The following is a 144,179-nucleotide window of genomic DNA, read 5'->3' as shown; positions in this document are numbered from 1 at the left end:
AAGAGCAGAGGTTGGGATTGCCTGGCCTTGATGAATGTTACCCAGACATTTGAGTTATTGGACTTCAGCAATTTATCATTCTGCAAAATCTAAGAAAACAAGATTTTAGAAGATAGCTATACACACTTTCAGGAAACACTGGACCTTCCCAGACTCTTTCAAATAGCATTTCAAAGTAATTAAAACATTTTAGTCCAAAACCCACAAATACTGTATTGCTTTATGCGCCAAATCATAGAAAAAGCCTTAAAATGCTGGCTTAACCCTATAATAGTAAAACATAAATCTTTAAATTGAAAAATAAAAAGAATAAGAAAACTCAAATGGCTATTTTTCATTTGGTTTAAAAATATAATAGTATGCTTCAATAATAAGGTTTTTAGCACTTTAACAAATGTATTTAATTTAGTCACTTCTTTACTCTTTCACTGAAGGTGGAAAAGTGCAAACAATTCTAACTCCTCCTTTGCATATGAAGATTATAGTGATGTCATCCATGGGTTAAGAATTCTGATGTTCTCTGCTGTCTATCCATTTCTCCTGAACTATTCAGCACTGAGATACTGGTGCCACTTACTTCATGATTGCTCGTCTTGCACATATGTCTTATTCCTGAATGAAAATTCCTCTGCAAGTTCAAAGCAGAAACACAGTGACTCTTATCATAAGGTAGAAGCTATATTGTTCTGCCTTCGTTTTGCCATAGACATGAGGTGTCCAAAGCTAAATTATATTCCTCATTGTTTTCTGCTCCTGAATTTTTTTAAGATAACAATTTTCCTTTTTTAAAATATGATTCTTATACTTTCATCCAAAGTTTAGTAGTTTTATTCTTTAAGCCATTTCATGTAAACCATCTTAATTCATTTTTGAAAGTATGCTTGCAATAAATAATTTAATACCTTTGAAGAAAATAGGTGTAGGATAGCCTATGATAAAGTACTAGAGAGCTTTTGAATACCATGTTCCCCTAAATAATTTCCCTGGTGATAACCAAAATTCCACCATTGTGAAACAAATGATCACAGAAAAGGATAACACATTCTTTCCTCAACTATTCTATGTAAATGAGTTCATCAGATTAATCTCCCTAAGTGACTAAAGGGATCAAGCAGCCAAGGAAGTAAATATCTTTGCAAGGTAGGATAAAGTACCAAACCAACAGAACCAAACCAAACCAAACAACTTGAAATAGTGACCTCTGGAAAGGGAGCAATACTGGAGCAGAAAGACACACACACCTCCTTTTTTCCCAAAATTGACCCCTAAATCCACTCTTATACAGTATCTTCCAGGAAGTACAGAAACAATAACTTACCTACGTAGGAAAACCTCATGTTCTGTAGGACAAGTAGAAGGAAATCACAATGCTACACCATCTTGAAACCTCTGCTTTACATAATTATCATTGATCTTCATGAAGGTGAACTCATCAACCTTCAGCCTCCATGTTGCATTATGTGAAACTCTATTTCAGACGAGTAGGTTAATGTGCTAGTAATTTTTATCTGTTGTGGCAGCTCTTTAAACATTTTAAGAGACCCAGATGCATATTTTAGTATTCGAAAGTTCTGGGTATGGTAAACATTTTAAAATTTGGACAGCTTAATGTATCCTAAGCTTTAGATTATTACTCCTAAATTTAAGAGTTAGGTATTCTTCAGCTTTTCTTCACTACTCTATATTATATTTTTACTATTGGCCCTGGAGAATTTTCATTTATTTAACAGAGTTATTGTCTCATGTGTATTAAAATGTTTTTTCCAGATTGACAGTTGACTAGTCTGCTCTTTCTTTTTGAGATGCTTTATCACCAGAGTTATGTAACTAAAGTTTATAGATAAAATCAGAAGACTTGTCCAATTTCCATTTCCCTGGTAAAACTTCATGCTGTGCAGTTTACAATTAATAATGCACCAGGATTTTCCTTGCGTTAGACAGTGTGGAGGACTAACTCAATCTCTAGAGTACCATTTCACACAATGAAACACTCACTTTGCTTAATGTCCTGGTGACTTGAAGCATTAATACATTTCTTAAGTGCCAAGTTTAATCCCAGATATAAAGTCATGTTTTGGGAGAATGTACTTCAATAAAAAGAAGTCTGAGTATTAGGACAAAATAAGAAATAACAATTTGTTTATGAAAAACAGAAATAAAATATTCCCTCAAAGAAAAGTATTTCTTTTTTCCAAGCGATATTTATTGAATAACAGTAGCAAATTTATCAATCATGGTATACTCTAGGGCTAGTTCCACACTTACTGTTAAAAACTACTTTCTGTAGGCTACAGTTGCAAAAAAAGTAACATGAAATTTTAAAGAGGATGGTTAAAATAAGCAAAGCTTTCCATTAATCAAGCCCTCACTGCGGCACACCAACATAGCAGCTTGTAAGCACTCCTTCCACTTCTTGAGACACAAGCACAGCACCCTGTCAGGAACTCAGAAAGTGAAGACTTTTTAGAAGAAAAGAGTACAAGTCTACACCAATTTGGTAGTTTCTTCATAACATAAAATATCTCTCTTAAGATTATCTCTGTTTAGAAATAAAAACTAACCAAAATATGAAATATTGAAGCATGCAACAATAAAATTTGTCCATCAATAAAAAATAATTGGTAAAACTGATTGCTAAAAATAGTATCCATTAATTGAATAAACTTTACTGGAAATTAAAAACTATACTACAGTTAATTCCAAGTTCTGTAGAACCTTCACCCTAACAAAGATCTCCACCTTACTTTTTTGCTACAGTTTTTCATGTACTTCATATTCAACGAAATTTATTATTAATCCTAGTCCGCTAGTTATTTCTTTAAAAGCTGAAGGGGAGTTCCAGGCATTAAAGCGAGGGGAGTCTTATCTTGCGCGACATCTAGTGGACGACTACAGAATGACATGTTTAAAAGAGGCTACTACAGATTACGCAGCTGTAACATTTTTTTTAACATCTTTATTGGAGTATAATTGCTTTACAATGGTGTGTTAGTTTCTGCTTTATAACAAAGTGAATCCATTATACATATACATATGTTCCCATATCCCTTCCCTCGTGCATCTCCCTCCCTCCCACCCTCCCTTTCCCACTGCTCTAGGTGGTCACAAACCAACAATCTGATCTCCCTGTGCTATGCGGCTGCTTCCCACTAGCTATCTAGTTTACGTTTGGTAGTGTATATATGTCCATGCCACTCTGTAACTTTGTCACAGCTTACCCTTCCCCCTCGCTATATCCTCAAGTCCATTCTCTAGTAGGTCTGTGTCTTTATTACTGTCTTGCCCCTAGGTTCTTCATGACCTTTTTTTTTTTTTTTCTTAGATTCCATGCATATGGTATTTGTTTTTCTGTTTCTGACTTACTTCACTCTGTCTGACAGAATTTAGGTCCATCCACCTCACTACAAATAACTCAATTTCGTTTCTTTTATGGCTGAGTAATATTCCATTGTATATATGTGCCACATCTTCTTTATCCATCCATCTGTTGATGGACATTTAAGTGGCTTCCCTATCCTCGCTATTGTAAATAGAGATGCAATGAACATTTTAGTACATGACTCTTTCTGAATTATGGTTTTCTTAGGGTATATGCCCAGTAGTGGGATTGTTGGGTCATATGGTAGTTATATTTTTAGTTTTTTAAGGAGCCTCCATACTGTTCTCCATAGTGGCTATATCAATTTACATTCCCGCCAACAGTGCAAGAGGGTTCCTTTTTCTCCACACCCTCTCCAGCATTTATTGTTTCTAGATATTTTGATGCTGGCCATTCTGACCGGTGTGAGATGATATCTCATTGTAGTTTTGATTTGCATTTCTCTAATGATTAATGATGTTGCGGATTCTTTCATGTATTTGTTGGCAATCTGTATATCTTCTTTGGAGAAATGTCTATTTAGGTCTTCTGCCCATTTTTGGATTGGGTTTTTTTAATTTGACGTTGAACTGCATGAGCTGCTTGTAAATTTTGGAGATTAATCCTTTGCCAGTTGCTTCATTTGCAAATACTTTCTCCCATTCTGAGGGTTGTCTTTTCATGTTGTTTATGGTTTCCTTTGCTGTGCAAAAGCTTTTAAGATTCATTAGGTCCCATTTGTTTATCTTTGTTTTTATTTCCATTTCTCTAGGAGGTGGGTCAAAAAGGATCTTGCTGTGATTTATGTCATAGAGTGTTCTGCCTACGTTTTCCTCTAAGAGTTTGATAGTGTCTGGCCTTACATTTAGGTCTTTAATCCATTTTGAGTTTATTTTTGTGTATGGTGTTAGGGAGTGTTCAAATTTCATACATTTACATGTACCTGTCTAGTTTTCTCAGCACCACTTATTGAAGAGGCTGTCTTTTCTCCACTGTATATTCTTGCCTCCTTTATCAAAGATAAGGTGACCATATGTGCATGGGTTTATCTCTGTTCTTTCTAACCTGTTTCATTGATCTATATTTCTGTTTTTGTGTCAGTATCATACTGTCTTGATTACTGTAGGTTTGTAGTATAGTCTGAAGTCAGGGAACCTGATTCCTCCAGCTCCGTTTTTCTTTCTCAAGGTTGCTTTGGTATTCAGGGTCTTTTCTGTTTCCAAACAAACTGCAAAATTTTTTGTTCTAGTTCTGTGAAAAATGCCAGTGGTAGTTTGATAGGGATTGCATTGAATCTGTAGATTGCTTTGGGTAGTAAAGTCATTTTCACTGTTGAATCTTCCAATCCAAGAACATGGTATATCTCTCCATCTATCTGTATCAATTTTACTTACTTTCATGAGTGTCTTACAGTTTTCTGCATACAGGTCTTTTGTCTCCTTAGTTAGATTTATTCCTAGATTTTTTATTCTTTATGTTGCAATGGTAAATAGGAGTGTTTTCTTAATTTCACCTTCAGATTTTTCTTCATTCGTGTATAGGAATGCTAGAGATTACTGTGCATTAATTTTGTATCCTGCTACTTTACCAAATTCATTGATTAGCTCTAGTAGTTTTCTGGTAGCATCTGTAAGATTCTCTATGTATAGTACCATGTCAGGTGCAAACAGTGACAGCTTTAATTTCTTCCTTTACAACTTGGATTCCTTTTATTTCTTTTTCTTCTCTGACTGCTGTGGCTAAAACTTCCAAAATTATGTTGAATAATTGTGATGAGAGTGGGCAACCTTGTCTTGTTCCTGATGTTAGTGGAAATGGTTTCAGTTTTTCACCATTGAAGACGATGTTGGCTGTGGGTTTTGTCATACATGGCCTTTATTATGTTGAGGTAAGTTCCCTCTATGCCTACTTTCTGGTGGGTTTCTATCATAAAGGGGTGTTGAATTTTGTCAAAAGCTTTCTGTGTACCGATTGAGATGGTCATATTGTTTTTCTCTTTCAATTTGTTAATATGGTGTATCACATTGATTCATTTGCGTATATTGAAGAATCCTTGCATTCCTGGGATAAACCCCACTTGATCTTGGTGTATGATCCTTTTAATGTGCTGTTTGATTCTGTTTGCTAGTATTTTGGTGAGGATTTTTGCATCTATGTTCATCAGTGATATTGGCTTGTAGTTTTCTTTCTTTGTGACATCTTTGTCTGGTTTTGGTATCAGAGTGACAGTGGCCTCGTAGAATGAGTTTGGGAGTGTTCCTCCCTCTGCTACCTTTTGGAACATTTTGAGAAGGATAGGTGTTAGCTCTTCTCTAAATGTTTGATAGAATTCCCCTGTGAAGCATTCTGGTCCTGGGCTTTTGTTTGTTGGACTTTTTTTTTTTTTTTTTTTTCGCTACGTGGGCCTCTCACTGTTGTGGCCTCTCCCATTGTGGAGCACAGGCTGCAGACGCGCAGATTCAGTGGCCATGGCTCACAGGCGTAGCCGCTACATGGTATGTGGGTTCTTCTCAGACTGGGGCATGAACCCGTGTCCCCTGCATTGGCAGGCGGACTCTTAACCACTGCACCACCAGGGAAGCCCCTGTTGGAAGATTTTTAATCACAGTTTCAATTTCAGTGCTTGTCATTGGTCTGTTCATATTTTCTATTTCTTCCTGGTTCAGTCTCAGCAGGTTGTGCATTTCTAATAATTTTTCCATTTCTTCCAGGTTGTCCATTTTATTGGCATAGAGTTGCTTGCAGTAATCTCTCATGATCCTTTGTATTTCTACAGTGTCAATTGTTACTTCTCTTTTTTCATTTCTAATTCTATTGATTGGAGTCTTCTCCCTTTTTTTCTTGATGAGTCTGGCTAATGGTTTATCAAATTTGTTTATCTTCTCAAAGAAACAGCTTGTAGTTTTATTGATCTTTGCTATCATTTCCTTCATTTCTTTTTCATTTCTTTCTGATCTGGTCTTTATGATTTCTTTCCTTTTGTTAACTTTGGAGTTTTTTTGTTCTTTCTCTAATTGCTTTAGGTATAAGGTGAGGTTGTTTATTTGGGATGTTTGTTGTTTCTTAAGGTAGGATTTTATTCCTATAAACTTCCTTCCAAAAGTGCTTTTGCTGCATCCCATAGGCTTTGGGTCGTCGTGTTTTCATTTTTATATGTTTCTAGGTATTTTCTGATTTCCTCTTTGATTTCTTCAGTGATATCTTGGTTATTAAGTTGTGTATTGTTTAGCCTCCATGTCTTTGTATTTTTTACAGCTCTTTTCCTGTAATTGATATCTAGTCTCATAGCATTGTGGTCAGAATAGATACTTGATATGATTTCAATTTTCCTAAATTTACTGAAGCTTGATTTGTGACCCAAGATATGATCTATCCTGGAGAATTTTCCATGAGCACTTGAGTAGAATGTGTATTCTGTTGTTTTTGGATGGAATGTCCTATAAATATCCATTAAGTGCATCTTGTTTAATACATCATTTAAAGCTTGTGTTTCCTTATTTATTTTCATTTTGTATGATCTGTCCATTGGTGAAAGTGGGGTGTTAAAGTCCTCTACTATGATTGTGTTACTGTCTATTTTCCCGTTTATGGCTGTTAATATTTGCCTTATGTATTGTGGTGCTCCTATGTTGGCTGCATAAATATTTACAACTGTTATATCTTCTTCTTGGATTGATCCCTTGATCCTTATGTAGTGTCCTTTGTCTCTTGTAATAGTCTTTGTTTTAAAGTCTATTTTGTCTGATATGAGAATTGGTACTCCAGCTTTCTTTTGATTTCCATTTGCATGGAATATCTTTTTCCTTCCTCTCACTTTCAGTCTGAATGTGTCCCTAGGTCTGAAATGGGTCACTTGTAGACCACATATATATGGGTCTTGTTTTTGTATCCATTCAGCAAGCCTGTGTCTTTTGGTTGGAGCATTTAATCCATTCACGTTTAGGGTGATTATCAATAATTATGTTCCTATTACCATTTTCTTAATTGTTTTTGGTTTATTTTTGTAGGTCCTTTTCTTCTCTTGTGTTTCCCACTTAGAGAAGTTTCTTTAGCATTTGTTGTAAAGCTGGTTTGGTGGTTTTGAATTCTCTTAGCTTTTGCTTGTCTGTAAAACTTTTGATTTCTCCATCGAATCTGAATGAGATCCTTGCCTGGTAGAGTAATCTTTGTTGTAGGTTCTTCCCTTTCATCACTTTAAGTATATCATGCCACTCCCTTCTGGCTTGTAGAGTTTCTGCTGGGAAATCAGCTGTTAACCTTATGGGAGTTCCCTTGTATGTTATTTGTCATTTTTCCCTTGCTGCTTCAATAATTTTTCTTTTTCTTTAATTTTTGCCGATTTGATTACTATGTGTCTTGGTATGTTTCTCCATGTGTTTATCCTGTATGGGACTCTCTGCTTATTGGACTTGGGTGGCTATTTCCTTTCCCATGTTAGGGAACTTTTCAACTATAATCTCTTCAAATATTTTCTGATCCTCTGGGTCTTTCTCTCTCTTTTCTCCTTCTGGGACCCCTATAATGCAAATGTTGTTGCATTTAATTTTGTCCCGGAGGTCTCTTAGGCTTTCTTCATTTCTTTTAATTCTTTTTTCTTTATTCTGTTCTGCAGCAGTGAATTCCACCATTCTGGCTTCCAGGTCACTTATCCGTTCTTCTGCCTCAGTTATTCTGCTATTGATTACTTCTAGTGTAGTTTTCATTTCAGTTATTGTATTGTTCACTTCTGTTTGTTTGTTCTTTAATTCTTCCAGGTCTTTGTTAAACATTTCTTGCATCTTCTCAATCTTTGCCTCCATTTTTTTTTCCAAGGTCCTGGATCATCTTCACTATCATTATTCTGGATTCTTTTTCTGGAAGGTTTCCTATACCCACTTCATTTAGTTGTGTTTCTGGGGTCTTATCTTTTTCCTGAATCTTGTACATAGCCCTCTGCCTTTTCATCTTGTTTATCTTTCTGTGAACATTGTTTTTCTTCCACAGACTGCAGGGTTGTAGTTCTTCTTTCTTCTGCTGTCTGCTCTCTGGTGGATGAGGCTATCTAAGGGGCTTATGCAAGTTGCCTGATGGGAGGGACTGGTGGTGGGTAGAGCTGAGTGTTGCTCTGGTGGGTGGAGCTCAGTAAAGCTTTAATCCACTTGATTGCTGATAGGTGGGGCTTGATTCCCTCCCTTTTGGTTGTTTGGCCTGAGGCAACCCAACACTGGAGCCTACCTGGGCTCTTTGGTGAGGCCAATGGTGGACCCTGGGAGGGCCCTCGCCAAGGAGTACTTCCCAGAACTTCTGCTGCCAGTGTCCTTGTCAATCTCTTCTGGGGTCACTGCTCCTTTCTCTGGGTTCCGATGCACACACCACTTTGTGTTTGCCCTGTAAGAATGGAGTCTCTGTTTCCCCCAGTTCTGTCAAAGTCCTGCAATCAAATCCCTGTAGCCTTCAAAGTTTGATTCTCTAGGAATTCCTCCTCCCGTCACGGACCCCCAGGTTGGGAAGCCTGACGTGGGGCTCAGAACCTTCACTCCAGTGGGTGAACTTCTGTGGTATAAGTGTTCTCCAGTCTTTGAGTCACCCACTCAGCAGTTATGGGACTTGATTTTACTGTGATTGCACCCTTCCTACCATCTCACTGTGACTTCTCCTCTGTCCTTGGTCGTGGGGTATCTTTTTTGGTGAGTTCCAGTGTCTTCCTGTTGATGATTGTCCAGCAGCTAGTTGTGATCCTGGTGCTCTTGCAAGAGAGAGTGAGAACACGTCCTTCTACTCTGCATCTTGGTTCCAATCAATAGCTTGTTTTCTATATCTTTAAATCATTAGTCTGATAAGATTATCACATGTGAAGCAACAAATACTAAAGTACACAATCAAGCACTCTACATTTTTTGGTATTGGCCAAAGTGTGACCAGTTCAAAGAAAGTGTAGAGCAGTGGGAGTCATAAAGAGAGCAGAACTTATTTAAAATATATATATATATATATATTTTTTGTGGTACATGGGCCTCTCACTGTTGTGGCCTCTCCCATTGTGGAGCACAGGCTCCAGACACACAGGCTCAGCAGCCATGGCTCACGGGCTCAGCCACTCCATGGCATGTGGGATCTTCCCTGACCGGGGCACGAACTCATGTCCCTGGCATCGACAGGCAGACTCTCAACCACTGCGCCACCAGGGAAGCCCAAAATAAATTATTTTAATCATAATTTTCTAACATCTTTAAACATTTAGTATGATATCTTTAAGATTCCTTACCCTAGATGATATACAGTGATAATGCAAGTTTTAGATTTGCTGATGACTAGGGTCCTACTTTAAAGAGTTGAATCGATTTGCATCATGAATAGACAGAAGGGTGGAAATTAGTGAGCCCATAGGATCCAGTGCAAGCATGAGACTGAGGGGAGAAAAAAGTAGATTGCCCCTTGAGGAAAGTTGCAGCAAACAACTTAATAAAATGTAGAAGAATATAATTTGGATTAAAAAAAATTATAAATGTACCTGACATTATGAAAATTTTAGTATTAGAAAAAAATCACGTGGTAGACGTGTGGTAATTATTGTTTTTCTGGGTTTTTTTTTTTTTTTTTTTTTTTTTTTTTTTGCGGCACATGGGCCTCTCACTGTTGTGGCCTCTCCTGTTGTGGATCACAGGCTCTGGATGCGCAGACTCAGTTGCCCTGGTTCACGGGCCCAGCTGCTCCATGGCACGTGGGATCTTCCTGGACAGGGGCATGAACCCGTGTCCCCTGCATTGGCAGGCAGACCCTCAACCACTGCGCCACCAAGGAAGCCCTAATTATTGTTTTTGACAAGAAGATATTAACAGTTACTGAGAGGTTGAATAACTTGACCAAAGTACTGATAAAATGTCATCAAATCTAATCATGGTGTGAATTATAGAAAGGAAAAACAACAGCCTGTGATATTGTACTCTTGTTATGCAGTGTGTTCTTACTGGGGGAAACTGAGGTAAGGATAAAAGGGTCCTTCCTGTACTAGTTCAAAAGCTGCACGTAAGTCAACACACACAGAATAAAAATATAGGAAACAGTAATGCCAAAAAAAAATAAAGTAGAAGGTAGAAGAGGAAGAAGAAATTAAACCTAAAGAAAGGATAAGCACTGAAAATAAAGTCTACAATAGTAATTAACTAAATAAAAACCAAAGTATACTAGAAATGACCAGCAAAGCTAAAATTTTATTCTTTAAAAATCTGATGAATTTATAAATCCTATCAAGACTGATTAAGAATAAAAAGAAGGTATACAAAATCAATATTAGAAATGAAAAATAGGAACATTACTATATAATCTAGATGTTAAAATATAATAATGAGATATAATAATCAATTTGGTGCTATAAATTAATGGAAAAAAATTCTTAGAAAAACTCAACTTACCCAAAATTATGCAGAAAGATATTTAAAATCTGAATAGTCTTACATCTATGAAAGACATTAAATTTCTAACTAAAAATTTTTCACAAGTGTAACTTCATGATTAATTGTCTTCACTGATAAATCTGAACAATTATTTAATGAAGAATAATATAAAACACATACAAATTCTCCTAAAGACTGAAAAATGTGGCATATTTTTCAACTTAGTTTAGGAGACCAACATGAAAAGAATAATAAAAACTAGGACATTACAAGAAAGAATAATTGGTTTAAAACGAGTAGTTTATGGTGATATTCTAATATCCAAAAGGAAATGTTCTTTAGGCTGTTGGATCTTAGCACAAAAATAAAAACTGAAAGATGCTGTCTACACTAGGCAATGTAAAATAAGTAAGTAAATAAGCACATAAATAAAAGTTAAGAAATTATTCTTTAGAATCTGTCTTGGTCTGTTCAGTCTGCTATAACAGAATACCATACATTGGGTGGCGTGTGAAAACAGAAATTTAGTTGTCATAGTTCTGGAGGGCTGGGGAGTCTAAGATCAAAACGATGGTAGATTCAGTGTCTGGTGAGGGTTTATTTCCTAAGGACTGTGTCCTTATATGGCAGAATGGCAAGGGAGCTCTAGGAGGTCTCCTTTATAAGGGCACTAACCCCATTCATGAGGACTCCACTCTCATGACCCACTCAACTTTCCAAAGGCCCCATTGGGGATTAGGCTTCAATATGTGAATTTAGGGGGAACACAAGCATTCAGTCTTTTGTAGAATTATCACTTTAGGGCTGAAAGAGAAAGAAATTCATCAAAGGAAGCATTTCTTAAAATCAAATGAAAAGTAAAACAATAATTTATTAGCCCTTTATTCTAAGTTATTAACCAACTAATGAAGTTGGAGTTCAAGATTTCTCACTGGAATGTGTGATATGTACGTTCAAAAGTAACTAATGACACAGGGCCTGCACTCTACTTGCCCAATGACTGGTTCTGGCCATGTGTCATGAGATTTAGAGAAATAAAATACTAAGTATCTGTGACTACAGAAGCCTTGGAAGAGCAGAAACTGATTTGAGAGGAGTATCATTAAATATAAAAGAAGTAAAGGATTATACAAATGAAGTTATGCCAAAGTTTATTTGAGGGGCAGTAAGTGGTACAGTCTTACTAATGAGCATAGCTTATATTAAAAGTAGAGGAAGATCGTTTGCAAAGGTTGTTGAAAACAGATATTGGAATGTACTATTTTTAGCAACTCTCTCTTTTCAGCCTGATTTATTACTTTAGGTGAAATCTCAACTACTCATTAAATGGTGTGCATGATGGAATCTAGCTTTGCAAAAGTTTTATTTTTTAACATAAAGCAGAGACGTTAATTCACTTTATCATTTTCCTTTTTTACATCATGCCAAATATTATCTGTCTTCTCACTAGACTCTCAGAGGTCTTAGATCTACAGGAGATGGGGGGGAGAATAATGAGGAAGAAAATAAGGGGAAATAACACTCTTTCTTTATAAATTTCATGGTCCCAAGACTAAAACCTCCTCTCTGTAGAAAATCTGCTTTCACAAAGGGGATTAGAGTGAACCGTTCATCTTCCAGGGCTCCATGGGCTACATCCTCTGCTTTCAGGGTCTTAATATTATTGATATCTGTTGTTTTCTGGTCACTGGTTATATTTGTCCCAGTCTTCACCAAAAGTCCATAGCTTTTCAAGTGATTTTTCATTTTATTCTCAACTAACTCCACCGACCAATTTAAAAAATCACTTATCCAGGTTATTTTTAGACTCAGTCTCCCTTTTCTATTATCCCTGACTTCTAGGTGAAAGATCACAGTACAAAAAACCTTTCATGCTTGTCTTCACATTTGTCCCTAACTTCTTCCTGAAACCACACCATGACCATGTGTGAATAGGATTGTCTAAAATCATTTCAACAGATGGATTCTGAAAAGCTTGTAAGTTTAGACTTTTTATTTGCTTATTTTGTTTACCGTATAAAAGGAGAAAGAGGGAAAGAACATCCTTCTAATGCCCACAATAACCATTTTTTTTTTTCTAAAAAGTGGGGGTCCATTTAAACTAATGCTATGGTGGGACTCTAGAACTTGATAACATTGCAGAGGTTGTCTGACATACATCACACTTTATTTATTCCAAATCTGAGACTAAATAACTTAGTCATACAAACTGTAGTCCTCTTAATAGGCACATGGAACTGATCCAAACTGCAATAACCTCCTTTGTCCGCAAACATGAACGAATTCGGACATCAAACATGAGTCCATTTGCATCTTTGAGTTCATTCTCTTTGTTTAAGATGATCAATTGCGGTTCAGATAAAGAAAAGCATACTCGTTAACTATGCAGATGAGGTCATACTGTGGACAGGTGGAATGCAATAGATGTTTTGACAACAACAACAGAAAGAGTTATCAAAATTAAATTCAGTAAAGTGGAGATATGTTTCAAACATGTAAATGATGTTTTATAGGATAAGTTCAAATCAATGTACTTGAAAAGGAATAGAAAACTGAAGATAGGAACCAGTACATACCACAAAGCATGCTGCATAGCAGGCTCAGTATGAGTACTTATTTTTTCTTTCTTTCATTGATTTAGTTATTCAATTATGTAATAGGAGGGAAGATTGTACAAATTACGTTGACGCTTGCCTCTTAGAGTCTGATATTTCAGGTTTAACTCTGCCATTTTCTAGCTTTGTGACCTTCGGCCAGTTACTTAATATTTCTCAGCTTTAGTTATGTCATCTGTAAAATGGTGCTAATGGTTGTATACAGTGACTGTAAAGATTCAATTAAATATTGCATAAAAATGTGTAGGAATCTCCAACTCCTAGTATTGACTTTGTCTTCATTACTCTGCTGATATCACTGCAAGGTCACCAACAGTATTCCTAGTTAAAACTACTGGATGTTTCTTAAGTCCATATTTTTCTGGACCTTCTGATTATTCCTTTCAATTGTTAGCTACCTTGACATTACAATCAATTGTTTTTTCTCTTACATCTCAGTCTATTTCTTTCTTGTGTCCCTCATAAGTCGTTCACTAAAACTATACATATTAATTGTGTACTTATTGTGAGCTGAGCATTCTGAGAAATACACTGATAAAGACCTTAGTCTCAGCCCTCAAGAGGCTGCTTCTCTAGTAAAATCTATGGAGAAATGAACAAAGATGAGAAAGAGCTTCTGCGTAACCTGGGAATTGTTGGCGGTGAGGGAGACAGGAAGAATAAGAGAAAGGAATGGGTCCATAAGAATAGACACATACACTGAGATAAAAATATTAGTGATTAACTACGGTGAGGAGGGTGGTGAAGAGCTGTCCTGGTCTAAACGAAGAATGTGTAAAAGTTGAGAGGTGAGAGAAACTTGTGAGTTTGAGAGACTGAATGAGATTACACAGGACAAAATTTTAAAATATTGTGTTACTATCAAATGGGGGTGGGGTAGCCAAAACAAGGAGACAAGGTTGTACAAGTAAGTAGACACCCAGTTATTCAGAACGATGTTCCACCATTTTTAAGCATTTATATTTTATGCCAAAAACAATATGGAAAAGTTGAAGGGTTGTAAGCACCATCACTGTCTCTGACTTGGATTTTTGCAATCATTATCTAACTTATTTCTAACTCCCCTTCTCCCGGTCAGGCCAGAGAGATAAATTTAAAAATTCAATCTTGACCATGTTGCTCTGCTATTATATAGTTTTTAGTAGAGCTTCAGAGTCTAAATCCTCTGTTCATTCTTCTATAAAAACACTGCATAATAATTATCTTGACATGTGTCTTTCCCACTCAAGACCATGAACTCCTTAAGGGAGATAATTAACTAGTGTATCACTAGCTCCAGCTCCATGTCTACTACATGGTAGTTGCTCACATTTAATAATGAATTCACCATCAGGGATGATTAAAATTTGAATTAGAGAAATAGATTAAATACCTTTAAGATATTTTCAAAACCATGATTGCACAACTCAAATTGTTTATAACCAAAGTGTAGTTCCTGGACCAGCAACATCAACATTACCTAAGAACTTGCTAGAAAGGCAAATATGGGGTCCTCTTCCAGACCTACTAGATCAGGAACTCTAGGAGAGTGTCTAGTACTCTGTTTTAATAAACTGTCTGAGTGATTCTGATATCCTGGAAGATTCAAGAACCCCTGTCTATACCATTGATATGTCTGTGAGGAGTCAGTTTGTTTTGTTGTATAAAGGGGCCAAAGCCGTAACACTGCTGCACATTCTTGATAGGACACTAACTTGTTTTTTTTTAATTCTGCTTCAAGATTTGGAGTATGATGTTTCTGCTGGTGCTAATTAGGATGTTTACTGTGGGTTTAATAGGAAAGTATTTTTTATATATTTAAAAATTGTAGATTGAGTTAATTTATTTGCTCTCTTCCATTATTATTCTTTACAAAACTTCGGTCTGAGTTCAACAGCTGATAAAGATTCAGAACCTGTCACCTTAACTCAGTTATTTATCAGTCTGCCCATGCAAATAAATGAGGAAATTTGTTATAGAACAGTTATCTGGATTTTGTTGCTAATTAATAGCAAGAAAATCCAGATAAAGGATCCGAAATGACAATTTGGGACCCTTAGAGTCGAAGAAAACACAGTCTGTCTTATTGACTCATGCATTCCTTTGACATCTGGATCAGTGAGTCAGACATAACATAAGCCTTAACAATGATTTTGTATTTCCATATCTAGCTAGCAGTATTTCTGGGTTTCAGTTGCTGCCTTTGTTTGTTTTCACTCACGAGTATGTTATGACTTCTTGTCCCCTTGATTGCTTTAAGAGCATTGTTTGGAAAGGTAAATACATTAAGATCAAATTGAAATAGCAGTGTTATATTTCATGCAGCGACCAATATCCGATTACAAATTCCTGCTCCACAATGATTATTGCAGTTAGATAATTTCTACTCTGGAAAGTCTTTTCAAAATATAATCAACAAAGTACTTGAAGTTTCTGTTCACAGCGGTGCATATAAATCAAAGTTGATTTTTTATTGAAGTATAGTTGATTTATAATGTTGTGTTATTTTTCTGGTATACAAAGTGATATATAATATACATGATATTTTTCATATCCATTTCTAATATGGTTTGTTACAGGATATTAAATCTAGTTTCTCATGCTATACAGTAGACCTGTTATTTTATCTATTTTATATATAGTAGTTTGTATCTGTTAATCTCAAACTCCTAAGTTATCCCTCCCTTACCTTTCCCCTTTGGTAACCATAGTGTTATTTTCTATGCCTGTGAGTCTGCTTCTGTTCTGTAAATAAGTTCATTTGTGTCATATTTTAGATTCCACATATCTAAAGTGATATCATATCATAGTTGTCTTTCTCTTTCTGACTTACTTCACTTATTAAGACAATCTGTAGGTCCATCCATGTTGCTGCAAATGGCATTATTTCATTCTTTTTTATGGCTGAGTAGTATTCCATTGCATATATATATCACATCTTCATTATCCATTCATTTGTCAAAGGACACTTAGGTTTCCTACATGTCTTGGCTATTGTAAATAGTACTGCTATGAACATTATCTTTAATGTTATGTTTAATGGTGCATATATCTTTAAAATTTTTATTTTTATGCAAACATATAAATATAGCACTCTTTTAGTGCTCTTAAAGAGAATATTTATCAACTTGAACATATAAAATGTATGCATATATGGGCTTCCCTGGTGGTGTAGTGGTTGAAGTCCGCCTGCTGAAGCAGGGAACATGGGTTCGTTCCCCGGTCGGGGAAGATCCCACATGTCACGGAGCAGCTGGGCCTGTGAGCCATGGCTGCTGAGCCTGCACATCTGGAGCCTGTGCTCCACAATGGGAGAGGCCACAACAGTGAGAGGCCCACGTACCGCTAAAAAAAAAAAAAAAAAAAAAGTATGCGTATATAAACTTTTAGTAATATTTGAGATATTGCAGATAACAGAGAAATTGGGAAGTCATTTTTAAAATGTTGGATTGTTTGATAATTTTTATAGACTTTTCTAGGATTTTTAATTATAATAGCAATTTTGTATTTTTTAAAAATCTGTACTTGAAGTACAAGTTTAGGCGAACAAAAAGGAAAATATAACTCAGAATATTATGTTCCACTTTCATAACAAAGAGAGCCAGTTCATTAAATATGGTATCAAACTTTCAGAAAAGAAAAGAATGATCCATTTAAATTATCTTCCCTACGTTTATAAAGGTATTATCATTTATTTAATCATTCAGTAAATATTTATAACAGCCTAAGGAGTTTCAGGTACTATTCATGGTGAAGAGTATAACCCAGGGAATAAAACAGAAAAAACACCTGCCCTAATGGAGCTTGCATTCCAGTGGAGAAAGTCAGATAATAAAAAAATACCTTAAAAGAATGTATAATATATAAAATGTTAATAGCTGGAGAAATTGAGACAGAAGAAAAAGAATAGGAAGCACAAGAATAGTGTGGGATATATTTGAAATAGAATGGTCAAGGGGATACCTGAAAAACACCTAAAAGAATTGTGAGAGTTAACCATATGTATTTCTGAGGTAAGTGTATCTTAGAAAGCAAAGCAAGTACAAGCGTCCTTAGTCAGAAGAGGTCCTGGTGTGGTCAAAGGGCAGAAAGGAGGCCAGGATAGCTACAGCAGATAGAGTGAGAAAAAAACAAGTAGAAGATGGGGTCAAAGAGATTTAAAATGTTTACTGACTTTCACATATTTCTCTTCTGGACTATTTTCTTCCCTTGAAAAAATTGTTCTCTCTAACCATTGCACCAGCCAACCACCATATTCCCCATTGATAATGTAAACCAAGAAAATGAGTGGTACAAAGCAAACAGGAATGGCTGTAGCTTCTGCAAATTCCTTATGTTTTACAGATTTTCAGAATTGACCTATAAAAACCCATAGAATTATTTACTATTTGGACTATGTGATTTTACTTCAACCTAACTTTATTTCAGTGTAGAATCTCCAGATCAATTTTTAGAATTACATGGTTGCCAGGCATAAACCAAAAATCTAAGATATAGACAGTGGATTAAGTGCATATAGTCTCCCAGGATAAATTGGTTACTGATTAGATAAAAAAGAAAAGGCCTGTCAACAAATTCTGTCTCATTTTACATGTGCATCTGGAATGGAGTCCCAGAAGATTCAAATTGGTTAAACTCCAGGAACTGGAATCTTATTGGAGATGTAATAAAAATGTTGGAACTCACTTTCATATTATTTCAAGTCTTTCCTACATGGATATAAACACTGTTGAGATGTTGAACATAATAAAATTATTCAGTCTGAAGCTATCTTGAGAAAGAGTTGACTAGCCAAATTTTAGATTTTCCTTCTCATGTCATACATGCTACATAATTAATTTCACTAAAGCATTTTTTAAATTAAGACTTACTTTTTTTTTTTTTAGTTCAGGTTAAGGTTTACAGAAATTTTGAGAGGACTGTACAGAGATTTCTCATATAACCCCTGTCCACAGATGCATAGCCTCCTCCATTATCAATGTCCCCCATCAGAGTGGTATACATTTTATAACTGATAACCTACACTGACACATCATAATCCCCTGAAGTTCATAGTTTACTTTATGGTTCACTCTTGGTGATATACTTTCCATGGGTATAGACAAAAGTATTATGACAGGTATATATTTCATTATGGTATCATACAAAGTCTTTTCACTGCCCTAAAAATCTGTGCTCTGCTTATTCATCCTTCAATATCCCCAACCCCTGGCAACCACTTATCTTTTTACTGTTTCCATTGTTTTGCCTTTTAGAGAATGTCATATAGTTCACACAGTACATAGCCATTTCAGATTGGCTTCTTTCATTTAATAATATGCATTTAAGTTTCCTCCATGCCTTTTAATGGCTTGATAGCTCATTTCTTTTTAGCACTGAATAATTTTCCATTGTCTGGATGTACCACACTTTATTTACCCATTCACCTACTGATGGACATCTTGGTTGCTTCCAAGTTTTGGCAATTATGAAGAAAGCTGCTATAAATATTTGTGTGCAGATTTTTGTGTGAACATAAGTTTTCAACAACTCTGCATAAATACCAAGGATCATAATTGCTGGATCATATGATAAGATTGTCTTCCAAAGTGACTGTACCATTTTTCATTCCCACCAGCAATGAATGAGCTTTCCTATTGCTCCACATTGGAGCCTGGGTATGATGGTGTCATTGTTCCGGATTTTGGCTCTTCTAATAGATGTATAGTGATATCTCATTGTTGTTTTCATTTGCATTTGCCTAACAACATAGGATATGAAGCTTATTTTCATATGTTTATTTGCCATCTATATATCTTCTTTTGTGATGTGTCTATTAAGGTCTTTGGCCCATTTTTTAATCAGGTTATTTTCTTATTGTTGAGTTTGAGAGTTCTTTGTATATTTTAGATGACAGTGTTTTTTCAGATGTGTCTTTTGAAAATACTTTCTCTCCCAGTCTGTGGCTTGTCTTCTCCTTCTATTGACAGTGTCTTTCAAAGAGCAGAAGTTTTAAATTTTAATGAAGTCCAGCTTATCAATTATTTATTTCATGGATCATGCCTTTGGTGTTGTATCTAAAAAGTCATTGTCATATCCAAGGTCATCTAGATTTTCTACCATGTTATCTTCTAGGAGTTTTGTAGTTTTGCATTTTACATTTAGATCTGTAAACCATTTTGAGTTAATTTCTGTGAACGGTGTAAGATCTGTGTCTAGATTCATTTATTTGCATGTGAATGTCCAGTTGTTCCATTGCCATTTGTTGGAGACTATCTTTGCTGCATTATATATATTGCCTTTGCTCTTTTGTCAAACGTCAGTTGACTATGTTTATGTGGGTATATTCTGGGCTGTCTATTCTTTTCATTGATCTATTTGTCTATCCTTTTGCCAATATCACGCTGTCATGATTATACTAAGATATACTTAAAAGATAGATTTCAACATATTTAATGTCTCCTTGTCTCATTACTATTTTTTGAATACTAGGATAATAGAAGGTTAAAAAATAATATATTTTTATTCTATCTCCCCTCCTCCCAAATGATTTCTTAGATGGTAAGAACCTTCTGCTTTACAGAAATATGTTCAGAAATATTTACTTAGCATAAAAGATTGTCTTAAGCAAGGTAATGTTGTGCATATATGTGTCAGAGTATGTGTGTGTGTTTGTCAGAAAGATGTGAGGGGGAGGAAGTAAATCCTTTAACATAATTGCAAAGTAGTGTTCAAAGACATTAAACATTATTAATCAAGGAGAGAAGAACCAGACCACACTTGCCCTAACTTCTCATGACTAAAACATGAGTATTGCTGGAAGTAGACTAAGGTGAAAAGATAATTCTTTGCTAGCCTAGGCAAAGAAGGAAAGAAAAAAATAAAGCAAACAATGTTTTATAAACGAAAGAGGAGACAGAGAAGGAGAAGAGGAATTCGTTTGAAGAAGTGACTTCTGACCGGTCCTTCCCCATCCACGCTGTAATTAATGCAAGCAATTGGCCGCTCCTGTAATTTATCATTTTGCCTGCTTCCACACGGAAGCTTTTTATTTTCCCTCCATTGAATCCTTTGCTAAAATAACAGTTGTTTCAAAACAGAAAGATCAGGTTTGGGTATGCATATGTGAATTATGAAATATAATTCATTTTAAAGAACTGGCAGTGAAAATGTAAATGAGAAATGTACAATGAAGTACAGTTAAGATTGAATCTCATGAGACATATGCAGGTCACTGAGTGATTCAATCATAAGTTAGCCCACTGAAACTCTTAATTACAATCACTTCTAATGAAACATGGTCATTGGAGTTTGGATGTATTCCAGCACAAAAACAGAAATATAGATCATTGGAACAGGATAAAAAGCCCAGAGATAAACCCACACACATATCTTTGATAAAGGAGGCAAGAGTATACAATGGAGAAAAGACAGCCTCTTCAATAAGTGGTGCTGGGAAAACTGGACTGCTACATGTAAAAGAATGAAATTAGAACACTTCCTAACACACTCTAAAACTCTTAGAGGAAAACATAGACAGAACACTCTATGACATAAATCACAGCAAGATCCTTTTTGACCCACCTCCCAGAGAAAAGGAAATAAAAACAAAAATAACCAAATGGGACCTAAGGAATCTTAAAAGCTTTTGCAAAACAAAGGAAACCATAAACAAGACAAAAAGACAACTCTCAGAATGAGAGAAAATATTTGCAAATGAAGCAACTGACAAGGATTAATCCCCAAAATATACAGGCAGCTCATGTGGCTCAATATCAAAAAAAAACAAACAACCCAATCCAAAAATGGGCAGAAGATCTAAATAGACCTTTCTTTAAAGAAAATATACAGATTGCCAACAAACACATGAGAGGATGCTCAACATCACTAATCATTAGAGAAATGCAAATCAAAACTACAAATCAAAACTACTCATACCGGTCAGAATGGCCATCATCAAAAAATCTACAAGCAATAAATGGTGGAGAGGATGTGGAGAAAAGGGAACCCTCTTGCACTGTTGGTGGGAATGTAAATTGATACAGCCACTATGGAGAACAGTATGGACGTTCCTTAAAAAACTAAAAATAGAGCTACCATACGGCCCAGCAATCCCACTACTGGGCATATACCCTGAGAAAACCACAATTCAAAAAAGTCATGTACCACAATGTTCATTGCAGCACTATTTACAATAGCCAGGACATGGAAGCAACCTAAGTGTTCATCGACAGATGAATGGATAAAGAAGATGTGGCACATATATAAAATGGAATATTATTCAACCATAAAAGAAACAAAATTGAGTTATTTTGTAGTGAGGTGGATGGACCTAGAGTCTGTCATACAAAGTGAAGTAAGTCAGAAAGAGAAAAACAAATACTGTATGATAACACATATATATGGAATCTTAAAAAAAAAAAAAATGGTTCTGATGAACCTAGGGGCAGGACAGTAATAAAGACGTATATGTAGAGAATGGACTTGAGGACAAGGGGAGGGGGAAGGGTAAGTTGGGACGAAGTGAGAGATTAGCATTGACATACATACACTACCAAATATAAAATAGATAACTAGTGGGAAGCAGCTGCATAGCACAGGGAGATCAGCTCGGTGCTTTGTGACCATCTAGAGGGGTGGGAGGGAGACACAAGAGGGAGGAGATATGGGGATATATGTATACATACAGCTGATTCACTTTGTTTTACATCAGAAACTAACACAGCATTGTAAAGCAATTATACTCCAATAAAGATGTTACCAAAAAAAAAAAAAAAAGAACAAGAAAAAGGAGTGGAAGAAATATAAACATTATATAAGTAATGTAAATTTGTCATTTTTTCTATGCTTCTATATTTGCATGAATCATAATGCAGGTATCTTTAAATTGATCTAAAATAGGACAAAGCCATTCAATAAACCAGTTTTTTAAACAGCAAAGCTTTAGAGATACTCATCAACAAGAATTCCATCAAATAATCCTTGAAAGAATAAACTGCATAATGAGAATTAAAAGTTTCAGCAATACCCATTAGGGTATTCTACTGCATCATTGAATCCACAAGTATCTATTACTTTCAGTTAGCTGAACTGTTGAGTGTTGGAAGGGCCTAATAAACCACAATCAATTTTCTTTTTAACCTCACAAAGGTAGCTTGAAAGAATTAAATATTTTCTCTCCCTCCACTGCCCCCCTCCCTCCGCTCCACTGCTTTACATTTTGGACCTATCCTAATAAGAATATCTTGAACATTTACTTTTATAATACTTTTCTCCCCAAAATAAAAACAAGATAATGCATATGCATATATTCTGTCTGTGATGGAAATATTGACTTTTTCCACTTCACTTTACATCATTATTGTATCCATGAAACTCTGAGGTTGTCTCCCTTTGTTTCAGTGTCAAGAAAACAGCAGGGTCAGGCTGTCAAATGCATTTGTTGCTTGCCATTAATGAATTCAATTTGCCTCAGTTTTATTGAGGTGCCACTCTGTGCAATTTTAAAAATAGATATAAATGGATGAAAAGATAAATAGATAAGTGGCTTATTTGCCCAAGATCAGTTCTCCCAGGTGTCTGGTAATGCAGACCAATTTTGTTTTAAACTGATGATCTTAATCCTTTAATCTTTTGTTCAAGGCTATTCTGTCACCATGTCAAGGACAGATCTATTGTCTCTATATTTAAAGATAAAATTAAAATGCAGTTATAAAATATAGTAAAATAGCAGACTTAACTTATAAGAAGAGAGGTATGTAGATATTTTAAGAAATTATTTGCATTTTGGTTTTCAATTCTAATTTGTTCTAAAATAATAACATAGTTTTTAAGTATTAAACGTAATTCTAAAAACATACTTTTAGAAATTACTGAACAGATTTAGAACAGAATTAGTTCTAAATTTTTTATTATGCCTGAGTGATCTACCTTGCTTGAAGAATGTAGCTGGTATTAGGCTTTCAATTTTTCTTTGCTGAAGTCCAAGTGATGCTATTTTGTTGAATTTGATGTTGATGATTTCTAGATTTACCTGGAAATCTTTCTATGAAAGACCATTTAAAAACAGGTTAACACACTATTTCTAAATTGTATGTGTAATTATAAAATAAGACTTGCTATTATTAATTAACAAACAGAAAATACTGATTTATGGCCATCAAACAATATTTCAGGCTTCAGCCAAAATTCCAGCTGCCACACATAAACATTCTGAAAAGGAAGACATCAGATTTATACATCATTGTTGGGATTTGGATGGATTGATTCTCACTTAGAGCTATCTGAGCTTAGAGATCTCACCCTTCCCCAGATATGCACCTGGTAAGTTTATTTGAAACCTGAAGTAAATTGGATTTACCCACTAAACTGTCAAATCCTTGTGAAAAGGAACAAAATGTTGTGTCCACGGGGCCTAGGATGTGTCTGGTGCACAGTAAATTCCTAGTTGGACTCTTCAAAAAACAGTGATTATCAATGATAATTAGGAATTTTGCAGGAGTATGTGGTTTGAAATGGTACATTTAAAATAATATGTGACAAAATATAATAAAGCATAATACAGAGTGACTCTCAACTTGGGAAATCTCAAAGGACACATTCAGTGGAGTGGTGTGTTAGAAAATGTTTAACAACTGGCTCTCCTGTTTACCTCTTCCCTTCCACCTGCCTTTCTGCTCGGGGTCCCGACCTGCTGATTATTTATATAATAATTGATTATATAATAATTGATTACTTACATAGCTCTATATATATGTGTATATATATATATATATATATATATATATATATATATATATATATATACACACACACACACACACACAATATATAGTAATTGAGGAGTATAACTTTAAATGTAGATATCAAGATGAATGCATATTTAACATGCCACCCATGCATGGTTATGTGTAAGCTGAGTTCTTTTAAATTATTTTAGAGAATTAATATGAATTTTTATAATAGTCTCTGAAGTGTGGTCACATGAAATTAATATAATTTATCAAGTATGTTAACAACTAACTCCAAAGAAAACTTTCAAGAACTTTAAACATTCAGGACAAGGTTTACCGCTGAGAATTTACTCATTGAAATTGAGAAACTTCATCCACTTTCCATAAATAAATATCACTGTGGTGACAGACAGAAAAGTAAATTTCTATCCATAGTGAATAATAAGTCTTTAGGAAAACTTTCATTTGATAAAATGTCAAGCAGTTCATTTAAAGAGAACATAGTCTATGAGGTGGTAATTTTAGACGAGTTGTCAAAAATTTCTTCAAAGGTGAATTTATCAGTCTTTGGTCCTCCCTAAAGCTTCTTTGGTCTCCTCAGCCACATAGACTGCTTCTGCCCATAGGGAAGAATATTAAGATGGCTTTGGCACCTGGTGCTTTCCAAGGAATGGCCACTGTAACAAATCAGTCTGGGGTTAACCCCTCTCACAGTGTATGTGCAGGAGGACTGAAACATAGCTGTTATAAGGTAAGGATTCTGCCTCACTTTGTCTCAGACCATGCCCTGCATATGCTTCCTTTTTTTTTTTTTTTTTTTTTAACGCGGTACGCGGGCCTCTCACTGTTGTGGCCTCTCCCGTTGCGGAGCACAGGTTCCGAGCGCGCAGGCCCAGCGGCCATGGCTCACGGGCCCAGCCGCTCCGCAGCATGTGGGATCCTTCCGGACCGGGGCACGAACCCGTGTCCCCTGCATCGGCGGGTGGACTCTCAACCACGCCACCAGGGAAACCCCCATATGCTTCCTTTTAATCTGTGGAGACTTGCAACCCATGAACCACTGTGGCATCAGATGATTTCTCTGAGTCTGAGTTGGGAAGTGGCAGATGGTAATAGTGCCTAAAATACAGAACTACTGGTGCATTTACTATCTTTAAATGAAAGGAAAATAGGACTGAATATTTTATAATCTACCCCCAAATCCATCTGACTGAAACTTACATTCAGATAAGCTATGTAATTCTCTGTGTGTGGGGTGTGTGTGTGTGTGTGTGTGTTTGTGCATGTGCACACACATGCATGGGCTGTGTATTTGTATTTGTAGGCATTAAAAAAAACTACAGACTATTCAAAACAAATATCTATCTCACAAGAAATATCTCTGCTACCCTACTTGTTTCACCACCTTACACACAATAGACCCATGAACATTTTCCCTGCCTATTACTTGAAGTAGAAAATTAAAATCATAGATTTTCTTCCCCATTGCTACCAAGACAGTAATACCTTGTTCTTAAAAATTGTCTCAGAGGATGTGCTGGAAATATTAGTTTGATAAGTTAAAATGATCCTCAGTATGTAAAATTTTGAAGGCAAGGAGTCTGGAATAATGGAATTTGCCTCATCAAGCAAGGAGTGGGTGACTTCTCTTAGTCTTCTCTTTGTGCCTGACTTTAAACAAATTAACAGACTGTCACCACTATAAATCATTCATGATGTTTTCATAAAACATGTTAATATTTTATATAAATAGGTGTATTAAAAGTAATATGCGAAGACACAATTTGCCAATGTACATTTTATATTTAATAATGTATATTATAAAATATATTTTCATTCATTCCACAAATACATAACATCTATGAACCATGAGACCTGGTAATAGACCATAAGCTTGTACAGACGACCCATCGCATAGTCTGGTGCATAAAAGAACAATGCCGGACATTGTGAGGTGTGCTAGCAGAGAGTGTTTTAAAATATTTGGAGACTGTCATACAGAGTGAAGTAAGTCAGAAAGACAAAAACAAATATCGTATATTAATGCACATATGTGGAATCTGAAAAAAATGGTATAGACAGTCTTATTTACAAAGCAGAAATATAGATACAGACGTAGAGAACAAATGTACGGATATCAAGGGGGAAAGTGGGTGTGGGATGAATTGGGAGATTGGGATTGACATATATACACTATTGATACTATGTATAAAATAGATAACTAATGAGAAACTACTGTATAGCACAGGAAACTCTACTCAATGCTCTGTGGTGACCTAAATGGAAAGGAAATCCTAAAAAGAAGGGACATATGTATAAGTATAGCTGATTCACTTTGCTGTACAATAGAAACTAACACAACATTGTAAAGTAACTATGCTCCAATAAAAATAAAAATAATAATAATTAGGAAAGAAAATCTTATTTCAAGCCCATAACAACAACAGCAGGAAAAAAGGTATTTGGGAGTGTCAGAAGGAGTTAAGTTCGGAGGAGATCTCACAGATGAGCTGGCATTAAAGCAAAGGTTTTAAAGTGTACCTAATAGACCTCCACGTGGTCAAGTAAAGAAATACTGGAACATGCATAACATTCAGAACCTGTAATGAGTTATCTATATCAAAGCCTGGGTTGAGAAAGACAGGAGGACAATCTGGAAAGTGAGGTTTCAGTATGATCTGCACTTTGGATTTAGTAGTGCAGTCATTGGAGACCAAGATAAAAATTTTAATAAGGTAATTTATGTAATAAGCTTTTTTTTTTAAGAAAGATGTTTTGATACATAGAAGTAAGATTCTAAAGGTGGAAAGGGTAGTTAGGAAGCTTTTTGATAGCCCAGAAGGGAGAATCCATAGGGGAAAAGAAGAGTCTAGGGCAAGAGGTAAAAGTACTGAAGCCTGTGAAAGAAGATTATGAAAGAAGAGATTATAGCAAATGTCAGTTTGCTTTCCCTGGCAAGTAGATATTAGAAAACACTCAGTACAAACACATGCACACATGTGCACACACACACTCACACACCTCTCCCCATTCACACACTCAACATGCCAAAGAGAGAATTAAGAAATTTGTAAATTTGAGCAACAAATTGATTCTTTTATTTTTCCCTCTATATAATGCAGCTTTTTGTTCTAACAGTTTATTTAAGCATATCACAGTATTTATTATAAATTATCTATGTGCACAGGACTGTTTCGGGTGTGGAGATTTAAAACTTAGAAACAGAATTCCTAGCCAGCATGTAGTTTGCATCCCAGCAGGATATCAGAGACATTGCTTCACTTTATACTTAAATGACCAGTCAATGGAGGAAATTTCATTTAGAAGGCTTTGTTCTGTAATAATAAATAGGACTTGCCTAGGACTTTTTCCCCAAAGAGTAGTGATTTCTTGGTAATTATAGAATAAAATGTACCCCTAAATCCACTGTTTCACAGAAAAAACCTGGGGAAACAAAATATTTAAAAATTAGACAAAATAAAAAGAGTGATAATAATGTCATTATTTTATAACTCTATCTTTAAATGTTTTAGTTGTTACAAAACAAAATTGAAAAGGAAATTGTAATAGGTTTATTTGTTTTTCCACATTTCAGGTTGAAATTCATGCAGAAAAAAAAAATCACCTGGATTTAATGGTTCAACTGTAAACATTCTAATTAGGAGTAACTACATTAAAAACATGCAAACAAAATTCTTATCTCCCTGTACTAAATGAATTAAATGTGAATAAAACTATGTACATATATGTATATAGTTTTATTAGATACACCTATAGATGCACATTTTGATATGTATATATATATGTGTGTGTGTGTGTGTGTGTGTGTGTGTATGTATATATATATATATATTCTATTTCCTGATACTAGAAGCTTTCTGTCATTTTTTTTCAACTACATCAAATACAAAAGAAAAAAAATCATTTTTACAGCCCTCAGGCCAGGGATCCAGGTGAAAAAAGAAATGAAACAAAGCTTCCTTGATGGAAGAATAAGGGCTTTCTCATCATTCTTGGCCAAGCTTTGAGCCATTTATAAAAAAATGATTTATTTTCTCAAAAAAAAAAGTCCAAATTGTTCAGTGGAGAAAAGACATTTGGGAAACTAGAATTTAGGGAGACAGACACCCAGATATGTGTTTTTTTTTAATCATTATACATGACATGTCTAGATACTAAGACATTACAAGAAAATTTTAAAGGATATACAGAATTCCCAAAGGTGCCCCTTATTTCTCATTGTTTTTACTGGTGAAATATATCTTTTCAAACAATATTGTGGAGGCTTTATATACCCTTGTAGTTAAAACAGATTTTGTTTTTTTTACAACAAACAGTCAGTGAGTACTTCTGTAGGCCCACCAAATGACCTGTATACTTCAATGTGCTAATGCTATTTACTACCTGGATTGAATCTTGAATAACTAATGGATTTGTTCATAGTTTTTTACTCATTCTCTTGTCTTCTATCCAACATGTTCAAAGTTTACTCCCATTCTCTAAAAAAAATCTACTTGTCTGCCACTTCCGTTTCCATTTCCAGATTAGTCCACTACCAATACCTAATCTAGGAGGATTTACCTTTGTTGAAATGGGGTATACACTGAACTGACCTCCCAGATTGCCTAGGCTAGTAAAATGTCACAATAACAGAGTTTATAAAATACTTAGATTAAAAAAAATCTTGGAATGGTATGTTTTATATATTTTATACATATTCAATAAAAATAAAATAAAATGAAATGAAATGAAACATCATGCAGTTAGTATATGGGGAGATGTTTCTAAGACACAGATACAATGAAGAATGTAAGGTCATACATAAAAATGAAAAGGATCCCATCTATGTTCATCCAGCTTTCTCCTCAGTCTTTCCTGATTCTAATGTTGCTTAAATAAGTTTTCCCCCAGCGAGAATCAAAATGAAACAAGAAGAGTAAGCACATTTTGTGTGCCATCGAATAGATTTTCAGATTAGTTTTGGATGCCTGCTTTTTATCATGAGTACTATATTTAGGTGCTCAGTACAAAAGATCATTCCATAAGCGCTGCCTGATACAGTGATTTGTGTCACATTTCGAGAATTCAGAATTATCTTGCTATCTCAAATGATTTAATTCTGCCTGGCAAGTCTACTATTAGACAAAAGAAAATTATATACTTCTCATTATATCTTTAAGAGGCTAAAATTCACCATAGTCATATTTTGTTCTATTTTATTTAAGGCCTGCCTAGTTTAAATGTAACTATTCATTATAATTTTAGTTAGCATTTTTTGAATCTCAAGTATATTTTTATAATTCATGCAATGCCAAACATAATGACTGATGAAGAACTTACATTCAGGTCAAAGTATTTTAATTTTTTTAAAAATTTGGTTTTAAGACTAACAAAAGAAACAATAGTAACAACATGAGCTTTGAAATAAATTTTATAAGGATCAAAGTAGAATAAAGTCAGCAAGAGTTTTTGAACGAAAATAAAAGATAGCATTTGAGTTTCTTTCATATAAAGAGTTATGAGATCAATATGTCACCATGTCATTTAAATCTTTTGTCTGAGATAGCTTCCCCTGTGATTTTGAAGAGGCTGGAGCAAACAGAAAGGCAAAAATGTGAAGTGCTTTTTAAGTCAAAGGAGACAAAAAAAGAAAACTTTTTGAATCTATGAGAAAAGAACAATAGATTTTGTGGACAGTATTGAATTGGTCACTTGGAACTAGACTGCAATGAATCTACAGTTTGTACATTTCCATGTATCTTTCAAGTTTTACTGGATGATCTTCTCAACTAAGTAAATGAGTAGTCATCACTATTAGCTTTCTGGGGATAGATGGTATTTGTTATTCATATATATGTTCTCCTTAGTTTTTTACAAAGTACCTTGCAGATAGTAAATAGTCAATGAATTTCTGTTTGTTCAATCATATTATGAATCAAAAACCTTCCTATTATTAAATTCTGATCAAATGATACCCAGATTTTTATTTTGTTCAATAAATTCATAGTTGTAGTAATGACTAGTAAACTCTTAACTGTTTATAAGTAAGGGCTTTTATACAGTAGCTGTGTATGTGTATACAAAAATATATAAATACACAAATTTACTTTTGCTACATTTACCTTTGTTACATCAAATATCAAAAATTATATCCTCATAACACTTTATTTCAGGAAATTATTTTAAGGAGCTAGATAAAATATTTTAAAATAACATTTAGTGTTCCAATTATGTTAAAAAATTAAGGTTGATAACAATTAAGGCACAAACAACCAGTCAATGACAGTGACAGATATGCTAATTTACAGCATTGATGATTACAACAAAATTTAAACTTATATACTGCAATTCTTTTAAATAATCAGGGAATTCATGCTTTACTTCATCTTTCTAACAATAATCTTATCTGCTTCTCCCAAGAGTTTGAGTAATTCTAAGTGATTCTATTTCCCCTTCATATACACTATGAATATTCATGCTAAAATGAGAACTATTAAAACAAAGCATGAATTATTTACTGCTGCCCAGAGCTGCGTTAAGTTCATGGAATATTTCTAATTCAACAAGGCTTTGAACATCTACCTAAGCTCAGTTAAGCATTTATAACACATGATTCTAAAAATAATGTTCTCCAAAGTGTGCAATTTTCACTTGAAAAAAGTCAATACAAATCTAGTTGCAATGAACAGTACAATTGTATCTGGGTCAGAAAAACGTATTTCTTTTCTCTCTGCATGTTAGGTATAGAACAGTGGCTTCTGGACACAACACATTATGGGAAATAAGGTAGTACTTGTTCCTGGGATATTGTCCTCAAACCTATGGATTATATTCCATGCTGATATTTTGACACCAACGGTGTCACATCACAGTATAGTGGGGAAACACCAGTGGGGTTGGGGTAGAGAGCCTTGCAAAACACAATTAAGAAAATTTCTTCTCCCTTGGTTTCCAGCCAGGCCACAAAGTTGTGACCATCAGAAACCTCTTCCTTTTAGAGTTAGTCTGGCACAGTGGAAAGAACACGGATCTAAAGCAGACTCATCTGTGTAATTGTGTGCAAATTAATGAATGTTTCCAAAGTCTCAGTTTCATCTGTAATATACTTACATCCTATGACATGAATTAATGCATATTAATCAGTTAATATAGTTCCTGGTGAGCTAGCGTGAATTTAAGCAGTTAGACATTTGAATTTCAAATGATTAGTCTGCTTCTTGTGCAATTTGGTAATTTAGGAGAAGTTATGTACTCTCTCTCAACTCTAGTTTCCTCAGCTGTGAAATGGGGATTATAATAGCATCACCTAATGTGATATTTTGTGATGTGGATTAGGGAGTAGATGTATATATAGAGAGAGATACAGTGTTTAGCACAGCAAATAGTATACCTTAACACTCAATTCAGGTTCATTTTTATTCCATAATTATTGTTAGTTGGTTACTTTCATTCCTATGATTTATCCGATGATAATGGGATTAAATGACTGCATTGGCAGCTAACATTTCAGTTTTAGGAGGAAGAAAGTAGTTATTTTATCTGATAACTTAATAATGAGTATTTGGACAGGGGGTTACACAATGAATGTTTAGGATAAATATTTGAAATTCACATTAAAATTACTTTAAAATACTAGTCATTCTGGATTATTGAATAATTACCCAAATATGTGCCATAGTCTTTAAGGGGCAATAACAAAACATGGAGACTCTTTCAGGACCTTTTCATAGGACTTATAAGAAGAGCCTATGACAAATGGCATTCATTGCTAATTCTCTAGCTAATTTTGAATTTACAACAAATAAGGGGAAATTTTTACCTATATCATTTTTTGTGGCAATATTACCAAACCAACATTAAATATGCCTTCAGAGGAGCCAGGAGCAGGCAACCTGCCAAAACCTAGATCACACACAAGCCCTTACTTCCAGCAGCCCCCAGGGATTTCTGGGTTTTGTTTTTGGTTTGTGCTTTGTTTGTTACTGTTGTTGTTTAATTTCCCTACAAACCTACAGAGGTCCTACTAGCAGAAATAGCTGAGGCATCTTGTTCATGAAATTCTCATATTGTTTATAGGATCCCCCTTCTCACACAGAAAATGTTGCCTTTTAAGGGAGGAAAGCAGAGAAAATAAATAGAAATGGTTGTCAGGTGCCGAGGGAGTAAGATTGTTTGAAGCCTGTTTCAAATGCTATTAATGGAATGATACAAGGATTATTCAGTATAGCCTTATGTAGCCTTATCACAAAGAAGGAAAAAAAAGATGAACATTTTATCTTATATAAAGCAAAATAGCTCACAGAACTGCAAAGCAATAGAGAATTGTTATCAGTGCAAGGGTACTGCCTTATAGGTAAAATGTCTTATTAAGAAATCCTTCTGATAGTCTTATAATTGGCAACCTATTTAGTATATTCCAAAATTCCTACTGTTTACCAAATATACTAGATGGTCTGCATAATATAGAAGTTTTCAATTTATTTCTTTAAGTTTGGTTAAAAGCTTTGAAAGGATAGAAATAAAATAAAAACTGTTGTGGTCATCTCTTGGTGGTAGAATTAGGAATGATTCTTTTCCTCTGTGCTTTTCTTCTTGTCAAATGTCTCCATAATGAATATTTTTCAAAAGGACCAAAACAAATAATTCAAAGCACTTTATGTCAGATATGTAAATGCTTAAGCACTGTTTAAAGGTAAAGACAAAATTAAAGCCTTCTGCATTATTCTAGTCTAGATGCCATTGAGCTTGTGTTTTCTGGGCACAGCCTTTGAAAGATATGACTTTCAACATAAAATAATGATAATAATGATAGTGATAACAACAGCAATCTCACAAGTTTCACCTGATTTCAGCCTGGCTACTTGAAAGCGGATGGAAGCCGTGCCTGACTTGTGCAATTTAACCCATCACTTCAGGAACCATTGTTATCGTTGCAACAAGCAGATGTCACTGCAGACTGTGTGAAAATGTCAGAGAAAATGAAGCAAATCTAAGAAGTAGTAGAAATGAAATCTCACCCTTAAAGTATATTCTTTCCCACCCTAAAAATTGTCAATTTGAAGGCTCTTTTGTTCGTTTGCAGCATTTACTCTAACTGGGACTCCTGGTCTGAAAATATTTCCATTTCTATCCACCTGGTATGGCAGCCCCTCCTCTTGAGCTCATTAGGCTCTGAGGGGGTCTCAGCAGAGCCCAGGAACTGCCATGTCTGATAAAAGGAGCTTGAAACCTGCTCAGGTGCTGAGGTGGGGAGTGGGATGCAAGTGGGGGAATGTTATTAAGTTGCAGAACTGAGTATGACATATCATTTTCTGGATAGATGGATAGAGTAATGTATGTGCTGATCTCAGCTCTGCAGGAATAAAGGACTTTTACTCCAATCTGTTTTTCACCACCACTACAAATAAACCTTCTAAAGACTTTTGCATTAAAGTAAAAGCCAACCATCTCTGAGTTTAAGCTTGGAACTTGAGAGTGCAATCCTCTAAAATCAAACACTTTATAATAGGGGAGTGGAATCCTCTTTCTGGGACTAGATTTCTATCCACTCAGGGTGGAGAGTTTTTAAGTTTCTACAGGGAAATACTGCTACCTGAAACAGAATCCTATTTCTTTCTTCAAGTAAAAAGAGCTTTATAAAATATCCTTATGATACACACTCTCAAAATTATGATTTCAGAACTAAAACCAATTAATACTATATGCATGTATCATTTATGTTAATTTATTTTATCAAGAATTCATTTGATCTTTTAAAATATAGTTTAGGCATAATGGCAATCATAATATCTGCATTTATCTTATTATGATAACTGATCAAATTTTGATGGTGCTAAAAAACTGTCACTATGGAGTAAAAGTGAAATAAAACCTGAGAAGAAGTAAAATACAAAACTACAGTAAATTGAGGCAATTATAGAGTTCATGGAAGGTGGAGATATAGAAATCTGAAAGAAAATGACTCATTTCCTCCTCATGAAACAATTTTTCATAATTTCATAAGAAATTGATTAACTAGAGATGCAATTTTTGTAAAAGCAATTCTCTCACAGAATACTTTGGAGCCTTAGTGCTAGGGAGAAAACACAGTGACCAGCACAAGACTTGGATGATCAGTTCCACTGTGCCCATTTGGGGTTCTGAGGGTGGTCATCTAACCTCTTAACGTCCTCATCCGCAAAATGCCCCACAGGCTGCTTGGGAGGTCAGCTGTGATCTTAGATGTACATACAATGTGTAAACTCTGACACTTTAAAAAATGTAAGGTATGGATGAAAATATGTCAAGTCTTCACCCCACTGAAAAAGAAAATAGGACTCTGTCTTAGCAGTCATGTACTAGGTCTTGGCCTACACGTGCATCTCAGAGTGCTGGCTTGAATTTTGTGGACCTCAAAGCTATGTGTGCCTTCTGTGTCATCTCCCAAGGCTGGAGCAGAGAAAACTTCTCTTACTAGTATTTGAATTCCCTGCTTGTAGAGTTAAAAAACAAACAAACAAAAAAAACCAATGAATTTTCTATAACGATTAAGAAAAGTCTGGTTTTATAATTAAGGACTCTGACTAACTTGGGTTCACTAAAACAAAAGAATCTGAGTTGGGAGGAAGGAATGATTTTTCTCTTATAATTAGGAAACCTATTCCCCAGAAAGGAGAGCAGAATGGGAATGAATATTTCTGATTCCTCAGCTTTTCCATACCCCTTACCTCCTTTACCTTATAAATTAGCAGATTTGCATACATAAAATATACCTCAAAAACTCAATAAAAGCATGGTTTAAAAATATGCAGCTAATTATATGAGGATGTTCTTTTCTTTTCCCTATAAGGCAAATGAATATTTATCAAGTTAAATTCCAAGATACTTATTATCTCGCTTGCATTTTGAATATAATTACATTGGAAGCCAATTGTTCTGATGGGCGTAGGCAGAGATTAAAGATTTGTATGCACTTTTAAAAAATGCAAAATAATCATAGTTTTTAAAATCATTAACAAAGTAGTTCAACTCTTCCCTTCAGCTGTAAAATAAGCTAACATTAAAGCATAGCAGTTCTAAAGATATTACACAATAATGAAAATGGTCAAATAAAAACTAGGTTGCAATTATTTTTTGGAACCTCAGTTTATAAACTCTAGGAAAAATCCTTGGGATATTAAAAGGTGCTATTTAATCTGCTATTTTAAAACTCAGATTAAAAAATAACTACCCTTAAATCATTCCACTAATGTACAGTATAGGTAAGTAATATCAAAGTGAACAAAATTTATAAAATAGCAGTTAAGTAATAATTGTCCTTAAATTAATGAAATTTAATTATGCTAGGGTAAATAAAATCAAGCTTTTATATATCTACATTCATACATATAGCTTTGATAACTGTAGTTTTTTTCTCACATTGTACTTATAATAAACAGTATCAAAATAAATTTATCAACATATATCTTATTTTCCTATTTCTAAGCTTCCAGAAGGCATGTATTATGTATTATATTTCTTTTATTGATTCCAAACTATCAGAAGTGTCAAAGTTAATTGGTATCCAATAAATATGTAAAGTGCTAGCAACAGAAAAAAATAGGATAGAACGTTTGAAAAATGATAACAAATTATATAGGAGAGTAGATTTAATTGTACTACAGAGCAAATAACTGATCTATTATGTATGTCTTGTTAACATATAAAGTCTATCTTTTTTATATTTTTGTTCTTCCGTATACCTGCCTGCTATAACAAATATTGTCAGTGTCTTTCCAGATTAAATATGGAACCCAAACAATAAAGAAAACTGCTCAGCTCCAAACATACTGACCCTACTTTCATGTTTGGCCAAACACTTTAATTATTCTAAGGAGAAAAAATAAACTATTGGGTGGTGAGATTGGACAAGAACTCATACAGCAACTGCCACTAAAATAGTGGAACATTTAAAGCCTAAAAAAGACTGAATAAATTTCAACTGAGATTAGCTCTGTGGAACTTTGTGTACAAATAGGAATAGAAATACATTACTGCTTAGAAAGGAGTTATGCATTTTTATAAAAAATACTATATGTACATATGGTTTGGTTTGAACTAAGGGAAAAGAAAACAATCTCTTGGACTCTGGAGCCCTTTTATAAAATTTCTAATTAATTTTGATAAATGCCTTTTAATATGGCAAGGAGTTCCACTTGGGTTTATCAATTTAAGAGTTATACTTGTACTCAGTGGACTAGAATCCGCCCTAAGCTAGTTATGCATAACACCTGCTAAAGTTAATAGATATTCCACATGAGTAGCTGATTTTGCCAGAGTCATGTGGAATTAACTAGTAATGAAATTTGGCTGACAATATCTTCAATTTTTCCATTTAAAGAGTATTTATGACCTTGCATAACCTCCTTAAACAATTAACTATTTTTGACGTGCGCTTACCATGTTTTGGATGTGTCATCATTTTTGTGATGCTATATCATCAGGCAAAGAAAATAGTTTTAAAGTTTTATCTCCTACTATTCATTACAAATGATGCAGTGGCATATTAATACATATACCCATAGAGTATATGTTTAAGAAAACTTGTAATGGACAATATATTATTTTTTTAAATTCCTATAGAATTTACAGACTGAATGATCTACCCTCTTTAAAAGAAACATTGCTATTGATTTAATGATCAAAGTACTAAAATTTTACGACTATTATTTTTGGTAGAAAATTGATGCACAGAATGACAAGCATGACTACTCTCCATTAATTTAGTCAGTCTTCCCATACTAGTTTCCTATTCTGTGTTCACATTTCCATTCACACTGTTTGTCCCCCTTGGAAGACCCTTTCCTCAGTACTTGTCACACAGAATCTTTAGTTTAGGTCCTGCCTCACATTCTCAGTGCAGAGTCTTTTCTAACCCCAGTGATTACTCTTTCCATTAAATCATTACCTTCCTCTTTATGTGTACTTATCACAAACTAAGAGTATATCCTATATTCATGCACTTTGTTTTCTTGTTCAGACTGAAAGCTTCAGAAGTATCAAATGACTTTTTGAATCTAGGGTTTCTTCCTGGACACTTATGCAGTGACTTATACATACTCAGTACATGTTTAGAGATGGAACAATGAAAAATGACTTTTTTTTCATATTGGTAAAAAATGAATCAGTCTGACTATGAATCCCAGATAAGGTATTAGTGTAATGGACTGACTCTGGCCAGTAACACCAAACACCATTTTCCTCTATAAGCACAATTCCTATAGGGCAGAGAATACTACCAGTGAAATTCACAGTGTATCATCAATTTACTGAAAAACAAAACTAGTTTCTGAGAGATGTATTTTATGTTATCTCTACTACTAAATTCCAGTGATTTCAAATGGAAATTTGCCTAATATTACTTTTTGTGTGACTCTTCTTAAGATACACATTTGTTTTATTTTATTTTATAGACATCAGTATTTATTTTGTATAATATGCTATATATTCAACATATTAAAGAGAATTAAAATTCTTTCCATAGAGATTTTCAACTTATTTTGTAGGACAGAAAAAATAACATTTAAGAAATTATTACAGTTATCTGAAGCACAAGGATAGTGAAGAATTGTTCATGGTCTACAAGTAGTTTTGGGGAATGCTGTTATATGTTGAAACCAAAATGAAGTTTTTAAAAAGCATATTAGATTTCAGGTGCAGATGAGGGATCTGAATAGAAGTATCCAAGGCAGATGTTACATACCCTCTGAAGAGAGGAGTACAGCAATGGGGATAGAAATCGAAGAGTTATCAGCATAGTGATGGTAGTAAAATCCAGTTGAGTATACACACTACCAGAATGAATGTAATTGAAGAAGCTTAGAGAGGCAAGCATTGAAAGTACTGGGACAACCACTGTCAAAAAGTAAGATAGGATTTAAGAAAAATAAATCTAAGCTAAGAGGACCAGCATAGAATAGAGATCTAGAAATTAATAGAAAATTCGAAAGAAATTGGTCAGTAGATATTCTCCAGTTTTATCAACAGCCCTCTTTCACTTTTTCTTTGTGACTCTTTAACTGCTATGCTTTTGACCACCACATATATTGTTAATATATTGTTATCTTTATCCCAAATCTCTCTTCTGACTTCTGAACCTGCATGTTCAGCCACCTTCAGGAAATCTTGTGCTGGACTTCCACAAGATGTCAAAACTCCACTAAACTTATCAGCTGGAGCAAAGATATCTAGCTGTCTCTTTTTCCTCAGAAATAAAGTATTCAAAATATTTCTGAACATGTAACCAAGAAGAATAAATTCAACATTCCCCAGTCCCACTTTCAGGAAATTGTGGCATTGTGACTAAGTATTTTCCAGTGGGATGGAAACAAAAATTGTGTGCATCTTCCTAGAAATGTCTTTAAATAGCATAGGCAAGCCTTACCCTACCTTATTATTTCTTTTCTTCCAGCTGGCTGGAATGCAGATTTTATAGCTGGACCTGGAGCTAAATAAAATATACTAGATTATGAGGTGGATCTGGGAACTGATGTCATGCAAGCATAGCAATAAAACCAAAGATGTCTTAGTCTCTGACCCTGTGAAGAATTTAGCCAGCCATGGGTACATAATTGGGCTTTTATGTGAGATAAACTCTTGTCTTATTTAAATTGTTTTTTGTGTGGAGCTTTCTGTCACTACATACCAAAAAATAATTCTAATTAATGTGTATATTTATCAAAAATCTCACTTTACTCATATAGTCCCTGTTTTGTGAATGTAATCACCAGCAATCCAGGCATACAAAACAGAACCTTTACTTTCTCCCTCACCCCTCAGGACACCAACATGGGTGAAATCTCTACTGGCATTGCCTTATACACTTGTCATTTATTGCCAGGATCACTCCAGAACCTGTTAATTCTTTTTTTTTTTTTTTTTTTTTGAGGTACGTGGGCCTCTCACTGTTGTGGCCTCTCCCGTTGCGGAGCACAGGCTCCAGACGCGCAGGCTTAGCGGCCATGGCTCACGGGCCCAGCCGCTCCGCGGCATGTGGGACCTTCCCGGACCGGGGCACGAACCCATGTCCCCTGCATCGGCAGGCAGACTCTCAACCACTGCGCCACCAGGGAAGCCCTTATAAATAAAACTTAAAAAAAAAGTAGGTCAGTGATCTAATCACTAGTGTGTGAAACCATGCATGATTAGATTGAGAATTTAAGAAATCCAATAAAATGTTTATAGGTATATACTTAGTCATTTCTTAACTGTTTAATCTAGTCCTTATTCTTTCTCCATGTTTGAGGAAGGTATAGCCTTTTTATTCAGCGTGAACCTTTTCTTGGCATCAAAAGCATTTAGGGTTATGTAAAAAGTATGAGTGTCAAGTGATGTAGAAGTTTTTCTTGTACAAGAAATCTTTTCTATTCTAGTCTTATATTCACATTTCCATACATGGATTCAGCCTTGGTCTTTGGGACTTGAGGGCATCCTGGTGTCAAGAGCCCTTCAAGATCCTTCTACTTAGCCTTTAATCTTTTCTCTAGATGGAGAGATTTAACAACTTCTAACTTAAGAAGAATGTTGGATTTGGTTTACTTTATAGTTCTTCCAATTAGCTTTCTGAGTGCTTTTTTAGAGGCTTTAATCTTGTCTAAACTTGTGGGAAATTAGAGAGAGGAAGAAAAAAGACACTCCTACTTAAAAATATATATCACAATTAACTGTCAGTACACTTGACTTAAATCATCTCATACTTTGACTATGTGGAACATAGTTTAATTGTATGATAGATATCATTGCTTTTAAATGAGCACTATTTTATTAAAAATTGGATAGTTTGAAATTGAAGGAAAGACCTATAATGAGACCAATGGGAAGAAACTCTTAATAGTCTTAACATCAAATACAATATTTCTTCAATATTTTCAAATTCCTCCCCAAATTAAATCAGATTTAAGACTATTCCAATGTATGTCCTTTAGTCCTACATGTAGAAATAAGAATGTGCCCGTGTTTATATATTTCTCTTTATGGAGTAGGAGAGTTCACATTTCTCTTTGTCACCAGTAAACCAGAGTAATCTGATGTCTAAGTCATCCGAGTATTAAAGTTACCTATGGCAACTTCATTAACTCTTTACAACTCTTAACTTGTATAATACTCCATTGTTCTGGAAATATCAAATAAAGTTTCACAATATCTTATGGAACTGGGATGATATATAAAATGTTTACATCATTATATATTTGCCGCTAGGGTCATCAAAATACAGTTAATGAATCATATGTCAGGATTTTAAGAAGACAAATACATTATTACTTGAATTATGTTACCTCTTCATTAAAATGGTTGTAATGGTGATGTATAAATAAAACCCCAATTGAATTACTGGAAGCATTCAGCCTACCGGAGGTGACATAAAAAGGTATATAAATTAATTAAAAAAACACGGGTTGAAGAGCTTCAGCAACAAGGTAATTGTATTGGCTATAAACTTACCCCCGTATGAACATATAGAAATACCTAATAATTTATGAAAAACATTTTAAATCAACATTTAAATGCATATTTTAGAAAAAATAAAATAAATGGAAATACATAGTTTTGAAGCAGAATCAAGTCAATACCAGGAAAGTACTGATGTTAATGAGACCAAGCGATGCTAGTTCAGGCCCTGTTGGATCTAGCTCAGGACAGGTTATGCATCCTCAATTTGGCAAGTGGTTGCCAGATCTTGTAACTATGCTTTAATTAGCTGCCCCACCAAAAGAAAGTGACTTGTAAAACTCTTTCTGTAGGCCAGGTGAACAACAAGGACATTTGACATCTGTTATAGCCCCACATGGGGAAAATAAATCACTGGTAAGTAATTGAAGTCTAGTCTTGTGTTATTCAGAGCTGCAGGTTCCAATTTATTACTACAGTGTGGTGCAGGAACCCAAGCCAAGAAATTAACATAAAACAGATTCATATACAGACCCAGGGCTCTTGAGAAAGTAAACGAAAACTTCTGTCCAAAACTTTTCACAACTCAGGGATAAGCTGTGAAAACAGAAAAGAGGTCTCACTGAAGAAGAGCTAATAATATCACTTAGGAAAGAAGATGACAAAAACAAACAAATAAACCAACAAAAAACATGGAAGAAGAGGTGGTTAATGAAAATAAAAAAATAAGCCTTGCTTCCACAGAACTGAAAATGATGGAACCATCTGAAAAACACCACAACATAGATATGTTTTGGATGATTCTAGAGATAAAAGAAGATATCTGAGTCAATAAAAAGAACAGAAGAACATGAATAAGAACAAGTAGCCTTTGAAAATGAACTAAGCAGAAAGGTAAATTTTATTTTAGAAACAATGTTACCATTGTAATTAAAAACCCAGTGGTTTAATTATAGTAAAAAATGAACTGGCCTCCATGACCATATCACCAAGAAGGAAATACAGGGAGATATAGAGAATGTTAAAGAAAAATTACAATTAACTAAGAAGAAAAAATGGTCTACTACATGTTTATTAAAATTTCCACTTAAAGAGAAAGGGAGGAGAGTGTTAATATTTAAAGAGATAACTATTGACAATTTTAAATGCTTGAAAAAACTTGCCTTCAGATGTAAGTAGTACAACCTGCCCCCAAAAGTTTACATAAGAATTAATCTACATGTAGTCATGTAAGAAAGAACTCCAAACATAAAAGAGCACTCATAAAAGCAACTTTAGGAAAAAGATAAATTTTTTAAGAAGAGATAAGATTTTGACTTAGGGCAGAAATCAAAAATAAAAAATGACAAAATTAAATAGACTATTATCTTGTGACAAGGAAAATGTATGTCAATCCACAATGTGAAATTCTATTATTCAGGAATGAAAAAAATAAAAGCATTTTCAAAAACACACATGATGATATAATTTGAATCTTAGGAGACTCCAAAGTAAGTAAATTGATTTCATAATCAAATAGAGGGTATTTTTTCTCTACTTGATTATGAAATATTTGGGCTCAGAAGTTATTTCTTATTAATCTGTACATCTCCAGAGTGCTTAATAAATCCTGAATGAATGAATGAACGAGTGAGTGCTTAAAAAGTGAATGGATAGATATTATGGTGAAACTGTATGCCTAAAAGTTAGTATGATTCCTTGTGATGGATTAATTTTAATGGGTTTATTTTTAATCCATTTCATCACCTTTCTTAACTTCTGGTCTTTGTTTTTTGACATTTAAAATTGGTTTTATTTTCAAGTCACATCAAAATTATTAACTTAACTCATTAAATATTTCCCTTGGCTATATTTCTGAGTTTATGTAAAAGCTATATTTATAGCTTTTGACCCAGACATCACTTTTTTTTTTTTTTTTTTTTTTTTTTTTTTTCTTTTTGCGGTATGCGGGCCTCTCACTGTTGTGGCCTCTCCCGTTGCGGAGCACAGGCTCCGGACGCGCAGGCCCAGAGGCCATGGCTCACGGGCCCAGCCGCTCCGCGGCATATGGGATCCTCCCAGACCGGGGCACGAACCCGTATCCCCTGCATCGGCAGGCGGACTCTCAACCACTGCGCCACCAGGGAGGCCCAAACCCAGACATCACTTTTATCTCATGATACAATTTTTAAGATATTTTGAAAGTGTTTTAAAAACTTTCAATAAAGAAATGTAGTGTGGTTCACGCACAGTAAATATTTAATAAAAACATTCAATTCTTCTTTGCTGGTTAAAATATTCAGCTAAAATCCATACATGGTCATTCTCATAAGACCACTTGAAAGTTGGAAAAGTTGAATCATAGCCAATTATAGTGTGTCACACTATCTTCATTATAACTCTCCAGAAGTTACATCTATTCATCCACCTCTCAGAGATTCAGGGTCAGAAGAGATTCAGGGTCAGAAACTCAGAACTCTGCAGGGGATAAACAGGTCCTTTAAGTGAATGAAGCAGCCTGGCTATAAAATAATTTTTTTGTTTGTTTGTTGTTTGTTTTTTTTTTACTTCTTATTCACTTTCATTTTTAGAGAAACACATCCTAACATTTTTCTTGAGACACCTGGTATTCTTGGCCTACCCTTTATTTTTCCACTCGTGAAGGGATAAATTTTACCATATAAAAGTGTAAATGTGAGAAGAGTAATCGCAAAAAGCAGTTGACACAAAACCACTGTTTTAGGAAACAATGGGAGGAGTAGGAAGTGAGAGGAAGTACATACCCTATCTAAAGAAGGCAATCACTACTCAGTTCTAACAAACTGAGAGAATTACCTGCCAGTTACACAGAGAAGCCAGAAACTTAAATTTTGAAGTGTTGATAGAACCCACAAAAACATTATTGTTGACTTCTAGTTTGTATATCTTTCTTTAGGTCCTCAAACAAAGCCACCTACAATTGTCCTATTTCAGTAACTTATTGCAGAAGAATGTCAAGGCACCCTTACAGTATCCTATACTGTCCTGTGTGACATGGTTTACATTGCTGAATTCCAACCAATCTCAGTTTTCTGGTGCCTGGGCTTCAATAACTCCTGCCCAGGGTGTTTCATGTCTTCCTCACTGTGGTAGTCAGATTAATGACCTCCCCAAAGATGTCCACATCTTAATCCCTGGAATCTGTGAATATGCTACACTGCATGCAAAGGAGAATTAAGGTAGCAGATGGAAGCAAGGTTGTTAGTCATATGACCTTAAAAGAGGGAGATTATCCTGGATTATCAGGATTAAATGGGATCACAGGGCCCTTAAATGTAGAAACAGGAGAAAGAAGAGTTAATGTTAGAGTGATGAGATGTGAAATTCAACTGGCCATTGGTGTCTTTGAGGATAAAAAAATACCATGACCCAAAGAATGCAGACAATTTCTATAAGATAGAAAAGGCAAGAAAATAAATTCTAGAACTTTGGTTTTAGATTGATGAGGTTTATTTAGGATTTCTAACATCTAAAACTATAAGATAATACATTTGTTTTAAGCCACTGCATATGCAGTAGTTTGTTAGAGCAGCAATAGGAAACTAATACACTCATGAAATTTTGTCTTCCAGTTACTGACTTATCCTTCCAAATGACCTTCCCTTGTTTTAGTCTGCATTATCAAACATGACCTGTCCAGTTAGACATTCCTTTTCACCTACTCATCTCTCCTACTTAACTGAGATCATTTAGTGTTGAGTTTAACTTGGATTTTGATCTCATGTTCACCATTTATCCTCTCTGAACTTGGGTTCCATAACCTATAAAATGGTTTCCTCATAGGCTTACTGGAATGATAAATTTAGATATTGCATGTAAAGAAGTACTTAGCACAGTGACTAACTCACAGTTAGATGTAAACAATTTAGATAATATTGGTTTTGCTACTATTTTATCCTTAAATTTCCACACTGTTTTATAAGATAGTGTAGCTCTTTAATTACTAACTTCCTGCCTTATTCTGGAATACCATAGCGAATCCTTTACTGTGATTAATGATATTCACATACATTCATCCTTTTCTTTCATACTGATCTCTATATATAGGCCATCATTTCTCTGTTTACACGTAATGTTTCTACTCTGGTACTGGCATAACTCAATCTGCTCTCTTCATCAGTCACAAGAATCCCACATCTAACACACTAACACTTCTTGATGTTAAATATCAGAGCATTAAAAGTAATCTCAAGAATGTAGAAATTCATGTACTCAGAATGATATATAACACAACTCAGCAATGTGTATAAGAGGAACCTAGGTATTTTATTTCCAAAATATCCAGCTCTAGTTCATCACTTGACTAGTTCACCACTGCGGACCCAAGTTTTTGACAACGCTTCATAAAATTTTTGACAGAATCTTTAATAAGTCTTATAGTATAGGAACTAAAGTCAATCGCTTCCAATTTTTTGCCCCTGTTTCTCCTTCAAGATAGCAGTAAAAGTAATAAAAATTAAAACAAATGTTTATTGAGTGCCTATATTTTTCAAAATTACTCCTCTAAGAGTTTAATTCATGTTAACTCATTTAATATTCATTTAGTACTTCTCTCTTTTTCATAAGAGAAACTAAATCACCGGTTAATTACCTTGCCTAAGGCCAATATAGTAAATTATGAATCCAGGATTTGAACCCAGTTGTAAATTCCAAAGCTCGAACTTTTAAATACCACATGATTCTAATAATAGCCTTAAAATGATATTTATTACAAGTTGTCATGGACTGAATGTTTGAGTCCCCTGCAAAACTATATGTTGAAATACTACCTCCCCCCATGAGATCTGGGAGATAATTAGCTGATGAAGTTAGAGTCCTCATGAATGGGATTAGTGTCCTTATAAAAAGAGACATGAGACAGGTTGCTCTTCTCTCTGCTCTCTTCCATGTGAGGATACAATGAGAAGTTGGCCATCTGTAAACTAGGAAGTAGGCCCTCCTCAGACACTGGGTCTGCTGGCACCTTGATCTTGGACTTCCCAGTATCTAGAACTGTGCAAAATAAATGTTTGTTGTTTAAGCCACACAGTCTGTGGTAATTTATTATCACAGCCCAAACTAAGACACAGGCATTGAAAGTGATTTCATCATACTATTTATTGAGGAGTATGATTTTTATTTGGGAGCTTTTAAAATGTATCATGTCATCTAATTTTTCTTCCAAGAGAAATACAGAGAATTTATATTACAGAATTAAAGAACAACAGCAAACAAACTATAGTGAGTTCGTTGAAATAGTGTTATCATTATAAATAAGAAAATAATTAAGTAGACTGCAAATCAGTACAACCATCTGCTATACTGTGGTCTTAGTATTTCATTAGTTTTATTGAAATATATTTAATATATCTGTCTAGTAGAAATTAAAAAGGCTTAACTGTACGGATGACCATAAGAAAGCCAGAAATTGAGGAGAAAACACCATTGACTGACACTTTCTAATGTTTTTACTCTCTATATAGTAAATTTTTAAAAATCACTTTCCTTTTCTCTTTGAATAAGACATGAACGTAATTTTGACTACAGATATTGTGATCAATAAGATTTATTCATCAATGACTTTAGCTTGATTTTCTAAATGTTCCACTATTCATATTTTTATATTCATTTCAATAAAGAAAAAGGTTTAAAATCCAAACTGAGCAGAGTCTGGGCAGGTTTTCTAGTCCAATCATATATAGGGAAAAATGTGTTTCCAGTGTCTTTTATCTATGTATAGTCATCAAACAGAAGTTTGGAGAATTACTAAGCAGAGCTATATAGATGTACACACACACACACACACACACACACTCATATATTTAAAGGTTACAGTCATCATGTGGAGTTATGTAATCTTCCTAAATACCACTTTCCAGGGAAGTAAGATTTCCCTTTGATGCAATATCAGCAATGACTGACATATAATTGATAGGGCTCTTTCCATGAAAAAACCATTTTGGTATGTACACTTTGGTAACATGAAATGTGTCATTCTTTGTCATATGAAATGGATAATTACACAGTAGATAATTACAAGCATGCAATAAAAGCTATAAAGTGGCTTTACATTTTGGCAACTTCTGTTTGAAAGACTAGGTCATTTTTAATGGAGTAATTTAATATATTATTTTAAATGTTTCTTACATATTAGCAGGCAATTGTATAAATGCGTCTTTAGAAGAACTAGTAGTAATACATAATGCCTTTAGGTAACAGAAGAAACAGAATATGAATGGGAGATGCTTAGTTAATTTATAGGACATTTACATTTCAGAAGTCCTATTTTTAATCACTACAGTATGACACTTCATTTTGTGGAGCTATGACATTTCTTCCTATAAGGAACGAAGACCAAGAAATAGAAACTGGATCCTAATATACAAAACATTACTACTCAACAGGCTTGAGATCAACCCTATCTATTTACAACATTAAATAAACTATGTGCTAAAACCAGGGTTTATAATGTTAATAAAGTTAGCACATTGAAAGGAGCACAATCTTTGGAGTTAGACCTGTTTAATCATGACCTTGACATTTAATGAGAAGGCAAATATATGCAATCTATTTCACCTCTTAGAACCTGATTTTCTATCTATAAAATGAGTATAATAATATCTACAACCTCAACAAATATAAATATTAAAATAAGTTCCCCCCACATAGAGTAATGCTTGTGGTCTAGTGTGCACTGAAAAAAAAATTCCTCTTTTTATTGACGATAGAGAAATGTTGTATAATATGTTCTTAAAGAAATGCATATAATTATAAAATGAGTGACAGCAAATACAAAATGCATTTTTCAGAGGAAATTTTGTCATGTGTGTCTTTAAAATGGTTTTTAAATTATTTCAAAATGCAATTTGTGCTTAGCTGTATAGTTTATAAAAAGTGTAATGCACACACTTTATTTAACTGTGTCATACAAGCCACCCTAAGTCAACAAGTGACAGCTGAGTTGCTCCCTTGAAGTTCTCCATGAGGTGCTATATATGTGAGAGTCTGTCAGCCTTTTTGAAGGTATTCTGTCCTGAAGTCTAGTAGAAGCACATCAGAACCAGGTTGATTTTCTCTTACTGGTTATCTTAAACTGTTTTGTATATGACCTTAGACTCAAACATCATAAGCTAGGCAGAAAACATATTTGGTTTGATTTTAAATCCTTCACTTATGAATAAAAAATTAAGACACATTTTCCTCTGAGCTATGCCAGAGGCATTCTTAAATTATCTTAGTGGATATGACCTTAACGTGTGCATTGGACAGCAAAGAAGCAAATTTCACCAAAGCAAAAGAATAATATTGCAAATGTATTAGGGCTAAGGTTAAAAACCTGGCAATAGATCATATTATGTAGAGTTATCTTAGTTTGATAGCACTGTCACTAAAGAAATGCTGAAAAACCATAGTTCAGAGAAAATCATTGTGAAAATAATACTCGAAGAATATTGATCCAGCAGTGGGGGGCAGTATGGATTCTGAAAAACTATTTTCCCCATTTGTTCTATTATATAATTATGAGTCCCATGAATAATTTCTCCTCTCTGAAAATAGACTTGCATTCTATTTTAAGCTAAGGCAAAAGTTATTCTTCTGTTGAAAGACACTTCTTGTGTGCATTGAGGCATGTAAAAAACATTGAGGAAAAAAATTCTTAATAATATTTTTAAAGTAACCAAACAGAAAAGTAATGCCAGGTATAAATGACTTTTATTTAACTTGGGTACGGCTGCAAATTATCATTGTAAACAATCATCTTAACAACTGCAAGATAATTCAGCCTCAAATAAAATACATCCAGATAAGGTATCTACTCTGAAAAATTTTGCATTTCTTTTGCTTGGTTATCCACACTCAGAGATTCAATTCTGATATCTGAAATGGGTAATAATTATGCTGATTATCCCACTGCCAATTCATATTTGCATGAATGGTAGCCTATAAAATTGTACAATAGTTCAATTCAGGGGGACAAATGGACCTGGCAAGTAAAGTCTCATGCTCAGATTACAGGAAGTCTCCTGTCTTTACAGGAAGGTTTTTAAGTGATTTTGTGCATTAAAAATCCATGAGTATCTATTTCCTACACAAAATGCTTCAAGCAGCTGCTTACTTTTTATCTGTAACTTTTCTTTCCCATCGTCTTTCATTTTTCTGATTACATTAGGGGAAATCCTTGATTAGGAGCCAGTGGTCTTTAACACCTGCTAGTCTCCTTTTGAACAAGGAGAGTGTTTGCCAGGCCGGGCCATCTGCAGGCAACAGAGGGCTAGAGTGGCACCAGGGGGGCAGGATGCAGTGGGTATTCAAATCCGCATATCCTGAATCTTTGAATCAAGAGGGTTTCCTTCATTGAACACTTGAGTGGGGTCCCCTAGCAGCTAAGGAAGCCCTGGAGATGTGTAATTAAAGGAGTCCATTATGCCCTAAACACAAGGAAACTATAGCTACTCCTAATTCCCATAGAATTGAGCCAGCTCTTTGCACCCACTGCAGAGTTTGTGCTCATTCTCCAGGAAGTGCCCGGCCACCCCTCCCCTATGGGAAGGCGACTGTGAAGGGCTATAGTATGCTTCCTTGCAGTGGAAAGCAGCTTATATATCGTGGAAAAGGATATGGTGTTGAAGGCAGCACCTGGGCTCTCCAAACATCCATGCCTGTCAAGCCTGGCTTAAAATTGAATGAGGTCTTTTGGGACAGGCCATTCTACATATTTTTAGTACATGACAATTCTTAGTCCTCAAATGACGTAATAAAAATCTCAGTGCTGAGTTGCACCTTGGAAATAATTTCATCTGCCCTCATCTTTTTCTCAGGGGGAAATGTAGCCAAAATCAAGCTGTATTTAGATGAAGTTCTCAATCTTCTTTTTCCCATATCGTTTACCTTCATATTATCCTGAAATTCAATCAAAAATATTTACTGTTCTTGCATTATGTGCTAGACATCATAGTACAGTTGGGGAATATAATGGAGAACAAGGTAGAAATGGCCCATGCCTTCCTAGAATTTATAGCCTAAGAGTAGAAGATAAACATGTTTTAAGTGTTATAAGAAGAGAAAAATTACTATGGAAACAAAAAACATTCAAATAAAGAAGTGTGAATAATATAGACTAGCATCAAAGTTAGTTTTTTTTTTATTACAAAGCAACACATTTTAAAATTAAAAATATAGAACTACTTATAAAATTTATTTATGAGGATATGCTGAGGATTTTGATTACTGAGACATTGTGTATCTTCTTGAAAAAAGATTATAAAACTTCAACAAAACATTTTCCGACTGCAAATTCTTGTAATTAAAGGAACATGGGTTCATTAAAAATGTATAAATGAATGCATTAATTCAAGCAGGTTTTTCTAGGGTAATTAAAATACTTTCACACCTTATAAGAACAAGTATTCTTGTTTTGTTTGGCTTTTTTTTTTCAATTTATTCTACCTGGTGTTTCTTTTGTGTGAAACATTTTAATATTATGTAAGGAATTTGCTTTCTGTGGATAGTAAATATCATACTAAAATCATGCCTTAAAGTTGTATAATATCATACAATAAATGGATTGATATTAGCTTAAGTGCAGATCCAATGTATTTTGACACTATTGATTTATTTTTTGAATACTAGTTCTTTATATCAGGGGAAGGGTGGAGTCTTAAGATCCATTTGAATATCATAGTAAAGCTCTTTAAAAAATACATGCACTATTGTTTTTTCACAGATTCCACATTCTGATCAAGGGGGATCTATAATTATATGGCCTAGGGCTTTGTCACTGATCCTGCCTTATTTTTTTCAATATATCAGATTACAATATGAAAAGCAAATTAGCAAAATTGTAGATGATACCTTCTGGATAAATTAGATAAAGTAAAATGTCTTTGGTCATCTAAAACAATAGACTGAAGATAATAATACTAAATATATTAAAGGAGAAAATATAAGGGTCTCTATTAGAGTTAAAATAATCAAAACAATAAATAATTCCACTCATTTTTCACTGTGAGTATATACAACTTGAGTTTCATGTTTATAAAAGAGGATGACCAAACCAAAAATATTAAGGTAGTGTAACAAGCATAATCTTATATGAAAATATTCACCTGAGCAACAATTTATTGGCCCACAGATGTCTAGCTTAGAAAAGAGAAACATAGGGGCTCATGTCTCTTCAAATATCACAAAATTCTATTTGTGTAGAGATCAGAATTAGCAGCAATTTGTGAATTTTACCACTTGATTACATGTTCTTAAAAGCAAGCTCTGTAATTATTTATCCCTAGAATAGTGCTCCATAAATATTTGTTAGGTAAATTAATATATGTTACAGAGAAGAAACTAAAAATAAAGAGAAATGTTTTAGCTGAAAGAAACTAGTAGGCTCGCACCTATGGAAGTGCTCCGGTAGATACTAAATTATTGTTTATTAGGAACTTGAAGAAGAAATTCTTGAATTAGGAATAAGATAAAGATAGATGATTTCTAATTCCTTATTCTACTTGAATAGTTTATTTTTCCTTTATAAAGAGGATATTTCTTTTTCTTCAGAGAATAGGATGAGTGAACAGAAAAGTAGGAATTTATTTTTTCATCTAATAATTAACATATTAAAAATGATGGTACTTCTATTTCTTAGAAATTTTTTCACTTGCCAACACATCAGTCATTGAATTTAGAAAATCTTATCTTTTGATACAAAGTGATAAAATACCATATTCTGTCTTTTGGATTTGTAGTAGTAATTACTACAAATCCCTCCAACTGAAGGCTACAGAAAACATACAATTACAATTTCATCTTCAGATGAAGCCTCTCCAAGGATCTTGACTCTATGAAATCATAAGCAATCAACTCTATGGAATCTGCGGACTGCTGAGTCTAAAAGAAGAGACTGAAAAATCAAGTAGATGAAACCCATGCAAATATTAAGGTAATTATACCTATTACTAGTGTGAATTAGTAAAATAAGTTGTATTTAAATATTTCCTCTTGTTTACGTTAGTTTTTTTGTTTGAATTTTCATCATGCGATAAAAATACCATGCAAGCACTTTTTTTGTGGTGGAGATCAATGAAACGTGGCTAGTATTGGGCTATTTGCACACATGTTTTACTCATCAGCTTTCAATCCATACAAATATATTATTTCATTAGGAAGCATGATTTGATCCCATAGTTATCTGGATTTATGAAATTCTACTGCAAATCCTTCCAAGGAATGGTGCTGATAAATTAAGGTGACAAATTGATTTCACGGGGATCAGTTCTAAGGATAATAGAAAAAAATGAAGAAAATATTAGAGGAGAGAAGTCATCTTTATGTAAAATTAATACATTCCAAAGGCAGACAGTTAACCCAAATGACAATGATGAATAGCTTACCTGATGTTTTGGAAGGTCATCTGTAAGCCTATACAAAGAAGAATTTGTCATTATGTTTTTACTTTAACAGTGACCAAAGAAGATGGAAAGTCCATATATAATCTTATAAGAGTAACTAATAAATGGGATGAGGAAGAATCACTAATTATGTCACCATATGCCTCTTAGAACTTTCCAGTTTCCAATTTTTTAACTATTGGACTCATTCATTTTAGATTCCATACAGAGCACAACATTATCTCTGCAATCTATATAGCATAAAAGTTCATTAAAAAGTTATTAAGATTTATTAAAAATTGTCAAAATGTTTGGCTGCCATTTCATTTTAAGATGGCAGGTTGTAACGGGTGATACACAGACAATCTTTCAAAACTCTTTTAAAACTCTTAGTATTTAGTTTTTGTTGTTCTTATTGTTATGTCAGCTGACTCCTTAGAAAATCATTATAAAACTTTTATGTAAACTCCAAAAGCTAAATGCTTGTGGTGAGAAGTAAATATATTTGTGAAATATATTTGTTAAGAACCGGTTACATGCTTGGCAGTTAACCATATAAATAAAATGAGAGAAATAAAAACCTCAATTTTATTTGATAAATATTTACTGGCTTAACAGCTTCTCACCATAATTTGGATTCCCAATCAGAAAGACATGTATTAGCTAATGAGTTGCTAGAAATTTCTGTTTTACTTTGCAATTATAGTTTTCAAAATGAATTAATATATAATTCTTCTGGATAACAAACCAATCATTTATTTTAACATTTGATTTGCATGAAACTTCATCAAAATCTACTCTTGATAATCTGAAAATGTTAGTTTCAAATTTCTAAAGCTGATTCCTATATAATTAAAAAGAATAGGCAGGTAAGAAAGAAAACCCAAAGACAATAAATATGAATATAGCATAGTGACATATTCTGGAATTCTTTTTCTTTATGTCTATATACATTTAAAAGTGGATTGATATACAAAAGATTATATATCATAGAAGGAAATGATAATTTAAATAATAAATCCTGAAATCAAAAGTATAGCATGCATTTTCCTTGGTGGATTATTTCCAGAGGAGTGTGTATTTTAAAAGAGGAAACATATGTAGGGAAGTATACATTATGAGCATTTGTACCTTCTGATAATATATATTTTTAGTTTTCTCTCCAGCCATCTCCACTCTACCTCTGTTGTAGAAGGATACACTCTTCTTGTCAAGATCATATTATGAATCCACAAAACCAAAACTCCTACTTAAATTTAGAGCAATAATGGATACAATATATGTCAAAATATTTTTTAAAAACATAACCATTGTCAAAAACAAGATAAAATACACCTATTTACCTAACACAGAATAGTGAATAGAAGCTGAAACCACAGATGTGCTGAACTTCAGTCTAAAAGAAAGGATGTTAAAATTATCTCATAAATGGCAAGGAGGAGAAGGTGGCTCCCTGGGAAGAACTAGAGCTAGGATATATTCTCTCTGGCTACGAAAGGAGGTTAACTGCTTATAATCATTGCTTATGGCTACTTCTAGCTTTGAGCTGCTGCTCGGGCAACAGGAAGGCTGGGGAAAGCTACATGATCAGACCATGGTCAAGCCATGCATCAGATATAGAGCTGAATCACAGAATGGGTCCCCTGTATTATCAACATAGGCTCAGATTTTGAAATGGATGACCTCACTTGTCAAGTGGAGTGAAGCATATACTTCTTGATATGAAGGGATGTCATGATGTTGTGAGGTTGGAGGAAAAGAGAGGTCTGGGGTGCAGGCAGAGTTCACTAGGCAGCCATGGAACAAAGAGGGTGCATGGGAATTCACCCACTCGAGTGCGAGAAGGCTAGAGTTAGTCCACAAAAAGTTATCTGTTACAGTGCAGTAGAAACTCACTAGAGGTGGAGCACCTGTGGGTTTCCTGAATACTGCTGGCAGCTATAGCATTAGCAGAAGAAAAACACCCAAAAACTAGGATAAAAAGTATCCTGAAGCCTGTCTGCTATACCTCATAGTGTCTCTCTAGCACACTCTGTTGGCCATTTTTCCTTTACCACATGGACCAGTGTTGATTTTGCACACCTGAAGTGGCTAATAGTAGACAAGCTCCTGCTTAAGGCACCTAAGCAAACTTCTTCACTATGACTTGAGCTGCAGTTATACTTTCTCCAAAGGCATATGAATATCAGCCTTGTAGGAGTTCTACTTCCAAGTATGTTTCTTCCTTGGTATTCTTCCTCAGCCCTAGAGGTAGTAGCTGCTCCCTACATTTGTTACTCCTTAAAACTTAGAATCCTCTTTTATCTCTTCTAATAATTATTAACACTTGTTACCAGTTAATACTGCTTTATACTTAACTTTCCATACTCCTTAAAACTTAGAATCCTCTTTTATCTCTTCTAATAATTATTAACACTTTTTACTTTTAACACTTTTTATAAAGCAGTTCATACTGCTTTATACTTAATTTTCCATATCCAAATTGCTAGTAACAAATGCTATAAGCATTTAAGCATATTATATACACACACATGTATATAATATATGCATAAGCATACATAATCAAATACGTTGTTGCTATTATTGATTTGAATGAACTGTTTTCTGTTAGATTAATTAAGAATAAGAAAACTAAAAAAAATTTATTTTACTTTCATTTATTCCTTCCTCAGTACACTTCCTTACTTTATGTAGGTCCAACCTTCTGACCTATATTATTTTTCTTCTCCCTAAGGAACTTTAAACTTCTCTTGTAAGGTGAGTCGACTGGCAATAAATTCCCTCAATTTTTTTTTTTTTTTCTGAGAATGTCATTATTTCTCCTTCAATTTTGAGAGATAAATTTTCAGGGTACAGAATTCTAGATTGGAGGGTTGTTTTTGTATTTTATTTTGATTTTTCTCAGCACTTATTTCACACCACTCTCGTTTGCATGGTTTCTTTTTTCTTCTCTAGGTAAGGTGTTTATTTTCTCTGGCTTCTTTCAGGATTATTTCTTTATCTTTGATTTTCTGAAGTTTGAAAATGATATGGCTCGGTGCAGTTTTGTTTTTGTTTTGTTTTGTTTTTGTCATTTATCTGGTGTGGTGTTTTCTGAGCTTCCCGTGTCTATATTTTGGTGTCTGACATTAACTTGTGGTTATATTCAGGGATTTTATTGATATTTTTGGGGGGTCAGAGATTCTTTCCTCAGTCGTGTCCAGTCTAATGAACCCATCAAAGGTATCCTTCATTTCTGTTACAGCATTTTTGGTCTCTAACCCTTTTTTTTTTTTTTTTTTGCTTTTTTCTTAGGATTTTCATCTCTCTGCTTACATTGACCATCAGTTCTTACAGGCTGTCTACTTTATCCATTAGAGCCTTAGCATATTAATCACAGTTGTTTTAAATTCCCAGTTTGATAATTTCAACATCCTTGCCATGTCTGGTTCTGGTACTTGCTCTGTCTCTTTAAATTGTGTTTTTAACCTTTGGTATGCATTATATTTTCTTGGACTGTAGACCTCACCAGTGTTTCTCAGTTTTTTCTTCCCACTTAAGTGGAACAAGATGGCTAGAGTGGGCTGGAGGTGAGTTTTTTCCTTCTTCCACCTGGAAGCATAGAGCCAGCTGGAGTTGGTTATTTCCCTTCCCCCAAGTCAATTAGGCTCTGATAATACCTCATCAGGTTAGGCTCTGGTTAACTAGTTTCCCTGAAGGCAGAGCTTGTTAAGAAAATCAGTGCTCTGATAAATTTTAAACTGGTTCCTTTCCCCTATCTCTGCCAGAAGCCCAAGGCGATTTTTCTCAGATGTTTACTGTGGGACACTGGCTGAGCTCCTAAAGGAAAACCTCACAATGTTGTGTGGGGCCTCTCTATTACTTGCACTCTTTGGAGTTTTTTAACTCTCAGACTTGCCCACACTGAGTCTTCAGCAATTTGTCAAATAAGTTCAGGTTTTCCTACCCCAGCACTGGACCCCAGGGTGGTTTCTGCTTTCCAGTCTCGGCTCCAGGTAAGCCATAATTCCCTGTATTTTCCTGTCTGTCTCTCCAGTGCTGGGGGCAGTGATTTGCCTGTGTCCATTCCTCTTTTATGAATTCAAGATTTCTTGATTTTTCAGTCTGTTTAGCTTTTTACTTGTTGTTAGGATGAAGTGGTGACTTCTAAGCTCCTTACATGTGGAGGTAGAAACTGCAGATTAGCAGTATCTATAAAATTAAAATAAACAAACAAAAAAATGTCTCTGTAGACCTGCAATCTAAGTTTTAGTTTTACATATTAGAGAAAGCTTTCCTGACGTGTACAAAAATATATGTCTAAAGATGTTCATTGTACCTTTGTTTATAGTTCAAACAACATGCAAATAACTTGAGTATTTCAGTAGGAGAATGGATATGTTTGTGAATATTTTGTACATAGGAGTTAAAAATAATCTAGTTATGCATGTATCAACTTGGCTATATCTCAAGCAATAAGTGAATAAATCAAACTGCAGGAGGATTTCATGTAGCTTTATATCATTATGTAAAAAACTCCTCTTTGTGTTTCTAGAAATATTTATATGTAGGAAAAAATATAAATAAAGGATTATAAAGTGTTACATTAAATTATGATAATCCACCCACCCCTCACTCCTTATCACTGTGGAGACATGGAATTAAAATTTTACTGGGAAGAGGGGACTTAAAGTTTACATATATTACTTTATTTTTAAGAAAACATATATAGGGTCAAAATTGAAAGAAATAATCACTTTTCATTATGAAAGATAGATGTGTAAGTTTTTAACAATGGTTTTCACTGTTCTTTTCTGTTTAATTAAAAATGAAACATTTTATCAGCTATATTTTAATTATAGAAAATTTAACATGTGATAGCTACAGTGCATGACTCTTGATAGTCTTTTATAAAGGTTGGTTGAAATAAATGATATCAAAATCATACCATATATACAATATCACATTCTGAATTTTTTCCTTCTTGATAGCATATTATGAGAAATAGTAAAGAGTGGATCTCTGGAGTTAGAGTACTTTTGTTCAAACACCAGATCCATGGATGTGCAATTTATTTAACCTCTTTGTGTCTCAGTTTCCTCAAAACTAAAATGAAGCTGGTGAGATTACATAAATGTTGATTAATGTAATGCATGTAATATACTTGGAACAGTATCTGACACATAGGAAATTTATCAGTCTAATATTTGTTAGACTTTGTAATTATTCCTTAGGTCATTTAAAACTTTGAGTATATTATATGAATGGCTGTATAATAATCTAGTTTAACACTATTATATAATGCTTTACATAGTATTGAAACTTTTCCAAACCTGAGGTAATAATTTTGATATATGTTCTAGTTAAGTATATGTTTACATCATTTTACTTCTAAAATGAAGGTTATAAGTAGTAATTTTTGAACCATTATATATTTGAGAATATTTTTCCATTATTCACAAAGAGAATAAGTTATTGGATCAAAACCTTTTTTCACAAATCTCTGAAAATGTGCTAATTTTTTTAGTATTTAGTCAGAAATTTAATGAAAATTAATTAGTCTAATTTTTATTCTATTATATATGATTGTTTTGTGCCTAAATGAATATAAGATATGTATATGTGTTTTAAATTCAATTTTTTGCCTTGTTTTGTGTATAAGTGTGCTGAATTTTTATTGATGTTTACTAGACATGATGAGGGCTTTATACCAGTCTTTTACATTTTCTTTCTTTCCATTTTTAAAACAATTTAATTCAATTATTTGGTTTTTGATTTTGTTCTATTTTATTCTTATGGATTCTTTTTTTTTTTTTTTTACAACTTTATTGGAGTACAGTTGCTTCACAATGGTGTGTTAGTTTCTGCTTTATAACAAAGTGAATCAGTTATACATATACATCTGTTACCATATCCCTTCCCTCTTGCGTCTCCCTCCCTCCCACCCACCCTATCCCACCCCTCCAAGCGGTCACAAAGCACCGAGCTGATCTCCCTGTGCTATGTGGCTGCTTCCCACTAGCTATCTACCTTACGTTTGGTAGTGTATATATGTCCATGCCTCTCTCTCGCTTTGTCACAGCTTACCCTTCCCCCTCCCCATATCCTCAAGTCCATTCTCAAGTAAGTCTGCGTCTTTATTCCTGTTTTACCCCTAGGTTCTTCATGACATTTTTTTTTTCTTAAATACCATATATATGTGTTAGCATACACTATTTGTCTTTCTCTTTCTGACCTACTTCACTCTCTATGACAGACTCTAGGTCCATCCACCTCATTACAAATAGCTCAGTTTCGTTTCTTTTTATGGCTGAGTAATATTCCATTGTATATATGTGCCACATCTTCTTTGTCCATTCATCCGATGATGGACACTTAGGTTGTTTACATCTCCAGGCTATTGTAAATAGAGCTGCAATGAACATTTTGGTACATGACTCTTTTTGAATTATGGTTTTCTCAGGGTATATGCCCAGTAATGGATTCTTATTTTACTGTGTGATTCCTAAAATTTATTACACTCATAATTACTTCCTGTATGGTTATCTTCCTCTCCCTTTCCCATTATTAACTCCAAAGCCATGAGCTTTGTTTGGAACAAAGTAAGATCTACCTCTTCATCCTTTCCTTCCTCCCTTCCATCCTTCTTTCCTTTCTTTCTTTCTCTTCCACCCACCACTAATATGTGAGGATACAGCAAGAAGGTATCCATCTACAAACCCGGAAGTAAATCTGCTAGCCCTTTGATCTTGGATTTATCCACCTCCAGAATTATGAGAAATACATTTCTGTTGTTTAAGCCACATAGTCTATGGTATTTTTATTATGGCAGCCCAAACAGACTTGGACTCTGTCTCAGTATTTTATTTGTACTATATTAATGTAAGCACATTAATAAATGACATGCATTCTTATGACATTCTGAATTATTTAACTTTATTTCATTGGGATTAATGAAAAAACATCACATATATTAAATACTTTGCTCATATATTACATGGAATGAACCTATGTCAATCAACAATTTTTTAGTGACCTGTTCCACAGAGTAAAACATACCTCATTCTTACTAAACAAAATAAGGACTATATCCAGACATGAATTCATCTTCAGCCCAATTACAACCCAGTACCAGTACATGTTGTCATCATAACTTCTTTTGCTTATTTAGTCATGGTTTCCTTTAGTTCTTTGAACATATTTATAGTGGCTGCTTAGAAGTCTTTGTTTTTTTAATGTGGCTTCTGTTTGTTTTCACAGGCAGTTTTTATTGACTGCTTTTTTCTGGTGTACGGGGTATACTTTCCTTTCTTTGTATATCTTATAATTTTTTGTTGGTTGTCTTCTCTCTGTGTCTTCACATTGTCTTTACTGTTTGTGTCCAAATTTCCTCTTCTTATAAAGACACTATTCATATTGGATTAGGACCACCCTAATATCATTTTAATTTATTTGTTTAAAAATCCTGTCTCCAAATAAACTTACTTTCTGAGGTGTTATGGGTTAGGAATTCAGCATATGTATTTTCAAGGGGTACAATTCAGCATATAATACCATGTAGCATAGGTTATGTTTAGCTCTACTCAGCTTACTTTAAAAAAATTTTTAAAGCACTTTGGAAATGAATCTTAGGAAAACATAGAAGTATCAGGCGGTTTACTATATTAGGGCCAAATTAACAATAAAAACTATGTTGAGTTAAAAATTGTTAAAAAAAATTTTAAAATCTCCTTGTCTCTTTGCAGTAAACAATACTAATTGATTTACATATTAGAAAAACACTTGAAATAACAATAATGTTGAAATATATTAACTATTTTAAAATATTAAATTTGTAAATCTTTCAGCACAGATCAAAAATGTCAGTCCTAAAACAATCAGAAAGTATGCTATTTAGTTTTTAAATAAGAGGTTAAATTTTTGATATATCAATAAACACATATCTCCTAAAATGTAATTTTAATATATAGTAAGCAACTTCTAATTTTAATGTGATGATTTATGGTCTAAGAATACTTAGCCGATAAGACAGCAAATGTGTCATAAATTTAAATATTGATATATTTTTTACCAATAGTCTTCAAGATAGATATTAATGATTGTTATTTCCCCTTTGCTTTCCTTGTGTTGTTTAGTGTTTAAATAAGTTTTAAAACATTATTCATTCAATTTTCCAAATATCCAGAATATATATATATGTATTCCTTTACTGAAAATCTAATAAATACTATTTTTAAAGGATAGACTATATTACTCCATATATTTGGTATATTTTTCCAACATATTAATTAATACTTTCAAAAATATTGTCTACAATTATAACAACAAAATATTATAGTGCTGACATAAGCCAATGATAACACATTTTATAATTGGACTTATGAAATATTGTTATTATAGATTGTATATATCTAGGAATTTTTCCATTTCATCTAGGTTATCCATTTTATTTATACATAATTGTTCATAGTAACCTCTCATAATCCTTTTGTAATTCTGTGGTATTGGTTGCAACTTCCCCTTTTCATTACTGCTTTTATTGATTTTGGCCCTCTCTTTTTTTCTGATGAGTCTGGCTAAGGGTTTATCAATTTTGTTTATCTTTTCGAATACCAGCTCTTAGTTTTGTTTCTTCTCTATTGCACGTTTAGTCTTTATTTCATTTATTTCTGCTCAGATCTTTATGGTTTCTTTCTCCTACTAACTTTAGGTTTTACTTGTTATTCTTTTTCTAGTTCCTTTAGGTGTAAGGTTAGGTTGTTTACTTAAGATTTGTCTTGTTTCCTGAAGTAAGCTTGTATTACCATAAACTTTCCTCTTAGAACTGCTTTGCTGCATCCCATAGGTTTTGGTTCATTGTGTTTTTGTTCTCATTTGTCTCCTGGTAATTTTTTAGTTTCTCTTTGATTTCTTCAGTGAGCCGTGGGTTGTTTAGTATTGTTTAACCTTCACATGTTAGTGATTTTTTTTTCTTGTAGTTGATTTCTAATTTCATAGTGTTGTGATCAGAAAATATGCTTGATATGATTTCAATTTTCTTAAATTTACCAAGGCTTCTTTTGTAGTCTAGCATGTGATCTATCTTGGAGAATGTTCCATGTGTCATTGAAAAGAATGTTTATTCTCCTGCCTTTGGATGGAATGCTCTATGGATATATCTATTAAGGCCATCTGATCTAATGTGTCATTTAAGGCCAGCAGTTCCTTACTGATTTTCTGTCTGGGTGATCTCTCCATTTGTGTAAGTGGGGTGTTAAAGCCTCTGATTATTATTGTGTTACTATCAATTTCTCCCTTTATGTCTGTTAATATTTGCTTTATGTATTCAGGTGCTCCTATGTTGAGTGCATATATATTTATAATTGTTTTATCTTCTTATTGGAGAGATCCCTTGATCATTATGTAATGTTTTACTTTGTATTTTGTAACAGTCTTTGTTTTAAAGTCTATTTTGTCTGATATAAGTATTGCTATCCTGGCTTTCTTTTGATTCCATGCAAACGAAAGATGTTTTTCCATTTCCTCACTTTCAGTCTGTATCTGTCTTTAGATCTGAAGTTAGTCTTTTGTAGGCCGCATATGCATGGGTCTAGTTTTTGTATCCATTTAGCCATTCTGTGTCTTTTGATTAAAGCATTTCATTCATTTTCATTTGAACTAATAACTGATATGTATGTTCTTGACATTTTGTTAATTGTTTTTGATTGTTTTTGTAGGTCTTTTTTGTTCCTTTCTCCTTTTCTTTTGTTCTCTTCTCCTGTGATTTGTTAACTGTCTTTAGTTTTATATTTGGGTTCTTTTTACTTTTGTGTATGTGTATCAGAGATTTTTGGTTTGTGCTTACATAACATTTATATATAGCAATCTATATATACACATAATTGTTTTAAGTTGCTGATATCTTAATTTCAAGTGCATTTTAACAACCATGCATTTATACTCATCTCCCCTCACAACTACTATTTTTGATATTGTATTTTACACTTAATTGTTTTGTGTATCCCTTCTGCTCATTGTGGATATAGATGATTTTATTACTTTTGTCTTTTAATCTTCTTACTAGTTTTGTGTGTGGATGACTTGCTACCTTCACTGTATATTTGCTTTTTACCAATGAGCTTTTTCATTATGTAATTTTCACATTTCTAGTTGTGGCCTTTTCTTTTTCACTTAGAAAATTTCCTTTAACATTTGCTGTAAAGGAGGTGGTACTGAACTCTTAGCTTTTGCTTGTCTGTACAGCTTTTTATTTCTCCATCAAATCTGAATGACAGGCTTGCTGGGTAGAGTATTCTTGGTTGTAGATTTTTCCCTCTCATCACTTTAAATATATCATGCCACTTCCTTCTGGTCTGCAGATTTTCTGATGAAAAGTCAGCTGCTAGCCTTATAAGAGTTCCCTTGTATGTAATGTGTTGCTTTTCCCCAGCTGCCTTTAATATTCTCTCTTTATCTTTAATTTTTGCTGTTTTAATCATAATGTGTCTTAATCCTAACTGGGACTCTCTGTGCTTCCTGGAGTTGGATGTCTGCTTCCTTTCCCAGGTTAGGGAAATTTTTAGCTATTGTGTCTTCACTTCTCTCTCAGCTCCTTTCTTTCTTTCTTCTCCTTCGGGGACCTCTAAAATGCAAATACTAGTGTGCTTGCTGTTGTCCCCAAGTGCTCTAAAACTGTCCTCATTTCTTTCATTTCTTTTCATTCTTTTTTCTTTTCAGCATCAATGATTTCCACTACTGTGTCTTCCAGCTTGCTTATCTGTTCCTCTGTTTCATTTAGACAACTGTTGATTCCTTCTAGTATATTTTTCATTTCAGTTATTGTGTTCCTCATGTCTGTTTGGTTCTTTATATTTTTTTAACTCTTTGTTAAAAACTTCTAACTTCTTACCTCTGTGCATCCATTTTTCTTCCAAGTTCTTTGATATTCTTGATGAGCACTACCCTGAACTCTTTCTCAGGTAGACTGCATCAACTTCTTCTGGGGTTTTATATTACTCCTTCATTTGGAACATGTTCCTCTTTAGCCTCATTTTGCCTAAGTTGCCATTTTTATTTTTATGTATCTGGTAGGTTGGTTACATTTTTCTGATTTTAGAGAAATGGTTTTTTATAAGTGATGTCCTATGTGTACCAGCAGCACACTGTACACTCATGACCAGAGCTATATTGTCTAGGGCTTCCCCGTGTAAGGTCTGTGTGTGTCTTTCTGTTGTGGCATACTGACAATTTGGGCAGTTTGGTAGGCTCAGTTTGCCCTGAGTCTGGTTGGTTGCCAGGTCTTGCCTCATGTGGAGGCTGCTGGCTACTGGTTGGTGGGATCAGGTTAGGAGGTGGCTGACTGCAGAACCCTCATAGGAGGGCTGGGCTAGTGCTTGGCTACTGGTTGCCAGAGTCAGGGTCCAGGAAACTCTGAGGTTTTTGCCTGGTCCTGGGGCTAGTGCTGGCCTACTGGCAGGCAGAGCTGAATCCTGGGGACTTGTTGCAGGAGTCCCAAAATTAGTGTTGAATTGCTGGTAGGTGGGGCTGGTTCCTGACACAGTTGCCTGTGGGGCTCAGGGTATCTTGAAGCTTGTGTTGGCCTGCTAGTGGGCAAGGCTAGGGACCAGATGGTTCCAGGGCAGGATCTGGCTTGCTGGTGGGTAGGCCAGATCTGCAGGCTCCAGTGCTGTGGTTTCCTTGCAGCTAGTGTCTGCTCCCTAGTGGGTGAGGCTGGTCCCTAGACTAGATCCTAGATCCCTAGGATCTCTGGTGGGAGGGGCTGGGGTCCAGGGGATTCTGGGGCTAGTGCCTACCCATTGATGGGTGGAGCTCTGTCCTGGGGTCTGTGGCTGGAGAGCACTGGGGGTCTTGATTCTAGTGCCTGTACACTGGGGCCTAGGGTCAGGTCCTGGGCCCTCTGGTGGCCAGGGATGTGTCCAAAAGCAGCTGTACACTCAGGGGGCATTATGGCAGCCTGTCCCCTGGTGTATGGGGCTGAGTCCATGCCCAGTTAGTTGCTTTGCCTGAGGCATCCCAGCACTGGTCCCTACAGACCACTGGGTCATGACAGGGCTGTATCCTGTGGCTAATAAGCTAGAGAAGGGATTCCCAAATGGTGCTTGTCAACACCAGTGTCCACACGGTAAAAGGAACTCCCCAAAATGGCTTCTGCCAATGTCTCTGTCCCCAAGGTGAGCTGCATTTTCCTCCTGCCTCTCCAGGAGATTACCTATCAGCAGGTAGGTCTGACCCAGCAGATAGGTCTGACCCTATCAAATTACTGCTTTTGCCATGGTTCCTGGAACCTGTGAGATTTTGTGTGCACTCTTTAAGAGTAAAGTCTCTATTTTCCCCAGTCCTCTGGGACTCCTGAAAGTAGGCTCTGCTGGCCTTAAAACCAAATGCTCTAGAAACCCATATTCCCAATGCAAGACACCTGGGCTAGGGAGCCTGATGTGGGGCTTGGACCTCCCATTTCTTTGGGAGAACCTCTGCAATTGTAATTATTCTCCTGTTTGTGGATCACCCACACAGGGATATGGGACTTGACTATATCATGTCTCTGACTCTCCTACCTGTCTCTTTTTGGTTCCTTTTTATCTTTAGTTGTAGAAGATATTTTCTGATAGGTTCTGGTCTTTTTCATCGATGGTTGTTCTGTAAATAGTTGTGATTTTGGAGTGCTTGTGAGAGGAGGTAAACTTAGAGTCTTTCCTATTCTGCCATCTTGGCCAGTTCCCCCAAGATAAAAACTTTTGATTCCAAACTCTTTAATAATTTATACACAATTATGGAGAAATCCATATATCTTACTCTAGAATATAAAGTTATTTATTCTTCTTTCAACATTTCTTTAAGACTAAAATTTAAAATTTTGGACCTACAGCCACTCCAAAGATATTCCAAAGTGTTTTTTTTTTCTTTATGTCTGTTTATAACTATGACAGGTCACTTTATTTTTTAAGATTTCATTCCCTTTTGGCTTTTGTCTATTTTGCCAACAATCCTTTGGTTGTAGAGTTAAGTATTTTCTCATGATGATGTCTTCATTAACCAGTTTACCAGCTTCTTTATCCTAGTTTCTTTAGATTAAGGGTAGATCACATGGTTTCAATACAGTAGATTATATGTGTTCAGTCCTTAAACACTTCATTTGCTTCATTATTTTAGGTAACGGGATGACTATGTTGTCTCAGTAGAGGCCACTGGTCTCAAGGATGCCAAGCAATAGAATATGGATGCACTGATGCAAATCCATCTCCCTTCCTGCAAAACCAACTAAATCGAATGAAGATCTGATCAAATCATATGTAAGTCCTTATCAATCATTAAAATTTAACCAATTAAACATTATGTAAATCATCATTTGATGTTACTTAAAACTTTAAGAAATCCTGGTCAATGTGTCTAGTGTAGTTTTCAGTAACAAGGATTTGGAATTATACACACTGGACTTTAGATTCTGTCTATGGCACCTTGGACAGGTGTTTAATCTCTCTAAGCTTCATGATTCCCAGTTGTAGAATAGGAATAATAACATCCACTAGATTAAAGGAAATGAACAGAGAGATGCAGAGTGAGAGACAGAGAGAAAGGGCTTCATATGTTTTCTACATCATGTCTGATCCTGTTTTCTTTCTTGAATATCAGCTGTATAATTCCCCTTTGACTTTTAAAAATGCCTTAACAGCAACAGAAATAATAACTTATAAACAGTCACATAGCACTAAACATGTAAATCCTATCCTAAATATTTTTAAAAACAAGTCATTTAATAATAACAGTAACCATATGAAATAGGTGATATAATTATTTACATCTACAGATGAAAAAATTGGAGCACAGAATAGTTAAATAAATTTTCTAAAGTCACATGGAAAGTAAATGGCAGAATTGGGACTTAATTCAGTTTTTAACAACCATGTATACTCTGCTCAATACTGGTATTCTTTTAAGATTCATCACTTGTGCTTAGTCTTACTTGAATTTGGTTTGTGACACTTGCAACCAAAATTCTCCTAACAGGTACCTCATACACAGTATTTAAAATGCCTTTAAAAATGTTCAGGAGTTATTATAGCGGTAGCAATTCTACTGGCATTGGTTGTGGTAGTGGTGATGATGATGTTTAAAACTGAATCATTTAGGGACTTCCCTGGCAGTCCAGTTGTTAAGACTTTGTGCTTCCAATGCAGGGGGCCGGGTTTGATCCCTGGTCGGGGAACTAAGATCACACATTCCATGTGGCTGGGCCAAAAACAAAACAAAACAAAATTGAATCATTTACTCTATAGCATGGTGATATGTGTCAACATGTAAGATACTCTGAATTGCTTTAAAACAAGTTTTTATTATGTAAGTTTAAAATGGAACTGAATGTTAAACCAACTACTGTATAACAACAAAAAGGCTAAAAAAAGACAGAGATGTAAAATAACTCAATAAAACGAATTCAGATATGGACATATGTGTAAAATAACATAGTACTAAACAGTTTATAAACAACTGTGAACATGTGGTCACACATAAGATTCAATTCAAAAAAATTGAATCAACTATGTTTTAAATTTAAAATTGTTTTCAATGAGCATTTTTTGCTTAGTTTTCAGTTCTTTATGTTTTCCTTAAATAAATGCAGAAATTCTTATACTTAGGGAGAAATGTAGCATAAATTGTTGCCTTAAATGTGACAACACATTTGCAAGTTATTAATGTGCTTATTAGAGAAACATTCTGTATTTCCTTTGAAAATCTTACGGTGCTTTTTTCTTTTTAAGGAAATTTTCAGCCTTTTGCCTTAAGCATCACTTTTTCTGGGTGATATAATCCCAAAGAGCAATGGTGATGAGCAATTTTAATAGAGAGTATAAAAATACCTTTTTAAAAGGGTACACTCCAATAGAAATAATTTCTTTTCTAACAGAAAATATATTTTTTTTCTCAGTTTCCTTGGTTTTCTCTTCAAGATCAAATCTGTAAATCTCATTTTACCTTTGATCCTCTCCATTTATGGTTATGTAAAGTTTTTGGTCAATCCAGTCAGAGTTACAGACAGATTACCAGCTAAAAGCTGCAAAAAGATTAACATACATATGCTTAAACACTATAAAGTTAAAAATGTCTAGGATATGAGGATTTTGAATCACTTTTTTTTTTATTTTTATTCTCATTGCTCTTTCAAATGTTGGGTTATTACAATTTCTGGGTATTATTAAAATTTCTGGATGATGGTTTATTTATAGGTATATCAAAATATAAAAACTAATTATTATATGATATACTTTCAAACATTATGTAATCAGGTCAAAATAAATATCCTTTGTGAAGCTGAGAAAGAATGAACAGTGTATAATATATTTGTAAATTGAAGTATATATCAAACATCAATGAGGATTTCCTCCCTCTACTTTCACTAGTCTATTTTTCCCTTGCCAGCTAGATACAATTTTTACTGTAATTCCTATCTCTCTCTTCCTCTCTCTCTCTCTCTCTCTCTCTCTAAGATTTTTCCTCTAATAGTACTCTCTCTATCTGATAGAATACACAAGAGAACTTTAAACTCTTTGAAGGATTTTTATAAAATTAAAGTAGACTGTGCAGTTTAAAAACTTTTAGACCATCTTGAACAAAGACCTAAATAGGCATTCAAATAACTTGATATTCTTTACAGAGATATAATCTTCAACCACTATTTCAATATTTACAGCTTTATCCATATTTTGTAATTCTTCTTAGACATTTGTAAAAACCAGTCAAGACACTGAATAGCTATATAAATGAAACAAATGGATTAGTAGATATCCTCAAACCATCTCACTTCTTCCAGCATTATCAGTTCAAGTGGTTTATGATGGGCAGAAGATGTTAGCAGGATACATAATAGTTACATTAAAGAAAGTTTTCTGATAAGGTAGTGATCTATGTTTGGCGAGGGACACTTATCTGAAAGAGTGACAGTAATGTCAAATTTTATAATAGTTGGGGAGATGGAGAGGGTGAATCAGACTTTGTGGCTTATGTATTTTAATCATATGAATCTTATCGAAAATACATGCCACAGAGTATCCATGTAATTAAATTGTTCTCTGTGTCTCCTCCTTATTGTGAAACATAAAGGCATTATGAATCTTCAGTACTTGCTGGTCTGGTCAAGTATGTAGTAACCAAATTTTAACTTGTTTTTACATATGCCACTTTTGACAAAGAGAAGACTATGGGTCAAATTATATAACTAACTCTGTCGTGGCCCTTGAAAGGACGTTAAAAATGAACCCTATGTTTAAGGAAGAAAAAATCCTAGGGTAGAAAAATTTTGTGAATGGACTCCAGCTATGTCACTATTTGAATAATCTCACAGAGAACAGTTTCAGCTCATGTGAAGACCTACAGATAAAACATATAGAATTCTCATTACTCGGAGCTATGAGAGGGAGCTTCATTTATCATGGGGTTTGAAGGAATGGTGATAAAGATACTTTAAACAAATAAAAAAAAAGATACTTTAAACATGAGTGAAATGTATACATCCAAGAACCTAAACCCAGTGGCACTGAGTAATGAGGACCAATTACTTGTATTTATAGTTTTGAATCACCCTGCAGCAGAATTACTCTCCATGTATATATTTGATAATGTTCTTGTACTAGGTGACTGATTATGATATGCTGGAAAAGACAGTATACATAGGGTATATTTAAAGTAACATCAAGTGAAAGAAGAAATTCTGATCCCTGAGTAATGATAATGGAAAATTATTCAAGTGACAATTAAACATTCAGGGATCCTCCTGTTTGCAGAACTGCCTCAGGCCACATTTAGTTACAGAGGCTATGGTGGCAAATCAGTAGAGATCAATGCCCCATTTATTGTACATTGCTGGGTAATGATGTGTTCCAGCAATGAGAATTTTCCCAGAGAAGTTTACCCCTTAAAAAAGAAAATGTTTTTATGAAAACCACTTTCTAGCCTGTGGTCTTCTACCAGCACTTAGGTCTCTAATGCTCAGATTCTCATTTGCAAGTTTGAAAAGTCCATTTCTAACTCCAAAAAAATGGTTCTTTGTAATCTGTCCTAATAGTTATATTTACTTTTTTTCTTAAACAGAGTACAAGGCCTCTAAAGAAAAGATAATTCAAAATCATTATTGTCATATTTGTTCTCAATTCTCTATTTTTACTCTAGACAACACCCATAACACAAGGAAAGAAGTTCTTATATTTCATCTTATTGAGATTTTTAAAAAGAGGTCACTGGAGAATCAGCTGCCTGACACTAGAGCTATGCTTAGAGTTATTTCTGGAGACCAATCCCTCTGTGTAAACCTAGAAATGCAAAGCTGGAGAAACCTTTTGGCTTCCTTATTCTCACCTCCTCACTGTAGGATGAGGAAACTGAGCACCAAGGGGTGAAAGTCTTGCCCATCTATCAGGTATCGCTGCCATGATCATAACCTACACCAGAGGTTGGAAATCCATGACCTACAGGACAAATTCAGTCTTTCTTCTGTTTTTGTAAATAAAGTTTTACTGGAACACAGCCATGTCTGTTAGTTTACATATTATCAATGGCTGTTTTCATGCTTTAACTGCAGAGTTGATTAGTTGTGACAAAGACCAGAGACAGAGACATCTGGTCTACAAAGCCAAAAATACCTACTATCTGTCCCATTACAGAAAACATTTGCTGACTTAAATCAGCCCGTTCACTGTAGAATACTTTTCCCTCTCTTCCCTAGTATATGTTTTGTTTTGTTTTGTTTTGTTTTGTTTTGGTGGATTCACCTCATACATAGATACAAATAATATGCAAGAGCCTAAAGAACGTGGTGAGGAGATGTCTGTTAATGCTTTGTCTAAATAACATCTGCTTCTATAGGGCAAAACGCTGAAGACCACATTACTTTAAACCCCAGTACTTTTAAAATACAACAGCTCATATCACTTTACTCCAAATTCATGGGGTGGGAAGGATATAGAAGGAGTACATCTCCCTAAAATCTTCTTCCTACAGTGAGTGTTTAGATCATTTAGTCTACTGGAGGAAGAAAATATGTGGGTTAGTTACTAATAAACCTTACTACATTGTTATAACAAGAAGAAACTTGATAATAATTTTTGTTGTGTGGTATATGTTTATGAGTATAAATATTAATTGTACCTTCCTTAGAATTGAAAATTCACTTACGACCAGGAATTAAGGGATGTCTTACTCACTAAGTATCTCCCCCTCCTCATGGCACAAACTATCTATATAGAAGCCTGGGTAATGAGGAAACTTGCTGAAATTCAAAACACTTCAGACAAGCTTTCTCATGCACAAAATACTGCTTTTTTTTTTTTTTTTTTTTTGGCTCTGGATGCGCAGGCTCAGCGGCCATGGCTCATGGGCCCAGCCTCTCCGCGGCATGTGGGATCTTCCCGGACTGGGGCATGAACCCGTGTCCCCCACATTGGCAGGCGGACTCTCAACCACTGCGCCACCAGGGAAGCCCCAGAATACTGATTTTAATTGGTTTTTAACTAAATTAATTAAGCTGGTATGACTTACTCTCCAGTCACAACTCAACTTGAAAAACACAAAGGAATATGGCTGGGATAACAAAAGCTAAGAGCCCTGAAATGCTCCTGATTTTCATATTAACAAGGGAGTTCAGCCTAGAGAGAAAAGGTTGATTTGTTTTTTAATGGGCTTTTGAAAGACGTGTTCAGATCTAGTGTGATAATTTATGGTTAATCATATGTTTAGAGGCAAAAGGCATTAATCTTGTAATAATAGAGTCATTTTGTGTAACATAAAACAAAATTCTCATCACAGTAAGTTTAAAAGTCAGGTCAGACTTCCTTTTTGAGCAAAGGTAGCAAACTGACAACAAGAAAAAAGACATTCTATCTGAACAGCAGTGTGGTAAGCACAGAATGGCAGAACCACTCCTTGAGCAGACCTCAATCATAATCTGTCCCCGCCTTCGTTTTTCCATATCTCATGACATAAACATTAATTCCACTGACATGTGTTGGTGGTACTGCACACTGAACAACTTAGCAAGGACTGTGTTCTGGACCCTCACAAGTCAAATTAAAGAGAAAATAATCTTTCTGAGTCCATATTTACCGCCCCCCCAAAAAAATGTAATTCCTGGAACAGAAGTTTGCTAAACTCAACCACAATTACTTTACCACATTGGAATCTTGAAAAAAAATCCACAAAGATAGATACCAACTTGGAAAAACAGTATACAACATTATAAGTCTACAAACGATGTTGAAGACTTTTATGGCCTAACTTCTGTCCTCCTAAAAAAAGATGTACTGAAGTTCTAACCCCCAGTACCTCAGAATGTGACTTCATTTGGGAATAAGGTCTTTACAGAGGTAATCAAGTTAAAATGAACCCAATAGAGTGAGTCCTAATCTAATATGGCTGATATCCTCATAAAAATGGGGAAATTTGGGCAGAAAGACCTTCACACAGGAGAGGCTATATGGAGACATGCAGGGAGAAGACAGCAATGTGATCGGAGTGATGCATTTAGAAGCCAAAAAGTAATAAGGAATGACAGAAAGCATCAGAAGCTAGAAGAGGCAAGGAGGAATTCTCCTCTAAAACCATTAGATAGAGCATGGCCCTGCTGATACATTGATTTTAGACTTCTAGCTTCAAGAACTGTGAGGCAATAAGTTTCTGTTCTTTTAAGCCACTCAGTTTTTGGTGTTTTGTCACAGCAGCCCTAGGAAAGTAATACAGGACATTAGGCACGATTGTTTTCTTCCATGTCCCGGTGAAAGTACTTCAGGAAAGGAGTAAGAAAGATAGAAATAAACATGTTATATTGGGTGAGATGCTCACATTTAACAATTTAAAAATCAACCACACGTTGCTGGAGCAGCTGAACAATTTCAGAGATGTGAGACCATCCCATTTTGTGCATCCCCTCACACTGATCTGACGCGATGAAACCTGGTGCCTTGGTGGTATTTCTGCCACAGAGACTTTCGTCTCTTATGAGTAGGTGGGATACATAAAAGCCCAGATATAATGCGGTGCTTTATCTGTTGTTAAATGATCATGTTTGTCAGGGTTGGTACATGCCAGAGAATCTGTACAGCATATAGTACAGGAATCTGATCATAAAATCTCCAACTTAAACATCTTCCATGTATAAGTTGTGTCCCAGAGAACCAACATTAGAAGAAATTATTTTTTGATGATAGGGACTTTAATAGATGTGAAAGGATCTTTAAACTTACCCTATCCAAACCCTTGCTCAACATTGCAGGGCTCTTTATGCAATGGAAATGTAACTTAATTTGACAACCACTGCTCTGACACTTTTCCCCTTAGAACTGCTAGGACCACTGGGCTACACCCATGGACACAACTCCATCCCAGGGTCTGAGGTTGGCTGATTTACTGTGTCTCACCTTTGCACTCTTCTGCGTCCAGCTTCAAGCCCTGACTTGGTTTAGATTGCACATCCTTGGCTCCATAAAATGTATTTTACTTTCTACTTATTTAATTGTGTCTGAGTCTTCAACCAAACCAAATGAGTTCATAAATGGCAACCAAAGCCTTCTCCTTTCCCTGCTGTGTTGTCTTATCACATCCTGATCACCCCAATCACATTTCACCTTCAAGTTATCTCCACTACCATGAGATGAAAAACAAATAGGTTGTCCTCAGTGCCAAATCAATGCTTGATCTGCCTCAAACATTGACCTTCACTTCTTTCATCTCACTTATTCTAAGAAAATTTACTAAAGATTCCAGTTTTCTTAGTTACAATCTCACTTTTGCACCCTTTCATTGTGTCCTTTTTCTGAAAACCTCCCACTTCCCCTCTTAAAGTTCATATACTTACTGATTAAATGACAATTTAGACCATTATGATAATAAAGGGAAGAGCACAGATTTCATTCCACTGGGGCTAACTGTTAACTTTATCTTGTTCCAAGGCCAGAGGCTGCAGACATATCAATGGTATTTGTACACAGTACCCAACTAAATATCTGCTATGACTTAATGTAATTCAAGTACCTAATCTAGAAAAAAAAGAATATATAGGGGATGTATTTGAGGGAAAACTCACTGTACATTTCAAGCAAGGGAGAAGCTTTGGAGAGAAGTACACAAAGTAGAGAGGAAGGAGACAGTAATTAAGGTATTTGAATCTTCCAAATCAATCATGGATGTCAATAGGATGACAAATAAAACTGTCAGAACCTCTTTGTATCTACTTTTTCAGAGTAGGTTGTTATATTTAAAGAGATTTTTAAATATATGCAAGTATTTGAAAAGTACCATTATAAAACATTCAAGTATATAGGTACATAAATAGTTGTCAAAGCACTTTAATATAGTAAATTTACTGTTCCTTCCATCTTGTCTGAAAACTGTCAGGTGGAAAAACTGTGGCTCCTAAAGAGTAATAACATTCCCAAAGTCACATAGAGCCAGAAATTTGTTGAATCAAGATTCAAATTCCGGACATCTGATGACTTAATAAACATTAGTTTAGCACCTACTCTGTGCTAGACTTATGCTTGGGGTAGACCAAGAATTTTCTTGTTATATCACTATGGCTTTGAAGCCCATGCTCTAAATTGAATAGAAAGATAAACTTTTAAAAAGCCATTGTCTCTACTCAATACACTCTTATGACCTATATGGGAAAAGAATCTAAAAAAGAGAGGATATATGTATATGTATAACTGGCTCACTTTGCTGTACACCTGAAACTAACACAATATTATAAATCAAGTATACTTCAAAAAATTATTTTAATAAATAAATAAATATAAAATAAAATAAAACGTCATTGTTGAATTGTTATTTCTCTCAAAACAATCTCACAAAATTTTTGGTTTAGGCTTTAGAGTTGTATGAAGCTCAAAAATACAATCCAATAGCATTAAATGACCATTTCTGAACACCTCTGACTATTAATGCATTTATTTGAGGTGTGGCATTATAGCATCTTCTCTATGTCGAGGTATTAATAAACATAAACAACATTACTCTTAAAATGACTTCAACTTAGGAACATCTGTACTTTTCCCGTAGACTCCACCATCAACCTCATAATTAGGTTTTGTAACCCCAAATTTAAGTTGTAAATAAAGTATCCTGTTTTGTTTTGTGTAAATAGTGTCAATAACTGACAGGAGATATATGTCAGTAACTTTCATGTCTTCTAAAGTTCAAAAGAATCTCTTGTTTTCTATGATCCACCTATTCAATAGAATGTATGGGTACAGAATCTCTTAAAATGAAATAAAGCACTTTGCTTGTTAAAATCTAACTGAATATTGTAGGGCATTCAGTATAGCTTTGTAAGTTGCCCTAATCAGGGAACTGAGAAAAAAATGTCAACTCTAGGTAATTCCAAATTTTGTTATAACCAAGCCTGCTTTCCTTGTTATTCAGTACTCAAGACCCTGCTTTTCTATCTTTGTACAAATTATCTGTCCCAGAGACATCCAAAAGCTTTTAGTAATCTGTCAGTTGAAACAGTCCATAGATGTTTATTTTTATTAATCCATCCTTTCACTCTAAGCTCCAGTTCATTCACTAAGCTGTTGGCTTTTTAATTCTGTAGTATTCTGGCTTCATAAACCCACTGAGCTTGTGATAACTTTCGGTACCATTCTGCAATCCTAGAGAGTGGATTTGAAATTTGAAGGCTCCCTGGAACTCCAGATAATAATGTAATGGGTAAAGCCAGCTGATTGATCAGGCCAGGGCTTAGTGGGAAGTTACACCTTCATGGACTCACCATGTCCCAGCTTAGCTGGTTCAGATGCTCACTTTTGTCAGTATACCCACGTGTGACCATCCTCTGATTCTCAGTGATCATGTTTAAAAGAGATTGATGTACAAGCCAGAATGCTAATAATTTACAACTAGCTAGGAGAACTTGACATCTGCTCACCATAGTGCCTTTCAAATAAGTAGTTATATTCAGATAAATAAATAAATATCAGGAGGTTGCCTGGTGAATACTGTGTTATAGAAAAGGAGTAGACTACTTTGAAAGGATTTCATATCCTAACTGAAAACAACTTGCATCCACTTCAGAGAAAATTTAGTTTAAAGGAAAGAGATCAATCATTAGAAGTACAAGCTTTCTTGAGGATACCAAAGAAACTAACAAACTCTAACTCATTATCCTTCAATACCCCACCCTTATGTTGCATTTAACATTATATTCCTTCTTTTTCTTTCAAGATACATGTAACATTTATTTTTTGTCATCTGATTTTTAAAAATTTATAATAGGAAACCTCATAAATTTTATAAAGACTTTTTGTCCAAATTATAGCACAAATTACTTGTGGAGTTTCTCAAACACCTGATTCTAAATATTAATTCATTTGTCCATTCACATTCATTCAAAAATAGCATAATGTGTCTTGTTAGCTTCAATCAAAGAGACTATATCTTCTCTCTGAACTTTCATTCAATTACTTTCTTCAATAGCTTCCTTGAATAATTATTAGACCAACTCTTGTAACTCAAGTTTCCACTTTCATTCTTTACAGTGTATTCTGGCCTGGGTCAACTTCAATATTCTAAAAAAAAATACCTAACTTGACTCCAGGTCCCTGTCTTAAAATTTTATATCTTGGAGGATGTTTCCGAAAATCTGAGCTCTCAGTTGCCTGTCATTAACAGCAGGAAAATGAATGCTTCAGTAATCCCTCAGAGACAATTCTTATATGGAATATGTAATTCTCTCCTAGCTTTATTCCTAGAGTTAAGCCAAAGAGGTAAATAATATCATAGGGTTAATCAGCTTTGAAGCAGGAACTATGAATTCCAAAATATGACAGCATACTTCACTATAAAAATTACAGAGAATTTAAGTTTTCTCAAGGATGCAGGATCTGTTTATTCTCCTAATCTTCCTGTCTTTTCTGTTCTCATAATTGTGATTACTTTTAAGCATTATATTAATGTTCTATTTTAATTTATGTTTTTAGGAACATGGAACATATCAAATGACTTTATCTCCTAAAATCATATTGATTCATCATAAATTTAGATAGATCCAAAAAAGTACATATTTGGCCAGTTTTGTACCATTGTTTCAGACAAAAAGTCAAGTAGGAATGTTTTCTATTGATCTTGATATGGTTGCAAGCAGATCATCTTCCCCTTCGGAGGTGTTAGAGTATGATTGCTTCCTCTCCTCAGTCTGAAAGTTGAGTCATTGTACTCTCCAAGCCAGGGTAAAGAACCAGACATACTGCTGAAGAGAAAATTAAAATTGGCCTAAAAATCAGATGAGCACGTTCAAGTATAGCTTGACTGTCACTCTGCACAATATGACATTTAGATTTATGACAGCCCATCAACTTTAGAGATCTGACATGGTGGTCAGTTTCACCCTATGCATTCCTAAGGAGGTTATTGTGATAATGACATCATGAGAGATATAACAACAAATAATTAGTCTGATTATATTGAGATTATATTTTCTAAAAATAATATATATAAAACAATTATATTATATGGTGGGTAGGTATGTTTTGCCTCTTTTAATGAAACAGTACAGTATGCATTCATTTATTAATGAAAATAAATTAAGTAATAATCAGCACCACAAAACATTCCTTATTTAGCTCTAAAAATAAGAACCTTAAGCACATTAAAATATGATTCAATTTAGAACATTTTTTCATGTATTTAATTTTTAGAAATAATCTATCTTATAAATATAATTTACAAATGAATAGAAAACTACTTGTCTGTCATGTTCCTGGTCTAGTTCTCCTTTGTAATCATATAAACCTCTGGTTCTTACAGAGCAATTAATATTTTTTGTTTGTTTTATATCTTTTGGGGGAAAACATTAGTATTTATAAATACAACTATCAAAATTACAGATGATAAATATTGCAAAAAGAGAGATTGTTTAGGCTTGCAAAATTCTTGTGAAGTATTTTTGTCCCAATTTGTACTAGTCTGAAAGTTCACGTGTCTGACGGAGAAAATCTGCCTACTGAACCTGCTTCAAAAGTGATAACAGAATTATAATCGGATTTTACTAGTGCTCATCACTTATGACCCAGAAAAATTAGCAGAAGATATGAGGGCATGCCCTCTTTTAATCTATCTCTGACTTGTGTTAGATGGGTGCCAGAACACCCCTCTGTGTGTGCCCACAGGAACAAATAATGACAGACTACTTGAATGTTTAAAGAAAGAAATTGATCTTGGCAGGAAGAGAAATTCAGCAAGTATGTTTCATTTTGATTAGCATAGAGAAGATGGCAACTTCTGTCTCAGTCTTTGAAAGTGTATTTTAACTGGTTTCAAAAACAAGCCTTCAGAAACCAAAATATTCATTTATTTACTTTCTAGTCAATATTCATTTAAGGCCTACTATGTGCCAAACACTGACCTATGCAAAGAGGATAAAATGGTGAATAAAAACAGCCAAGCTTAAAGTACAATAATCCAAGTACCTCAAAGTCATTGCACCTATGAATCAATTTTAGTATTTTTTAGGACTTACTTAACTACTTTGCTTTCTAGTTTCGTATTCTAAAAGACCTTGGTTCAAGATTTGTAAGGCCTGAAATCTATGAATGAAAATAAACACTAAATGTTCTATATCCTTAGATAAAATAATATTTTTTTAACAGCGCTGGGGGGGAAATGACAGCATTTAGTGGAACTTTAAAATGCAGTTTTTGAGTGTTCACAAACTGTAAGAACATTTGTGTCTAATTTTGAATTATAATAGTAGAGAATTCCAGGTTCAAATTTTTACCTTTGATTTACTATATCACAAATTTATTTTATTTAGCGTAGAATCCAGGTAGAGGTTATATGAAAGAGTTACAGAAGTGTGTGGAAGTGAAGCTGATGTAATTTGTGAACATGAACTCACTAAACATCCAAGGAGCCTGTGTAATGGGGCACACAGGAAGCATGAGTCCATGTTTGTACTCAGCGAAGGAAGATTTCACTCCAGACTCAGTCTGCAAAAAAGTACCCTTTGTATAAAAAGTTGGCAGGAGAGACTCCCTTCCTTTACAGTAGCAAACACAGATCATAGAGGCAGTGAGTAAGAGAGACACAGAGAGCAGAGCAGTAGGAAGATGAAAGTAGAAAGACAAGATTTTCTTCAGTGGAGGTAACTAGTGCTGTATGTATGGTGAACATTTAAAAGGGAGGCAAAACATTAGCATAGAGTTAATCATAGTCTGTCCTTTATATGAATGTTGAACACTTGTGTAAACACAGGCTGAGGATTTTCTGCAAATAGTAAAAGAAAGTATCAGTGAAGATTATCCTGGGAGAAGAATGGCAAGGGGGTGTCACAAAAACATAATAGCAGAACTCGTGTAATTTAGAGAAACTTTCCTAGACCCTCAAAACAAATAAATGGTTTTCTCTAGTTCTAGTGGGGACAGTTGAAATTAACTTCAACATTGTAATTTATTTTCTGAATACAATTATGTTTATGTTACTCATGATCTTATTAAACTGCATAGTATTTTTACTCCATAAGGCATTTCAATCATTTTCATAAATATTTTTATTATATTTAAGACATCTCTTTTAAGTAGCTCCAAATTAGTTTTCACTGTTATCTGGGATTCTATGTTATAGAAAAGAAAACAGCATCAGATAGGTAAAATTACATGTATATGTGCATATAGGTTGTGTCAAACAAACAAATAAACCTGCACAAACAGACTTAAGGACCATCTACAAGGAAACGTTAAATGAATTAGCTACAACTATTGCATGACTATTATGCATCCATAAAGTAGGACAAACTGAAGTAACAGCGGTCTAGAAGAATTACTTAGGAAGTACTCACAGGTGGAAAAACAAGGTGCAGAGTGAAATTTTTCACATCTTTGCATTATTTACATATTTGTAAATTGCCCAATGCACCTAGAACCCTTTTTAAGTGTATGTACATATATGTACACGTTTGTAAAATATCTGTATAAAATTATATAAGAATGAAGAAAATAGAGAAGTATCCATACTAGGTGGTTAACAGGTCCCTAAGAAAAAGTAGGGACACTCTGATGGTGCTTATTATTATTATTATTCCTTTATTTTTAATTTTTTAATTTGAGGTATGATTGACATATAAGATTGTATTACTTACAGGTGTACAACATAATGATTTGATATTTGCCTACATTGTGAACTGGTCACCACAGTAAGTCTAGCTAATAACCTTCAGCTTTCATAGTTAAAGAATTTGTTTTTCTTGTAATGAGTACTTTTAGGATCTACTTTCTTAGCAACTTTCAAATAGGCAATACTGTATTATTAACCATAGGCACCATGCTGTACATTATATCCTCATGACATGTTTATATTTTAACTGGAAGTTTTTACCTTTTGACTATCTTCACCCATTTCTGTCCTCCCTGCCCACCCCTCCACCCCCCTAACCCTCCCACCCAATCTCTGATAGCAATGAATCTGTTCTCTGTATCTATGAGCTTGGTTTTTAGTTTTTGGTTTTATTTTTGGTTTAGATTTCACATATAAGTGAGATCATACAGTACCTGTCTTTCTCTGTCTGGGGTGTTTCCCTAAGTATAATACCCGCAAGGTTCATCTGATGGTGCTATTGTTTTTGAAGATAAAAGAAAAGAGAAAGAAAAAACAAAGTCAAACAAACAAACAAAAAAAGGCAAAAGAATAGAAAAATGGTTCTTTAAAAAAAGAACCATAGTTATATATTACAACATTGTTTATAGATTGATGCATCACTATTGATGTGTCTATGCTCATGAAGAGCTTTAACTAAAATTAAAAAAAGAAGATTGTGATTCATGAGTGATGGAAATATTAAGTGACACTTCATACAGATCCTTTTTTGGTTCTTGAAATTTGGAGTCACATTACAAAAATATATCCATTCATTTGCATTCATCTACCCTATAGTGTTGACGCTTAAATTGGAAATTTAAATGTACTTTGAGATTATTTCCAAAAATAAATTTTCTGGACAATATTATAATACTCCACAGAAAACAATATTATATTTAGATAAATATTTATACATCTTCAGCATTTTCTAAGTCTAATTGTGATCGTTTCTAAAGCATAATTTAAAATTAAAATATACTAGTTTCAATGTTTAAATATTAAGTACCTACAAGTATATCATCAGTATTACTATTTAGTATCTGTCTGCATTTGGTAACTTTTAAAATCATTTTGTTTTGCAGCGTAGTAATAAAGAATTTATATATATATATATATATATATATATATATATATATATATATATATATATATATATTTCCTGGATAAAGTTTTATTTAAGTGAAGCACAGATTCACTATTTCACATAAAATACAGGATAATACATTTTTAATATGATGAATTATTGAAGAATGGGAAAGCAGTTTTATTTGGAAGTCCTTCGATATTTTACTTTAATAGTATAAAGTATATAGCATTTGTAATTGGTATATAATTTTATATAAAGAATTTTTTAAGAGGTTGAGCAATTTCCCAACTCCTAAAAAATATAATTATTCTTGTGTGGTATCTTGAATGATTAGCAAACTTTTTTTTTCCAGTCTACGAAACACACATTTTGGCCAAGCCCTAGTGATTCAAACTTTTCAATGTCCAAATTAATTATAGGTTCAAGTATGTTTGCAAACTTAAGCTACTATAAGAGTGAAAAATGTAGCTTCCTCTAAATCCAATACATTCTTGGGAAAAAAATAAGTACTTGGAATAACAACAAAATGTAATCTTCAAATATAAGCATGTATATTGGCCACACCCCTAAAAAAAAGTAAATGGGAAAACTGAATTATGTCAATGCTTACATATATTTTTAATCAACCTTCAAGTGTTTGATTTTTTTTTTGACAGTCTTATCCCCTGATGTTTGAAAAACTTAATAATAGATGACATTTAATGAGTGCTTTGTATGCCAGTCACTACTGTTGGTGATTTATATGTCTGAACATATTTAACCCATAGAACAATTCTGTGAAATACAAACTATTAATCATTTTACAAATGAGGAAACTAAGACACTAAATTGTTAAGAAATTTAATGGGTATAAAATTCCAGTTATGCTAGATGAATAAGTTCTACAGATCTGCTATAAAACATTGTGCCTATATTTAACAATGCAGTATCATGTATTTCAAACTTTGATCAAAGGGTACAGTTTATGTTGTGTCCTTACCACAAAAACAGAAAACAAAACAAAAAGAAAAACGGAGGGACGTCAGGAAACTCTGGGAGGTGTTGGATATGACTATAATGTTGATTGGGGTGATGGTATCACAGATGCTTGCCAATGTTCAAATTGTATAAATTAAATATGTGCAGTTCTTTGTATATGACATACCTTCTTTAAGCTGTTTAAAAAAGAAAAGAAATTTGTCTAGGTCACTCAGCCAGGATATAGAGTTGTGTTCCAGACCAGACAGACCACACTCTGCCATTACATTAGTGTTTCTCAACCTCACCTCTACTGATATTTTGGATCAAATAACTTTTTGTTGTAGGGAAATTTCCTGTGCCTTGTAGGATGTTTAGCAACATCCTTGTCCTGTACTCACGAGATGACACCCCATGAGTCATGGCAATCAACGTCTCCAGATATTATCATATTTCCTGGGGACAAGTCTCTCCTAGTTGAGAAACACTGGGTTAGACTAATCAGAATATTAAAAACACTGATTTATGGGACTTCCCTGGTTGTGCGGTGGTTAAGAATCCGCCTGCTCATGCAGGGGACACGGGTTCCAGCCCTGGTCCAGGAAGATCCCACATGCCGCGGAGCAACTAAGCCCATGCGCCACAACTACTGAGCCTGCGCTCTAGAGCCCTCGAGCCACAACTACTGAAGTCCACGTGCCTAGATCCCATGCTCTGCAACAAGAGAAACCACCACAATGAGAAGCCCGCACACCGCATTAAAGAGTAGCCCCGCTCGCCACAACTAGAGAAAGCCTGTGCACAGCAGCAAAGACCCAATGCAGCCAAAAATTAAAATTAATTAATTATTTTTTTAAAAAAAGAGCCCTGACTTAATGGAGGAGAAGATGAAAATAAAGGTTTTGTTTAGAAGGGAGCAGGAGGAATGGGTGTTAGGTAAGAGATCTATAGTATCCACTACCTATTTGTTATTATTTATTGCCCTTTGTCCTCTACTACAATGAATATTTCTTGAGGCTTTGTTTTACTACTTGCCTCTCTTATTCCTAGGGAGCTATGGATAACAAGTGAGGGCAGGTCATTGTTATTTAAGAACATTTAAAGATATCAAATAGTACCAATGCTGACATGTTCTGATTCTGCACATTTAAGGGTGGGGACAGCAATCACAACTCAGGAAATCTGTGCACGTGGGTACTGACAATCAGAGCTTCCACATAATGGCCTGACCAAGGGTGAAAAGATAGGGTATTCCTCCCTCCCTCCCTCCCGCCCTCCCTAAAACATGTTAGGCAAGGTTTAAGTGGAGTTTTTCTGAATATGGACATTTTCTCCTAAGAAGATAAATTGAAGAAGGAAGAAAGTTGAGTAAAAAAGAAAAAAACTATATACATATTGAAAATATTTCATCCATTCAAAGCTAATTACTTGGCAAACGATTTAATTTTTGTACAAAATGACCCCTGCTAAGATTTCAGTTTCAGTGTGTGCCTCTACTAACTTGGCCACACAATACAGATCCCACCTCTGCCTTTAAGTAACCATGTCTCAGATCTCTCTTATTTACCACAAGTGAAACAGATAAAGAGTGATTGTAAAAAAAAATCACATTTAACTTTTCATATCTTAATTAAAATGAACATTCACTCTATTGACGTAATAGGAGATAGGTCAAAGTTGACATATAATTCCAAAATTTACTATAATTCTAACTTCAGAGACCTTTTCTCTTATGAAGGAAAAATTTAGTTTCTACATATAATAGGAGTAAAGATTTTAAGAGTTAGTAAATAGATACCATGTTGTTAACATCACCTGTGACATAATAGTAATAAGCAAAGGATGACATTATATGGATAGCAATAAAAATAATGTAATCACTTAGGGAAAATATCACATCAGTGATCAAATGAACAAGAAAAATATAATTTAATTTATTATTTGCATTTTTACTAAATGCTCTCAAGGCTTCATTGTTCTCCTGTCACTTAAAAGTAACAAATTTAATTCATATTCCCATTGTATATTGAGGAAAACAAAACCGAATGGCTAATAGAATAAAAACTCCTTTGCTAGCAAAAATATTTTGAGTAATTTTCTGTTTGACTGACATATGGATTAGTTAACTCTGTTTTATTGTATAATAAATTGTTCCTTCAACAGATACAACTTATAAAAACACATTATTTTTAGTACTATTAATTTTCAGCCAGGAATCTCATCAGTTATTCTGCAGTCTTGATATATAATAAAATTCCCAATTCCTTGTATCTACACGTTCCATGACAATATCATGTACACTGCAATCCTTTTGGATAACAGTATATCTGAGGGCAAAAAAAAAAAAAGAAAAGAAAAAGAAAAAAATTACCATTTTATATATTGTGGTATTTAGATATTTGGGAGCAATCTGTGTTTTATAAAGCTTAAAACATAGTAACAGATGCTGGAGAATTAAAGCATTACTAGTGTTTCTGCAGAAAGTCTCCAATAGTTGATATAGACTTAACACCAACACCAATGTATATAATATATGTACTATTGTTATTATCCCTATTTATCAGTGAGAAAACTGAGGTCCAGATAGTTAAATCGACTGCCTACGTTCATAGAGCTAAGCAGTGACTGAGATTAGAATCAAGGCAGGTCAAAGTTGACATATAACTCTAAAATATATTATAATTCTGACTCTCGTTTCAGAGTCTGTTTCTTAACAATACTGTTATTTTGAGTGTACCTGGAGTACCCTATAAGTATTTGTACTCTCCTTCCAAGTCAGTATCACTCTTTTTTGTATCATTTTCTGTTCCAATGGAAACTATTGATAAGAGGACTTTTTTCTACCATGCTTGTATAGACAGAGATACGTAAAGCTCTGTTTGGGTAACTATCCCTAAAACTGACATCCTTGAAAATTATGGGATTTTTATCACTTCTCCCAAAGAAAGTATAATCTGTGATTTGTGTGCAAGAGTCTCTGAAGCAAATAACATTGCTGACAACTGTGTGGTTTGTCGGTAATACAAATTAAGTAATATTCTCTCATGTTATTTTGAAAGAAATGTGCTGTACAACTGAACTGCTCAATTTTTTTTAAACATAGTTTTATATTTACATTGAATTTAGTTAAGTTTATGTTTACATTTAAATATTTATTTAAAAATAATTTTTGAAAAAGGTAGATGAGGAAAGGGAGTCAACTAGCCTAATTGTTCTATGTGCCTTTCTTGATAAACAATTGAAATACATTATACTAAAATAAGTTAGCATAAAACAAGTATCATCTCATTTAAGAGATTGTAATCACACTTAGTTAAAACCATTTTGAAGTGAACTGACAGCCTTCGAATAAGGAAAAAATCTGGCAAATACATATTTTTTGGAAAAACCTTATTGATTACCATAATCTAAACACATAACAGATAAAAGATTGTCTTGATGTATGTGTGGGCTTTACTGAAGAAAATCAATACCTCAGCTCCTGCAAAAAATGAGACAGAGAGAGGAGGAGGGAATAGAAAGAGACAGAGAGAGAAAGAGAGAGATAGAGAGAGAGAGAGAGAGAGAAAGGAATTTGTGCCATTCTGTGGGGTAAAGGTTTATCATAACAGGATTTGATCGAGAATCTTTGCTGTGTTTCAGTTTCAGTTTTACATATCAGTATAGTAAGTATAATTCCTTGTGCCATAAACTTGGTTATAGCAAAGACTCAAAAATGTGCTTTAAAAGTTGGAAAATAGGGTTTTTTTTGTACAAATAAAAATATCTTTACAGTGTTCTGTAATCAGCTCAGCTCTGTATAAACTGAAATACTCTGACTTGTCTCACACCATCAGTCTTTACATATTGCTAAAATCAACCAAAAGAATTTCAATCTATTAAATTGCTTTAAAAATTCTTAGTGAATGCTTCCATATAAACAAGTACTTAATATCTTAACATCCTATTGAATATCTAAATTATATGTGAAAGAATGAATGTAAAAACACTTGCCTTTTCTGAAAAACATTTTTGAAATATTTTAAGCCTATGAATTAGCTAACTTCAAATTTTATTTCAAAGACTTTTAAAGTCTCAGATAGAGCCAAAATAAGTATTTTGTCTGTGCTGCACTGTTATTCAGCCAGCCCTAAATCAGTCTCTATCTTGACATGATATTCAAAGTTTATTTTTGCAATATAATTAATGTTTCTTAAAATATGGCTTATTCATTTATATAATCATATATCATGAAAAGCAAATCATGTATTCCAGAATACAATAGATTAATTTAAAAAATTGTCATGGCACAGTTAGCTAAAACACCGTCTTAAGGAAAATATTAGTGTTGTTCATCATTATCAAAAAAGGATCATCTTCATAAATTATTTCTCATAAATGCCTGATGTTTTCTCATTTTAAAGGAAAGTCTGAGGTAGAGATATTTCCTTCCTATTTTGCAAGCAAAATTAATTTGTATACTATCACTCTAAATTTAGCATTACTGTATTGTAGTCTTTTGAAAATTTCCTTCTCCGTTTTGCAGAATTCAAGCATCTTAATTTGTTTTTTTCTATGCTTGTAAATGATCTAGATCATAATATGCCCCTTTATCTTCAAATATTTAAGAAACTTCTAAACTTAAGCCAATATATTCTATATTATGTAAAGTTATTAAAAATCACACACTAATGTTTTTCTAAAATCATGTTTGTAATGTTTCCAAAAGGAATGATTTAAAAACAAAACAAAAACAAACAAAGCAGACACTTAAACACATTTTTTGAAATCAAAGACTTGTGATCCGTGGTAAATATGATATAAGATCAGTCATTCCTGTGAAAAAATATCTAATTCAACCATCACCTTATACACATCGCTAGAGGTATGAGGATCTTTTCTTCAGTTTACAGTATTCTGGGTTCCCTATATATCTATAATGCCTTATAGAAGAGAATTCTGCTAAGTCAGTATTCACTTCACCAATGGAGAGGGCTAGTTATTTAACAAGTAATACGTATTTCCATAATTAAAATTCTCAGGCATGCCCCAGCTAATGCAAAATGCTGATGAGTTTCCAATCATGTGGAATTAATTTCTGGAGAGGCTGTGGAGTAACATTAGGTTTCATGAGGAAATCAGATAAAAAATGAAAGACCGGTACATGAAAACTTTTCCTCAATTTAGCACTGCAATAGCCTTTGATGCTTCTTAGAACTCTGCTCATGCAAGGAAAGTAATATCCAGAAACCAAGTTATTAGTACTATGAGTGAGATAAATCATTCAAAGGTAAGCAATGTATAAGGCTACTGCGCCTTCCTGTTCTAAGCTTGGGTCTCTCAACATGGAAAATAACAATGATCATTTCATTAATAATTCATTGATAATTATCAGATATTGAAAAATCACATTAAAAAATTCCTATTAAATGGATATTCATTATCTTCCTTAAAATTACCATTAGTTTTAGGAAAGAGATAATGATGTTCATACATATCCCCAGAGCAACATAGAAGCATATACTGCAGGAATTAGAATTATAATGTTTCATCATTTTAGAAATTTAATATAATGTAGTTTCTGAATTTTATAAGTAACAATTTGTTAGTTGTTAGGAGACACTATTGAAAAGAAAATATTTGAGTCTTGGGGAAATTTTTTAAACTGGAAAAAATTTAATTTAAAAAATAATAAGATACAGCTCCTTCTCATAATTTTCTTGTTTTGAAGTTGAAATGTGTTAAAGCTTTGTAACTAAATAACAATAGGATCTTATAAATCCTTAATAGAAAGTCTATCCTTTAAAAGTATTAATCTAAGCAACTGATTACATAATCTGGGTTAGCAAACTAAGTGATATAATACATGTAAAACTTCTTTGTTTATGTGAGTTTCCCAGGGATGCATAAGTTCTACACACAGAAAAATGCCCAGTACAGTTATCTAGCCACTTGCCAGTCTATCACTGAAATACTGAAGTATAGGATAAGCAACATTCACTGACTTAACTGATAAGATCTTGGTTATTGGAGTTTGCATGCAGTGCCTACTTAAGGATGATTGGTTCCTGGATTAATGAAAAGCTAACCATAAAAACTTTTCCTTGGAGCTCTTCATTAGTCAATCTTTTCAAATCTGTGGCTTTCTGTCTCTTATTCAGTGCCATCTCATTTCTGGACCAGAGTTTATACATCAGGTACCTGTGTAGCTAACCTCAGACTGCTCCTCTGGCTCTCCTGTGCCCCTTACCTGGGCATCTCTCCAATTCTGGCCCATGTTGAGCCTTCTGTGGTTCTGTTCTTCCAATTTCCATTTAGCTTTGTGGGTTCTAGCTATCACCCTACATGGAAAAACCAAAGATTCCCCAGAGTTAAAGCTGGAGTGACATGATCCTGGGTCATATTGAGCCCATAGTTAATTTCACCCTATGACATTGCAAAAATTATACATATTTGGTCTATAGGAATTATATATATTTTCTTTTTTAGTTTAATTATTTAAGTAATCTAACATCATCCATGTTATATTTTATTTTATCCTCGAAGTAAATGTTCCTTTTCAGAGTATAATGGGCACAAAATCCTCCAGAAAACTTTAGAACTTTCCCATAAGCAGATAAATGATTTTCACATAAAAAGCTTCTTTCATAAACAATATAGTCAACCATGAAACTATAGTACAGCAGAATTTAGAAAATAAAAGATATGGTCATTCCAAAAATCCCCATCATAGAGCTGCTATGGAAAGCTTGTACCTATGCCTATTTTGTTCTGCTCATTGGTATTAAAGTATCCATTTCCTGTGATTTGTCAACACAGTAGATTTACCATGATTAAACTGTGACTTTAAAAAATCTGCTTTGTTAATATTTTTCTGGTGATTACTCAGGTTTACTACCAATAGTATGTTCTACTGAGCATAGAAACTTACTTGTAATTGATAAAAACTCCTTGCAAGGCCTATCACAATTATTCGTGGAGAGAAACTTCACCAGCCTGTTCATCCAATATCATAACTTTCCCAGTTTTCTCTTTCTTCCTTCTCTGTTGCTCTTTTTGAAAGACTAATACAATTACACCAATTCCAGACCCAATCTAGCCCAAGACTTGCTTCTTGCTCTATTTGAAAATATAAGAAATTAATTTTTAAATTTTTAAAGTTTTATTTTATATTAAACTTAGTTGATTTACAATGTTGTGTTAGTTTCAGGTATACAGCAAGGTGATTCAGTTATACATATATATGTTATTTTTCAAATTCTTTTCCCCTTTAGGTTATTACAGAATACTGAGCAGAGTTCCCTGTGTTATACAATCAGTCCTTGTTGGTTATCTATTTTAAATATAGTAGTGTGTATATGTCAATCCCAATTTTCCCTCCCCCCCACCTTTCCCCTTTGGTAATCATACATTTGTTTTCTAAGTCTATGGGTCTAGTAAGTTTCTGTTTTGTAAATAATTTCATTTGTATCATTTTTTTTAGACACCACATATAAGCGATATCATATGATATTTGTCTTTCTCTGACTTACTTCATTCAGGATGATAATCTCCAGGACCATCCATGTTGCTGCAAATGGCATTATTTCATTCTTTTTAATGGCTGAGTAATATTCCATTGTATATAGCTTTATCCATTCCTCTGTTGATGGACATTTAGGTTGCTTCCATGTCTTGGCTATTGTAAACAGCACTGCAATGAACACTCGGGTACATGTATCCTTTTGAACTATGGTTTCCTCTGGGTATATTCCCAGGAGTGGGATTGCTGGATCATATAGTAGCTTTATTTTTAGTTTTTTAAGGAACCTCCATACTGTTTTCCATAGTGGCTGTACCAATTTACATTCCCACCAACAGTGTAGGAGGGTTCCTTTTTCTCCACACCCTCTCCAGCATTTATTGTTTGTAGACTTTTTGATGATGGCCATTCTGACTGGTGTGAGATGATATCATATTGTAGCTTTGATTTGCATTTCACTAATAATTAGTGATATTGAACATCGTTTCATGTGTTTCTTGGCCATCTGTATATCTTCTTTAGAGAAATGTCTATTTAGGTCTTTGCCTCATTTTTTCATAGTGTTGTTAGTTTTTTTGATATTGAACTGCATGAGCTGTTTGTAAATTTTGTAGATTAATCCCTCGTTGGTCACATCATTTACAAATATTTTCCCCCATTCTGTGGGTTGTCTTTTCATTTTATTCATAGTTTCCTTTGCTGTGTGTTAGCTTTTGAGTTTAATTAGGTCCAATTTGTTTATTTTTGCTTTTATTTCCATTATTCTAGGAGGTGGATTGAATAAGATATAATAAGATATTATGTCAAAGAGTGTTTAGCCTATATTTTGTGCTAAGAGTTTTACAGTATCTCATCTGACATTTAGGTCTTTAATCCATTTTGAGTTTATTTCTGTATATGGTGTTAGAGAATGTTCTAATTTCATTCTTTTACATGTAGCTGTCCAGTTTTCCCAGCGCCATTTATTGAAGAGACTGTCTTTTCTCCACTGTATATTCTTACCTCCTTTGTCATAGATTAGGTGACCATAGGTGTGTGGGTTTATTTCTGAGCTTTCTATCCTGTTCCATTGATCTATATTTTTGTTTTTGTGCTAGTACCGTACTGTTTTTGATGACTGTAGCTTTGTAATATAGTCTGAAGTCAGGGAGTCTGATTCCTCCAGCTCCGTTTTTTCTTTTCTTTTTTTTAAGATTGCCTTGGTTATTCAGGGTTGTTTGTGTCTCCATACAAATTAAAAATTTTTTTGTTCTAATTCTGCGAAAAATGCCATTGATAATCTGATAGGGATTACATTGAATCTGTAAATTGCCTTGGGTAGTATAGTCATTTTCACAATATTGATTCTTCCAATACAAGAACATGGTATATTTTTCCATCTGTTTGTATCATCTTAGATTTCTTTCATCAACATCTTATAGTTTTTGGAGTACAGGTCTTTTGCTTCTTTAGATAGGTTTATACCTAAGTATTTTATCCTTTTTGATGGGGTTGTATCAGAGAAGAGAAATGAATAAAAGGAATCCAAATCAGAAAAGAAGAAGTAAAACTGTCACTGTTTGCAGATGACATGACACTATACATAGAAAATCCTAAAGGTGCTACTAGAAAACTACTATCAATGAATTTGGTAAAGTTGCAGGATACAAAATTAATACACAGAAGTCTGTTGCATTTCTATACATTCACAATGAAAGATCAGAAAGAGAAATTAAAGAAATGTGATTTTTTTATAAAAAGTATAATACCTACATAAAATTCTTAGTCAAGAAAAAGTGCTTCAGAAATAAATATATTAAAAAATAGATTTCAGTTCTGGGAATTTTGTTTTGTTTTGTTTTGATTTTTCTGTTACTTTTTTTATATTTTCCAAATTTTCTATCTTAAAATATATTACATTTTAATGGATAAAAGACTAATCAAGAGATGTGGAATATATTTGGAACAACTGAAAAAATTTGAGAGAATATATGTGTGTACAGCTATGACTTTTCATACTTTTTCATGTAAAACACCTCATAATTTTTTAACTGGCCAGCACATTAAAAATCAGCAAATTTATTTCTTCCTAATGAAAATGTTTATAATATAACCTTTTTCCTTAAAATACAGTTTGGCTTATATATTTGAATTCTAAAGTCATCTTGAAACAATAAATAAAACAGTATGTGCTGAAAATTCACAGTCAAACCAGAAGTCTAAGGGAACCCTTGGCATCTATAATAACAACATAACTTCACATTATGTCTTTCACACAATATATTTACCATAGTTGCCAAAAGGTAAAATAGCTGTATGTTTTATTATCTTCATGGAGATATCGAAGTAAGACATTTATTTTCTTTTATTATTTGAGTATTATCTTAATTTTTAATATTATTTATTTATTTGTAAATTTATATATTACTTTTGCTTTTAAATAGACTTTATTTTAGAGCAGTTTTAGAGTCATGGCATAAATGAGCAGTAAGTGCAGAGTTCCCATATACCCCTTGCCCTTCCACAAACACACTCAGCCTTCCACATTATTTGCCTATTGCCCCATAGTAGTATATTTGTTATAATCGATGAAACTATATTGACACTCATAATCACCCAAAACCCATAGTTCACATTAGGGCTCACTCTTGGTGTTGTGTATTCTATGGGTTTTGACAAATGTATAATGAAATGTATCCATCAAGATGATATCATACAGAGTATTTACAATGCCCTAAAAATTCTCTTGTGCTCCATCTACGCATTCCTCCCTTTTGCCCTCCCATTCCCAGGCAACCAATGATCTTTTGCTATTTCCATAGTTTTGCCTTCTCCAGAATATCCTATAGTTGGAATCATACAGGTTTTAACCTTTTCTGATTGGCTTCTTTAACTTAGTAATATGCATTTAAGCTTCCTTCCTGTCTTTTCATGGTTTGATAGTTCATTATTTTCAGCACTGAATAATATTCTATTGTCTGCATGTACTTTAGGTTGTTTATCCATTCACCTGCTTTTGGACATGTTTGTTGCTTCCAAGTTTTGGCAATTATGAATATATCTGCTATAAATATCCATGTGCAGGTTTTGTGTGACCATAAATTTTCAACTCCTTTGGGTAAACACCAAGGAGTGCAATTGCTAAATTATATGGAGAGTATGACTGGTTTGTAACAAACCACCAAACTGTTTTCCAAAGTGTTTGTAACATTTTCCATTCCCACCAGAAATGAGAGTTCCTGTTACTCCTCAAGCTCACTAGCATTTGGTGTTGTCAAAGTTGTGGATTTTGGACATTCTAATAGGTGTATAATGGTACCTCATTTTGTTTTATTTTACATTTCCCTGATGACTAAGATTTGAAGTATCTTTTTATATGTTTATTTGCCATCTGTTCATCTTCTTTGGTGAAATGTCTGTTAAGGTGTTTGGTCTATTTTTAATCAATTCTTTTCTAATTGTTGCATCTTAAGAGTTCTTTATATATTTTGGATGACAGTTCTTTATCAGAAGTGTCTTTTGCAAATATTTTGTCCCTGACTATGGCTTGTTTTCTCCTTCTCTTGATTATCTTTCACAGAACAGAATGTTTTAATTTTAATGAAGTCCAACTTAATTATTTCTTTCACAGATCATGCCTGTGTTGTTGTAACTAAAAAGTCATTGTCAAATCCAAGGTCATCTCGATTTTCTCCCATGTTATCCTCTTAGAATTTTATAGTTTTGCATTTTACATTTAGGTCTATGATCCATTTTGAGAAGCAGTTACTTTTCATACATGTGTAAAGCAAGCTTCACATAATCAATAGCAAGTTTTCAAAAGTAATTATAAGAAGCTGAAAATTGTGAACATTACTTTTAAGTCACAATGATACTGATAATCACCAATATCGTTTAAGTAAATATTGTATGCATTTCCAAAAAGGGAACTCTAACAAGATTCACTTAAATTAGAAACATGAAATACCTAGTAAAATTGTGAAACTTATCTTGAAAATTAATTTTTACTACTAATGTCCAAAGATCAGGAAAACTTTTTCAATTTACACATTGAGTGGCACATGCAAAGTTGTAATTTGATATTTCATGTGGTAGCAATTAACTTTAGCTTCTTTTTAGATATAAAAATGAGTAAATATGGAACAAAAAATAGGAGTAGATTGTGACACTTGTTTACTCAAGAAGTTGTGTTCAACAACAATTGTTTAAGGATAAAACCAATTGAGCAAAGTGCATTCCACAGTATATGTAATCTTCTAGAAGATCTAGTTGTATGTCCTTCCACTCATTGTAAAGCTATTATCAGTCTTCCTGAAACTTCTGCATCCAGGGGCAGTAGTAATATCTATAAACAATCAGAGTAATAAGTAAAGACAGTGCAGCCGTGGCAATTTAGATCTAAAAACCCATTTTGTATAGAAAAAGCTGTAATCTCTATCAAATGTTTAGTTTGCCAAACACTTCATACTATTTGAGAAGAAATCTTTAGAATTCTTGGCTATAACTATTTTGTAAACTCTATAACTACTTTGAAACTTTTCCCAGAAGGAAACAGATTTATCCTTACCATCTCTGAATCTAAAAATGCTAAAGGGTAAATATCTTATTTCTTATGTACATGGAATTATTAAACGTCAAAGCAAAAGCAATTGACATCTCAAAGATAATTCCATTTCTTCTTTCTTCATCATCATCATACACCTGTCCCTTACTTTATTTACATACATAACTATATAAAACATTTTTATGGGAGAAAACATTTTCACATAGCAATAGTTTCTACAGTATCTGTGGCACGAAGCACATAGACTGGTAAAAATGACTCTTCTTGGAGACAGACTGTATCTGGAGCCTCATCTTTAATTAAAAGAAACTATGAACCTCTTTAATAATTCCACAACAATATATTTTATAATTAATTAACAATTTCTGCAGCTTTGTTTCTATAGCCCACATTTCACATAATTTTTGTGAAATGTTATAAGCATGACCAATAAGCTGTTCTAATTACTGGCATTATTTATTTTTTATTTATAGCAGTGTTATAAATATATGTGAGCATATAGATATGATGCAAAATATACACATCAAATTTAAGAGTGTATTTATAATGATAAAGAATCCATTTTTCCCTGTATTCTATATTTGTATGAACTGAAGTGAAGAATTGCCCAATTCCTGACTGTGGACTTCCAGGAAAACATTAAAAACTAAGAAACTTTCAGAGAAAGACAATGAGAACAATAAAATATTTGGAGAATACATCCATGAAAAATTGTTGAATGAATATGGAATAAAACTACCAACTCTTCCAAAGGGGCTAAAAGAGGACCAGTGGGTAGAAGTTAAAAGGAGACATTTTTTTTTCATGTAACATCTAGATAAACTTACTTAAAGTTTTATCTCTTCAGTACTATCTTAAAAAGTTATAAACTAGTCATCACTAAAAATGTTCAAGCATAACCTAGATAACCATTTCTTATAAATGCAGTAGAATTGATTCACCAACTAAAGTTTACATTAGATAACCTCTAAGGGACTTCAACAACACTAAGATTGTATCAGTTAAATTATATATAGATATATAGTCTAAAAATATTTTTTGAGTTCCATTAATGTATGCTAAACTGAAACATAAGATTCAGACAAGTATTAATGGGCTATTAAATCATGCCCTATGGTGTCTTTAAATCGCATGTCTTTTAGGATCACATTTAATTAAAAATTAAAGGCTATTTTTGGCTATTGAACCTGCTCTTCCATCAGAAAAAGCTTAGGAAAAAGTAGGATTATTCACTTTTCTTGTTAAATGTTCAGCATCAGTTAAACTTTTTCATACCACTAGCTACCTGCTCCAAAAATTCTAATTCTAGAGACCTATTTCACTTGCATAATACTTTTTTTTTGCTTTGAGAATAGTTTATGGTAATTCATTTATATTTAGATAAACTCAAAGGCTTTACAATTGTAAATAGATTTATAATCTATAGATAGAAATACAGTTTTTTCACATCCTCTTGTTAAGGTGATATTCAAAAGAGCAAATCTTTATTATGAATGAAAGAATTTGCAATTTTTATAATTTTTATATGTTTGACTTGTTTTCACACCAATGATATATCCTTTGTAGTTAATGTAATATGATCACATAAGTAGTTACCAATGTTTTATTTGCAAGAGAAGATTATGAACATTTCTGTAATAATATTTTTAAGAGATTTGAGGCAGAAGGAAGAACCCTGAATCTACAAGGTTCCAATAAGATTGTATTGAGGATGTAATTCAGTTGTAAATTATGTATATTAATCTTCTGAGAGTTCCACTGTTGATGGATTAAGAAATAACAGAGTAAAAAGAATAAAAATTAATGTAATTCAAAAAGAAAATTATTAGTTCCACAAAGGTAGGCAGAATTCAAAATCTGAATTTGAGTATAGAAATATCTTTTGTGGAGGGATGTTGAAGGACGCCAGCAAAAATTTGGTCGTATCAACCTTAAAAGGCATCACTGAAATGGTTCTAGTTGAATGAGCTCTGATTCGACAGTCAAGAGGCAATCTAACAAGTAATGACTATGTGAATTTTCCTGGGACAATAACTTCACATGTTTGTGCTTTTTTTCCTCCAACATAGAAGAATTTGATTACTGTTACTGCTGTAGAACAACAGCTTGAGATTTGTCAAATTATTAATTTTTGAAAATCATTTAAAATTCCTGCTTTTTATGACAAACCAGATTTTAAAAAAGGGAGAAAACTATAAATAAATGGTATTAAATAAAGAAGAAAAAGGTGATGTACTATGAGAGTAAATTTTTAAAATTTCCCTTAGTATGCTCCGTATATGATCTAAAATGTTGTTAAGTATTAGCACCGAGATAAGAAACAGTATCTCTTTTCTCTGGTTTGAAGTTAATTTTTGGGGTATTTGGAAAGTAAAAAACAAAACAAAACAAAACAAAACAAAAACCTCAGTCAGTCGTATTAAATTTGATAAAAGTTAGAAAAGTAATTGAATTGACTAAAGTTTTGAGCATTAAATTAGGAATATGAGACATCCCTTCCATTCAGAAAATGTATAATATTGCTGGAAAGATAAACTCCATTGGGTCCAAAATAAATGTTATTGAACTGGAGGCAATCTAGATAACATCTGGAATTTCAGAGAAAAGAAAACTGATAATCTATGATATCATTTACCTTAAAAAGGGGTATAATTGCTGCAAAAACAAAGTACTTTACTGTGATTTAATAAACATTTTAAATGATCACTATATCTTTATTATTTTTAGAAATACCTTTACTCTTCTAGTTAGTTTGTAAGAGATAGGGAAGAGAATTAGATTTTCATATAAATCAAGGAATCAAATTATCACTACATATCCAGTTCTTTTTGTTTTCAGACCATGACGATGCAGTGCTAATTTAATCAACAACTATTCTAATGAGTGCCAGATGTTTTTGTTCAGTGTTTTGGAATTTGGTTCATTCAAATAACTTTACATATACATCACCAACAGAGTTTGAACAGTAGAGGGAGCCATTATCTACATAGTCTAAAATTTGAAAACAGTATTCTCTGCTCATGAAAGAAGCAGTCACAGAACCTTAAAGTCAATTTATCAAGCCCTTTTTAAATTAAATAAATAAATATATAAATAAACCATCTAAATGGGTTTAGCATTTTTCATTTAAAAACAAATTTAAAATTAATTTTATTGTAGTTTCTTTTGATGCCATGAAGAAGTGAACATTTTAATAATTTGCTTACTTCTAAAAATCTTGTCTCAACTTATTAAATGTCAATACTACAGGAAATGTATAAATAGCTATTATATCAGTATTTTCTTCTTTTCATATTATTGCTATATCTGTTTAGCCTCATTTTTACCAAAAAATTCAAACTACATAGTCTCCATTCTCGTATTATCTATACATATAAAAAATATGTCCTAACTTCTAAAAGACCTATGGGTTTTCTTATTAGTAACTATGAGAGTATATTGGAAAAACATTTTTGATGAGTATAATGTATTTTATAAACTAGTGTTTGTTTCTTAAAAAATAAAATAGAATTAGGAATCTGTATTTGCCCATATGTTGACACATTCGTAACATTAGTGCGGTATTTAAAGCTTATATATTTATTTAAAAGATATTTTAAAATAATTATACATGAAGACACCAAAAATGACCCCCGTAATTTTGTATAGCACAGATTAACACAAACTTAAAGTAAGTTTATAATTAAATAAGTCTCCACACTCATACTCCAAAAGCTCAGTTTGCTTCTCGTGATGATATATGAATTAACACCTGTATTAATCAAAAAATAAAAATAAAAAGTCTTGTGACTATTTACTTTTAAGAAGTATTTCATTAGAGATTATAAATGATCCCACACTTCTTCACATTTCTTACTATCATTATTTAATACAGTTCTTTCTTTATCATAGTTGTGATAGCTACATAAAAAATAACCCTTGTTTATACCAAATCTTAGGGTCTAGACTCAGCAAATATATACTAGCATATGCCAGGCACTGTGCATAATATGAGATGAAAAATTAGATAATCTGTTGACATAGCACAGGCCAAAACAAGGATCCACAACTTCATCTTTGATGTGGTTTGTATAGTAAGAAAGCCAAGTTACTGTTACCCAGAAAGAGAGGAGTCTACACCTTTGCCACTCGAAGTCTGTTCCAGTATCCAGTAGCACTGGCATCCTCTGGGAGCTTATTACAACTCTACTCTCAAGCCCCATCCCAGAGCTACTGAACCAAAATCTGCATTTTAATAAGATCCCCAGGTACTTTGAATACACATGACATTTTGTGAAGCACAGAACACACCACCTCTTTACAGAGATTTCCTGGGACACAGGGGAACACTAGACTTCTACTATCTCTAGTTTTAATAAATATCTGTGACTTTGAACCTGGGTAGTTTTGGAAAACTGCAAGAAAGCTTTCTATTTCTTAGATGGCCTGTCAATGTCTAGGAATTCTACTATAAATCATGATTGAAGGGGTGACACAGAATACTTACGCAGTTTTGCATATGCTGGGTTTAATTCTGAAATCACCAAAGAGTTATTTTCTAGTTGTCCTATCTTTTTCAGTTAAAAAAAAAAATATTAGAAATGCCTCTAAGACTGTTAGCCACATATCTTTGTGTACTTTTTCTCTTTTCTATCTGCAAAACTTTTTGATTTAAATAGTCACTGTCACGTGAGCAGCTTTTATAGTCGTGATAGAATATGAAGTGAAAATATATTGGTAACATTAAGAAACTTCATAACATCATTGAAAAAACCTCTGTATATATACTTTGATATAACAAAGCTGGCAAGGAGTTAAACACCACTAGCTGTTCCTTGTGAACAGAAGAGCAGATTCAGCTGCTAGAATACCATGATTACGTGTTGTCCCCAAACCTGCACTAATACTTCAGTTGACAGGGTAATCATCCTCATGTTCTGCAATTTTAGGAGCTCTGTTTATACTTGGCCAAATTATATCTTCAGTATCCCAAGCAGTCTCACCTTTATTATGAAATAAAATGAACAGACAGAAGAGTAAAAATCATGATGTAGAACTAGCAAAGAAAATGGAAGTTTATGCTTCTGGCTAGAGCTGGTTTTGTGTCACTTGTTTTGTGGGTGATGACCTCAATCCATGCACATTCCTCTTAGAGAGTCATGTCTCACGTGGGGGAGAAGTAGAGGAAGAGAACTAGGAGAAAGTTAGTGATTCCATTGCTTACAGTGTCCTGAGGCTGTAGACACCTCTGTGTTGTGTGTGCATGTGTGTGTCTGTGCATGCACAAAACTAATATTCCCTGTCTCCCTGTCTTTTGTCCATTATCACAATTCACAGACTCAGAGGATCAATGTCATGTCCTTGAAGAGATGGAAGAATCAGCCACTTTGATTACAGTTAATGGAAAGGGGTTCAGAGAGGCTGGGAAACTTGCCCACAGTTTAAAGCGAGTTTGCAGCAGGACTAATAGTCAAAGCAAAGGTTCATCAAGGCCCAGCAGCATTCTTCTACACTCACCTCAAAGACTGCCTTTTAAAAATTTATGAATTTCATTCTTCCTTCCAGGCATCCCTCTTAACATAACTTTGAGACTGGGAAGAGAGGGAAAATGCTCAGGCATCAGGCACCCTGGGTGTTCAGACTAATTTGTTTGAAGAAATTGTTGTTAAGTGTCTACCATACTCAGGACTTTGTTAAGTGGTAAGATGCGTAGATGAGATCATGTCACCTCTCTTCTCACCGAGATGATATATATGCGAAGGCTAAGCGTTGTCACCAGGCTGCAAAAACCAACCAGTTCTCTCAGGTAGGAGGTTACAGTAGCCTGTCATAGCCTCAGTGGGAGAATGCACCTCTCTCTCTGTGATCCTTCACACCTATACCTAGAGGACTGCACACACCCTTAGGAATCGTACATTCTCTGAGCATATAAACAGATCTACCTGACTTAAATGCGGTTCCCTGGAAAACAGCAGACCTTGCCAATTTGAGAATCTTCTTGAATTTGAAAGGAACAGACTAGGGAAATATTGAAATTCTGAGCACAGTACTGTGTTCTTGAAATTTCGTCATAAACCAGCCTGTTTTATCAAACACCACCATCATTTTATACCTTTTATTTTACCAAACATGAAGGTTTGCAAAATTAAAAAAATAGTGACCTTAGCAATTTAAGATGTGCATGTTATTTATAAAATCTGCAAATTAAAAAAATCTAATTTTTAGACCTTTGATCTCATTCCTTTACCCTGTTGGTAAAATGATCAGTGGCAAGCATCAGCTCCCCACTCAAATATATACATGCATCCTACTGTTTTTGCAAGAGCATAAAATTATATTTCTGACTGAGAAAAATCATAAACCTTGTATTATATCATTTCCTCCCTTCACCAAAATGAAATAGAAAGAGGATGGGAGGAAGACTGGCATTATTAGGGGTTGTTATCTCTAAAAAGTGCTTGAGCACGTGCTGAAGAAATTCCAGTATCTCCCATTAAAATTGTGTTGTTTTAAACCATTAAGATGCACACATGGAGAATCAAGTGCAATCATTTTAGCACTTCCATCTCATAAAGGATGAGTGCTTAGCTTGGAGGGGAAGGGAAAGAGGGGAATTAATAAAGAAAATAACAAAGACACAGAAACAGTGTAGAAGGATTGTGGATGTTAAAAACATTCTTATGTAATGCACCTACAAAGAAACAAGATATATGTAAAAAGTTAACAGTGCCCATACAAAGTGATAGGATAGAATTTCGTTTTAGATTCTGCCATTATCTCTGTGTAAGTCCAGGTCCTCATTCTCACTTGAAATACTGCTTCAGCTTCCTGACTGGCTACATCCCTACAGGTCTCTCACTAGTCAAATCCATCTGACAAATTGCCACAAGAGGGTTGCCCTAAAAACATAATTCATCACATAACTTCCTAATTTTAAAATAGCTCTTCCCTGTTGCTTGTCTATGACATAAGCTCCCATTTAGGCTTAAGCTTTAATGTCATTTGCAACATTGCTGCAGCTCTGTTTCAAGCTTTGTGTCTCTTTTGCCATTGCTCCAGCCTTCCACCTGCTTTCTACAAGGTAAAACTTGGGCTCGCAATACTCAGCCTTCCAACATTTCCCAGACAAGCAAGGAATTATCTAATATACCTCCGGATGCTTTTTTCCCCTCAACCTGGAATGCTCTCTGTCCCTTTCTCACATAGCAAACTCCTAGTTTTCTGTGCAACCCTGACTTTAAAACAAGCTAGTAAGAAAGAATTCCTTGGTAACACTGCTCCTGCCTCTTCAAGTCATAATTTAATCAATGTTGTATACCCTGAAACATCTGGGCATGTTATCTGCAACAGCCACCACATGATGGTATTATACAAATTTCCCAATTTTCTCATCTATTTCTTATGCTGGATAAGAGAGAATCCATGTTTTATCTACTTTTTTATTTCCAGTTTTCATTACCAAACACAGTACCAAGCATATGGTTGTTTCTCAAATTGCTCAAGGGAAAATGAATGAATGTACCTAGTCAGACTTGGCAAGTACATTCACAAAATTAAGCGGTTCAACACTTTTCAATTCATTAGCACAATATTTTGCAGCTCAAATTATACTTCAAATTTTATTTAAATGCACTACAATGAGTATTTATTGGCTATTTTTGGTGTATAGTGTTTACCCCTTCTTTTGACTGAGAAATAATGCTATTAAAATTCCTTCTATCCATTTAGATCCCTACTAGAGTATCACTGGGAAATTTTCAGCTATTGCAAAATAAATAATTGCCACACTGTTTCATAGATTTCTATATAACTTTCTACAATATTTTGCAAAATTATGATGAATAAAACTCCACTGATATCATAAAATATCCTGTTATATCTCCCCAAATTTTTATACACTAAGCACATGTTTTGAATTATCATCTTGCATCCACCGAGTAAAAACTTCAAATCAAATTAATTGAGATTATAAAGTTTTATGCTGTTCCCTTTGTGTGCTGTTATAGTTAATAATCTTGATGTCATTTGCAAAGGCTTATTGATCCAGCCGTGTAATAATGGGAAGTATTAAACTTGTGGTTCATTTACCATTAAATGGATTCCAGAGAAAGTACACTTTTTTCGTCACCAGACACCATGATTCACCTGCATGAAATAAATCCAGGTTAAGTTTTCTTAGAAACTCTCTAAACAAAATTACTATATTCCCTATATAACATTATGGCTACAAGTAATCATAACAGTGGCTGTCTGGTGAATACCACTCCCTTCAGAAGTGTTTGGACAGATGTAATCCCACTTCCACTGCTGCAGTGCAAAGTTGAATAGAAATATTGAAAGAAGACGTTCTTATTCTCAAGATTAAGATGGACAGAGTGTTCAGTATTTCCTCATTAAGTATGATGTGAACCATAGGTTGTTACAGCTACCTGCTTTTAGATTGGAATATTCTCTTCTTAGTTTGCTGATAACTTTTATCATGAATCAGTGTTGACTTTTGTCATACGATACTTTCTGTATCTATTTTTTTTAAATAGGTAACAAATTACATTGATTGATTTTTTTTGTGCGAAACATTTTATAATCCTGGATAAAGCCTATTTGGTCATGGGGTATTATCCTTTTTCTGTATTGTTGGATGGGATTTACTAATATTTTCTTATGTTCATAAGAGATATCAGTCTGTAATTTTCTTTGCTAGTAATACTTTTGATTTTTGTTTCAGGGTTATATGGACTTGAAAAATGAAAGTTGGTAAGTGTTTCCTCCTCTAGTTTCTCAAAAGCTTTGCATGGTGTGGTATTAATCTTCCTTAAATGCTTCATAGACTTCTTCGGTGAAGCTATCTGTGTCTGAAATTTACTTTGTGAGATTTTTTTATTAAAAATTTTCAATAACAGGTATAGGTCTAATCAGATATTCTATTTCTTGATTCAGATCTGGCAAGTTGTGATTTCCAAGGAATATGCTTATCACACCTAAGTTGTCAATTTGGCATTATTGGCATAATGTTGTTATAATCTTTTAAATGTCAATATCATCTATAACAACGTTCCCTCTCTTATCAGGATACTGATACTTTGTGCTTTTTCGCCTCTCTCTTTTTTTCTTTTTGCATTACTAAACTTCCTAAAGATTTTACTATTTTATTAACCTTATCAAAGAATCAATTTTAGCTGTTGATTATTTAAATATTATTTAATATTATTCAATTATTATTTAATAATATTATTTAAATATTTGTTGTGATTTATTCTATAAACTTATGATTTATTTGGAAGTGAGTGCTTAATTTCTGATATTTGAAGATTTTCCAGATATATTTGTGTCACTGATTTCTAATTTAATATCAACATGGTCAGAGAACATATTCTGTATGACTTTGATTCTTTGAAACTTATTGAGACTTGATTTATTGCCCATTCTTAGTGCATATTCTATGTGCAATTGAGAATGTATTTTCTGCTGTTTGGAGGTGTAATATTCTATAAGTATCAGTTAGTGTAGCTCAGGCTTCTATAGTTTTTCTTTTCTCTACTGGCATTTCAGTGGAAATCTAAATTGTCTCAGGACTCTGGGTCCTGATCTGGACCTTTTCCCAGGAGGAAAAAGCAGCCAAACAGTCATCCAAGTTTAACCTGAGGAGAAATCAATGTCATCACTTTCACTGTTTCTATAATAAAAGAATAAGGCCTATGGAGCCCTTCAAGACAAGATATCATCTCTAGAAACTTACAACAGAGGTGTGGGAAGAGGTTGCAGGAAAGAAATCTGCACTGTGCTTCCTAGTCTAGTTTCTTCATGTCAAATATGCTCTTCTGTTTTAAAAACCTGTATATCATGAGTGCTAAATGTAATCAGACTCATGAAAGATAGGAAGGAAATTGGAAGTTACTTCAACTTTAAGAGCTATGAGGTTCGATTAGAAATTCAGAACCAGCCAGGGGAAATTTGGAATAGTGTTTATAAGAAATATTGTGTATAAATAACATTTCTCTGTTTTCTTACCCCACCTTAACACTACCATACAGATACACACACACACACTCACTCACACTTCATATCTTCTTAACTTCTACAATGAGAGCCCAGAAATCATTAATTTCTGAATATAGCGTGACATAAAGATACCATTTTATCCCTTTTAAATTATTTTTGCATAAAAAGTTTTTAAAAACAATTTCAATCAAAATCTTTGATTCATTGGACCTATGAAGACACATCCTGATATTTTCCCCTTTAATAAAAATGCAAGAATAAAAAAAACGAAGAAAACATTTTACTTAGGATTACCATCAACCTAGTTTTTTTCCTTCTTTGCTTCTTTAAGCATCAACAAATGAAAAAATGAAGAAGTATCTCAATAAATAACTAAATCATAGAAACTTTTCCATTACTTTGAAAAATAGATTGGTTGCTTCCCAAGTAGTCTATTTGTCAAATTCTTTCTCTTAAGAGGTACTGCAGTGACCTAGAAACCTCATTAGAACCCTATACCAGAAAAGATTTTTCTTTTCCTGCTACAATATCTATGGGTGTCTTCATTAGTTGCATGTTTTTTTGTGTGTAGTAAAGTATTTTTAAAAGATCATATCTTGTAGCAGACCAGCCACTAAAATGAGGTTTTTCCAAGTAAGGCAATTTTAGCAGAGAACACTGTACGTTTTTTATTGGTTATAGTTAAAATAACATGTCTATATATATATATATATATATATATATATGTTTTTGCTTTATCATTCCTCATTTGTTTAGTTATTATATTGATTTGTGTGACTTTATTGCCTCCTATACTGGTATAATTAGGGAGATGAAAATCAACTCAGTGGAACAAGCTGGGGAAATTCTATACAAAGCAGTCATTTAAATCTGCTGGTGATAAGCCTGTTGAGGTGTATTCTTTTCTCTTCTTTTTAAGTCAGTCTTACAGAATATCTTGAGTGGTAAAGGTTTTTTTTTTCCATGTAACATTGTGTGAGTTTAAGGTGTACAATGTGATGATTTAACACACGCATATATTGTGAAATGTTTACCACAGTAAGATTTGTAAACACATTCTTTGTCTAACATAATTACCGTCTTATTGGTAGTGGTGTTAAGGTGAGAAGTTAAAGCTCTACTCTGATGTATGTATACGATACAGTATTGTTGACTGTGGTCAGTATGCTGTATTTTTTTAATTAATTAATTTTACTTATTTTTGGCTGCATTGGGTCATCGTTGCGGCACACGGGCTTCTCATTGCGGTGGCTTCTCTTGTTGCGGAGCACGGGCTCTAGGCACACAGGCTTCAGTAGTTGTGGCTCACAGGCTCTAGAGTGAAGGCTCAGTAGTTGTGCACGGGCTTAGTTGCTCCACAGCATGTGAGATCTTCCCAGACGAGGGCTCGAACCCATGTCCCCTGCATTGGAAGGCAGATTCTTAACCACTGCACCACCAGGGAAGTCACCATGTTGTATATTAGATCCCAGTAACTTAATCATCTGATGACTGAAAGTTTGTATCCTTTGACCAACATCTCCCATTTTCCCTACCCCTCAACCCTTGACAACCACTCTTCTATTGAGTGGTAAAGTTTTAAACGTGTTTAGACTTAAATGTGCTTTTGTGTTGGGGCAGGTTTGCTGCTGTCTTATCACGGGGTTAAAAGTGTGTTCCAAAGGCAGTCTGGTCTCAAAGGAGAGTTTGGAGTCTGAGATGCAGAAGTAGCCAACTGTTTGGAATTATCCTTGGGTAGTGGTGAAACATTTCATATACTCCTGTTTGAAAGTATCTTCATTAATGGAGAGCAAATCGAAACTGCTTCCAACAATCATTTCACGAGCGTCATTATACCTCTTTGTTTAAACTCTCCCAGAAAATATTATCATTACTCTAAGGGTTGAGTTCTGGCTTACTGAATTTAACTGACTAATTTCTGTCTTAGCCACTTGAAATAGTTTCTGTTACTTAAAGAATTGTTCCATGTATTCGAAATTATATGAATTACTAAAGAAAAGCAGACTGGGCAAATGTGGCAATAAATGTTTTCAAACATAAGTATATATTTATAAAGAAGGTTTTTGTGCCTAAAGAAATACAAAAATCATCATAATTCCTACCAAGATAATCTTGAGAGTTATCATATCCCTGAAGAAATTGTTGTCTATAGCACATATTTAACACATAGATACTTATTTGAAATGTTAATTATTTTTTCACATATGTGTGTATTTTTTGGCAAGTGAAACCCAATGAAATAGGCATTATTATAATCATGCCCATTCTGCATATGATGAAACTGAAAAATAATTTGTTCAACATAATACAAATAAAACAGGATAGAGAAAATTAATATCTTTATCAGATATACATTTTATTAATTTATATTATTTAGCATCTAGACCAACCCTGAGCATACATACATACAATATATGTATGTATAAATACAAAACAGACTAATAGACTGATATATTATTCAATATAACTTATGTGAGTCCAAATGTTGAAATATGTGTTAATTAAATTTTTACTGTTTCAGATGATTTGATTATATACAGTTTGGAAGAATGTAGTAAAATTTATAACCACAAATAAGCAAACCATAAAACCTACAATAAAATTTATCATTTAAGTTCTCAGATAATGGAGAGATGGCTAACAAAACTGTCACTCTGGTATAACAAAGTCATGGACAGTAAGTCTTGCTAAAGGCACTCCGAAGATAATTTTTTTTCCTTCTGCAATGAAGAGCTCATTTTTGGGTAAATCTGCATTTATTCCTGTGGAAAGAGAAAGGCATAGATGTGTAAAGATAATGCAAATTTAACCTAAAAGGAATTTTTGTAACCAGGGTTAGCAGGAGTAGTAATACAGATGAGAAGTAGAAGCCATACAATTTTCAAACCCAGATGCAGAAGCAATAAGGGACTGCTACTCAAATGCAACAATTTGGTTGCAATTTAGGTCCAAACACATTAAGATTAGTCAAATGAGTGTGATCTATTCTCATATCCTTGAATTTTCCCTGGAAGGAATGGACAACTCAGATACATGGCAATAACCTCCGGGATGATTTTGACCTAGAGACTTTCTAGTTCATTACCTTCCTTAGCATTTTAGTCCAGGGAAAACCAATTTCAATTCTATTAAAGAGATTCTTGCTATTATGCCTCTTTGTCTCTCTCTTCCATTTTTTTTTTAATTTAAGATTTTTTTCTTCTGCCGTATCTAAACATATTTCTAGAGACAACATCCCTTTTGTTTTATACTCTGCTGCTTTGAAATAGGTTGTGTTTATAATATGATCTTACACAATAAATTACTACAAAATTTCTGAAATACATGGTGCCAATTACAATGAAATATTAACACTCAAAGCATTTTGATTGGTTATTTACATCTACAATTAGTTGAACTACTAAGAGAATTGAAAAACATATTTTTTAGCATGTCAAAATTGATTAGGTTACATTTATACTTTGCTCTTAAGTTACAGAAAATCAAAGTCAGAGCATTTGCACAGTGATGCCAGTCACCAATACTTTCTGCATATGCTGCATCCTTGTCAGTTATTAAATCAGTGAGCTTCATTTTCCCAGCATAGCCTTATGCTACTGCAGAAGTGATGTGAACAGTGGAAGCAAGTGCTTGAATTTTGCCTGAATTTCTCAAATAATCCAAGCAGAAATAGAAAGTTTGCTTGAAGCACGGTTGTTATCCTTCTCTTCACAAGTTGAGTCATCCCCAACCTGTCAATCAAATGTCCTCTCTGTTAGACCGTTCTACTCTCTTAACCACTATTGCTCAAAATGTCTAGACCTCATACATTTTCTTATTTTATTCTTGGAAACACTCTTTAAAATATAGGCCCCATTTTAGATAGAGAATACGTATATACATCAGAATGAACTCTAGCAACATTTTTTGTAAGTAAAATACTTTATTATGCATTTCTATATAAAATTTTCCAATCCTTCATACCAACATGATTATGTTTTCTCCACTATATAAGTCATTATGAAAATCAACGTCTTACATGTGGCTATAAGTATTGTGAATTTGTAAATAAACAGTAGAATATACACATCCAAATATTGTTAATACCTTCAAAGTAATCACTTTTGTAGGTTGTGTGTTTATTCAGAAGTAACTATCACCTTACAGAAAAGGATTTTGAATTTTTCTTGGAGAATTAACTTGAATGTCTGAGATAGAGTCATTAAATTTCTAGAATTCTCTACCCATAAAGAATATATTCATGTCATCACTGCTGCACAACCTCATCAAATATTCTTCCTGGTCAAAAATAAAACTTTAAGCCTAGCACCCCAGAGGGTCCTGATGTTCTCCATCCTGATAACAATCTTCTCTCTCCTTCCAGAATAACACTATCCTGATTTTTATCATCAGAAACATCCTTGCTTTTCTTTACAATTTTTATCATTCAAGTGTGCATTCTTAGACATTACTGTATAGTCCAGTTTTTTAAGCTTGGTGTGTAATTTAAATCTCTTTTAAGCTACAGGGTCATTTTCTATCCCTTATTTTCTTTATATTTTTAGATGTTAATTATTAGGCCATTTGACCTGTAGAGTTTCCCATAGTCTGGATGTTATAGATTGCATGCATAATGTGTAATGCAAAGTGCTACTTTGACCTCTGTATTCTTGTAAACTGGCCACTGGATCCAGAGACTTGATCAGACTTAAATTTGATCCCTGTGGCAAGACCACGTGTGATGGTGTGTGTGTGTGTGTGTGTGTGTGTGTGTGTTTTCAGGAAGCACATCTTATTTGGTTTGGATTCTGGATTCTTTTTGATGTTAGCTTCAGTTTCTGACTAACACCTAGATCTTTCATCTGATTGGAGGTTGCTAAATGATGATAGTTTACCATTTTGTGTCATTTATTAGTTGAAAGAATTTTATAAGGAAATACTTTCCCTCATCTATTATTTGGTTGTACAACAGTAGAAAAGGCAGGATAAATATTTGATTCTCTACTCTCATTTACCCAGAGATCTTATGAATGTTTCTTATAGCCTTTTGCTGCCTCTTGCTGTCCAAAACCTCAAGAAAAAGAGCTGGGCTAGCCTCTTAGAGGATGAGAAACTACATGGAGAGAGGGGTTAGGTGAAAGCTGAGGCAACTATCAGACATGTGAGTGAGGACATCTTGGATCACAACCCACCCCCTACCCCTCCCCACCCAACTGCCAGCTGACTTCCACCGTATTAATGTTCCCAAAAGACCAGTAGTAAGAAACCACCCAGCTGAGCCCAAATTGCTAACCCAAAGAATTATGAGCAAATAGAAATGTTGCTTTAAGCCATTCAGTTTTCAGGTGTTGTTTTACATTGTAGTAGATAACTGATGCAATATATTTAAAGATAAAATGTGCTGAGTTCATACTGATATTTCCAATTCAAATTAGACTATAGGCTTCCTACCTAACCTCTTTCTCAATATATCAAGATCTTCTTCTTCCACATTAAGAAACCTATTACTGAAGAACACAGGGGATGGTAATTTCTCATTTGCTTTATTTCACAGTATCCACACAAAGTCTCAGAAAAACAATAATAATACTCATATTATCAATTGTGATTACTAAAAAAAATTAAATGTTTTTAACATGAAGTCACCAAATTCTCCTTGCAGATTTTAATGTTTGATTATATCTACATCATCAGATTTCCAAGTCATTAAATATTATACTCATTCCCATTTAACCCTCACTTAATCTCAATTTTACATCTATCTATATATTTAATGCATACCACAGGTCATTACATCAGTGTTTCTCTAGTCATTTTAGCTCTCTGAAGCTAATTCCCTATAAGCTTTACCCTGTGTATTAGGGTAAAAACAAGGGAACTCTCTTCCTTGTGTTTTGTGTATTGGTAACAGCTTGTGACTTTCATAATTGAAGGTCAGTTTTACTGGATATAAAAAGCTTATCACATTTTCTTTCCATGAGAATCTTACATATTTACTCTATTTTCTTCTGAAATAAAACATTGCTGTTGGAAAGCCTGATGATAATCTAATTTTCTTTGCCACAAACGTCACATTTTTTTCCCTTAGATATCCAAAAGATTTGTGTTTCCTTTAGTTTAAATTCCAGGAAATGTGCTAGGTTATGTGATGATGCCCCAGATCCATATTGCTGCATATCAAACTACCCCAGAACTTAATAACCAAAACAACAGTCATGTATAAGGCTCACAGGTTTTGTGGGAAAGAAATTTGAAAAGGACACAGAGAGGACACCGCTTCTCTATTCCATGATGTCTGGACTGGAAAACAGATAACTAAGATAGTTTCTTCAATTTCATCTGGTGGCTGGCATTGCATGACTGAAGGCCAGGATTGGCTACAACCATTAGCTGGAGCACATATATGTCGTTCCTAGAGATGGTGGTTTCAGTGTTATCGATATCCTACATGGACATTGAGGGCTCTTTTATTCCCAGTGAATAAAGGGGAAGCTACAAGATCTTTTATGAATTTCTTCATACTCTGTGGTCAAAGCATTCACAAGTCTGCCCCAATTAAAGAAGAAGGGATGTAGTCCCCCAACTGGATGGTTGCTGTCTTAGTCAGCTTGGGCTGTTATAACACCTTACCATAGAGTGGGTAGCTTTTAAACAATGGAAGTACATTTCTCACAGTTCTGAGCCTACGATGTCCAAGATCTAGTCACAGGTAGGGCCTGCTTCCTAACTCATAGAGCCATTTTGTACTCATGCCCTCACCTGGTGGAAGGAAGAAGGGAGCTCTTCAAGGTCTAATCCCATTCATGAGGGTTCTGCCTTAATGACCTAATCACCGCCCAAAGGGCTCTACTTCCAAATCCCAACACATTGGGGGTTAAATTTCAACATAAGGATTTTGGGAAGACATAAATGTTAAGTCTGTGGCAGGAGAAATATCAAAGAATTTGCAGTAATTTTTTAAAAGTTACCAATCTATCCTCTATCTAAAACATTACATCTAGTCTTCTGTCATTTATACATGCCTTTATTAATAAAATTGCCTAACAGTCTTCTCTCATAAGGCATCAGGCTCAGGCTCATTGTTGAAGATTAGTTTAGAAGAGATCCAGGTGTGGATGAAGTTCCTGATATGCATTCCTCTTGATCTTATTTGCTTATTGTCAATATTTGTCACTTTCTCTCAAATCCTTATTCTCTATGAATTTTATTTTTATATTTTTTCCTTTTTAGCTTATATTTCTAATAGGGCTGTATTTTTTATGTTTATTTCCTTTTGTTGTTTATTCTAGTTTAAATTTCTTGTTTAAAATATATTTTCTTTTACTTCTAATCTTGAGTATGCTAGCTCACTTCTAAGGGTTATGTCATCTGAACTGTTTTTCTTTCATATATTGTATAATTTTTCTTAATGCATTTTAGATCATTTTGAAATAGTACAATACAGTTTTAATCTGTTACATTTTGAGCCTGACTTTCTGGTGGGCTTTGGTTTCCTGTAAGGAAGTTATTCTCTTCCTTATTCTTTTTTTCCTTAGAGCTAAGTTTGTATGGGATTTGACATTGATATTTTCCTGTTACTCACATGTAAGTGATTTTAGTTTTCCTGAATTCTAAGAGAGGAGCTTGGATTAGATAGCTTTTGTAACTTCACATAAATTTTGGGTACTGTTAAAAAAATGATAGCTTATTTTATGAGATTTCCTGGCTGTGTTCCCAAGCCCACTTCCAAATAGATCTTCTCATTCCTTCATATCTGTTATTCCTATCCTGCTCTAGTTATTACTGCTCTAATCAGTTTCTGCTTAGAGTGTGGCCCTCTCTTAGAAGAGAGTCTTGACTGGTCAGTTTTAAGAGTTCATAGGGTATAGAATATCTAGGCAGCTTCAGCACTTTCCACTAACTGCATACATACACACATTAATGGAGTGAGCAAAACTCCTCCCAGTTTCAGCGGCCAACATCTAACTGGCTTTCCATGCCTTCCATGCATATGTGTTGTCTATTCTGTGGGTCCCTGTTCTCACTTCCTTCAGTCACCCCACTGCTTCTCTCTCACCAGAGGGATATAACACACAGTTGCTGTGTATTGCTGGTTTAATTCTATCTACTTACAATTTGCAGTTTGGGGAAATACCTTGTCATCTAGCTTTGCTGTAAATTTTGAACATGTGTGCTTAATCTTGTTATCTAGTCACTTTATATTTTGGAGATTTGGCAAGACCACAAAAATATGCTTTCACCATTTGCTATTTTCCAAAAAAATTCTGAAGACAATTTCAAAGAGTTTTCTGAATACGATTTGAGAAAGGGTAACATAATAATGGCCATCTTTGAAAGGAGATCACTAACATATGTCTGGTATATTAAAACCAAGCTTAATATTTTATAGCTATGTCTCACATTATATATATTTCTAATGAAAAATGATGAAAAGTAGTGTGGAGCTCAATGTCATTTTAAATTGTAGCTTTTGGAAAAAAACTGCTTTCCTTTTATAAAATCCTATTTTTATCAGAAAGACTCAGTAAGATGAATAACTTAATTTGCAGTGTTCCCTTTTAATGTCAGCTTTATATTGAATGTAATGCAAAAAGCACACATATATCTGTAGACTAGACAAATATATAACAGCTTCTTATGCACAGGAAATAATATACTTTGAGAAGGAGTAAGGTCATTAGAATATAAAATTGAATGAGTTTCTGTGTTATCTTAAGGAATAAGGTGAATTTTTTCTCACTGAATAATCCTCTAGCAAAACTAGGAAATTGCTTTGTAACCAGGATATGTCCTTTGATCTACAAGGCTCCACACATAGAATTTCCTCCATGTTTCTAGATTCACTTTGATAAATTTTTCTGAAACCCCAGATTATTCTGGAGGAGGTAGTGTAATTATATTATTAGTTATCAATTCATTACCAGTCAAACTGCAGAACAAATACTGTTTTCCTCTTTATATGTTAGGGTAGTGGCTGCTGGTCAAATTTCCTCTACATTTCTAGCAGTTACTAAAAATCTATGCATGGATATTTACTTTTTGTGATAACATTGAGTAAGACAAAAACTAGTGAGGGCTTTCTAGGAATATAACTTAATGTGTCTTTAGAGAAGATCCCATTTCCTATAATGAAGCATAATTTGTCATAGATTCTATAGATATAAGATATCAGTTAGAGTTGTTGTAACATCCACCTCTCATAGCTCAAAAAGTAAGGCATGATATTACCTACTCTGAATTGAATATTGAAGTTCCATTTATACTGGACCAAATTAGAGCAATTTAGACAACCTGAACTTTTATTTCTTAGAGTTCTAGCTCTAAATCATATGCACAAAAAAAAAGTTCTCTTGTGTTTACATACAGAAACATATATACATGTACATATATATACATATATATGCTAGTATGTATTAGTATGTACCTATGAATTATTATGCATTATATATAATTAATTATGTATTAGTGTGTGTGTATATATATATGTGAGAGCTGCCATATATATACATATATATATATATGTGTGTAAGAGCTGCCATACCAACACAAAATACCACAAACTGGGTGGCTTAAACAACAGAATTTATTTTCTCACAGCTCTGGAGGCTATCAAGGTGCCATTGGGATTAGTTTGTGGGGAGGCATATCTTCCTGGCTTATAGATGGCTGTGTCTTCCTGTCTCCTCAAATGGCCTTTATTCAGTACACACATGGAGAGAGAGAGATTTTTGATGTCTCTTCCTCTTCTTATAAGGACATCAGCCCTATCAGATTAGGGCCACAACTTTATGACCTCATTTAACTTAGTTACTTCCCTAAAGATTCTATTTCCAAATATGTCATATTGAGGGTTAGGGGAGACATGATTCAGTCCTTATATATATAAATACTCAAATGTACATATAAGCATGTGAACAAATCATACAGACACAGACAGTCAGGAGCACACTATATATAGATGAACATTGTTAAAAGTTGAGTTGTAGATAACTTTTTGGAAATGTGGTAGTTAAATTCCCTGTCCTCTTAAATTCCCTGTCCTCTTTTCTTAAATCTAAAGTGTATTTAAACCATAGTTTAGCTATATTTTATATTTACAACAAGAACTATGGGTTTGCATTGCAACACTAGAAATTAACTAATAGTAATGTAAAACCCTAAACTGAATTCATAATGGTGGTTTAATACTTTTTTTTTTTTTCATTGCAATTGTGAATTTTGTTGCTGGTAACATAGGTAAAAGGGGATAAACAAAGAATTTTACAGAATCTTAAGAGAGAGGTGGTGAACACATTTTCCATTATATTAGCAAATGCTAATATAATTTTCTGGGTTGTCTGACAATACTTTAAAAGACATAGCTTCTTTATTCGGATAGGGGTTACTCCTGAGTGCCTAATACTTAGATTTGAGTTTGATAGTGTTTCTAGGTCACAAGCATAAGGGGGCAGGGAGGGGAAGAGAGAGGAAGAGAGAGAGATTGAGATTGATTTGGGGGTGATTTTTGTATATTTCTATTCCCCTACCAGCTCCAACAGGAGCAATCACAGTGACACTGCCCCTCAGAATTCCTGCGGTGGAATCTCTTAAAGCTCTGAGTCATCCCGATAAGACTCTCCACAGATATTCACAATCACACCCACAGAATCTGCCTAACTGGTTATAAGGATTAATGCCATCAAGCCCTTTATCTCTTTGGTTTGGTCACCACAGGAAACTTGATATTCCCGACATCCCATATTTAACACACACAATGATGCTGACTAGCATTATTTTAAATTCAAAACCTCCTCGCAATTCCTTATTCACAACTAATGTGCTTTCTGTTTTACATCACTGACAAAAAGAAGCAATAGCACAAGTTTGCTTTTTTATATCTCTGATAAAACAACAATTGGAAGAGAAATTCTATATGTGCTCCACCAAGCCACTAACCTATACACGCTGCCTTCCCTCCTTGTATAATAAGGTCTGTGCTCCCATCTAAGACAACTTCTTCACTTGCAGTGGATCATGTTCACTCTTCACTCAAGGAAATCAGTTCTGAAGTTGTTTCTTCCCAAATAGCATCAATCGTTCCTTCTATTGTCTCAGTCCCATCAACAGACAAACATCCTGTAGTCCAGTTTTTTTTTTAAAGTTGCTCTGACTTCTCACTTAAGCAATCATCTCCATGTCATTTCTCAGCTGTACTTATATAGCAAAATTCCACAACAATGTTTTCTATACTCACTGTTTCCAGTTCCTGACTTCCCATTCTCTCAGGAATCCATTTGGTTCACCATAATTCTACTGAAATGGCTCTCTCATGAATCATATTAGGACAATTATTTGACCTCTCTGAGCTTCAGTTTCCTCATCTGTAAATTGAAATTTTATTTTCTGTTAAGAAGGGTTGTGGGAAGATTCAATAAGAATGTCATATTTGCATTCTACTGCCTGAGAACATAGCCAGTTAAAAGTCCATTTATAAACCCAAGAAGAAGGCCATCTTACAAAGACTGAGGCAGGACTGGGACATTGTCACTTAGAAATCACTGATGGGCTTCCCTGGTGGCGCAGTGGTTGAGAGTCCGCCTGCTGATGCAGGGGACGCGGGTTCGTGCCCCGGTCTGGGAAGATCCCACATGCCGCAGAGCGGCTGGGCCCGTGAGCCGTGGCCACTGAGCCTGCACATCCGGAGCCTGTGCTCCGCAACGGGAGAGGCCACAACAGTGAGAGGCCCGCGTACCGCAAAAAAAAAAAAAAAAAGAAATCACTGAGACTATGGATGGGGCTGTGGAGAGAACACGGGTACTGATTAGCTACAGTCTGGTCATTTTACTGAGAACTTTCAGGTGGAAGAAGACTCCCTTATACATTTGCTTACTAAACTCTGGAAGTAATGACAACATATTTGACCTTCATGGCACTTGTTACAATTTCAAAATCCTATGCAATAAAGATGTCTTCTCCCATATCTAATAGGTTAAAATATATGCTGGAGATTGTACTACTGGCTCATGAGCACCAATTGTTAAATATTCCAAAATTTTGTAAGCCAGTTGTTATTCTGCTGGTAGCATGAAAATGACCATGGAGGAAGTATTTATAACACAGAAACTGGCAAACACTACAAATCAGGGCATTAATTAATTAATTAGTAACTGATTTACCAACCAACACTGCATATTATGATAGTCATATGATTCCCTGTGTTACTTAATTACATTCAATTTGACTTTTTATTTTTATTTATTTATGGCTGTGTTGGGTCTTTGTTTCTGTGTGAGGGCTTTCTCTAGTTGTAGCAAGCAGGGGCCACTCTTCATCGGGGTGCGTGGGCCTCTCACTATCGCGGCCTCTCCTGTTGCGGAGCACAGGTTCCAGACGCGCAGGCTCAGTAGTTGTGGCTCACGGGCCTAGTTGCTCCGCGGCATGTGGGATCCTCCCAGACCAGGGCTCGAACCCGTGTCCCCTGCATTAGCAGGCAGATTCTCAACCACTGCACCACCAGGGAAGCCCTTCAATTTGACTTTTATTCTATCTCATAAATTTGTCACATTTAAACAATTTCAACAATTGTGAAGAGGTTTACAAACCAAATAGGAATTACTTGAGGAACGTCTAAAACCTAGGGTACACTGAAAGCCTTAGAATGACTCTAGTTTCCATCTCACTAAACTAAATAATAGTACAGTCCAGCTGAATTTCTTACTTCCCCTTCATGTGAGAGGGTCTCATTTTAAGATCATAATATCCCTAAAAGAGCTCTAAGCTTCTCAGACTGAGTTTGATCATCTCAAAAAAAAATTTTTGAGCATGCCTATGAAAATGAGTCCTATTATTAGATGAAACAAAATATAGCTATGTGACATACAATTTCCTATAACATTTCTTCAAAGGAAACTACTTATGTCATAATGAAACACTCTTCCCCAATCATTTATTCTAGTTTATTCTCTATAAATATTTTGGTTTCCAGTTACAAATGTAGTTAAAATATCCAGTGCATCCTGCTATCTGATTTCCATCACACTAAAGTTATGCTTGACTAATGACTACTTGTATAACTTCTTGTTTTACAATATCCTTCCTAATCCTAAATCACTCTCAAAGCCAGTAATAGGTTCTGATGCATCATGTCACTCAGCATAAAGCTCCTCATGTATTTTTGATACCACTCAGACTAGGGCAAGGTAACTCTCAACATAAAATTGTTCCTGTGAACTTTCCAGGGGAAGAACTTTTGTAACAGTGTTTTTGAAAATCTTTTTTAACCCACGCTGAATTTTGATGAATAACAACTCCCTAAGCCCCGACAACATCACCCTTGTAAAATGGTTGACTGATACAATCTCACATAAACCATTTCTTAGTTCTTTGAATTCTGAGCCTTCATTAGTTTTCAACTCTTTTAATATGAGGTGATATTTACATTTAATCAGAATATCTGTCTCTATTTTCCACGTATTTACATTGAGATTGTGCAATGTATCAATAAACATTTATGCTGTGCCTTAACACTAAGTTTAAAAACTCCTGAAGGGACCATATATTTTTAGTATTTTAAATTTTTTATTTGCTCAGTGTCTAATATGATCAGCACTCCCAGAAGGCATGCAGTGTGTGTTGAAAGATCCTTACTTGTTTATCAGATTTGCATAAGAGGTATAATAAATCTAGAAGATATTATATGTGACTAGAAGAATCATCAATTTAGTTATAAAATGGAATATTGCAATATGGCTTTTTATATTTAAGGGTCATAATGCTTTCAAAGGAGTCAATGATTTTATGATGATGAGACATTTCAACTTTTTTGAATAAAAATGACATTTCCAGACCCACCACTCTGGTCCAATTGCTCAAATTATCTTGTTATTCTGGTCTTATAATTACAGCTTTATTTGATGATAAGAATTGTAGTGGTGTATTGAGTTTCAAGAAATTGGACCAGGGCTCAGTAACAGACAATATGAGGAATTTCAGAAATTCTGAACATTGAAATTAAGTTTATCAACACATAAGACTAAGGTCCAGACTTACAGGAAGGTTGAATTAGGGAGATCTGACAACAGGTGCTGGAGTTTGGTAAAACGTTTCTAATTTCTTGAAAGATATAATTATGTGCCAAATGGGCTATCAGTCCAGAAGAAATCACACTCAAAAAGAGAATCAAACCAGTGTTTATTCAGCGGAGACAATACCAGATTTAGGCACTGAGAACCAGGCTACACAATTAATGAAAAGGCTGACATGACTAGCTTTATTCCTAGAATGCTCGTAGTGTCTAGGGCTGAGGAGGAGTCTACAGATTGTTATTAAATAATATCATGTGGAAAAGAAGAGACAAAATCCAAAAAGAACGTTGGGGTTTTATTACATGATTGTCAAATATGATTATCCTACAGAAAAAGTCCTTTGTAAGACAGAATATAAACAGATTTCTGGGATCTGTATATAGTATGCTCCTCAAAGTTGTGTCAAAATTTGTCCTTTTCTATCTCCGTTTTATCCATCCCTAAATCCCACAATTCATTCAGAAGACAGAGACAGAATCACTGAATAAAACAATATCAGCAAGCTGGTCATAAATGTGTTTTAACCCAGAAAGCATTTGAAATGTTTAGCGTACCTATGTACATAACTATTAAAATAGTGTTTCTGATCAAAACATTTGCTTTCAGATATGTACAGATTTAGTAAACGTGCTTTAGGCTTCTTGAGAAACTGCAAAATTTATAGGTAACTAAATATTAAGCAGTGCACTAGAAAGTTATTTGCATTAATATACTGAAGCATAAATATTTCTCTAGTTAAACATTCATAAGAAAGTGTTGATAAAGCCTCAACTGACTTACTTCTATATATTTTCTTAAAACCTACACTTTATTTGCTCAACTAAAATTTAACTATAAGATTCTACACAGAAGTGAAGAAATAGGTCTTATTCAGAAATTGTGAAGGGCAAGTGTTTATAATCATTAGATTTTGTTGAACAGAAATAACTGTTATAGGAAAAGGAGGGACTTCCCTGGCCGTCTAGTGGTCGGGGAACTAGGATCCTGCATGCTGTGCAGTGTGGCCACACACACACACACACACACACAAAAAAAAAAACAAAAAAAGGGAAAAGGAACCTAAATGTGCCCCTTTTAATTCATTCACTTTAGAAAACATAAAACATATGTACTGAAGTGTGTAAATTAGCTACATTACACATCAACATAAGGATGATCTGTGAAATTATGGAATTGATTAGAATAATATTAATTCCATGTGTAAGCATAAGAGTTTTACTTAAAAAGACATATTTTAAAAAGATCATATATTTCACCAAAGTAACATATCAGTGTATTTTTCTTTATTTCATATAAAAAAATATTTTCCAGAACAGAAATAATAGGTTTAATATTATTTTCATATGGAACATTTTACTAATCTTTCATCAAACCTCAACATATGTTTATACAATATATAAAACCTTCCACTAATTTTAGTAAATTTAAATTTCAAAATAAATATAAAAATCAACCAGGTAGGGCTGGTGGTGCACCCTGGTGGTGCAGTGGTTAAGAATCCACCTGCCAATGCAGGGAACAGAGGTTCAAGCCCTGGTCTGGGAAGATCCCACATGCCGTGGAGCAGCTAAGTCCGTGCACCACAACTACTGAGCCCATGTGCCACACCTACTGAAGCCTGTGCACCTAGAGCTCGTGCTCTGCAACAAGAGAAGCCACCACAATAAGAAGCCCACACACCGCAATGAAGAGTAACCCCCGCTCACCGCAACTAGAGAAAGCCCGCGTGCAGCAACGAAGACCCAACACAGCCAAAAATAAAAATTAATTAATTAATTAATTTAAAAAAATCAACCAGGTAAAGTATAAAATGGGGCTAATTATCTAAATAACACTTATCCATTTCCAACCGATTCTCTTTCACGTGTCTTATTATTTTCTGAAGTATGTTCTGTAATTCCCATTGAATCATCCTCCTTAGATTTTTTTTAGGTTAGACACTGCCTGAATTACACAAACAAATGAAACTATGATTTTATTTCTATTATTTACTCAGTAATTTAAAAAAAGAAACTTCCTGAAAAATTTTGAAGGAATAATTTCAAATTTTTTATAATTTTTATTGGGGTATGGTTGATTTACAATGTTGTGTTAGTTTCAGTTGTACAGCAAAGTGAATCAGTTCTACATATACATATATCCACTCTTTTTATATTATTTTCCTATGTACGTCATTACAGATAATTCAGTAGTGCTATACAGTACTACTGTGCTATACAGTAGGTCCTTATTAGTTATCTGTTTTATGTATAGCCGTGTGTATATATCAATCCCAACCTCCAAATTTATTCCCTGCTTTTCCTCCCTGGTAACCATAAGTTTGTTTTCTACATCTGTGACTTGAGCTGGAAGACGGAGTGATGGAAATCATTGCCACAAAACAGAATAAAGAAATAAGAATGAAAAGAAAAGAGTACAGTCTCAGAGACATCTGGGACAACATTAAACACACCAACATTCACATTATAGGGGTCCCAGAAAAAGAAGAGAAAGGGAAAGGGCCTGAGAAAATATCTGAAGAGATTATAGCTGTAAACATCCCTAAAATGGAGAAGGAAACAGTCACCCAAGTCCAGGAAGCACAGAGAGTCCCATACAGGATAAACCCAAGGAGGAACATGCTGAGACACATATTAATCAAACTGACAGAAATTAAATACAAAGAAAAAACATTAAAAGCAACAAGGGAAAATCAACAAATAACATACAAGGGAATCTCCATAAGGTTATCATTTTTTTAAAACTGAAAATAATAACAACATACACAAACAGGACAATTACAAATGTTCATCTAACAATCTTATAAACATCTTTATTTTAAAAACGAAAGAACAGTGCCATACTGTTATGAAAATTGAGTGTAAGGCATCCAAGGACATGATGTTTAAAATAATAACTGCCAACCTAACTACGATCTATGGTGAAGAAAATAATCAAAATTCAATAGTTAGCATATTAAAAAATAAACATTTAAATTTATGGATAGGATTATTAAATACATAGTTAATTATAAATAATATCAACTAACTGATATTATCCATTAGTTGAATATAAACTAATCAAAAACAATATGGAGAAATGACCAATAGGGAGAGGTTTGCACATATAATCAGGAATTAAAATATTTTTATATTAAAGATATTAATTAGTGTGCATAGCTACCACACTTTAATATGATTTACATATAGTCATTTGAATCAATCATTTACCAGCAAGATTTTTACCAAATTCTGAGCCTGGATACATCTTTATCTTTTTGAAATCAGGGCAATGCTTAGGGGACCTTATTAAAGAGAATAAAATTGCAAAAATAATTAGCATGCCTGTGTTCATTTTATAAACCCAAATGCCTGGAAGTGTCCTTTAGCTAGAGGCTCCAAAACTTTAAATGCAAAGTAAAATATGTCTAGGTGCAGAGGAAGGATTTTGTAGTAAGTGTGGATTGAGGAAAGGACAAAACTGATAGCTGTTGAAAAGAAATAGGAGAAACTCAATAAAACATTTTATGCAGAAATGAGATGAGCTGCTCATGAAATGTGATTACTCTTGACATTCATACCCTTCTTGTCCTGCCTCAGCATGGTTTAAAATATACAGTAAGCTACACACATATCAGAGCTTTCCTGGACTGTTCTACAGCATGGTCCTAAGCCTATTTTTCCAGCAGTACCCCAAGTATTACCATACTTCAATGACCAAGACCAATACTGACCATGACAATTAACAAGTAAGATGTGATGCACCATTACCACTGTTACCGACAGGGAATTAATAACACTAGTGCCACTGAAAAGGGTTGAGGAGTTTCTCCTTATACTGAACCAATGCCAAGGGTTAGGTAAGGACAACACAAATGAACTCACTATGAAATGGAAAGTACTTACAAAGGCTACTTAAGCTCTCTAAGTGTCATTCATGTTGTGTATATTTTTACAGTGTCTGTTTCTTTTCTCTCAGTCATTTCCCTGCCTTTAAGAAGACTTGTTTTATTTTCATTATCTGTATGGAATATTTCTTTGTTATCTTTCATCCCAGACTACCTCTGTTTTCAAGTTGGAAACTCGGTTTGTGATGTTTTCCTTCTTCATAAGAGAAATTTAATATCAAACATGAGCTATTGTACATCAACTTAAATTTCAGACTGATTAGTTTAGTTGGGCAGTTGACCTGACATATCTTGCAATGACATGTTATGATATATTTAATTAAGTTAATGATATTAAGAGAAAGAGATATCTGTCAATTAATTTTTTTAAAGCTAAGGAAGGCAAAGAAGAAGATGCTAGTATTGTCATGGAAACTAGTAAAGTATAGCAAGGGAAGTGTTTCAAATTCTGTGAAACCAAAACTAAAATATACCATAATTAGGGGGAATAATCAAACTACTTTTAGGAATAAAGCACAAAAACTGTTGATTGGAAAAAAGTAAAATTTAAGGGGTAAAAATACAGGGAACCCAAACTATTGGATATGAGGCTAAAAAATAAGTTGAACACAAACTATTAATGAAATTTTGATCTATAGAAAAGTCTAATTTATAATGAAAAAGGAAATATGTATAGATTGCCAAGAATAAAATATTTTGAAAATTAAATGATTCCACATCTTTGAGTATTACATACTGTAATAACATTACCATATGAGGATGCAATTAACTTCACTTGACATCAGTGGCAAAGCTTTTTAAGGAATCTGAGGCATGGGAATTGAAATTGAAATTTTAAACATAACCCTAAATAAATTGGGTAGATTGTATTAGTGACATTTAGAAAATAATGTTATTTGTCTAAATATTTCCATTCATTTTGAAAAATATTACAAGTGTATGGACAAATTATCTAAATTACTATCTAAAATACAATATAGAAAAATTATAAAATTCTTTTTATTTGTTTGTTTTCCTCCTTGATTCAAGGTAATGTTCCCAGGAAACCTTAAAATCTACTTATCTAGATGTTTAAAACCATCTTCTGACATTGTTTTACATATTTAACATTCCATTTTTTTTTTTTTTTTCTTTCTTTTTGTGGTATGCGGGCCTCTCACTGTCGTGGCCTCTCCCGTTGCGGAGCACAGGCTCCGGACGCGCAGGCCCAGCGGCCATGGCTCACGGGCCCAGCCGCTCCGCGGCATATGGGATCCTCCCAGACCGGGGCACGAACCCGTATCCCCTGCATCCGCAGGCGGACTCTCAACCACTGCGCCACCAGGGAGGCCCCTAACATTCCATTTTTATACAATGCAATAATTTAATTATCTTGTTATGTAATATACACTTCAAATATTTCCTTTAGTCTATGCAGAAAACTATAGAGTTGGAATAAATAGGATAGACTACTATGCTGTTCCAAAGAATTCAAAATGAGATGTTTTGAATAATCTGTTTACTTTCCACACTAAAGCCATAAGAATAGTCCTAAAGAAAAGCTACAGCCACAAAACAAAGATAAATCAAAAACAAGAACCTAAAGTGTTCAATTTCCTCATCCATTTTACATTCATTTTGATTGTGTAAAATTTAAATTCGATTTGTAAGAGCTAAACTTTGATCAATTAAGGGAAATTTTTCAACCAAATTATTTAAAAAGTACTTATTCAGACAGTCAGTATCTAATAATGGTTTGTTGGCTTGCTGGCTAATCCTCCCTGTTATCCATACTTTCTAAGCCACGATGAAAGCAAATCTCTTCTCTCTCTCTCCCTCTCCCCCCAACCTCCCTCTCTCTTTTCTTGCTAGAAAGGCACTATAAAAATCATATATACTACCTAATTTAGTGTTCATTTAGAGAAATTAAAGATCCAAGATGTTAAGTAGCCTCCCCAAAAGTCATACAACTCACTCTTGGATGAATTACATCTAGAACTCAGGGATCTAGACTCCTCTGTGGTGCCAAGTTGCCCTTAATTCCTAAGTATACAGCAATTTCCCAGTAATTTTTAAGTTATGAGCAGATGTCAAATGAGCAATGAACTCTGAAAGCTGTATAAACGTGAATAAAGTTTAGAGTGATAATCAAACAAAACTTACAACAAAGTGTATTTAGCACATGCTTAATGGATACACAATCCATATCCTGCCACAAGGTAATTGGGTATAAATAGTAAGCAAAGATCATAAATGAGCACAATTAGTCTTTTAAATGGGCAACTGTATTTTATCTCTTTAATTTTTTTATGCCCTAGGTCATTAGTTATCCCTGATTCTAGTTTACCATTAGCTGTGTTTGGTCAAACTCTGCCTGGAAAATTTCATGAAGCACAAAGGCACACACCTTCACAATAGCACTTTGAAGGTGTCCTATAGATAAGTGAATAAAGCAGTCTATTCAAAAGCACCCTGGGGGTGGGAAAGGCCTCTGGAAATCCAGGATTGTAAACTAAGTCTTATGAGGGAATTAGAACAGTTTCCAGCAGTAAAATATTTTCATCAAAAAAGTAGTACAAAAAGTTCCAAACTTGAAAAGTTGCTTGTTGCTTCAAGTAACAGAGCTATACCAACTGGGACTGCTGAGCTCAAGGTTAAAGTAAAAGTACAATGATAAGCAGGGCAGGAACAAGGAATTGAACTTGAAAAATGCTGGAGCACAAAGAGGCAGCTAAGGGAGAGGGAGGTTGAACCAGTGTGAATCACACTTGCCTGACTCTCTGGGTCTTTAGGGGTTGGAGATCAGTGCCGAAATGCATGCTCTGCCTGTCTCACTCTTTGATAGCCTTAAGGTTAAAACTTCAGGAAAACAGCAGTGGACAAGTTAGAGGAAGACCACTGTCTAAAACTTGCTTCCCATTACTCTTGCTAATTTTTACACGAGGCAAGGCAATGTTACTATATTAGAAGAAACATCATTTCCTGCAGTTTGTTTACTGCCACTGAACTAACTTGCCTGCTCTTCAGCAAGTGTCCCTGGTTTAAGGAAAAATTCATCTTAAATAAACAGGGAGCAGCAAAATAAACTATCATAGTACAATTGATGCATAACCCTTAGGGCTTTCATTGAGAGGAAAGATTATTTTAGGAGATTTTGACTTTGATAATCAGAAATGTCAGAAAAAGGTGAAGAAATATATTGAAGATTAAAGATGAGCGTTTTAGCAAGATTATTTTAATTTATCAGACTCTTTATGACAATGATTTTGTAATTGTACCCAATAAATGAGTTATAAAATCATTTTAAGGATACACAAACAGCATTTAAATAATAACTAGAAGAGAACAAAAATATAATAGAAACTATAATAGTGCATGATTTATAGTAAGCATAAGTATCATTTGATGAAATTTTTGTCTCTGTTTTGTTTTATGTGTGTGTGTGTGTGTGTGTGTGTGTGTGTGTTCTGGCTATCTATGCTACCGATGTGTTTATTATTTGAGTCAAAGAAAACCCAGCAAAACTCTACCCCCCTCAAAAACAAAACAAAAAACAAAACATTGAAAATCACTACCCCTTCTCCAAGGTGCAAACTGAAAAGGACTAATGCCCTTGACTGTACACATAATCCTATAGGAGGTAAAGTCACAGTAACACACCAAATCTTTACTTCTCAAAACCACCTTATTTTCCCTATGTAAAAGTCCTCCTCTCTGAATCTAATTTTATTTTCTCTCACATACACAAACATCACATACAGAGTCACAGCTCACACAAAGAATATCCTACAGAATATTACACTGACAAATGTTAATTAGCTTAAAATTTTTAACAGTTTGCTTTCTTTTTTCTCAAAATTATTTAAAATTGGTACATCTTTTTTTCACAGTTTTTCAGAAGGAACCTGTAAAATGATACAAACTGCCTTCCGCTCACTTTTTCTATTTTGAATTACTACAGCTACATCAAACTCACACACACTTATACACATACCAACCACAGAAACAACAGGAAATCTTCAGAAAATCATTATTATCAACAGGCTCCAGACCATCCCCCTACCTATTTTCTATTCATAGATAAATGGGCAAAATAACAACATTCCATCTGGTTTATCCCACTGGGTTTCAAATATGCCATCTGGCCCATTCTCCATAATTATATTCATCTCTTCCAACTACCTAACAAGAATGCAAAAGAAATCCTGAATGTATCTGATTCCATGAGAAGTATTTATTGAACAGTTATTCATTAAGGTCATGTTTTTATGCAATCTTTTTTTCCTGGCTCAGTGTTATTTTAGGATGTACTCACCTCTGCATCAATTTATTTCATGAAATGAGAGTTACCACCCTTTAACACACATCACATGGAAGACTGGGCTGGCTCCCATCTCTGTGTGATAAACGTATGACCAGTACTATGGCCATTGGAGATTGTAAAGTCCTATGTGAGTTTGAGGAGAAAGAAATGGTACAAATATCCACACATATGCAGCTATAAGTCTGTATTTTACAATACAAAATTATCCTATAATAACATTCAAAACTAGAATTTTTCTAAGATTTCAATATAAAATTTCCAATATGCAATGAACTGTGGCTTTTACAAAGTATAAGCTATTTAGTTTTGTTACTGTTTGGGTTTTTTTAATTATTTTACTGTTCCAGCTTAATGAGGAAAAGCAATGGTGAAATTTAATAGGCCTTTTGCTAGAAGAGTTTTCTATCTAAATTACTTATGGAGCAGCAAATATGCTATGCGAGGGAAGTGTACAATGTTAAAAGTCAGAGAGTGTAGCTCTGAGAGGCTTAAGTGACTGTGTGACTCAAGATTGATGCAAGTAGTAATATGGGTTAAGGGTCAGGTGCATGTAGCAAAGGGGGCAGTATGTTTGTTTTCTTTCTAGGTACTTCAGTACATTAACTTTTCTGAATGACATAAGAACAATAGAGTAAATGTAGATATCAGATTACTCAACCATTTCATGCCATGAGCTAAGGATTCACTTATTTAATTATTTATTTTATGGTGGCAAAATATACATAAAATGAAATTTACCATTTTAACTATTTTTAAGTGTACAGTTCCATGGCATTAAGTACGTTCACATTGTTGATCCACCTTCACCACCATCCATCTCCACAAAGTCACAAACAGAAACTCTGTACTCGTTAAACAATAATTTCACACTCCCTCCCAGGTCCTGGCAACCACCAATCTACTTTCTGTCTCCATGAATCTGAGTGCTCTAGATACCTTGTATACAAGTATAAACGTACAGTATTTGTCCTTTTGCTACTGGCTTATTTCATGTAGTATATTGTCTTTGAGGTCTACCAATGTCGTAGCATGTATCAGAATTTCCTTCCTTTTTAAGGATGAATACTATTCTATTGGGTTGCTTCCACATTTTGGCTGTTGGCTGTAAATAATGATCCTATGAATGTGGAGGTGCAAATATCTGTTTAAGTCCCTGCTTTCAATTGTTTGAGGTATATATAATATCCAGAAGTGGAATTGCTAGATCGTATGGTAATTCTATTCCTAACTGAATTAAATAACAGTGAGAAGTCTGACTCCCAGCATATACATTTATTAACTTATTTATTCAATTCTAATATCCACGTATAGTGGTTTCAGAACAGTTGACCAGTGCCTTCATGGGAAACAAATTTGTCAATAGAGTACAGTGCATCTAGAAAGTTCCTCTTGCCTTTAATCTTGTACACTCTGCTCATTTCCAAAGATGCTGAGGTTAACATCTTTATGTTCCTTCAGGGAAGTTGTACACATCTGCAATAGACTTAGGTAGATCCATTTATTACATTCTGGATTTTGTCCTGGGGTCCACAGTCTTTGAAATATTTTTGTTTTAATTTGTATACTTTAAGGTTTCACTTTTGTACTGCAGAGTTCTATATATTTGGACAAATGCATAATGTTATGTATCCAACATTACCATATTGTACAGAATGGATTCTCTGCCCTAAAATATCCCTATACTTTATCTCCTCAACATCGTCCTCTCTCCCTGAGCTACTGGCAACCAATCATCTGTGTACCATTTCTATAGTTTTGCCTTTTTTAGAATGTCACATGAGTAGTATATACTGTACGTAGGCTGTTCAGATTGGTAGACTAGTTTGTTTCACTTAGCAATATGCATTTAAGATTAATCTATGTCTTGGCATGGTTTGATAGTTCATCCATTTTTATCATTAAATAAAATGATACAGTTTGTTTTTCTATTTACCTGTTCACGGGCATCTTGGTTGCTTTCAGTTTGGGGCAATTATGAATAAAGCTTCCATAACATTTGCATGAATGTTTTCATGTGAACATACGTTTTCCAATCATTTGGGTACAAATCTATGAACACAATAGCAGGATCATATGGTAAAACTATGTTTAGCTTTGTAAGAAACTGCCAGACAGTCTTCCAGTGTGGCTGTACCATTTTATATTCCCACAACAATGAATGAGAGTTCCGGTTGAGGTTTGGTTTTTAACCAGCCATTTTGCAAAGGGATAACTGGATGAACTAACAAAACTCTATCACTCATTTAAAGAATCTGTTAAATATCCTCAGTGATTTCTTGTATGACACGAAGGTTAGTAATGCTGAAGTAACAAAGGCAAGAGTTTCACAGTCAAGGCAACCTTGTTAACTCACAATATTGCTTTCCACTAAAATTTAGGGCTAATCTCTCTTGACTTTCACTACTTCTCTGTATTTCACTGACTTCCTAGTACCTTCCGCATGGACTTTTCTGAAATAACTTTCATACCACAGTAGCACTGATTCTCCAAGCAGTCAAAAATCCATATGCAACTTACAGTCAGCCTTCTGTATAAGCAGTTCCTCTGTATCCATGCTTCTGCATCCGCGGGTTCAACCAACTTAGAGGATGTTGTAGTACTGTAGTATTTACTATAGAAAAAATCCACATATAAGTGGACCCGCTCAGTTCAAACCCATGTTGTTGAAAGATCAACTGTATTTTAGTAACAAATCTAACTCTACACCGTTAATTCTTGCTAAATGCTTTGTCCTCCTACTTAGCAGAGTAGATTGAAGAAATATAATGGTTATTTTATAAAGAAATATATATGTGTGTGTGTGTGTGTGTGTGTGTATATAAAATGTATTAAGTAATGCCACCAGTCTAGGCTGCATCTAATAGAAACACTTGGGATTCTTCTTCTCATGCATGTTTCTTCACAACCAGAGAGAAGCTGGCCACCAATATACCCATAAACTGAATGACACTTACCACCTCTCTATTTACTAACTGACTAAGGCACTGTCCATACTGTACCTACACATACATTCACAAACTTACACTCTCTCTCATTATTTCCTTGAAGTCATTCTTGGTGTTTCTGAGTAGTTTGGGATTGGCACAAAGGAATTAAGAACAATCATGATTCTTCTGTTTCTCCTCCATTCCTAAGGGAGGCTTGAGAAGCCAGGATAGGGATGAAAAAGGAGCCTAGATCTCCTATCCCCCAACTTCCTTACCCTTCCCCTCCACTCTCTGAGAGCCATGCCTCTACAATATTTTCAACTAATTTTCCTTCCTTCCCTGTACTCCCATTCCTGGCAAAGCTATCTCCAGAATTTAAAGTCTCTACCAAAAATTGTGAGCTAGTTATAACTGACTTGGGGTTAATACATTTGTAAAAAATAGTACTCATTTATCTCTTATCTAATGAAATTTATTGAGCCCTTAAGATGTGCCAGAAAGAAAATGGTAGCACATTTTACCTCAAAATACCTTCAATATCATCATCATCATCATCATTATCATCATTATCATCACGCCACAAACATTTATTAAAATACAACTATTGTAGGAATTAGAATACAATGCTAAGAAAAGCACCTCTGGTCCCACACTTGCAGTCTGGTGGAATAATAGTAAAGATTTACACAGTAGATTACAATTTAAAAATACATTCAGTTATACCATGTATTTAGCTTTCATTTGACTTCCTATCTCATAATTTAAAAGTTTTCTGGTTTTGTTAATTTAGCTGCTTGAACAATAATATCTATCATTTAACCAGGTGTGAACATAGATGTACCACTTTCAGGGAGGGAATGGATAGGGAGGTTATTTCAGTTTTAAGCATGCTACATTTGCTATGGCGCATTTAGTTATAAATATCCAGTGTGTAGACAGTTGACCTTAGTAGACTGGAACTCAAGAATGAGAAGTGGGCTAAAGATTGGGGATTCACGAGACATACTATTGGCAGATGAGGCCATGGATGAAACCACCCAGGAAGAAAGGTAAATGCGATGAGAACAGGAGAAAGGATTCTAAGGTCTTACATCTAAGGTTAGGTTGGTCAGAGAAGCTTGCCTGGGAGACTTATAGGGCCAGTGGAAGATGCGTGAGAAACTAGGAGATTCTGCATAGTAAGAGAGCTTCCAAAAAGAGAGCGTAGTCAAACATGATTAAGATACAAGACTGAATTTTTCAAAGCAGATTCTACAAATAGGATATGAATGATGATGAAACCTGCATTTGACAAGTAGGTTTAGGGAGCTGGAATGGATATTTGTGTTTCAAGAGTGAATGTGGTTAAGGAAGTGAAGACAGCCAGGTTAGATGGAGACTGTATGATTAACGGTGTTAAGAGCTTTTTTGTTATTGTTTTATTTTTTTATTCACACTTCTAAAATCAAATCTTCTCTGTGTTCTCTTGTTTTATCTAATCTCCTCCCCTCCCCTCCTTTCTCCTTCCCCTTATACCAACTCCCCCCACACCCCCAGTCTCTCTCAACCTCTCTCAAATTCTGTCTTTGGTGCCCTGAGACTACTCACCTACTTTTTCTGACACTGGAATAAGAAGTTGGCTGAGAGGAAAAAAGGTTGAAATCATATAATCCCTTATAAAAGTTAGATTTTACTTCTGTAGTGCTGGCTTCAACATGCAGAGGGTGTTAAAGGGGGTTTGCTTTGCCTTGCTGAGCCTCCAACTGTCAGCTGACACTGCAGTTTGGTAAATGTCACTGCTCTCTGGGGTCTTGAATGCCAGGATGCCGATGGTCCATTGGACTCTCTCTGAAGCGATTAAAGAAAGAAAAATCTGATTCTTCATGGGGCATTTTTCTAAAGACATTGACCAAATGGAAAATTCTTCACCAAAGTATTTATAGCATAAACTTCCCGGTGCTAAATTTTGACATATTGGACCAACTTAGGGAAAATTTTACTTTTATTTTTACCCTAGGGAAACACCATTCCAAAACTCTTTCCTCTTTATTTACAACACTACTTGGAATGTATTCTGGAACATGAGTAAAGTGACTATTTCACCCTTCTCTGCATATTTGTTGTAGCTGCCTGAATCTCTCCTTGCTTAATGATTTCTCCATAATATGAAACTAAACTCACACAACAGTGCCTAACACAGAAGATGCACTCATTAAGTATTAGGTACTTTTGGTGAGAGGCAGAGCTACTCTTTTACTTGCAACTGAAAATGCCCTGTGATTACATTTTAATCTCCCTTTTCATTTAGTATAAGACACATAACCTTGATTTCTTACATCAGAAACACCCTCTGTCGTTTCTGAATTGAAATATACAGAGAGAAGAATGTTAAAGAAATAGGAACAGCAGAGAATGAATTCTGATGGTCCATGGTGGCTGTGGAGCAGACACATGCTGATTTCTGGGTCGACAGTAGCCATGTTTCCAGGAGAAACCTGTAACCATGGAAGCCTCTTCTTGTAGTATGCAGTGCTAGAGGCTTGTTCCCATTCTGTGGCATGACTTTGGTTAAGGTCCTGACTTCAGCCCAGCATCCTTTTTCTCACTCTTTTTCTGTACCTGCTTCTCAAGACTCCTGATATTCTGTGATCTACTCATTCTATTTTTAAAAAAATATTTTTTTGCATAAATAATAATCAGAGTCAGATTCTGTTGCCTACAGCTAAGAACCATGATAGATACAATTGCCATATACATCAAAACTCAGAAGCAGCCACCAAGGATCTTAAATTTAACTCTGACTATATATTATTAATGCCTCAAAAATCTCAAGTATGGCAAATCTATGTGAAAATATTTATTTTTCAGATCTGGTAATGAAGTGAGATATTAAGGGTTCGTTACTGAAGGCATGAATTTGGTGAGTAAGGTCATGGCAGGTCAGATTTTGATTGCTGCCTATGGAGACTACTTTCCTAATTAGACCTATAAAAGCCTAAGCTCCACAAGCTATTTTTCTGACTGATTTCTAGCAATGTTCCTTCAAAAAACAGAATCCATTTTTAAAAATCTACTCAGTAATGTCCCAAATAATGATTTCTGTCACCAAACTCTTCAAGACCTTTTTGTATGGTGACCTTCTGACTCACCAGTTTAGTGGCTTTTGTGACTCTGATTCCTCTTGATGTATCATGGTTCCACCTCAGCCCCTTTGCCCTCAAAGTAGAACTTTTCTAGCTAATTGGGTGCTCCCCTGAAAATGTCTGCCAGTTTCCTCTTGTTTAGGCCACACATCTGAGCTTCTTCATAATTCTTTAAGAGGAAAGGTTTTGTTTCAGGGTTTGGCTCAAAATAAATCTTTCTTTTGAGATGATCAAGAGAACATATGTCTCAATATGCCAACATACACTCAGGATCAGAAGAATTTTCTCTTGATGGATTTATAATATGGGATAAAATATGAAAGTGTTCTGGAATCCTGTAATTTCAAAGTTTGTCTTGATACTTTGCTAATATCTTTGAATACATAAAGTGCATATACCTCTGCATGGTGGACAGAAAGTTCCTCTGCACTTTATATGCAGATAGAATGTACTTATTTCCTTGAACTACAAGTAATCTTAGCAGATAAATGACCCAGATATATGCTTGTTACCATAGAGAGTAATTATTTGAGCTAGGTTAATAGATAAACAGATTCTTCAGATAATTGACTTGTTTAATAACATGTAGATACATTTGAAAAATGTATCTTTTAGTGTCCAGCTGAAATAACAAAGGATATCACACTGTACCAATGTTGTTTAATTGACAAGATGGACATTGAATAAAATCCAGTATTATTTGGATAAAACCAATATAGGTATGACATATTGCCTAGAAGTTTGACCCTTAGAGTTGGCATGTAATCAAGCTTACTTTTCTTTTCAGGAAAATCTTGTCCTATTCATGGATGGTCTTTCCACTTGAGTCTTAGCAACTTTCATAAGGGAAAGTGAAGTCCATATTTAGCTTAGCTGATTTTTGAATTATATGCCTCCATTCTTTTCCAGTATAACACAGATCTGCTTTCATATAGTGTCAAAGAGCATAAATTCAATTCACTGCTATTTCGTACTTATCAAAACTGGGCTGAAATGGATAACATCTGTGGAATATTGAATGAATGATATTTAACACTCTGCTCATTTATCAATCAATTTACATTAGTGATTTCAGAAAAATTAAGCTCTGGAATACTCTGTTCTAACAAGGCCTTGAGCAAACAGTCACTGTAATAGAGATGAAGGTGGGATTGTCTTATTTGGAGTGTAAGTAGACAGCCTTCATCCCAGCCACCAAGAACAAGGATTTCCCTAGATCTAGAGAGCAGTGTTTGGGAAACCTCACTCTGACTCTGTTAATCTGGTTTGATGTATTAAGACATTCCCCCAAAGGATGTGCACCAAGGCCATGCTGTTCAAATCCCCACCACAGGATTTACCTCATTGAATTGAATGTGTTGTTAGGCCATGGATGTGACATAGGCCATGGATGGTGTAAGAAAGAAACGGTCCTTTGAAACTCATCATAGCATCTATTACAATTATGATGTTGACATATTTGCCATGATATCAACTCCTCTTTACTCACAGGAAAACTTTATTTCACATATCACAGCTAGCAATAATTATACTCATGTGAAGTCAGTTTGTGTTCATCTTTGGAACACCAGGACACATGTAATGTGTTCCTAATATTCATTGGTTACTTATAAGCTGATGGACAAATTTGTGGCTAAAATCTAGCAAGTGTACAGTGACCTCTGGCCATATTTTGTGTGTTAGTCTTTGATTTTGTGTGCTCTGGTTGTGTTTTTGTATGTTTACTTGGGGGTTGGTTTTAGACTTTGAGTTTATCTTTAACCTGTTTTTTTTCTCAAGTGAAAAAAAAAAGAATCTGATTACAGTATTTGTATTTTTGAGTGCTGCCTGAAATTCATGTTTGAGGGTCTTTGTTTTTGAACAAACAGGATATAAATTTGTTAGAATAATTTTAAAATGTATTATCTCTTTTTCCTCATCCATAAGAAGTCTTGGGTGTGTACATTAATTACGGCACCTTCTGAAGCTTTCTTTCTCTCTTCTCAATACTTGTCTTCTGTAAATCGACTTAGTCCTAATCTGTCTTTTCACACACACTATAAACAAGGTACTAACAAGTTTTCAAATATTTGATGTGCTCATAAACAATTAATTGTGAACAATCCTTTTACTTCAAAAATAATTTAGGTAGAAACATTTGTCTTCTACTTTTAATTCAAATACCTCCTAGGTTCCCAGTTTGGTACAAAGACTATAAATGCAAAATGCTTCCAAAATCTTAACAACTGGACAGAGTAATTGGATAATAAAGGCAGCCACTAGTGCCCTTGTACTTCATTAGCAGAAAACTAAATAGCAGAGCTTTTAAGAAATGTTTTTAGAAACTAAGTGAATACACCAAAGAGAGCTATTATATGCACAGATTTCAGACATGTAAATTGAGTTGAACTTTGTTTGCATCCATCAACCTGTCCTCAATGAGGTTAACCAGGAATTTTGTAAAGCTTTGTTACAGTAAATGATATATCTAAAATAATAATAGTCTCCAAATTATGGTCTATTAGAGGTAGCAACCTTAACATTGGGGAGAACAGAAATTTAACTTTATCGTTTCCAACCATATTTCAGGGTAATAGGGGTGTTTCAGTGACACCAATTGACTGACCAAATTAATAGTTAGTCCTCAGGTGCCCTTAAATAGTTAAATAATTTTATTAAGAAACACTCTTCTTACAGCATCTGGCTCAACATAACTACCTGACTTAAAATAAATATTTCCCAATGTTAAAAGATTATCTGCGTAATAGTCAGAGAGTCTAGCAGATCCCTAGGGATAATTAGACAGAATCACACTATGGAAACTGGGAGGCACATCAAGCATATAATTTCTAATATATTTTAAGCAGTGGCTCTCCACTTTTGCCCTGTAATTATTTCTCACACAATATGATCCATCCCAAGGCAGAATTTTTGTATATAAACATAACTTTCTGTGGGAACGACTAATGAAGGAGCAATGATCAGTGCTATCTAGCACAAGGACATGCATAAATCATAATCTCAAGATGCAAAAAACAGAATGAACTACTATATTAATCAACAGTTACAGTCCTCAATACATTGGTATCTTTCAAACTAATGACATAAAGTAGACTTTCATTCTAGCTAAAACTTTCTAACCCACAAAAGCAATATGAATATGTTTATTATTTCCAAATTTCCTAATATATTTTCTAATTAACTATAATTTGGGGCAACATATTAATAGCATTTCTATCAAAGCCAGTATTTTAATCAAACCAAATATTCCCCAACATGTTTTATACATTTATTTTTTTTATAAATTAATCTAATGTTTTTTATATAATAATTGTGTTCATCTCTAACTTACTTAAAATTCTGCCACAGGACAAAATCTGTAGACAGATTTTTACAAACTTGAGATCCAACATAATATTTGGAAACCAACCAGACAATGATTGATAAAAAAGAAAATTAATATTTTTTTCTGTTCCACCTAGAGTCAAGACCAAGACAGGAAATTAAGCACAGTATTGCTTTCTAGGTTTTTCCTAGGTTTATTCACTGTGGAGTCAAAGAATCCTCTGTGTGTGTGTGTGTGTTGACAGTAAGGAGAGGTTTCTAACCTGACCTTTCATTCTCCCTTAGACCCAGGATTTTGTCACAGTTCCCATATATGTGCACACCCTGCTAATGCCATATTATAAAGCCCTAGGGTTTGGCAGATGCCATCTAGGTAAATGTTATTCAATATCCCTTCATCCTTTGGAACTCTATTTGTCTCCTCCATTTGTTTTCCTAACTTTCCCTCCAGCTCATTCATTTAAAACAAAAGCAGGTCTTATATTCACGTATTATTTAATATATTTGGTGTTTTGAACTGGGAGAACTGTTCTCTACATCTTGCTAATGTAATTCCAAAAACTTCCTTTTAATTATATTTTCTGAACTGCAGCAATTTTTATTATGCTTTAACCTGTTCCCTCTACGGAAGCCTGGATGAGGTGAAGTAGAAGTTACATCTACTTGTCCTTACTGGTTAGACATGTCCGGAGTTATTCTATTTCTCAAAGAAGAGGTTGAGCTAAAAAATGTAGGGAATTTTTAAAGTGGTCTTTTATTTTATTGCTGGGTTTAGCTCTTCCAATCAGAATGCAGAATAAACTCTAAGACTAATTACAGGCTTTGTCTGAATTGTGAAGATCTGGCCTAGATTTTGTTGGTGAGTATCCAACCACCACATCTAGTAGCTAGTAGCTTTGTGAAGGGAAACAAGGAAACACAAAACAAACTCAAATGATTAGATTTTTTGTGAAGTTTATCCCAAAAGATGTGGCCACTTTGACAAAACAAAGGCACGTGATGTGTAGTTCATTTGGATATTTACAGCACAATAATGCAAGACATTTCCATATATATTATTGAAATGTAATGAACTAGTCAGAGTCAGTGAGGGAATATCATTTTGGAAATATGGCATATATACACACACTTCAATAATATTTTTCAAGTTTTTCCAAAATAATTGCTATCTGCAGAGCAAAATAGTGGACCAATTGAGGAATAGAAATATGAAAACAAACTCTCACTCTTCATGCCTTTTTGAAACTAATCTTATCACATGAAGCATGTTTTGCTAAGCCTCTCTATTTGATTTAATAATGAAAAAAAGAAGAGTAAATTATCCACTTCCATTTAATTGAATGATGAAACATTTGCAAAACTGTTGTTGGACCCGGTTGACATGAGGAATAATTGTTTCCCTAAATATACTTGGCCTTCTCTCAGCCCTTTTAACCTCCCTGTCCCTAGATGAATATTGAATGGTTCTATCTATAAATTTAGAAAGAATAACCTGGGCAAGAATAACATGGGCAGGTTTCTCCTCGTCTTCTTGAAAGAGTTTCTAGACATCACAAGCTTGAGTTCACAATTCTGTTCCATTCCTTCTCTTCAATTTTATCTTGGCACTGCTTGTTAACTTTCTGAAACCTGATAGGGTAAATTCTAGGATTTATCTAACAAGCCAACTTGTCTCTCAAATCAATTTATGTTTTTCAATCGAACTTCTATCAGAAATAAAGATTATATTTTGGCTTCCATCTTTAACTTTTGTTTTATTACTTTAAAAACTGCTATTTATAAGAGGTCACCCCAGAGATCCCAATAAAACCATGTACATTTTCTATGGTTTCTTATTGAATTATATGTGCTCGATTGCTCCTTCTATATAAATTAAGACATAATTAATATCAAATCAATCTCTACCAGATTCATAGGAGATGTAAGTGTAAAAGCAATTAGAAGACCTACTTAAGAGAAAATTGTTGAAAAATGTGAAATCTGGTATGTTTTATCAAGCCATATAAATTGGTCACCAGGCTGATGCTGACTGAAAGTTTGTATTTTAAAGCATTTAAAATTTCATATATGCCAAAAAATATTCAGTTTCCCTCACGATTATTATATCACATCATTTCTGTAATGGTCTTTCTTTATTTAGAGATTACAAACCACAGGCTCAGACACAATCTTAGGGAGTACCTAATGCACTTGGCTTATTTTCCTGTAGAAACCAAAGACTGGAGAAATTGAACTATTTCTTCAAAATCACACAGCTAACCAGAAACAGAGACACAATTCAATTCAGTTTTAAGAAAAAGATCAAACTCTTCAGATGTTTAAGTACTTACCCAAAGAGACATTTACTATTATTTAAATAATATGAAGGCTTACATTTGTTGAACAAGTCATATATGCTGAACACTGTTCTTAGCATTTTACATACATTGTCTCATTTCACACCACAAATCTACAGGATATACATATTATTATACTCATGTTCTAGATGATGAAAGTTAGACTTAGAAAGGTAGCTTGCCCCCTCCTTGTATGGTGAGTAAATGCGGCAGCTGGGATGTGAAACCATGCCTGATAAATATGAAGTTAACACTTTACTCTGAAGCTAATCTGTCTCTTAAAGTATAAATGATTACCAATTTTCATCTTAGTTCTACATTTTTTCAATTTCCAACTTCTCCATCTTAGCGTTATGGGTAAGCTTTCATTTAAGTTTGTGTTACAAACAAAATAATGCTAAAAGTAAACAATGTTCAAACACAGATACTCAGCAGTTTTCTTTTACTTGTAATATATAAATATGTTCCCAGAATCTCACACATAGAAAGGAGAACTTAATGTCAATAACCAAATTAAAATTTTAATTATCATAACTTTGCATCATGGCTTCTGTGCATTTTCACAAAATGCTTAACCTATTTTGGGAATCTGAAGACAGGTATACATTTATTTATCTATGATACAAACAAAAGTACACACAAAATATAATAATAATTAAAATAATAATAATTACTACTTAAGGTACTTGTTACTGCCTAGCATTTAATAAATATAAACTTGTAGTATAAAGTTTACTTTATACATTTAAGTACTAAGAGATAGATAATATTATTTATTCACCTCATACCCAGTTTACAGGTAAGAAAGCTGGGGGAAAATAAGTAAACTTTAAGTTATCCAAGATTACCCAGGTATATCGTGGATTTAATTCTGAGTAGCCCAGCCACAGAGTCCATGATTCTAACCATTATTTGTTACTGCCTCAGTAAATAGTTTTGGGTCTTACTATACTTAAATTAAAACAATGGGATCTTTTGAACTGCCTAGTTCAACCAATTAAGCTCTATTGCTTAAAACTTATAGCAGCAAAAGACAAACCCAATGCAAAGTTCATTAGTTGTTAGACATTATTTATTATGTATAGATCACAGCTATAGAAAATACTATAAATACAGCATTGGACTTTTTTCTAGAGCAGCACTGTCCAATAGAACTTTCTGCAATGATGAAAAGTTTTGATATCTGAGTTGTCCAATACAGTAGCCACTTGTGACTACTGAGCACTTAGAATGTGGCTAGTATGACTGGGGAACTGATTTTTTAAATTTTATTTAATTTTAATGAATTTAAATTTAAATAAAAGAGACCCATGTGGCTAGTAGCTACCATATTGAACAGCTCAGCACTAGAGAATGTCCTAAAATAATGGCTTTCAGTCCTTTATGACTGTGACTAGAGTAAGAAATATATTTTACATCACAATGTCATATACCATAATTGTGTGATTGTTTCTGTATGCCTATAGCCAAAATGAAATTTTTACAAAATAACACTTACTAACCAACATTCAATCTGCTATTAGCTGTTCAATTCTATAGTTTAGTGAAAATTATGACTCACCAATTGATTTTATGGTATATGAACAGTTTGAAATCCATTTCACAACTCTTCAGCAAAGGATTTGTAGGTATAAAAGTGTCGTTTTCACTCTCATTTTCTAGAGAGCTGAAAGCCACTCTCAAGCGCCAACACAAGCTGCACTGAACATTTTACTCTTGTACATCTTTTACTGGGGCTAAAAGAAAATAAGAGTGCCTTGAGTCTTGAAAATAGAGAATCTCAGTGGTAGGTTTATTATCTGTTTTCAGTGGATCTGGTACTGATGGTTATAAAGTGTGTTCAGGAATGTTTGAAGATAGAGAACCTCCCCTTTTCAGGCCAAAAGTCTAAGAAGTGTGCTCAGGGATACGTGAATCTGCAAAGCACCACAGTGGATCTCAGGAGGAAGGCTAAGGAACTGATCAAAGCTATAAGGAAATCTAGGAAGGGAGACCGAGGCGAGGAACAAAAGCAGTCTTCCCTTTCCTGAGTACAAGAGTCTGCTTCATGTCTCAGAATCCACTTACACACACCCACCTTAGTGACTGAATAATCTCATCCTCAAAATAACAAAGGGACATATTAAAAATCTCAGTCACCATTAGCATATGGCAAATCTAATGTTTATTGATGATGTCTGCTAATAAAAGTTCTTCCTTAAACAGTATATAAAAGTATTGACAAGTAGAATGTGTCAGGCTGTCCTGTGTTATCTCTTGTATCTGGATGAAGGCTATGGATCTTCCCTTTCAATCTATGAACTTGGTCTAGGCTTTTTAATAGTACTATTATAATAATTCAGCTTAATTGATTGCAAACAAAAATATACACAGTAAGTTATTGAAACAATTGTGTAATCTTTTACCTTTGTGACAAGGAGTTTAAATTTTTGTTTTTCTTGTCCTTTGTGACAAGGAGTTTAAATTTTTTGTTTTTCCTGTTCCACTTATATGTGTTAAAATTAGGCTTACTATTAGATGTGTATGAAATCTTATCAGTGTGATCTGAAGTTGGAAAACTGAAAGTCAAACCAACTTTATAATAATTTTCAAAATCAGTGTTAATGTTTTTTTTTTTCTTTTTCCTTTTTGAATTGTTCTTTAGGTTATCAAAACACTATCTCCTCTGTTTATTTATCTTCTTAACCCCACTGAAAATTTATCTATTTTTCTAAAGTCTTATCTTGAATTTGTTCTAAATGCATTGCCTGACCCTGCATTCCAATTTCTAAGCAGTTTGTGGGAAGTTTTTGTAAATTTATTTTACAGTATTCAATGTTAGAGATTAGCAAATTTATGTCAAGTGGGTGGATGTCTATACCAGAAAAATACAGATGAAAATGTGTTGTCTCATTCTCCGTTAACCTCCATTCATTTTTTTCACAAATATATTGTAGTTTTTTAAATATTCATGGGATTTTTCTCAGATTAAAATTTATCACAGGCTTATATAAAACAATTCAAAGAGAATATAGAAGAAAAAGAGGATAAAAATGAATTTGGGTGTTATTCTGTACATTTTCTCCCTGTTTTCAATTTTAGTATATGTGCTTTGAAGTAAGCATCACATAATGGTTTATAAAGTTTATGATCTTCAAACTTTCAAAGCCAAAGAACGTTTAATGTTAATTTTCTGAGGTGTCATGTGTTTGTAACAAATACACTAAAGATTACGTTTTATTTGTTCATTGATTGTGATGGTTTCTTAGAATGGTTTTCTTCTAAGAGGAGGAGAAAGTATAGGAATAATGATATTTGGTTGGATATTTTGCTCTCTTACAAAATCTATTTTTATTTCACTTATTGTGTACACTTCATGAAAATGTGCTCAAGTGATATAGAGTATTATATTTATGTGTGTATGTATATGTATAGGTATATGTGTGTGTTTATATATGTGTGTGTATCATCAATGTTAAAATAGGAAACTAGGGAATATAATCTTTCCAGCAAATAAAGATATGATTCTTTCTGTGTTCTGTAGAAACCCTGCCTAAAATTCCCAAAGATGCAAAAGGCATGCCATTTTGCTAGGCTATACTTATTAAAAAGTAATTTTTTATATTGAGCCAAACTTTGTTTGGCTGTAACTTCCACAAGGTAATACTAATTATACTGTAAAAAAATAATAGCTGGTCTTCAAAGTGATATATTTTCAACTATAGGTTCCAATCATTAAAAGAGCTTTATTGATTTTCCTGTTAAGAGCATAATAAATTTTATGAATGACATATATTATACTATAAAGTATCTTTAATAAATAAAGTAACAATCATTCATAACCTTATAATCCAGAGAAAAAAACTATTAATATTTTTATATAAGGTGTCAGCATTTTAGTGAATATATACATAGCCACATCTTAGATAAAATTTTTTTGAAACTACATATAATTTTATGCCTACTTTGTTCCGTTATGCAATGATATCTTATCATATATGTGTCTGTGTATATATATATAAAATCTAAGTTTTATTGGATGCAAGATATTCTATCACTGGAAGATAATATAATTATTTAATCAAATTTTTACTAATGGACGTACACATCATTTGCTGCATTTGCTTTTCTAAATAATGCTGAAATAAAAGTCATTTTTTGTATAAATTTATGTCTTTGAGGACATCATTCTATTTGTAGTATTTAAGAATTTTATAGTCTTTTCTTAAAATTAATTTCTATAAATTAATTTGCTGGGTCAAGTTACTTTGTATATTTTTAACAACATTGATACATATTACCCTTTATATAGTGTCTGGCTCCTGAGAATGAAGAAATGGATATTTGAAACCAACTCCCACTGTGACCAACCAGAAAACCTGAACAAAGGGCCTTCCCTTTGATATCACTGGAGACTAACAAAGTAGTGTTTCTCATACATTTTAAATGAAATAACACCAAATTCACAACAAATTCAAATTTTCCTTAAATCCAGCCCCTAGCTCATTTTACTAAGTCAGAATTTTCTTGATACTAAAATTTGAGAATGATATCACAAGAAAAGGAATATCAGGCCAATGTCAACTCTTAAAAGTAAATGCAAAAATAAAATTATCAAATAAATTGAATTAGAAGTACATTCAAAGTTAATATATCCAGAAATATAGAATTGTTTTTAATGTTAGAAAATTATGATCATCTCCATATATGGAAAAATCATTTTTTAAACAATTCAATATCAATTTATTATCAAAAATCCTAACACACTACAACTGAGAGGTTTTATTAACTAGTTAAAGTGAATCTACAGGAGAGGACCTTCAAGATGGCGGAGAAGTAAGATGTGGAGATCACCTTCCTCCCCACAAATACATCAAAAAATAATTTAAATGTGGAACAACTCTTACAGAATACCTACTGAATGCTGGCAAAAAGCATCAGTCTTCCCTAAAGGCAAGAAAATCCCCAAGTACCTGGGTAGGACAAAAGAAAAAAGAAAAAACAGAGACAAAAGAATAGGAACAGGACCTGCACCTCTGGGAGGGAGCTGTGAAGGAAGAAATGTTTCCACACACTAGGAAGCCCCTTCACTGGTGGAGACAGGTGGTGGGCAGGGGGAAACTTTGGAGCCATGGAGGAGAGTGCAGCTACAGGCATGCGGCCAGCAAACTGGAGAGATTCCCACACAGAGGAATGGTGCTGACCAGCACTCAAGAGCCTGAGAGCCTTGTCTGCTCATCTGCCAAGGCAGGTGGAGGCTGGGAGCTGAGGCTTAGGCTTCAGATCCTAGGGAGAGGACTGGGGTTGGCTGCATAAGCATAACCTGAAGGGGTCTAGTGCACCACATGGAGCTGGGAGGGAGTCCGGGAAAAAGTCTGGACCTGCCTAAGACACAAGAGACTATTGTCTTGGGGTGCGTGAGGAGAAGGGATTCCTTCCCTGTCTGCCCACAGAAGGCAGAGAACTACCTAAATTAGCTCCAGAGACAAAGGTGAGCTGTGGCTATCATCTTGGATCCCAGAGATGGGCATAAAACGCTAATGCTGCTGATGCAGCCACCAAGAATCCTGTGTGCAAGCACAGGGCACTATTCACACCTCCCCTCCCAGGAGGCTGTGCACCTCTCCCAGAGGCTGTGCATTGACTGGGTCCCATGATCCAGGGCCAACTTCCCCAGGAGAACACATGGCACGCCTCAGGCTGTTGCAATGTCATGCCAGCCTCTGCCACTGCAGGCTCACCCCACATCCGTACCCCTCCCTCCCCCTGCCTGAGAGAGCCAGACCACCTTAACCAGTTGCTCCTTTAACCCCATCCTGTCTGGGTGGGAACAGATGCCTGAGGGCGACCTACACACAGAGGTGGGGCTGAAACCAAAACTGAACCCCAGGAGCCATGTGAACAAAGAAGAGAAAGGGAAATCTCTCCCAGCTGCCTCAGGAGCAGCGGATTAAATCCCCACAAACAACGTGATGTACCCTGGATCTGTGGAATACCTGAATAGACAATGAATCCTCCAAAAAATGAGGCAGTGGAATTGGGAGCAACTGTAGACTTGGGGTCTGCTGTCTGTGACTGATTTGTTTCTGATTTTTATATTTTTCTTAGTACAATTTTTAGTGCTTGTTATCATTGGTGGATTTGTTTATTGGTTTGGTTGCTGTCTTTTTTTATTATTAATATTTTTTCAATTTTTAAAAATATTTTTTAATATTTTATTTCAATAAATTTTTTTTCTTCCTTTTTTTCTCCCTTTTCTTCTGAGACATGTGGCTGACAGGGTCATGGTGCTCTGTCCTGGTGTCAGACCTCAGGCTCTGAGGTGGGAGAGCCAAGTTCAGGACATTGCACCACCAGAGGCCTCCCAGCCCCATGTAATATCAATTGGGGAGAGCTCTCCCAGAGATCTCCATCTCAACGTTAAGACCCAACTCCACTGAATGGCCAGCAAGTTGCAGTGCTGGATGCCCTATGTCAATCAACTAGCAAAAAAGGAAAACAACCACACCCATTAGCAGAGAATCTGCCTAAAATCATACCAAGTTCAGAGACACCCGAAAACACACCACTGGATGCAGCCCTGCCCACCAGAAAGACAAGATCCAGCCCCACCCACCAGAACACAGGCACCAGTCTCCTCCACCAGGAAGCCTACACAAGCCATTGAAACAAACTCACTCACTGGGAGCAGACACAAAAAACAACAGGAACTATGAGCCTGCAGCCTCTGAAAATGAGACCCCAAACACAGTAAGTTAAAAAAAAGCGAGAAGACAGAGAAATATGCAGCAGATGAAGGAGCAAGGTAAAAACGCACCAAACCAAACAAATGAAGAGGAAATAAGCAGTCTACCTGAAAAATAATTCAGAGAAATGATAGTAAATATGATCCAAAATCTTGGACATATAATGTAGAAAATACAAGAAACATTTAACAAGGACCTAGAAGAACTAAAGAGCAAACAAACAATGATGAAGAACACAATAAATGAAATTTAAAATTCTCTAGAATGAAACAATAGCAGAATAACAGAGGCAGAAGAACGGATAAGTGATCTGGAAAATAAAGTAGAGTAAATAACTACCACAGAGGGGAATAAAGAAAAAGAATGAAGAGAATTGAGGACAGTCTCAGAGTCCTCTGGGAGAACATTAAATGCACCAACATTTGAATTATAGGAGTCCCAGAAGAAGAGAAAAAGAAAGGGACTGAGAAAATATTTGAAGAGATTATAGTTGAAAACTTCCCTAATATAGGAAAGGAAATAGTCAATCAAGTCGAGGAAGT

This window comes from Mesoplodon bidens (assembly GCF_964165515.1).
Source record: "Mesoplodon bidens genome assembly, chromosome: 5".
Classification (NCBI taxonomy): Eukaryota; Metazoa; Chordata; class Mammalia; order Artiodactyla; family Ziphiidae; genus Mesoplodon; species Mesoplodon bidens.
This window is presented reverse-complemented; position numbering follows the sequence as displayed.